Genomic DNA, 130,629 nt, shown 5'->3' with positions numbered 1-130,629 from the left:
TCTAATTAAGGTATCGGCTTGGCCCTCAGAGAGCCATGCTCCAAGGGTAAGCATATAGCATCTTGCACATCTGCACTGGGAGCCTACTGCAGACCGTTGAGGCAACACCAAGACAGACCTCTCTAGCAACTCCAGGGGAAAGACCACTACAGTTATTTTCCTCAGAGGATTTGGCAGGTTACTGACCTCTGTCTGCCATCACCCTAGCAACCACAAGCACACATTACACAGGGAGACCATGTACTTTGTCAGTTGAGCTGCAGGCACCTGTTGCTGGTGTTGCTGGGCGTTCTGAATCCTTCACAAATCTAAATGCCAGCTTGCATTTGAATTAACCAGACACAACCACTGGTACTACACACAGTTCTTCAAACGCCAAAAATACTGAAGCATCTTTTCAAAACTGATTGTATGGCTACTAAAGAGGGTGGTGGAGCACAGGAACAGGCTCCCCAGGGAAGCAGTCATGGCCTCAAGCCTGACAGTGTTCAAGAAGAGACTGGACAATGCCCTCAGACACATGGTGTGAACTGTGGCATTGTCCTGTGCAGGGACAGGAGTTGGACTGATGATCCTTGTGGGACCCTCCCAAATCAGGACATTCTATGATTCCACTGTTAACTGTACAGGGTCCCAAGATGCCAGTGGCCTTTTTGATGCAATTTATTACCTGTCAGGTCAAGTTCATCCCACAGCTCACCTTCACTGGTACACATCTTCCTTAAAAAGGACTAATAACTTTCAGTGTCTTACCCGTGACCTTGTAAACGGTGAGCAAACCAAATTCATACTGTGCTACATCAGCAGCTGCTTTTGTCAGATGAAGAGCATTCAGTTTACTTTGACACCATTTCTAACTCATACAGCCTGCACAGAGCACAAGCTAGCTTACCAGAAAAGAACAGGATGCAAGACAGGAAAGCTAAAACCTCAGACTAAAAAGTTTGCTACTACCAAAGTAAATCAAACAAGCATAAAAAACATCTGTATGTAATATTAAGTACTACTTAATACCTTGTCATGGAAGCACCCCAAAGTTAGTTTAGACAGACAACAGGGTCCAAAACAAACTTTATTCAGTAGTGAAAGTGCAGATTTACCGGTGGAAGACGGGATTTTAGCTCTCCAATAGTGACATAAATACAGGTTCAAGTATCAGTCGAGGTAATTATTAAAGGTGTGGCAAATAATAACAATGGAGATCCACAGTGTGCATACATGTGGCTCACCAAAAACAATGCCAGAGCCGTCCCTTACTCCAGGAAAAGTATACACTTACCTGAATCTGGCAAGGAATTATTAAAGATAATACATGTGCTTATATTTAAGCATGGAATAAGCACCCGCGATCCTGCGAGGAATTATTAAAGAAAATTTTATCCCTCATCCACGTGGCTTGGTCAGGGAATCTCAGTCCCAGGAGATTACCTTAGGCAGCCATCCTGCCTAAGGGAGAGGGCTCTCGGCTGCAGACTTTGGCCCACTCTCCAAGGGGTCCGCACAACCGGCCAGTCTTGTCAGGGGCTGCGTTTAAATAGCCTTGTCAGATCTGACTGTAGGCATTCCAGAAGCTTCTCTGCACTCCCACTCTGGCTGTGGGCCTTCAGCGGCTCCTTGGCGCCTCTACGCCCCCACCCCTTCTCTCTCTTAACGACCCCAATCAGTGGGTTCCGGGGTTAGAACAAAAGAAGCTGTTGCAGAAGCTAGGGGGTGGGGGTAGGGGGGGCGCGGGTAGAAGTGTGTCTGCACCTTCCATATCGAAGGAAGGGAGAGGGAGAGGAGGGTGTGCACCTGCCACATACCTTAAGACAAATGTATACCAAATCATAGAATATCCTGAGTTGGAAGTGAGCCACAAGGATTAAGTCCAACTCCTGAACACTGGCAGGCTCAGGGCCATGACCACTTCTCCCGGGAGCTTGTTCCAGTGCTTGAACCCCCTCTCAGTAAAGAATTTTTTTTTCTAATATCCAATCTGAACTTACCCTGATGTGTTGTTAAGCCATTCTCTTAGGTCCTATCACTAGACAACTCATGAAGTAGGATGATTAGTAATTAGAGTAAGTAATCCTATTATAACTGACATTAACTACAGAGTCCTATAATTTGAGCATGTCAGAAACTAGTCTACCTACCACTGCCAGCTTTCTTTTCAGATTGTTTGCAGCTCTCAATTGAAGTCAGGGTTAGACCTTAAGCCTGTAGGGCAAAATCATTCTTTCAGAACAACAGAGGTTCACTAAGTTATTTTTTTCTGACCTAAGTATTCTTAGCATGTTCAACAATTATTATTTTGTTTGGCAAATTAGAACCATAGACACTTTCCATTAAAACCCGTGTATTTTATTTCTTTACGCCTATTACTAAACAGGCGAACATGCTACACTTCAACAGAAAAGCTGAGTGTGCAAGTTACTGAGCACAGGTAAAAAGTGATCATCTAGTCAGAACATATATGTAACTTTAATAAAAACAAACTTAACTGAACAGTCAGATAAGCACTTATGTTAACAGTAAAGAACATAAAATTTAACACTCTTTGAACATCATAGCAGCCTACATGGAATTGCATTTGACTGAGCTTTGTTGCTGTGAATAATACAGCTCATGCACAAGTATGGATGCATGTTTTGTACATTTTTAAAGTATTCACTGAATACTACCAACATATATACAGTCATATACATAGTTCCAGAAGATCTACAAGAAAATTTATAGGCAACGGTTCATTTCTGCTCATCCTTTGCAAGAGGTCTTCTGAAGAGAAGAATATGCGGTTCTGTGGAAATAAAATTAAACAATGTGTCAGTCTGTCCCAAGTCTTGATTACAGGTATTTATTCAATTTAAGAAGGCTTGAACAATAGTTGAAGCTTGCTGTCAAATAATAAACAGCTTAAGAAGTCTACAAATATGGCCCCATGTGTAGTTATTTACAGACCAACCTTCCATTAACCTTACAACAGTCAAGTAGGTGCTTTTGAAAGTTTTACACCATATGTTGGCTGTATCGTTAACTTAGGATACTTACTGGGAAAAAATAAAGAGTATTTCTAGTTATTATTAGTACCGACTCTGTCTTTCTACATTACACTATTTGATGAACTTAGTTACTGTAACTTAGACTACCAAACCACCAATGCTGTCATTGTTAGGTACATAGTGCCAAGCATCAGCAAAAGCCACTTCAGTTAGTGCAGCCAACTGACATGATTATTGATCTGATTTAACTGTAAATTCTTCCCTAAAGCCCAAAGTATCTAACATGTCCAGGTAATGGAAACACTGAAAGGTTATGCTAATTTCTTCACCCATTTTTTTCAGGAACTTGGAGCTCCATGCTGCTGCCATTCATTTACCACCAGTTAACTTCTTACAGAATCACAGAATGGTTGGGGTTGGAAGGAACTTCTGGAGATCATCTAGTCCAACCCACCTGCTAAAGCAGGTTCACCTAGAGTAGCTTGCATAGGAATGTGTCAGGCTTGTCAATGGTAAGTTACCTCGGATGGCTGTTTTCAGTACATCCTAGTTGGTAGAGTTTTAGGGCTTCATACCCCATTAACTGAGCAAATGGTTTTAAATGCTGCTTTTAATAGGCTGTATAACTAGAGTTCAAAATATACTGCCGACTTTTCAGAGCATTAACACAGGACCTTGTCTATGTGAGCATCCGTTAAGTTTCTGTACAAAAAGTAGATGTGTCAGCTTTGTGGCTGACGGATATGTTACTACATAAAGTTTGGTTCAGTCACTGAGATATCAACATTACTCAAGAGCTCACAAGAAGTCTATTTTTGCCTATCAGATGTGAAAGTTTAAGACAGAGGCTGTTAAAGTTGCCTTTGCTGCCAAACAGCTAAAACAGCAGGGAGATAAAGAGAAATCAGATAAAGAGAAATTCAGTAGTGAATTCCATCAATAGTGATTCCACAACAGGAGGAACTATGCACTACACAATTTTGGTAAGCAGCAGGCAGTTGATATTTTAGACCTTTTAGTTAATTTAATTCTGTTCAGATATGCTTACCTGGCTCATGGATCATATAGTGAACCCAGCCAAGGCTTTGCTGAACACCAAGTCGTCTCCACTCCTCTTCAGACATTAGATGGGATTTTGGCACTTGCTTCGAGAGTTCTCTTGGCAGCATCACATGCCTGTAGAGGTTTAATTATTAAACACATGTTCCATACACCAATGCCTATGTCTACACTGAAAGACAGTAAGCACGTTCAGTTATAATTACCAGTATTCCCTCTAAAGAAGCCTGGGGTGCTGACCGGTACCACTGATTTGATGCTAAAGCCCCTGTTCCCAGAATCCAGTTTTAAAATAACTTCGTCTACTAAACATTGCATTTGTAATGCAAATCTATATTGAAACAGTCAGTCTGCTTCCTGTTAGAGATTAATTCCCCTGCATGCTCCAATCACGCTACTTGCATAGAAGTATGTGTTCCTGGCAATTTACCATCATATCAGCTATTTGAAAAGTAAGTTCGGGCTTTCAGAATGATTGATAAAGTCACTCTTCTTCATATTTTGCGTGTTGTGACCAACAGTATCTTTTCCACAGAGACTAGAGTGCTGGTTTAAAAAGACAAAACACTAACACCATTAAAGAGCCTGATCAATCAGCTGAGGAGAAACATACAACCCGCTTTTCACATTTGCAAATTTCTTTATCACATAATGGAAAGCAAGAATAACATAGCGTCTCAGTTCGAGCTTTGAATATAGATAAAGCATGCGTTTTGATATACGCATCAGCTTTGAAGGCAGTTACAACGCCAGGTCAAAACACAGAACTACCAAGTGCACAAGTGTAGTTCATAAAGCCTTCGAGACAGTGCTCTACCCGAGCTCCGTGCCCCAGATCTTTAAGGCATCCAGGCGAGTAGGGCAGCAAATCCCCCGGTGCCCACAAGGCCCTGGGGCCACCGCCGCCTCGCGCAGCTGCTGCTAGCGCCGCGAGCGGGGGAGCGCCGCGAGCGGGGGAGCGCCGCGAGCGGGGGAGCGCCGCGAGCGGGGGAGCGCCGCGAGCGGGGTCCGCCGCCGCCTCGCGCAGCTGCTGCTAGCGCCGCGAGCGGGGGAGCGCGGCGGAGCACACGCAGCCCGGCCTGGCCAGCAGCGGCTGACTCCACCACAGCCGCTTCGCCGGGGAGGGGCAGCGGCCTTCACCCCTCCGCCCCCTTCCCCCCCACCCCCCGGCTTCGCTCAGCGCTTTCTGGCTGCGGCTTATGTTGCATGAGCGCTGCACAGTCGCCCTTCCCCCAGCCGGCCCAGAGCGACGCAGAAAACCGCCATGAAGAGACGAGACAAGGCACAGCCCCTCCCCGCGTGCTTTAAGCCCCGATGACCCCACAGAAGCCTGAGCCGCCAACGGAGCCGACTCCTTGAGGGCACCGCGCGAGCCCGGGTAGAGGCGCCTGCCCACGCGGCCCTTCTCCTAAAGCGCCGGCCGGAGCCCCTTGCTACTCCCTTCAGCCGACTCCCCCCCCAGACTCGTACCGGTACTCGTACTGCTCGTCAAAGTACTTGTCAGAATAGTAGATCTGCTTGTTGGCCATGGCGAGAGGTGGCGACAAGCGCTGCAAACACGTCTCCGCTCAGGAACAACCGCCAGACTGACCGCCGCTGCCGCGCCCCTCTCCGTTTGAATCCAACAGCCCCGCTCCTATTGGCCTTGCCCAGCCAGCCAATAGCGAACCGCTCCGCCACGCCCTCCGAGCCGCCGCGTGACCCGGCCGTCTGGCGTCACACCAATCCCCTGAAGCTGCAGGGGGCGTTACGTAAGAGGGTGACGGTTGAGAGAGTGGCGGGGCGGGCGCGGTGATTGGCCAGCCGCGGGCGGGGGAGGGGCAGTTCCAGCAGTTTCTGGACCGTGCGGGGCGGGGCGGGGCAGGGCAGGGGGGTTCGGGTTTGTTGATTGGTCGCGTTTCGAGGTGCGTGTTTAGGGCCTTGGAGGTGCAGCTGACAGCAGTACCCGGTGTCTGGGGGACTGCTGATGGCAGGCACCGGAAAGGAGCCCTGTCCGGTCTCCTAATAAAGCGTCAGTTTAACAATAAATGTGTGCTGTGCCTCCGTGGGGATGGGTAGGCTTTGCCAACTCATGTGCTGGCCTCTGTTACACAAGCACGGCTGCTTCCCTGACTTGAAAGTGTGGAGCGTCTGTAGTACTTGGGTGGTATTTGTGCAGAGTGCAAACAAAGTAAACCTGAGGTGCAGGTGTGCTGAAGGCTCTGTGTGGTCTGTGGACAGAATGTAAGCTTGCAAACATCTTTACTCAGCAAAATGGCTTGGTAAATACATTCATGGTAAAGTGTAAGTAGCAACTTGGCCAGGATTTGATGAGCACTGTGGTTCCTACGATATAGATGTTATTTTTCACATCAGGCTTTTTCAGTAGGTAAATACTGAATTCTCTGCCATTTCAGCTTCATCTTTCATAATTTCTTTTCCCTGAGAACACTTAAAAACATTGGTGAATGATAATGCAGCAGTACCAGAAATTTGTTAAGTTCTACTACTAATTTGATATTTTTGTAACAAGCAGTTCTGAGGAATGTTTGTTCATTAAAGCTCCTGGAGATGTTTGTTTGAGTTCTGAGAAGTGTTTGTATGCTTACTTGCTTTGTCCTGCTTGATGTATTTACCTAATAAGGAGATGTTTGTTTGGGGTCTGAGAAGTGTTTACTTGCTTTGTCCTGCTTGATGTATTTACCTAATAAGGAACTAAAGTAAGGCGATGGAAACTGGCTACACAGCAGTCAACATCCACATGCTGACCGTGACATCCACATACACACCGTGAGTTGCACCACAATACGAGCCTTCCACATGAGTGGAAAGTTACACCTGGAGGCTGTGGACCAGAGACGGACTGTATAACCCAGAAAACTGAATCAGCTGGGTGCGCGTGCCGTGAGAGAGACTGAGGTCTCTAGGCCGCACCCAGCGCTGTCTTTGCTTATTGCTTGATCTAAAATAAAAATCTTCTTATCTACAAGATCGAGTCAAAATTTATTACAATTTGGTGCTGTGGCTCGGATGAAGGACATTTGGTGGCGATCCCTCTGAGGGGGGCGCCCCGCTTCCTTTTTTTTAGCGGCCCTTGGAGGATTTTGCCGTCGTCCTTCACCGATGAACCTTCTAAATTGCAATAAGCAAAGTAAACGCCGGCAGCCCCTTAAACTTTGTGCACGAAGATCCGAGTGAAGACGCAGGATGCGTGAGTATAGGCCGGATTTCCACTCAGTTGGGGCTGGGTTTCCTGGGGTACGACGACTGAGACGTCCAGTTGCGGATGAAGCGAGTGCGGACCCTCCAGTAGTGCAGTTCTGGTAGTCCACGAGGGAGCGAGTCACGAACGAGGGGAGCGTATGTGAGTGTGCGTGAGTGTACCCTGGAAGATGGGACAGAAGAAAAGTAGACCTTCTGGTCCCATGGGTGGGGATTCGCAGGTGAAACTCCCGCCAATCCCTCAGGAGAGTCCACTAGGATTAATGATTAAATATTGGAATAATTACCCCTCTAGGCGGGGCAAGAGTAAAACAAAAATGATACACTATTGTATAGAAGTTTAGACTAGTAAGGAAATCCGTAAGGACCACTTGTTTTGGCCAGTGTTCGGATCCTTCGAGGACTGGATCTGCCAAGCCCTGAATCTTTATGTTAACTCAAAGGAACCATTTAGTCAAGAGGAGAGCGATTATGCGTGCTTATGGATAGGGTGAGAAACTAGGATCAGTCTGTATCCGTTAAGAGGAAAGGGGGATGAGAAGCACGATAAACAGAGAAATGGCATGAGGAAGAAATTCCCGTAACACCTCCACCTTATGTGCCGCCACCACCACCCCCGGTGCCAGCCCCTAGTCCAAATGCTCCACCACTGGCACCGAACCTGGAGGAAATAGATCTTAGTTAACTCACAGGACCCGTCACATGTAGTAAAACTAGACAACAGCAGTACCAGGTGACGGGACAATTATATCCGTTGCAAGAAATTGTGATAGGAGGTCGACAGGCGGGAATGGGGTATGTGGCAGTGCCCCTCAATTCCGGAGGCGTTAGAGATTTTAAAAAGGAAATGGGGAGTCTATTAGAGGACCCGCTAGGAGTAGCAGAGCGGGTTGATCAATTCTTAGGACCTAATACATATACGTGAGATGAACTGCAAGCGATCTTGACTGTGTGAATGTGGTAATGGAGTTTTGTGTGTGATAGCCAGTGCTTTTCTTTCTGGCATGCTGGCTTTGTTCTGGACCCAGCAATGCCTCCACCTGGCTGAGCAGTGAGCGGTTCAAAGGTGCAATGCTAAAATTGAGATATTGTCTTGAAGAAGTGTAATTGTGATCTGTTCGCATATTTGAACTTAGTATTTCGTTTGTGTGTCTGAGCTCAGTATTTTAGTTAGTATATTTGGTACCAAAATAATTTGTTTGAGGAGATAATTACAAAATGAGAACCGGTTCCATTATTAAAGTACCACCTTGCTCCCTGTTAAGATGCATCTGTACACATGAGAATAAATTAGTGGGGGAAGTGATTTGAATGTGAAATTCTGAGTTAGCTGTATTGAAGTTAGTGTGTTGTTCTGTGGACAGACTGATTTGGATCTAAAATTAATGTAAGGAATTGATGTTTAATATGTTGTTTTTCTGACGTCTGCAAAGGTAAATGAGACTGAGGAACGTAACTATCGCTGAGCTAATTGGAACTGCATATGAAGTATATTATGACTGGAATTAAATCGAAAAACAAGAAAGCGAAATATCCCAGGCCTGTGTTGTAACATAAATCACAAGCCTGTGCTAAGTTGTAAGATAAACTGAACCTCCCCCGTCCATGTGGCCTTGCTGGTGTCTAAACTGCAGCAAGGAGAGAAAGAAGAATATAAAGAAAAAAAAAACGCTGCTAGAAGCGGCGGAGGGGGAAGGAGGCGGGGGGAGGACAAGCTGTATGCCTCTCAGGGTAGCCTGACACCTGAAATGGTGCGAGCTCCCCTAGAGAAGTAATAGAAACTGAGGGCAACAGAAAGTAGAAATTTAGAAATGTTGTTAGATGAAGCTTGGAGATTATTCAGGAACAAGGTTAAGAATTAGAGGGAATAACTTTGCTGACCAAGAAGCCAGGAAGGCAGCAGTGTTACCTTTAAAACCAGTTGTTTTACAGCCTCTGAAAGAAGGATCAGAAAGTACGGGAGAGAAGTTGTTTACTCCAAAAGAAATGCAAGAATTAGAAAAGATAGGAGCACAACTTAAAAATAATAAGTGGATATTACCAGATAATAGAGAAATAGTTTCAAAAAGTTATGCTAGAGTAATTTTACACCAATTGAGCTGTAGAACAGAAGTTGGATTTCTTTTTTCCTCCAATGCTCTAGAATGACCTTTTAATTTTAATTGTCATGTATTTTCATATTCAAATAAGTTAGTTTCTGGAATTAGGATTATTAGCTGGTGGATACAGCTCCTGACTCTGAAGTGTCTGAACTAGGTCGGAAGTGAATGAAACCACAAGCACATTTATTAAAGAAAAAGCTGCTGACTATCTGTTACCCTACACTCGTGCCTCAGCATGTTGAAGGCATGTATTGGAGCATGTATCAAAGAAGTTTGCCACAGTACAGACTGAAAAGGGTTCTGCATAGCCTCGGGGCGCAGGTTGGTTAGGGGGAACACAAGCTGCTCCGATGGAAAACATGCTCCTGCTCAAAGCTCTCGGATTAGTTCTTGCTGCTGAAACACAAGATAAAACTTTTAAATGGCAAAAGCATGCAGAAAATATCCTTGAGCTTCTCTCTGTCTTCTGTAGCTGTTACAGAGGCGCATATAATTTTGAGCAGCAGTAATCTGCATTCTATATGAGAACAGCATGACTAGTCTGGATAGAATCTCTTCAGGTCTAAAGATGGGCTATGAAGATTTTTTTTTTTTTTTATGTTTTCATATATTTAGACAGGAGCAGTTTTAAATCCTCTGTACAACTTGTTGCGTGTGACTAAGGACATCCACAGAATTGTGTGGGTTATGATAAATCAAAATGTATCATAATGAAGGGCTCTTGTGCACCTGACTATTGCATATAAAGAATCCAAGATGTAAATTATGGTGGATAAAAACATTTTCCATGTTTTTGACAGAAGGGGAAGATGCAAAGTTTCCCATCTGTGGTGTGCATAGCAGTTTCTGATGATAATTCTCTGCATCTTTTTTCTGTTCAGTTTTTTGGGGTATTTGAAAAAATTTAGTTACTTGTACTTCTGCAGTACTGTTTTCAAACACATTCTATGGAGTACTAATGTAGGATACTTGAATGCATTTTCCTGAACAGAACAGCAAGATCATGGTCAAGGATCCTTTTCTGTTGTCTTCATGAGTCATAATCATATACACAGTTAATTGTGAATCATTTGAGTGTGAATCACATAGCATACATTGATGAACTGTTATCTGTGCTTTTATATTTGTAATGTTTCATATGGAAACAAGGCTTAAACAATTTTACTTTCTGTTGGTTTTGATTCTCAATTACCTTTTGAACTTACTGTCTGGTTTGTTCAAACTTAACAGAAATGTTTATAAATAAATTATCACAGGTTTTATGATAGCAGGTGGTCATATAGAGCAGAAACACTCTAATGGGGGATGACTTTATAATCAAACTCATGCTTTACTAGGCACCAAAGAATCTACATGGAAAAAGAGACTTTATATAAATACCTCAGTGGTAAATATCCTTCAGTCTTTGGTGTGCATGTCTTTTGAGACAGTAAAGTCAATAATTCAAAAACCGTGAGTCAGTAGAAAATCAGTTCTCACTTAGTTCTGATATTCAGTAAACTAACTTTTTGTTTGACTGTGATTTCTGGCTTTACGAGGTATTTGCCTATTATTTCACAGCCCAAATAATCCTCAAAGCACTGAATCCCCAGACTTAATCACATTACTGGTATATGTAAAATTAACAATATTTGTCTTTGCAGACTTCAAAATTAGTTTGCTTCAATTTACATACTTAATTTTGGATGTATTGCCGTACCCAGTCTGAAAAACATTTTCATAAGTGTGGATTTATTTGTGTGCTAATTAGCCTCCCCTCAGTTAATCAAGAAAATGGATTATTTTTGTTTTGTTTTTCATTTCACACAAAAATGTGAACCAGGTCTCGAAGAGAGTGATGAATGATGCTCTGTTTTGATGGTTTAGCTGTCTCTAAATAAGCTATTATAAGTATTGGAAATGACCTAGCTGAATTACTGAGGATTTCCGTGTGAGGATAAACTGACTTAAGAAATAGAGCCAATTACAGTGTATGCTTCTTCCAGCACCTGTGCTCGTTTAAGAACTGCATTTTGAAGGCGTTTTTGAATAAATTACTCCCAAGTCATACAGGAGCCTAGCCTGCAGGGGAGGGGTAGAGATGCAGAATGTCTGTGATCCATTCAGATCCTTGCAGAGCTTGAAGGCTAGTGTTGATCTGTGTCATTTCATTGAGATCTAATTATCTCTAACTCTCTTTCTATGGGTTTTCCTGTGAAAGGAGTGATCAGAACCTTGTCTAAAGACTACAGCTCAGCTCTGAAAAGCAGCCACATTGAAGTATTCCTATGTTAAACAAAATCAATAATGCTGAATTTAGCAGATGATGATTTCCATAGCAACCAATGCTCATATAACAAATTCAGGATGATACCATGTAATGACTGGAGAATCAAGCACAAGAAGATGCTGACAAATGAGGCACAATCCTGCTTAGATATTTTTCTGTAGGCTGTGCAACGTGGCAGTATCTCAAAAGTGGATGAATGGCAAAAATCTGCAGTGCAATCCCAGCATCCTCCTGTTACTGGTTATTTTTGACACAGTGGTTAAATAATTTGAGCAAAGGTTTTATTTAAACATAAACGTGTCAGTGCTAGACCTGAGAAAAGATCCTTTTAGCCAAACATATCTCTCTAACTTTTATAATGGATGCCTTCTATAAGCAAAGAGTGTAAGAGTTAGAGAAGCATGTGATAGTACGTTCCCAGATTACTCTCAGACTTTAGGGGTTACTGATGAGGGACTTCTTTGCAAATAACAGGCCCAGGTGGATTTTTGTTTAATGAATTTTCCAGTTGTCTTTGGGCCAGACATCCTGTCTTCACAATGTCTTATCGCAAGGAGTTCCATGGCTGAACAAGCTCCTTTATGAGAACAAGCATCTTTTGCTTATGTTAAATCTGTCGCATCCTGGGATTTGTAATGAAAGAGCCTAGGAGTGATTCATTCATTGTCCCAGGTGTTTGTAGTTTCCAGAGGTAGGATTTGTATATTAGAAGATTATAGGCTGAGATTTTGAATTTCTCCCCTTTTTTTTTCTCCACTCCTCTTAGGTAAAAGTTCCTCACTGATTTCTGTGAGGTTACTTAAATGTTTAAAATTAATCACTTACAAATTCTGTACATACACAGGAACGAAAGCAAATGTATGTGAACTGAAAATACATCAGTTTGCAGGTATTATAAAACCTTTTGATAGGTTGCTACAACGTGTTGTTTAATTAAAGTAGTAGAAGATTAAGGCAAACTAAATTGAATGGAAAGTGAGTTAACCATATATATACAGTTTTTATTATGCTTATTGTAGCAATGTAAGAAGGTCGCCACAGGAGGGCTCACTGATTTCATTTTAAATGACAGATGGTTTTTGAAAGCCAGTACTTGCAGTTTTTGGCTGAGACGGTATTATTTGGTGAGTTTACCATTTGAAGAAGACTGGATGATAGCAGAATTTTTGCAGATAAAAGGCAGAGAGCACTTATATTTTTCTCTTTTATGATTTATACCTGTGTCACGGTGTGGGAATATTTACAAAGGTTTGGAATGTAGGAGGATCTCAATGTCATAGAATACACATAGACGACTGGATTTCTCATGCCCTTACCATAAAAATCTAAAAGGTTGTCCTGCTGGGCAGCAGGGTCCCCACTTTGAGGAGCCACGGACACATCTGATGGATTTCCCCTTCCCTTCACTGTTCTGCGGGTGACATGGAAGCCTCAGCAATGGGTCAGGCCCAGGACTGCAGCCTTTTTGAAACAGTTGGTAGAACTGGGATCAAATGCAGCACATTTAATTGGTATCAGTTTCTCCTGGCATTTTGAATCAAGTCTTTCATTGGAGTTAAACAGAACTTAATTTTCAGAAAGTTTGGGAAAAATGAATTCTGTTTACATATTCTAATATTTTTGTGTTTTCCTCCGCCCGATTTTTTCCTTTGTCATTGTGTAGTTTTTTGTTTGTTTTTCTTGTTTTTTTTTTTGTTTGGTGCTGTTGTTGATTTTGTTTGTTTTTTCTTTTAAAATAATCTTTCTTGAATGTGTAGATTATTTTCATAATCCTAATACAATAAATGCAGATAAACAGTTTACATTAAATGTTGCCATCTTGCTTGAGCTCACATCACTATTTACCACTCTTTTGTGCGATAAACACATGCTGGTCAAAACACACTTCCTGGAGCGATTTTGCCAGTCAGTTGTGGGGTTATATTATTCTTTGCTCCTATGAGTATGTATTATCCCAGAACTTCACAAAGTCTGTTGCCTTTTTTCAAGGAAACTCATGTGATTTTCAGTTCTACTTATTTCCAGATATTTCCATTGCACTGAATAGCTATTTGAATAATTTACCATGATTTTGAATCCTGCATTTGGCAAACTAATTCTGTCTTTTTTTTTTTTTTTTTTAATTTTATTTCTTTATTTTTGCTTATATGTCTCAACTTCCAGTGTTCCTGGTGACTCCTTTCTTTCTTTTAGGTACTAGAAGAGTCATCCGTTGCAGGGGATACACAGAACTTTGAATTTGTCTTGGCATGTGAAACTATTTTTTCATTCACAATTAACTATACATATTTTTAGTTTCTTAGTGCTTAAACCACATCTGCCTAACTATCAGCTTTTTAGTCACTCATCTAAAGAAAAACAGGCACCCTTTGAACTCTCCCAGTATACATTACCCTGCAGTACCTATACAGAAAATAATTTAACACTTATAGCATAGATTGGAAGAAGATTCTACCTGGAAATAAATTTTGTCAGAGTCCATCCTTCCTACTACTCAGACTAAAAACATTCATCGAACTCATCTCTGCATTGCATTTGCCTCACTCTTGCTGTTCATGTGGCCACGTTGCAAATATGGTTCAAAAAAGATCTTATTCAGATGACCTCACTTCTAAAACGGAGGTATGTTGGAAATATGCTCAGTATGAAACATTGTTCTTTTTTTCAGCTGTATCCCTTTATGTAGAGAAAGGGATTGCCTCAGCTATAAACTTGCATTTACAAGAACACAGGTGAACATGCCCTTTTTTCAGTCATTCTCAGAATATCCTTAACTAAAGTGTTGCTTGTCCATACTTGAATCTTACATCATTACGTACATCTATAAACAGACTTATCTTAAAAAAAAAAAAAAAAAAAAAAAAAAAAAAAGAAGAAGAAAGAAAAAAATCAGACAGGAAAACTGATCCGGCTGGCTTTACAGGTGTTAAAACTTTATTCCTTTTCTTGTTTTTAGCAGCACATCAGCGATGTTGTCATGGATACTGAGCCAGGTGTTGTTTTACCAGCTTGCAGATGTGCTAAAAATGGGATTTTCCCTTCCCACCTGTTAACCATTGTTGTGGACTTGATTGAGGGTCCACTGAAATCAGTGGTCATCTCAGCAGATTTTGGACTAGGATATAAGTGAACAGTTGAATACTGGCAAATGTTCTGTTTGATAATAATTGTCAGATATTTTTTACGTCTTACTACATGGTTGAAAATTAGGTACATGTTCTCATGCTGAAACACAGCAAACTTCAAGCCTCTGCTGGCTTAGTCTGGTAATGCAGCTCCTGCTTGTTGCTATTCCTCCCACGGTGACCCATAATCACTGTAAGAGGGGCGCGCAGCCTCAAACTCTCCGGTCTTGGGGTTGCCTTTTTTTTTTTTTAAATGTGTTTTGGGACATGATCTTTCTATCAGAGGTCCAAAGTGTGGACTGGCAGCAGACTTGGAAATAATTCTGCAATAACTGTTGTATCTTCTGATGCTGTGGGCTCAGTCCAAATGCCACAGAGTGTGGCCCCTCACTGGGTGAAGGTGGCCATGGAGCCCAGGGGCACCACAGGACCAGCATAGGGCCAGTGCAGCCCACGGCAGCACCTTCCCACTGATTATGATGGGAAGAAACTCCCAGGCAGCACTGCAAGGACAGACATTATCAGATCTGTAATACTTTTTTTTTTTTTTCATTTTTGTAATTCCTTTTTGTCTTTTACTGTAAATTTGAACCCCAGCAATACTGTGTGCCAGTTTGCAGAGGGAACTGTTGGGATTTCAGTTTCCCCTCTCCCCCAGCTCCCCACCTCTCAGTGATGCTGCTGTTGCCTGCCTTTGCTGCACAGGACTGCTGCTCCAGACTCACTGCTCCTGCTCATCCTACCTGCTGTATGGCACAAAGCTGGAGTCTGTGGGATTCTCTCTGTCCTTAGCCTCAGGCCAAATGTTGTGTGATGCTCTATATCTCAAAATACTGCTAGGAGCTGAGACTTTATGAATAATCTTTTTTTTTCTTTTTTTTTCCTTGTTTGTTTGGTTTGTTGGTTGGTTGGTTTGTTGTTTTCTTTTGTTTGTTTTGTTTTGTTTGTGAAATACCCTGAACTTACTGCTGGCCATGCTGATTTTAATCTTCAATGAAAGAGTAAAGGCTATGGAAAACACCAGCTTGATTCTTTGTGAAGACAGAAAAATATTGTTAGTTCATCTGTTGATGTGCGTTGTGGAATGTGTTTGGTACTATAACCACTGCAGTACCAGTATTTATCAGGGGGATGAGTGGGAATGTGGAAGCTTGATTCACATTTTTGACTGAATCTGCACTGTGACATCTATGGCTGTGGGATGTGCCTGCTGGAATGCATCCTGGGCTCTGTCTCCCTATACTGCACAAACTGAGGATTGGCCAAAATGTGGCACAAATTGTTCTTTGTGGAAACTACAGTGTGCGGTGGAAATGGTTTGCAGCCACATCTTTACTGAACTGTAATCTGCAAGACACAGTTGCCATATTCATTCAAGCCTGGTCAGAGCTACTGCTTTCAGCCTCCTTGGCTTAGGTAACTCACCTTACAAATTTGGATATAAAGACCATTGCTAGGCCTTTGGTATGTGTAGTTTTCCAATAGCATATAAGTTTAATATCAAATCTTACAACTGTCTTTAGAAAGGACAGGGATAAATATTGTCACTGCTTTCGGTTAGCAACTGCAGTATGGTAAGGATATAAGCTGGAACAGTAGTGTTTAAAAAAGCCATAAAATGTGTAAAACTTTGGAAACGTACTTGGGTTTTAGACTTAAAATCTGTTTTGAGAAGATACCGGAAACAAAACTGGGAGTAAGTGGGGTGTGTTTCAGGATACCAGGTAAACTGTTACCTGATATTGAGTACCTGATATTGGTTCAGCATTACAAAAGCTGCTTACAAAAATTATTATGCTTTCAGTAGACAGTGTTGTACTTGGAGTTTGGGTCTTGACAGAAAACATTTCATATCAGAAAAATTGATTTCAAAGACCTTGTGTTGTCAGGTCTAGCATCTTGTGCATATGCAGAATGGGAAAGCAAGTCCAAAATGAGTCCCATTCCTTTGGAAAAATTCAGATTACACCTGTCTATTATTACTATTATATACTAGTATCATCACACATGGGGTGCGTTTTCAACAGAGAGAAGATTAAATAGTAAAGGGTGAACTTGGACTTGTTATTCAGCCTGAAAGCAAGAGATGGAGTTCTTTCTCCTTGTTGACAGAAATATGCAAGCACAGTATGAATCTACATGTGTGCTTTTTCTTGTGAGATAGAAGGCTGCGTATGGTATGAATGCTCTGGATTGATCATGCTCTGTTTTCTCCTGCTTGATATCAGCTACTAATCTCTGCTGCTGCAAGTGAGCCCTCTGTGAAGATAGGGCTAGTTTGGTTTCTAAGGGCACAAGAGCAGTCTAAACTTAGTATAGCTGGTCATTTTTGATGCTGCTCTATTTGATGACACAGATGGACTTTTTATAAAGACAAATTAGTCTGTGCTCTCAATTTTCCTATAAAGGAATCTTCTACTGACTGGAGAGGAAGCCTAAGCAGTTAACCCATTGTCCCTCAAAGTTAGTCCTTAAGCGTATCGCTTGTCTTCTAATAACATTGATCATTGACATCAGTAGTTGGATGCTGAGCAGTCAAGTTTTTACTTAAAAATTGCCAGTTTACACTTTGAGAGCACTTGAAGAGTATTTTAGACACCAAAATGTGTTTCATCTGTGAAATACCAAATTGCCTTTTATCAGATACAGACACTTTTTCTACTGGCCATGTTATTAAATTTTTTAATGTAAAATATATATAAATAATCGATCTATGAAATTTCCTAAAACAATATCTCCAGAGCGCTTCTCTGACATTGTGCAATTTTGTCTGTCTTAGTTATGCCTGAGGAGTCTGAAAACTTTCTTCAATATGTCTTATAGCACAGCAAGTGTTACCATGGTACCGTGTAACATTTTTCCAATCAGCAGATGGAGCTACAAGGGGAAAAAAAGATTCAAGAGAATAATTTTGGAATGGTATAATGCTAAAATAAACTTGTTATAAAAATACTCCATATGATTGATCATAAATTAAAGCAAACAGTCCTGTAATGTATCATCTGTTAGTTAAACATGTGTTCTCGTTTATCTGATCTGTACATAACCGAAGTCAATTACTATGAATTAGTGACAACTAATGACAGCCTTAACTTAAAGCTGTATCCCCTTTTTTAAGCCCTCACCCTAATATTTGAAAGAGGGGAAAAAAATTAACCTTCAAGATGTTTAATATTGTACACTCTCAAAAGGTAAAATTAGAATAGAACCACTGAATTGAATGTAGCAATCGGGAATGTGGCAATTTGAGATTTTCCCAGAGTCAGTTTGTCGATGCAGTCAGCATCTTTCTGGGGATGGAGCTGGAGTGTGAGAGGGAAAAGATCTTCCCTAAGGATATTAAGTGATACTCAGGTTCCTCACCAATCCATTGAAAACTGATAGAGATGTTTAACCAAATTTCCCAAAGCACATATTCTTCATGACTGCCAGAAGACATCAGTTTTCCCTATTGCAGAGCACTATACTGAGAGTCCCTTTCGCGATGTTTTCAGGAGATGAGCTAGGCTAGGTAGTGAGGCCTTAAATAATTTAAAATATGTTACTTTTTGAATATAGTCAATCATATGTTTGTGCTTTTAGATCTATGACATACTCATTGAAGACATACTGCTGTAGCAGTATGGAATGCTATCTATGCTCCAGTTTCAACTTGTCACAGAATAAGGATGTTTTTCTTCCAGCTGTGGTTCAAGATGTATTTTTTTTTAGATGAAGATATATAAACTGCAATATGGATTGCACAATTCTGTAACCAAGTGCTGAACTTATTCTACTCTGGCATTTCAAAGAACAAGAGGACAAGTTAGACAGTAAGAGGATCAAATTATTTTTGTCCTTTTGTTTGCCTCACCTTTACAATCAAAATAAAAGCATGAGGGAAGAGTCTGAAGCTAAGTCTAAAATCAGCAGTTCTTCAACATATATTTTGGCTCCATCAGAATTCTTCCTGCTGCATGAAGCAGATTAAAATGTTGAAGCTGGGTATTTTGCAACACTCCAAATATAACTGCTTAAGTGTACCTCAGATTTTAACTTGGAAAAACAGTAGTTTGAACCTCATTTTCCTTGGTGATTTGTCTTACATTAAGGTGCTGCTGCATTAGCCATTATTACTGTATCACTTCTGTGAATGAACAGAGAATTTCAGTATTCAGGGTGACACCTTTGGAAGCATTAAATGCATATACAGGCATTTTAAAATGGCAGAATGTAATTAGAGCCATGAGTTTGACAGTAATTCCAACAAAATAACAGTATTTTTCACTGTGCAGAAGGCAGAACTAAATGAAATGGATGTTGTTAGCATCTGGTAAGCATGATCATAGTTTTTTTTGAGATAGTTTGATGACAATTTATGGCACTCTGAGTGAGATCTATAACTGTGACTGATTATGCCTTGGCATTATATTGTTACATCTCAATCTGCCCCATTTATAATTGGGCATTATGGAGGATGAGTCCTTCTGCAGCTCCAACATATGAGGCAGGGAAGAGGTCAAGTTCCCTTTAGTCATTCAGCCAGGAGTGCTACAGTGCAATCATACATGGCAACCACATGCTCAAGATCTTGTATCAGAAAGAGTGTGGCCAGCAGGACTAGGGAAGTGATCATCCCTCTGTACTCAGCACTGGTGAGGCTGCACCTCAAATCCTGGGTTCAGCTTTGGGTCCTTCACTACAGGAAAGACATTGAGGTGCTGGAGTGAGTGCAGAGACCGGTGATGAAGCTGCTGAGGGGTCTGGAGCACAAGTCTGATGAGGAGTGGCCCAGACAACTGGGGCTGTTTAGCCTGGAGAAAAGGAGGCTGAGGGGAGACTTCATAGCTCTCTACAGCTATCTGAAGGGAGGTTGTAGCATGGAGGATGTTGGTCTCTTCTTCTGAGTAGCAAGCGATAGGAAGAGAGAAAATGGCCTCAAGTTGCACCAGGGAAGGTTTGGATTCACAGAATCACAGAGATTAGGAAAAATTTCTTCTTGGAAATGGTTGTGAAGCGTTGGAACAGGCTGCCCTGGGAAGTGGTTGAGTCACCGTCCCTGGAGGCGTTTTAAAGACTGTAGATGAGGTCCTTAGGGACATAGTTTAGTGCCAGTGTTAGGTTAATGGTCGAACTCCAGGATCTTGAGGGTCTCTTCCAAACAAAATGATTCTATGATTCTATCTTCTCACAATGCAAGTAAGAAAATATAGTACCTCTTCAGAAATGTTTACAATGTATACCTCTGCAATAAATTCCAATAAATGTTGTGGGGCCTTGTGCAGGTAAAAAGGTCTCTTACAAGACTTACTGCAGAGTTGCCTCTCAGATTCTCATAGGATGTAATAAAGAAGTTGAATGCTCTTTTTTTTTTTCAAATAAAAGACAGTTTATAGCAGGTATGACAGGTTCTTTAATGGACAAAGTAGCTGCTTGGTATCTCATAGGTATGATGTTCCTAGAATGCAGAAACTGATAGTGAGGATAGTGAGGAACGCTCTGTACGTAGACCCAAAGCTGCAGGTATATCGTTTTTCTTCCAGGAGATAAGCTTTTTTTTTTTTTTTCCATTTTCTGAAACAATTTTAAAAAATAAGTATGCATTGTAACTTAGCAATCAGAAGATTATTATATCTAAAGATGTTTAAAATTAAACTATATTTGGGGGGTTGTTTTTGTTTTGTTTTTTTTTTCATGTTTGCTTGATTCTGCTTTTGTGGTTGCACTCCACGTTTTTGTCTTTATTTAGTCAACTACAATTGGCTCAGAAAATTTATCATTACTTTATATATACTCACTAGATAACTTCCTGTATTCATATTTTTAAATTGCAGATGGTTGCAATGGAAAAGGCAATAAATGCCATTACTTTTCCTGTTACCATTTTCTAAGACTTGCTGTGTCATTCTGTAAAATTGTTAAATTGTAACCATCAACAAATTATTTGTCAGAGATTTTGCTTTTTTGGAGTTAAATTCATAAATGATGATACCTTCCCAGGCTTCCTTCTTACTAAATAGCATGTGGGATGGAGCAAAGTTTTTAACTGTGAGAACAGAAAATCCTTGAACACCATTCAAAATATTTGGGAGTTACGGGTATTTTTAAAGTATGCTAAGTCGTTAGGTGGACAAGCTTCTCACCCACCTGTAGTTATCAAAAAACACAACTCTGTCATGCTAGTCTCCTAGAGAAGAGATTATTACTCATTTGCCACCTGAGGAAACAGGAGGAGAAAAGAGGAAGTATTCTGTCTTTAAAAAGCTACTAAATACGGAAAGAATTATGATTAAAAGGCCAGTGAGTTGCTTTTCACAGAAACAGCTAAGAAGAAGATTAAATTAGGGGAGAGAAGTATACAGCTCATTTAATGATTAGATGGAATTTGTTTGTTCCAAATGTTATTCAAACATTTGAACTGCTAATATGCAGATAGCTTCAGTCTGAATTACTGAGCAGGCATTCACTAAATGTAACTCAGCTGTGGTAAAATGTAATCAGCCCTCTACCCCTGACTGTCTCTTCCGATAGCCTGTAGAGAGAGTTTAGGATGACTAGGTTTCTAACTTGAGCCCCTCCACTGGGTGCCTAAAATTAGGTATGTTGAAAATGGATTTAAGGGACATGCCACTCAATGACAAAACTAGCTTTGAACCTGGAAACTCCCACCTGCAATCTGTATAATAACGTGTCAGAAACATGTGCTATATATGGGTGGGATAAAAACAGTTGTGCTGTTTATGGTCACGTTGCATTTCTGCTGAGATACAATAATTATGCTTGAGATGGCTTTCTGTGGCTATTTTAAACACATCGAATTCTCATTAACATATCTGAGCTTTCCAAGCAAACATTCATAGAGCTCATTCATCACCTTTGTTTGTTGTGCTGAAAAGACTTGTTTGTGTTGATCAGTCTCTTACTATCTAGGAATTAATATTTCACAAATACCGCAAATGGCAATCGTTAATTATAAAAGCTACCTGATCTTAGCCAGCTTTTTAGAACTGAAAATCTTTACCTTCCTTTCTTTCATCTTTACCTCCATCTTTTTTTTTCAACATTGAAAGAATATCCTCTTTTCCATAAAATATGCAGTCAAAAAATCTGGCTTCCAGCACTGTCGGCAGTGCCCTTTTCCTAAGTCAGTAGCCTCTTTGGGCCTAAGCCCTGAAATGAACCTATTGTGGATATGACTAACATTTTATGACCTGACCATGCAAAATGGAGAATTAGTTTTGTGTTACTCTTCCGTTCAGTTAATCATTTTGCAATTTTGAAAAAGTAGAGGGAGGTTAATATTATATTCTTTACTGACATTAGGAAAACTATTTTCTCCTGAGTAATGTCACAGAGTTGTTAACATCACACAAATGTGACCTTACCTAGGAGCTTGGTGATCTTGGATTCCAACATTAATAAAGTTTAATTATATAATATGATTTATCATTAGTTGATTAATTTCTTTCAAAATGTAAGGCAAATGGTTTACAACACTGGTAACCATTAGTACTACATCATTGGGACAAAGGACAATTTTATATTCTTTTGATTAATTGTTTCTCATTTTGTCCTATTATAGCAATATATTTTTGTACTAGAGATTCAGTGAGGAGGATGACCAGTGAAGAGCACAAAGCACAGAGCAAAACGACTTTGCCGTTTTCAGTTTGCCATTTCAAATTATCTTCAGCTCTCTCTTTAGCTTTAATGCAGGCGAAGGAGTCACTTATCCAAACTTCCATGCTGATGCCTAATTCCATATCTGATATCAGTGCTTCTGAAAAGACCATACTCATCTAACACAGCCTTTTCGTGCTCTCCAAGTATAGCAATAGGATATTTACTCTGTTGTGTTTTATGAATTTTTCCAATAAATTGTTTAGTGCCTTTTTTTTTTTTTTGACTAACACTCTTTGAGAATATTTTCAAGTCTACATTAAGAAACCTACTTGCTCTGTCTGGGGTAAGAAAACTGCTTTTCTTTGAGGACTTTGGTATCTTAAAGATTACCAATTATTTCTAAATTAAACTTGTCCTATTACAACCATTAAGGTATTTCCAAATTTTTGCAGAGTCTCCTACTAAATTATTATTCAGCTATGTTGTGGTTTGATTTTTTTTTTCTTCCTTCTGCTTTTGTCTTCTTGACTGCCTGTAAAGGATTTTTCTCTTTTCCTACTCTTAGTCTGTAAGTGGGGACCTTCATTCTTTTTCTCCTGTGCATCCATTCTTTCTGCAGATACAGCATTTCATTGGCCTTCCAAGGAAGGCTATTTAAATAATAAGGTTTTTAGTTTTTAAATCTCCTTCGGTTCTTTTTCAGATTTATTTATTTATTTATTTTTTCTGTGTGATAAGAAATGAGTAAATTTCCCTCATTCCTGTAAGCTTTAAATTTGTGGACAGTGTATTTGGATGATTTCTGTCTTTCACGTAAAATAAAATAAGTTTTTATTCTGATAACATTTCAAACACCTACATTTGTCATTAGGGGATTCTTCAGATTTCAAGCCTTTCTAAGGGATCATTACTTTTCATGATAAATAAGAGTTAAAGTCTTCATCAGTTGTGCCTATGCTTGTATATAAGATACGAAGCTCTAACATCTGCTACTAAGAATGATGTAACTGATTTGGTATTTAAAAATGCCAGAGTGAGTAGGTAGTTGTGGGAGATTATATGAACACTTTTAGCAGGTGCCTTGCTTTCCAGTAACCATAGATCTTAATATGAGATTATAGATACCTGACTTTTTAGCGTTTATTGGTTGTTTTTTTTCACTAGAGTCTTGTCTGAGTTTCACCTTTTGTATGTGGTATCCAAATATTCAAGCAAGTAAACAATTACACTTAACGGAGTATTTAACAAACATGTGAGGTATTAAGTCAAAGATAGAATTCACAGTGAGTAAACATGGGACAGAAATAGGAATGTGAAGGCGAAGGAATCTATTTTGGAGCAGAGACTTGTTCTTGTGCTTTAAAAACCCTCAGGAACACACAGGGTTTTTTGAGCTTCACAGCTAAGATCACTTTGCTCTGGATTCTACATCTTTCAGTGTTCACTTTGTTGAAATATTTTGTTTTGAAAGTTTTGTACCACAGGTACTACCATGTATTGCATTTATTTTGCTCTGCCAATTAGTGAATACTTTTGTTTGTTGTTTGTTATGGTTGGTTTTTTTTTTTTTTTTTTTCCCCAGCTGGAAGTGATCATAAACAATACATGGGAGAAATGAGGAGAAAGTGAAAAAGTCGTTTCACTTTAAGGCTAATATTTGCTATTGCACCCAAAGAAAAGAATTCTATGAGAAACATGATTTCTGTGTCATTCCAGCATTAGCCATAAGAGCTATAGTGTTAACCAAAGGCTGCATATACACCTACAGTGTGGCGTTTTGCTCTTGTGTGCTGATACCATTTGAGTCCCCTCCTGGTTGCCTTGAATGCAGCTCGATTCAGTGCTGGATGCTGCAGTCTTCTATTATGGTGCAGGTCACGTAGCAGTGAATGAACAAGATTGCATGAATAATGTGCTTTTTATTCAGCGATTGGATAAAAATGAATGCCCTCAACACCTACGTACATCCAATCTCCACCACTTCCTGTGTACTTATTCTTCCTGAAGCTTTAATTATTTATCCTTGGAGAGAATTTGACAGTTAGAAGTAGTCACGACTCAGCAGGTTAACCCTACAGACACCAGAACCAGTCTTCATTTCAAGTACATTCAAGTGTCTCATGGAATGAAATGTTGATTTTTAAGTGATATGACTTCCAATTAACAGGAAAAAAAAATTGCATCCCTAAATAGTACGTGTTTAAAAAACTGTCAGTGCCTTTAATGAAATTAAAATTGGTCCAATATTCTTGCTAATTTCAAGAGGTAGTCTTTAAAGACCTGAGAGTGTGATATGCTCTAAATACTGACATTGTCATTCTGCAGCAAAAATGCATTTTCAGGAAAGAATGGTCGAGTAATGGGGAAAGCAACATTCATTAACAAGCCAAAATATGTGCATAGTTGCCCATCATACACAAGAAAAAAAAAATTACATAAGATGTCTGCTGATTTAGCTACTTGGTCTTTATAAAATGTGTTCAAATCACAGCAGAATTGTATTTATAATAGGAGTCAGTATATCAATACACACTAAGAGAAAAAAAGCCTTAGAAATAGACTGCCTCAGGGGTCAGTACTGGGGCCAATATTATTCAATATATTCATTAACGACTTAGACGAGGGAATTGAGTGTATTATCAGCAAGTTTGCTGATGACACCAAGCTGGGAGGAGTGGCTGACACGCCAGAAGGCTGTGCTGCCTTCCAGTGGGACCTGGACAGGCTGGAGAGTTGGGTGGGGAATAACCTGATGAAATTTAACAAGGGAAGGTGTAGAGTCCTGCATCTGGGCAGGAACAACCCCAGGTTCCAGTATAGGTTGGGGAATGACCTATTAGAAAGCAGTGTAGAGGAAAGGGACCTGGGCGTCCTGGTGGACAACAGAATGACCATGAGCCAGCACTGTGCCCTTGTGGCCAGGAAGGCCAATGGCATCCTGGGGTGTATTAGAAGGGAGGTGGTTAGTAGATCGAGAGAGGTTCTCCTTCCCCTCTACTCTGCCCTGGTGAGACCCCATCTGGAATATTGTGTCCAATTCTGGGCCCCTCAGTTCAAGAAGGACAGGGAACCGCTGGAGAGAATCCAGTGTAGGGCAACAAAGTTGATTAAGGGAGTGGAGCATCTCCCTTACGAGGAAAGGCTGAGGGAGCTGGGTCTCTTTAGTTTGGAGAAGAGGAGACTAAGGGGGGACCTTATTAATGTCTATAAGTATATAAAAGGTGAGTGCCATGAGGATGGAGCCAGGCTCTTCTCGTTGGCAAACAATGATAGGACAAGGGGTAATGGGATCAAGCTGGAACACAAGAGGTTCCACTTAAATTTGAGAAGAAACTTCTTGCCAGTGAGGGTGACAGAGCACTGTAACAGGCTGCCCAGGGGGGTTGTGGAGTCTCCTTCCCAGGAGACATTCAAAACCCATCTGGAGATGTTCCTGTGTGACCTCACGTAGGCGATCCTGCTCCAGCAGGGGGATTGGACTAGATGATCTTTTGAGGTCCCTTCCAATCCCAAACATACTGTGATACTGTGTGATTAGTTATAGAAAAAAGGAGGGTGTGTGTGTATACATCTATGCAAATATATATACTTTTGTCTACTTGATCTAAGTGCAAGAAGATCATTAAAGAAACGGTAAAACCATTTTTCATGTGAACATTTTGTTTACTAAAAATATTTGTTACGTGGCTGCATTTTAGAAGCCAATGATAGACTAATATGAGAGTAACTTGCCAGAGAGCATTGTCTCCCCTGCCCTCCACTCTCCCTGGCAGTAGTGCCATGCACACACTCAGAAATTTTTTTCATTCTTCTTTTAAGGAGGGATTCCACACTTGTATATTAAAATTAGAAGTAAGAGCAGACTATCATTACTCCTGGGGTCCAGAATCAGGATCCAGAATAGCACAGAGAAATGTGTAGATTGTACCCTTGCTCTGTTGAAAAATGTTACTGTATTATCTGACTGGACTGTGTGAATCAAGGCAGGTGAGGGACGAATCTGTCTGTATTGTTGGGCTGCATGGTGTAGGAATATGCCTAGCACTGGTAGATACTAATAGATTGATTAAAGCCTTTGAGTTACCTAGAAAATCTACACCTGATACAGGCCCTGTTTATTTCTCCGTGCTAAGAACAGACTCGAAAGTGTAACGTGAGGTGGTTTTGTTTGGTCGTTTTGCTTATGAACAGTAAACAACTGGGTGACTGATTACAGTAGTAATTTACCTAGAGTTGTGACAGGTTTTCTAAAGTTTTAATAAACACTAGGTATTTTTCTTCAGAGTAACATGGTGGTCCAGTGAAGAATTAATTTACAGAAAACATGAAAGCTCCTTTTTACCTTGTGTTCTAGGAATTCTTAAGTGTAAATATTAGGGTTAAGCTTATTTCAAGGCTGTTGGCAAACCGCAAATTGCATAGTGTCATATTTAGTGCTATTGGAATGAATGTGCAACCAAACAGCTGGACCAAAGGTTGAGATTTGGCAAAATACTGGTGAATCCTGAGTTTTGTATTCTAATTTGTGATAGTAATCATGATCACGATGAGATGGATCTCTGAGGAATGAACTGAACAGATTCTGATTGCTTTAGTATATGAGACTTGGAAAACTCAGATTTAAAATTTTTGAGTGTTAGTGTGAGAGATATTAACGGAGATAACCATAACAAAACCAAGTGTCTGAAAGTACAGTGATGTGCTGAGGTACTGTCAAGTGATCCTTTCAAGAATTTATGACAGGTTTATCCCGGTCTGCATGAAGATAAGAATGAAAGATAGGGTGGCATATTTTAGATAGATTAAGGGCATATGGACAGCTTCAGGATTTTGGAGAAAGGAGGGTGTAGTCTGAAACTCTAAATTAGAAAATAATGATTAGAAAATCGTTTGTACTCCTAAACACTGCTCTGTGACATAATACAAAGTCTTTTCACTCCATTACAATGACAAAAAACCGACTCCTGCTTACCATTTTGATTATATTGCTGATGTCTTGACATGATCTGTGAAATTTTGCAATACTGGTAATATCTCTGGTAATATGTAGAGCATGCTTAAAAGCATTCGATTTTAAGAAATATGGGCTAACACTATGGTGCCTTCCTTTCTGGAAGCATAGGTAGATTTTAACCTTTTCCCCTGCCTGCTAACTCCATGAATGTGTTGTTATTTAACATCTTTGAAACCTCCCCTTCTTTGTAGGTTTTGGCTGAATTTGGTCAGTGGTTTCGTTGATTAACTGATGATACACAGATAGAGCTACAATTACGGAGGAGTTGCAGAGGTAACCAAAGAATGGAAATCAGGCTAAAGGGTCATGAATTTGATAGTCACTGCATATAGATAAAGGATACTTTTATGGTAGTTTCCTAGCAATGAATTTTAATTTTCTTTGGCCAAAGTTCTATTAAAACAAACTAATGATAGTTTAGAAAATAAATAGTTTCCTCAAAAAGGCATTTAACAGCCCTTAAGGAATATTGTCATATTGGTAAAGTTCAGTAAAATCTCTGGTGATGCCAAGTGAATATTTTGCTGGTTCAACCAACTGTTTATTTATTAATGAGATTCTGGGCATCTGCTATACTGGGAAGTTTCAAATTTTATTATCTTGAAGTAAAAGTTAATTGATAAAGGAAAAAAAATTGTTATGGTGAATAGAAAAATGCCTCTTTATTTTTGGCTGTTACTATCTCTGTTATGTGGAATTTAACTCATTTTTAGACATCCTTTTGATCTGTTTGCTTGTTCATAACTGCAAGATAATTTTGTGGATGTAATTAAAGATTATAGAAAAGTGAACCATATAATCCTCCTTACACTGCTCACGTGTCATCCTTCTGTTCACTGTGCATCACCTCTCCTGGCGGTACATGTTTTTCCTTTTCCTTAAGTGTTGGAAACATCATTTCTACTGGAAAACACCCCCTCAGGGCTGAGCGAGATGGTTTATCTATTGGTGCCATTTTATAGACCATTTCCTTTGAAAAGCACAAAAAGCTGAAGCAGCAATTGGAATAGGGTTGCTAGTCAGTGCAGTACTCTTCTGAACAGATGAAGCAGATATGCAGGACATTGCTGCCCTATTAAACAGGATTAAACTGTGGTCTGTCTTTCTAATGGCCCACACTCACTTCTTGCTGGCACGATTTAGCTGCCTGTAGATGCTAATGCCATGGAGTTAACGTGCTCTGTAGAAAGGAAAGCTCCTTCCAGCTTCTCTTGCATCTTGGACATCGGAGGGCAGGTGTTAGTTTTGTGTGACTGAAAGTTTATTGTATGGAATGGCTGTGTGTGATGATAGCATCTGTGTGCTAGAAAAAGTTACAAAGATGTAGAAGATTGAAATATAATTTGTGCTTTTTGTGCACATAGGAAGTTTTTCCTTGCAGAATATTGTTTTGCTTTTTCTTAAAAAACATTTGTTTTTGCCAAAAATGTTAAAACGGAATTTAAATAGTATTGACAAGGTAAGAGTGACAAACCAGGACCATTACCATCCACCCACACATCACTATACTGAAATCTTAAAAAAATCATCCTTTTCTGTCATCTGACCATCATAATGGTGGTCTGTGAACACTTATGTTGGTATTTGAGTCACTTAACAGGAGACAGACGTGTGTGTTTTTTCTGATATAAAATTTTTGTGGAGTAGAGCTTTTTTGGCATTAACTGTTGAGTTTTAGTTTCATTGTACTTAAGGATTTTGTAGCTGCTTGGAAATCCTAATGTTTGTATCTAAAAACAGATTTCTGCCAGTTTAGATATGCTGGTGAGGCATATCTTGATCAGGTGCTGGCGCAAAAGCAGGCTCTCTGTATTTACAGAGTGTTACGTGCAAAATAATGTGCTTATTAGTATATTTTCTTGCACTTGGGTAGACTAGCAGCTTTAGTAGGACAAAGCACTGCTGTGGCATTGTTTTGATACTCCTAGAGAGATGGAGTGGTGCCAGTCATATTAAGTATTAGTTTAAAGGTAATTGCAGGTCATAGTGGTCAGTAATAGCACCTAGAGAAGAGGCTTAACATCTTGCTTCATAGGCACATAATAATTTCATAACAGTATAGATCCTTACTCTTTCCTATGCCAATTGAAGTACATAATAAGAGCAGACAATCAACACTGATACAGTGCTAACATGTTAACTCTAACAGTAGTGTTCAGTTAGTCTGGCAGATGTGCTGCCACTTAAACTTGTTGAACTACCTGGAAATAACATCACTACTATTGCCAACAGGTGGTACAGCTGATTGTTTTCAGTGCCACTTAGTAGAATTTTTCCTTCTGCTTTACTTATTGCTGTAACAGAACTTCTCAGGCCGCATGGTGATTTCAGTGTCCCTTTTCCCTGTCTCCCTTCTGGAACTGTGGCCTGGGGTCAGTGTCTCTGCCAGTGACATTTCTCTACCTCTTTATCATGGCACCAGTGCTTCATTGAAGCCCAGTTCTTGCTGAGCACCATACAACTCTGGAGTCACCCTGCTGATGCATGCATTTCTTAACACACCATCATAGCTGACCATTTTCTCCCATTCTTGGATGGCTCCTCTGACCTGAATACCCATCAAATTGCTGTGCTTGGCCAGTGAACTTCAGTTTCTGCTTGTCTATTTTAACTCTGTCCTAGATTTTGGCTCCAGTCTGTCTGCTGTACATCGTTCTTAGATGTCTTCATTGTTACTGAAATCTGGTCCTATCTCATGTGCCCAAAGTCCTTTGGAGAACTGCTGACCCTCAGAATACCAGGATCTTCCATTCTTTCTCAACCTTGCTTGTACTGAAGCTTCTCAAGGGCTTGTCCTCCTTAAGCAAACGAAACAGATTTTCTGAGGGTACGTAGAGAAAGTCACTATATGCTTTTGTTATAGCAAAGAAACACACAGGTTGCTGTGGATGACAGTAGAGCAGTACACACATACTTGTCTCCATTCCTCTGCCACTCAAAACATTTTTTAATCTTGCAATTCTTTTTAAGGTGAAGGATGCTTGGCTTCCTTCTGGTCTGCGTCAGTGTGTGGAGCTTAAGACAGAGTTTAATTTGCAGCTGTTTTACTTTTTGCCTGTCCTCACAATTACTAGCAATCGAATTTGTAAACTTCATTTAAACAGCTACTTAAATCCTGCCACCCACACCTGCTTCATTACTGAGCCATTTGCAGGGTGGCCACCCTGTTTTGCCATGCCTGTTGTTCTATCTGAGTAGTCCCACTCAAATGTAAGGAAGGCAAGCAACCTAGTTGAGGAAAGAATACATCCTTAATATAGACACACATATCTGCGATGCCTCTGCCCTGTGACTGTACCCATAAAGAAGTTAACCACCACTTCAGGTCAGATAACAAGCAGCATTAACGTAAACAGGTACAGTGACTCACACCAGGGATTTGTACAAATAATGCAGAAGTACCCCACATTCTGAATTCACCAGGATGAGTGCTGCTGCGAATAACCCTCCACTAGTACTGTTATCCACTGCTGCAGAATTGCCAGAATTCTTTCAGCACAAGCACTGATGGGTAATAGCTTTGCTATAAATATAGCACGACGTGTAACTCTTTCTTTGCCAAGAAAATCTACAGTTTGTTGACACAAGTTAATGGGTTGTGTTTCAGGGTGAAGCTGATGCAAGTGGGTATTACGCATTTGTTCTGGTCTATGCAATTAATACATTTCCTCTCCTTCTCAGTCTTCTCTGCTTATTGCTACCCTTGCTCTGCCATCTGTTCTTATTTCTTTTGTGAATCAGAGTCTAGAACTGAGAGTCTAGAACTGATGTGGTTGAAAAAAACTCCCTTTTTTTTTTTTTTTTCTGTGTTACTCTTCAGTCAGATGCCACAGCATGTGTTTTATGGCAACATAGTGAAGATGATGCAGTCAGTGACAGGAGGGTGAGAGCAGGTGGAACAGCTCTGCTACTGCCACAAAATCTCTTTACATACTGCTAGAAATTTGGTCTGATGTGCAACGTAAGATGAACATGGCCCTTTATATTCTCTGTTGGTTTTCGATTCTTATCATTTTGATCATATACTTTTAATTAGGGGAGGGGGAACATATGGATTTGGGAAAGTTTGATCTTTTTATTGGACTGCTGTCTCCTCAGACAAGGTACAATTAGCCCTTCCTGATGCCAAAAGCTGCAAGAAAGAGCAGTGTGCATTTCTCCACACCATCCCTTGCATTGATGCTCTTCTTGTTAGTAGTTAGCTGTCCTACTAAAAAGTACATGCTGGATTATAAACCTTCTTGTGCAAGTGAAACATATATTTGTATGTATGCTGACTATGTAATAATTTTTTGTGTGTATTTGAACACAGAAAATATCAATAAAACAATCTACATTTTCATAAAGATTTTTTGAGGTTTTTTGAACAGCAAGCAAAGAAATAGAATTTATTTCAATAATTTATACACCGTAGATATTTCTCTACATTTTAATCCATTTACCTAAGAATTCCTATATAAAAATTCAGAAACAATTAGTGTTCCCAGACTTTTAATTCCAGAATTGGGAAATGTGGAGGAAAATTCCACTCCTATTGAAACCAGTAGGAAACTCAAAAAATAGAACTTCATATACAGTGTTTTTAAAGCGATTTTGCAAACTGTTCCTCTGAAAATAAGATATAAACGCAATAAAAAGAAGTACACAAAAAGCCCCCAAACCCAGCCCCACCAACCAACCAAAACCAACAACAAAAAATCACACACAGCAAGGACCACCAGACTGCTTTATTACAAAGTAGAAAAGAGAACAAATGAATTATTATATGCATCTCATGAATAAGAACCAAAAAGATGTGGGTTGATAAATAAGTAATTCACTGTCTCTCCATCAAAATAAGACAGCAAAAAGAGTTCTCGAATGATTTGTTGGTGAACTAGATTGCTGTTTACTTTCTCACTGAAATCTCATTTTTTTCTAATTGTTTAAAATAACAACACTTGGAGGCATTTGAACGTTAATGCATATACGTGCAGAAGAATTCCCATTTCCATCATAGAACCAGAGAGAAGGTTTTGGGCCTCTTATTACATTATTCACAATACAGTACAGTTTGTCAGCCATGTGATAGTTTGTGGACACAGAAGAAAGCGCGACTGGGAGGTGTTCCTTTGGGAAGCAGAATCCCAGCCTAGGGCGACGCTCCAGCTGGAGTGTGGCTCCTGGTGCAGGGCTGGCGGTAGCTGGGGACAGGGAGCAGGAGCCTACAAAAGGGTGCAGGTGCAGGGAGCCACGCACATCACAGTGTCACAGTGTCACAGTATGTTTGGGATTGGAAGGGACCTCAAAAGATCATCTAGTCCAATCCCCCTGCTGGAGCAGGAACGCCTAGGTGAGGTCGCACAGGAACATGTCCAGGCGGGTTTTGAATGTCTCCAGAGAAGGAGACTCCACAACCTCCCTGGGCAGCCCGTTCCAGATGTGGCTGAGCTTTAGATTGTACTTGGAAAATAGGGCTCTGTTACACTGCTGCTGCTTCTCATTCTCACCTCAGGGCCTGGCTTAGAGAAAGGAAGAATTTACTGTCCAAATTTGAGTTTTTGTAAGAGCAGGTCCCATGTTACAAAGTTGATTTAGTGCTGATTTGCATATTTTAATGCACTCTCCTGTCTAATCCTGCCTTGCAAAATCTTAGTGTCGTGTTCTGATTCAAATATTATCTCCAATCCATCTTTACACTGATCTTTTATAGTATGTTGACTTTTAACAATAGGCCCCCAGGAACCACTAATAGAGTGGAAGGAGTTACAAGCTTCATTTTCTTCCAAATATTTTATGTCATATTTCACAGGGTTAAAGTGTCTTCAGACAAAATTATTTCAGTATTTTCAAATAATAGAAAAAACATCCTCTTGGTTTAGGGTTGGCTTCTGGCTCAAGACCTAAGCATCTGCACTGAAATTTGCAGACATATTTCAGATCTTAATTTTAAATTCCACTGATGTAAATTAAGTCAGAAGTGGATCATTAATGATTAATGATAACTGATTTAGAACAGCAATACTGGCAACAATGTGTTTTTCCAGAGAAATAACTTGCAAAGCTGCAGATAGTGCTCCCATTTATTGGTGCAGCCCACCCTTAGCAATAAGGTTGCCACGGAAACAGCAAAACTCTGATCTGGTGAGAGAGAAGGGGTGAGAATGAAACGGAGATGGGGGCAATTCACAGCAGTTGTTTATTGAAATAAATCAACTAGAATTTGTAAAAATTTTACCATAGCCTTTGCCTACAGGCCCTGGGGTCTTGTTTTGGTTTGGTTTTTTGTTTGTGGTGGTTTTGTGGGTTTGGTTTTTTTGGTTGATTTGTTTGCTTTTGGTTGTTGTTTGTTTTTGTTTGGCTTTGTGTTTATTTGTGGCTTTTTTATCCATAGGACAGTAAGCTGAGGTCTGACTCAAACACCCAGTATTGAAAAAAAAAAAAGCCTAACTGATGTGAGCCCAGTCTATGTTATTTTTCCTGCAAAATGTTTTGAAGTATGGCTATATAGTTATGGCTCTTTTTAATGACACTGATGGAAACTTCAGTGCCTTTCAGTATTTCTGTCAGCTATGTGACGAGTCTCCCTTGAAATCACAGGAATGTGTAACTGAGTTCTGTGTGCAGGTATATCAGAGACACAGAAGAAGACAGAATATGATGTATTAAGTATGTACAAACAGAACAGGTGAATCAAAATAATTTAGAATTTTTTCTTTTTATTAAAATAGCTAGATACCTTCTCAAGAAGGTTATGCTTTCTAGCTTGTCTAGATCTTGCTTGTCTGTAAGTACATCATTGGAGATTGTCTCACATAATTAAAGCTTGGTTAGGCTGATTTATACATTGATAAGAGATTTCTGGTATATATCTAGCTCATGCAAAGAAAGCTGGTATTTTTCCCTTCTCAATTAACTTAGCAAGAGAATAAATGGCCCCAAAAGATATTAGAAACTGTTGAAATGCTATCTCTTTATATGAGGAATTGACCATTTGTGATACTGAAGATTTGGGAAGAGGATTTACTAAAGCAGAGCATTAACCCTTGTGTCCATCATATTACAATGTAAGAAATAGCATACTATTTGCTGATGGCTTCATGCTGCATCATAGTAAAATAAATTGTTCAGGGCTTATTGTAAAGAGGAAAGTCAACTCCAGTGGTCTGTGGCTACTTTTTGTATGCTGCAATTAAAACTCTTAGCAACACCTGCATTTAAGTTTGTCTGACATGTTTACTGTTTCTTACAACCTAACCCAAATTCAGTTTGGATTTTTTTTTCCAAAGTCAATGTCTTTCTCATGCTCATTTTTTAAATATTCAGCTTATTCCATAAGCAATTTTAATGCCGTTGGGCAGAAGCTGTTGAAATGCATATGGTCTTTTAGCAGAATTTTAACACTTTCTAGCACTCGTTTGTATAGGGCGCATGTTTAACCACAATGTGTTACTAGAACTAGATATTTTTGCTGATTCTGATTATACAATTAATATTTCTCTAAATATGGGTAACTGAAAGTCACTTTTTTTGCATCTGGAAGAGTTTGTTACTTCAGACCATGGAATATAGCAGTTTTATTGCCTGAGCTTCCTCTTTGTGGTTACATCATCATACCTGGTTTAACTTGTGCATTGACAGTGCCTCCTACTGCAGCAATTCACATCCTTTTAAACCTCATGCTAACAATGGAAACTAAAATGTACTTTCTGCCTTCTCTCTATTCCCCCCCACCCCCCTGCCTTTGCTGCTAATAAAATTTACTTCCTTCTGAAATGCGGGCTGCAGAGGTAATCAAGATACAGAAGGAAAAAGTGTGACAGCTAAGGATAAGCCCCTGAGAGTCACTTGGAGGAGAAAAGGAGGAATGGGCTCATGAAACATGGGCTATGCCAGGGTGAGAGGAGGATCCATGAAAAAACAGAACTGAAAAAACAATGGAGAAAAAAAAATCTAAAAAAGAAGGAATGGTCAGAGATGCCAAAATTACCAGTAGATTGTGTAATACACACTGTGTGTGTATTGCTAGGATTATGTGTTATTTTGGGGTTTATCAACATTGAATTTCAACCTACCATTTTACTACTGAGTCAACAATGAGCTCCTTGTTTCACGGCCATTTGTAACTCAGGTGGCCATGTCTCGCTCATACGCCTGCAAAAAGAAAATAAACTTGGATCCACTTTACTAGCAGATGTAGTATAGGAGCAGATGCAGATATTAGAGAGATACGGTGGCTTGAATGTCTTGCTGCCAGTAGTGCTATGATAATAGTAGTATTATAACAAACTTGTTTAAGGCTAGCATGGTGTAGACAGTGTGCAAGCTACAGGTGTGTTGTTGGAGGTGCCAAAGACATAAAGCTCTGGCAATAGCTAGATTTAACTAGGTCTTAATTTTAATTGCAGTTTATGGCTATTACAAGGTCTCCTAATTGCATTCATCATCTTCTGGAGTTGGATGTGAACCTTCTGCCTGTATGGCAAATTTATCTGCCTTTTCTAGTCCCAAGAATTATGAAAGGCAAGGTTTTAAAATGTCCAGTTCTCCCAGTTTAGGGCCAGATTTATAAAGGAGATCGGTTCCCAACCAGGCACTGAAATGAGCACCAGATTTCAAGCGCTGGGTAAATCAGTGGCTGCTACTCCTCTGCAACATATGATGTCAGATTTCCGGGATAGCTAAACATCCATCGGATGTCTTGGTAGCATTTATGTGTCCAGTGAAGCTATTATCCTCCGGCTTTCCCCCTGCCCCTCTTTCAGTGAACTGATGGTTGTGCAGTTTTTAAATATTTACATGGCTAACACAGGGTATATGCATTTTTTTGTCAAGCAGGTGGTGTTTTGTTTGTTTGTAGGTTGGTTTTTTCGGTGGTTGTTTTTTGGGTGTTTTTTTGTTTTGTTTTGTTTTTTGTTTTTTGGTTTTTGTTTTTCTTTGCATCAGGGGTCTCTGAAAGAAAACATGTAAAATCTGTGAATCTGCTGGTGCACACAGAGAGCAAGTGAACATCAAACAAAATGTGCACATTCATGTTCCTATCCTGGATGTAAATGAACTGGCTGAATGAACATATCGGGGAGAAACCCAGACCTGACTCCCCGGTTTTCCTCCCCTGCCACCCCTGTGGATGCCCCCTGCATTTATCCATCAGCACCCTCTTTTCCACGGGGGCTTTGCAACCCACCCCTGTCCACTCAGATGCTGGCTGCATTTTTTTGGCGTTTCCGCAAAAAAAGGTGCCGCCTGTGCTGGAAAATGGGATCTTCCACTATTTATCAAGGCTTTGCTGAATGAGTCATCGGAGGCGGCTGGTATTGGCTGGGCTGGTGAGCACCCGAGGGATTGCCTGGCAGAGGCTGCGAGGCCTCGCTTCATTCACAGAAATGTGGGGATGCTAGCCAGCCTTTTCATTCACACGCACAGAATCTCATTCACATTTTTGCAGTTTCGCTAGCCGCTTCTAATGAAGAGAGGCATTTGGGAGCAATAGGGTTTTCTGGGCAGTAGAGACACGTAAAAATAGGCTATGGTGTGTTTATTTGCTGTTGCTATGCTAGGAGAATGAAGAGAGGAATGAATGCTGTGTGGATGCTGTAGCAGGTTCGCAGTGTGGTGATGAAAGGCTATTCTGCAGATCACTAGAAAAAGCCTGCTTTTACACTGACTAGGACATTGCCATTACTCATCACTGCTGGGATAAAAGGTGCTGACTTAATTTAATGTCATGAATATACTAATTAAATACCTGTATTTGAGCTGGCTGTTTCACTGTATTTGCACTTAGTATACTGCAGCCTTTAGTCATGAAAGGGGGAAGGAATTCCATAGGATTTTTCCTTTAAATTGTGCTGCACTTAGTCATTTGCTTAAAAAAATAACTTTGCACTATGCAACATGTCTGGTCTGAATTTGTTTATAATGCAGTGTGTTGTCCTACACAGAAAAGATCTTTTGCAAAGATCAGTTTTATAAAAGAACCATATGTCTTGTGATGGGCATTGTGTATTACAATGCTATACACATTTTGTATTTTTAAAAAGAAGTAGGATAAATGAAATATATGTTTCCTGCATGTTTTTCTGCTTCTCAGATCAATTGTTTGCTGCTAAAATTTATGCTTAATGAGACCTGGTGCTTTTTTTTTTTTTTTCATTTTTCACTGTAGGATGTCAGTTTGTTGCTACCTGGACTTTTTCACTATTCTTTTAGGTTTTTCAGAATTAAACCAAACATGCCACTGAAGTGAAGATCCTCTTTATGTTTTCCTTCAGAGTGAATATCTGTGGTGAAGGAAAACCATCTGTTAAGCCTGTTGTTGGACATCAGAAAAATACTTTTCTTCACACATAGGTACTTTATTTAATTCCTGAATTAAAATAGGAGGTTGTTGTGGACTAACAAGGGAGAAGGATTTCTTTCTCTATCCAAAATTAGATGGAACAGTTTCTGTGAGAGACAGCATTGACACAAAGGCACTTGTAAGATCTGTTAGGCTGCTTTTGTGGAAGAAAATGTCTATATTCTTTCATTCTGTTATCTGTTTTTAAAATACTTGTGTGCTTAAAGGTGTTCTGAAACCCTTTAAGGTGTCTGTGTTTTGCTGGGGGGGAGGGGGGGAGAGAGGAGAGAGGGGATATATATGTGTAAATATTATCCAGATATTTGCTATCTAATTGTGACTTCTTTATAGATTCGCAAATATGTGACGTAGAAGAGCATTCAAACAGAAGAACAAACCGTGGTGTTTCATAAAGGCTGTTAATTCAGTTTTAAAGGTAATTGCCTTTGGTACCAAAAGGGTGGTGGTGGGGGGGGAGGAATTAAAGGTTGGAAGGAAATATCTGTTTGAGAAGACAGGAAAAGGAAATTTGAGAATTGATTGGTGCTAGTGTGCTGTAAGTGGGTGGATGGTTTTTTTTCTTCTTCTTCTTTTTTTTTTTTTTTTTTTTCTACAGGAAGTGATTTGCAGTGTTCACTGAGCCTTTTGTTGAAAAGGGTCCTTCTCATTTGTGTGAGTCATGCTTTTGCTGTGAGCGAGTTGGCAGCTCTAAGCAGGACTGGGATCTCTCTCACAGAAAACTGTTACTTCACCCAACCTTAACGGGGAACCATAAGAAATTTCTTAAACATATATATATTTTTTTGTTTTTCCTTACAGTCTTTTATTTTTTAACCCAAAATCTTGTTATCCTTCCGTGTTGTTATGAATCGCCTGCTATGTTAGCACAGGCATCTCCTGCGTTGGCATCAGATTTGCCAGAACATATGCAGGAAACCAGATAGAAGGGCATGCTTCAACGTACCAAGTATAACCGCTTCAGGAATGATTCGGTGACATCAGTTGATGATCTTATTCACAATTTGTCCATGAACAGCAAAGTCTCAGCAGTTGCTACGACTTCGACAGCACCTTCGTACCTGGTCTCGCCAGAAGTTCTCCGCAAGGACCATGAAGATGGACCCACCACCCTGTGTACCCTCATGCATAAAATGTCCCACTTGAAACTCTCTCACACAGGCAGCCTTTTGGGTATCAAAAACCTCTCCTCTGCAGTAAAGGAGCTTGCTGTCTCCAAGTTGCAGGGAAGCTCGAGTGCTTCTAGCTCAGCAGCAGGGGCTTCAGACAACACATGTAACCTTGTCTCTGCCACTTCGTGTTCTCAGCAGGACGTGAGCAAGATGAGTATGGGGAAAAAACCACGGTCAGAGGAAGTGCACCCAGGAGGTGAAGACTGGAATCAAAGTAGCAGCTTTGTCAATAAACCCTCTCGAGGATGGCTGCACTCGAGTGAGAAGATCCTGGGACCTGGTGTGACGTACATTGTGAAGGTTGGTCTGATTTCTTCCATTCTGTGTTTTTGTCAATGAAAAATTCTCTGCTGGTTTTGATGACAGGCTAGACAGGCTGAAAAGATCTCTATTTGTATATTCCTTTTTTTTTGTGCATAATGCATGGTATGTAAATGTAGGAAGGCAGGATTGGGAAGCTGTGTTAATTTGTGAAATTGGAGCAAACCTGCAAATAGGTTCTTTGTCAGATAATGTTCTACAGCTGTGTAAAAATACAGTTCCTAAGCTAAAAGCTGTTTTTATTACTTCTTGGTTTGGATTTTTTTCCTTCTTCTGAATGTAGGTTTCCACTGTTAGCTAGCATACTGTATATATCTCAGATACATAGGCTTTCAATATGTCTGGTGCAATATACAGAAGGAAAGAAAGACCCCTTTGTGTTTGAAGTACTGTTAATTTTGCATGATCTTTCAGTTTGAAAATACCTTGAAGGACGTGTGTGTTTTCAAAGTGAAATTAGATTTTAAATCTTAGAGCAATAAGATACAGAGCGCAAGTCATATCGTGTTCCACAAATAGAAATACTGTCTTGAATAGAGCAGGAAAATGGAGCTTGTTTTACATAATGAGAATTCAGCCACCTTAAATGTTATTGCTGTTTTCAGTTCATTGATACAGCATGTCAAGAGCAGAAAATCCTAAGTTTACAGGGCAATATTTCCATCTGCTTTGAATGTATTTTGAAATGACCTGTTAAATTAGAGCCTTTGAGAGAAGAGTATGTATAATATTTTTGTAGTCAGGTAAGATTCTGGTTACACCTTCCAGCACAGTGTGCAGAAAGTGCAAAAATAACGTCCAGCATTCTTTTTTCAGTCTATGCTTATTTGCCAAGTGCCTTCTGCATCTTAAGTGTTAAACTGTTTTGTGGCAGACTATAAGTAAGATTACAGATCTATTTTTAGTCTCATCTTATTTTGGGTATAAAAGTCACAGTGTGAATTTATATCAGGATACTTTAAAACTGAAAGGCAGCCCTGTTGATTAACTCTCCCTGGTTTTTCTTGGGTCTCATCATCAAAAGCAGAGTGTATGTTAACAGTTGGAGCACTAGGAAGCAGTTTTTGATTTTTTCTGTTAGTGGTGATGGTGGATTTTGCAAGTGATAGTAGACTGAGTAAGTTGGTAAATTCAAAGCACTGTTGAAATTATACTGTCTTTTTTACTACTCTGAAATTTACGGGAACCACAAAAGAGTCAGTGCTGCCTTTCAGAACACAAACTGCTGCTGTGCTTCTCTTTGAGCAGTGTCTCGATAAAAATAACCCACTGATGCTAGATATAGTGGTATTGAGACCCCATCATTCTTTTTCACAGAAATATTCTGGTTAACAGAAGGTCATTTACTGTTTTCCCATTAGCTCGTGGAACTCAGCTATTTTATTTTTTATTTTGCTTAGGACATTGTAACTAGGCAGATAATGACTATGAGAATTCACTGCTACTGTTCATTTTACCTGAAGTGATCATTATGAAGCAGAACAAACACAGTATTCATTTTCTTAATTTTTTCAGTGGTTGACCTTCTGTATGCTAGAGGAAGCTGGTGTTCTTGAATTGAAAAGAGAATTAAAATTACATATGAGTGGACTTACATTTAAAGTTAATAATTAACCCATATCTAAAAGTGACAGTAGAACAAATATTTTAATTAAGTGCAGGTGGTGTCAGCTACATGAAAGTGTATTTATATGCATTATGTATATTAGAATTTTCAAAATAAATCATTAGCACCATACAACTTATGATTTAGGTGTTTGTTAATGTCAGTAAAATGTATGGAATCTAGATTATTCTTTCTGTTAAAAAATAGGTTGATATCTTTAACCTGATACTCTCACAGAACAGTGCTCTAAATGTAAAAGCGATGGTTAAAAATAAATATCAAAATCAGTGGTTAATGAATGAATGAAAATATACTGGTCCTGGTTAGTTCATAATTTGCCTGTTCATTAAGTATCTCAGAATTTTCCTCAGCAACTGCTGCATTATATAGATAAGAATAGAAGTGCAGTTCCCACATCATTAAACATTGTTAGTTCCAAGCACTTTTATGCATTCAAACCATCAAATCCATACATAGATAATGTACACTGAAAGGAAACATTTCTTGGATACCTCATGGCTATATTGACTATCTGGGGGACTTGTACCATGTTTAATTAGTACCATATGCCTTGCAGAAAATTCCATATGCCATTAGTTAAATGAGACAAAAATTAGATTTGTTGTTAATTGGCAAAGCTTTTATAATTTTGTGTGTAAATGTGCACTGCATTACTATTTTCTCATTAATCCACATTCAAAACGTTAAAATTATCTATGGGATATTGTCAGTTGTAACTACTGGGCAGTCTGTAACTCACATTCAAATCTTCTGAAGTAAAAGACAAAAAGTTTCTATGTGCAGTGCATGATAAATCTGTAACTTTACTGCTGTCACCACATTTTCACATATTACCCATTTTTTTAAATGAGTAGTGTAACTCTGATGCTTAAAAATGGGTGTAGGATTATGGTAAACGGAACTGTGTTCTGATCTTCATGGTCTGCTGCAATGGAATTATTTTCATCCATAAAAATACTGGCACTTACTGTATTTTTTTTTTCATCCCTCTGGTTTTCACATTGCATCACTTTAATGGGAAAATTTTCACAAAAACAAACAAAAAAAATTTGATAGCAAATTAGCAAATGACCATACCCATATTAGGGGACATTGAGTCTGAGATACTGATATTTTGCTTAACACTACTGCTGAACAGTTTAACAAATTATGGATTAATAATTAAAAAAAAAAGGAAAAAAAAAAGAGAAATAGTTTGCTGTGATGGAAGTCGTTGAAGAGCTCAGTGTTTTCCCCATAGAGGAAATGATTACTATAGGGAGTGATTATAAATGTTCATGTTGTCAGAAGAAACAAATACATATAATAAAAAAAGTGTAGAACCGTTTAATCTAACAGTAGTTAAATGTTTCAATGAAATCAGGTTTTTTACAATGACAAATGTCTACTGATGAGTTTAATTGGGTAATGGCATAGACATTTTGGGGTTTGTTACGTTTAATTAAGAGCGCAATCAACAGTCAAGGCAGATGTATGTCTGTCTTTAGGTAATTTGTGGTTGGCTTTTGTAACAAGTGTTGATGACCTTAAAATGCTGGTTTTCAGCACTTCAAAACTGAATAAACCCAAAATACTATAGAATAATTTTATAACCCTATATACAGTATATCCAAAAAACCTAACGAACTGTAAAACTAAGGTGGTGGCATAGAACAGACCTATGTAAATCTAGTGTTAAAAAAACAGGTACAAAGGTAGTATCTGAGAGGTAGAAAGGAAAAAGGGACTTCATCTGAAAGAAGCACTGCAAGCCAGGCAAATAATATTTAAGTGAAAAGCATATTAAATTATTAATATTATAGCAAAATAGCTAAATACTATAATCCTAAGTACAATTATTTCTTTAACATTTTAACACTTTGGTGTCTTGAGAGGGGATAACAACAATTTCCATTTGATGAGGAAAATAGACATCTTTTGTGAAGCTGTTCAAACACATCACCAAGTGAAGGCTTCAGTTCGGCAAACATTTCTGCATGACACTGTTTATGGGAATATTCTCATTCAAATAATCAAGGCTATTCCTATATGCTCAAAATTAAGTATGTGCTTAGGGAAAAAACTGAATTGCTTTGTTGCATGCTCTTATTGCATCCTTTTATTCTGTACTATAGTATCCACTTCAGCATATATGCAGGGCTGCTGTGATTTTTATCAGATCTCTGCAAGTAGACACAGAATTTACAGAATTACCTTTCTCTTTAGTGACTGACTCAGACTGCAAAGTACAGCCTTAAATGGAGCTAACGTGGTGGAAACTGCAACATATGTGGACTTCCCCTACAAGATTTCAGGGCTCTTTGGAATAATGTTTTTGATTTTTTTTCTCTCTGTTCTAGCCAGAATTGATTTCTTGCTGGTTTAAAGTAGGAGCAAGGTACCAGTGCTTCATGGCTTTGTGGTGCTATCCTTTGCCCACTTGTTTGAAATGTATCCAGTATAGCCTGTAAGAAAAAAGAAGAGCGTTTCTTGCTTCCATCTTATTCCTTTAAATAAACATGAAGTCAAATTTACAATCTCCTATTTAAAAAAAATTAACATTACAGCAAGACTTTTTAGTTTCTCTTTCTGATTGATGCTAAATTTATCTTTGTTCATTATAGAAAAATTAGTGCAATGTATTTATTTTGTTGTTGGGGGGGTGTTTGGTTTTGTTTGTTTGTTTTTTTAAATCAGATTTAAATTCTGCTTCTATCAGTCAAGTTGCAGTACTACTAATGGTTAATCACTGATAGTTTGACATGGCCTGAGTAAAAACATACTCAGCAGGATTTCGTGCATGTGATTCTAATAATAAGGAACACAGTCCCAAAGCATCCTGTTTGTAATGAGGTTTCTGTATTTAAAAAGTAGGTTGTGTGTTTCAGCCATATGATAATAATAGGACTGAATACTGATCCTTTAGTTCAGAGTCAGCTATCCTCAACCCAGGTACCCAAACACTGTTACCCAGAGCTTAAAGACTTTGAGATTGGCTTATCACCGTGGATTTTAAAGCTGCATGCAGTCAAGATAGTGGAGAAAGAAGTAAGTGACAAAGATGGCATTGGTTTTAGCAATTAATCCCTCCTAGTACACCATATTACTTTGCAATCAGTTAGTATTCTTTGCATTTTCGTTCACTGTTATTAGGGCCACGAAAGAATCATACTGATGACTGTTGCTTTGTTGAAAACCTCTGTTTTGAGCTCCATGGATCCGAAGCACTGTGGGACTTTTGTACAGCCCATTGATATGAAAAGAGTGTTTCTCACAGAAATTAAATCAGATCCTATGAACAAAAATCATACAGTAGAGTCTTTAATTACAATATTATTCTAATTGCATGAATCAAGTACTATTACTGTACATTTACACACCTTTCACTGAAGGCAAAGCACGTAATGATTTCAGTACTGGAGGACTCAACTCTCAACATGAATATCTGGTGTGCAGTTTATTTGGAGTGTTTGCAAAATACCTTGGAAGCTTTGGCATAATTTCCACACCTAGGGTTATTTAGTGAGTGACACAATTTGGGCACTTTTAATGTTGATTTGAATAGTTCAAGTGAGAACTGTGTTTGTTTAAAGCAAAAATTATGCAGTCCTGCTAGTTATGTACAGTTTCAAAATCTACAAATGAATTTAGCTCGTTGGTTTAGAAGGTAAAACTTCATTCAGCCGTAATTCCTTTTCTGCTTTTCCTTGGAAATTGGATTGTTGTTTTTTTTCACTTGTCTTCACATAATGGTTACAGTAATAATACCATGAGCCCAATGTAAATATCTGTCTCTATAAACATAAAGAAAACACACAGATGAACTGAGTTCTTTAGGGAAAACTCATACCTTTTCTGCTGGAGACAAGGTGTTCTTTTGTCCCAGTGCCAAGGCACTCCTTTGTCCCCTGGCCACATAACCCATTGAAGAACCTGGTCTCAATTAACACACTAGCAATAATTGTGCTGCAGCCTAGCTTGTTTTACAGTAGAATTGAAGTGATGCACAAACTATTGATATTAAATTTTCTTACATTTTCGTAGTGGGAAAAATGCAGATCTGCCCTAGGATAGTGCCAGAGACAGCCAGCCTTCCCAGCTGCTGCTGCTCTTCCAGGGTGATTTAGTCCTCTAAGCCATGAAACAAATTCCATAGTTGTAGAGGAAGAGGTGGTTCAATGTTGCTTCTCTGCAGTTCTACATAGTCATACAATATTCATATTTCACTTGATTCTATATATTTATGATACAATGCAGCACTACCTTTGGCCGCTCCAGGCAGGTCTGAGGCAGAGCCTGTGTATTTAAGTTGTGATGGGAATAATGAAGGGACTCAGTGCAACCACATTTCCAGTCATCACTTGTTTTCAGTTGGCACAATTTAGTAAGGGTAATCTAGAATGTTTGTTTAATAAGTGATAGATATTCCCCTAGATTTTTTTTCAAATAAAAGGAAATATTTCAGTCTCAAAAGGTTGACTCAGACAATCCAAGTCACAGCTTAAAGTTTAAAGACTAAAAAAAGCCCTTTGAAATGAGACAGTAAGTGCAAGCAAAAAGGTAAAAATAAACACTCTATAGAGAAACACTAAAAAAATAATGTGAGATAGACAGAAAAATCTGTCTAGGCCTTTTTTTCCACAGCACCATCACATTATATTTTTTAACACAGGGATTTTTGATTTTGTTTGTTTGTTTGTTTGAACAAATCCTGAAATTAGAGATGTAAGTTGACCAGATACCTTAAATAGTAAGGACAAGACTGAAAGAGAGATATTTTATCTTAAGGTTTTATCTTAACTTTCTCAGCAGCATTTTCATCCTTCTGGATATGTCGTTGTATTAACATACCTCTATTCAAATTTTTGGCTCTTATTAGCATAGGAATTATACAAGGGAGTTCACGTCTCATTAGACACCAGCATCCTGACATTTGGCACTGCATACCTCTGATGAAGTAATTTTCAGAAGCAGAATTATTTATTTTCTTATAGACATGTTGCTTTAATTAACCACAGGACACTGTAAAAGTACCCTTCCCAAGAAATTAGAATGTTTCAGAAACACTGCCTTTTACCACCAGATATAGGGGCCATGTTATGTCAACACATGTTGAGTGCAGATGCTACAGTGTAATTAATTTTTACTTACTTTTTTTTTTGAAGTCTGAGCAGGGATGAAAAGGCCAGGCAGATAAACTGTGCAGTCTTCTTCTGAAAGGAAATAATTAAGTGTGAAGCTACACGGCACACAACACAGTCATCTGTTAAAAACATATCAGGCAAGTGTTTTGAATCTACCCAAAGTGTTTTCTTGGGTCAGAGACAGAAACTATGAAGACAGTCCCCACTATGGTCCTGTTCCTGGATGACTGTTATCCTTAGCAACACTCAGGCGTGATAAAAATCTTCAGAATTAATGAGCTTTACAAGGCCCTGGTATGAAATCAAGCTATGCTGGCAGATGCCCTGAACCTGTTTCTCTTACAGCACTTCAGCAGTTGTTAAGAAGACAATGAAGTATGTATCACTTTACTTTAGGATTAATAATAACAATAATACCAGCTTCTGTGGAACCCTTGTTAAGAGATCCTCATGCTCTACAAAGTGTTGCTTGTTTAAAAGCCTTAATACAAAGTATTATTTAATGCAAAATATCAAGCTTTTGATTTTTCTGAGGAGGAAATAAAGATGTAGAGAGTTTTAGTCATTTGCTTAAGGGTGTCCAGGAAGTTATTGACAGGGATGAGACTTACACAACACCTACATGCAGTGGTCTTCCACCAAACCCAACTGCTCTGTAAAGTTGCTAGAGTGAAGACCTGTTGCTGTAAAAGGTCTCAAGCTGGGTAAGCAGAGTAGGCAAATCAGAAAATACCTTTTCAGTTTGCAAACTCAGCACATTTACGACAGAAATTAGAGTAGAAATTTTGGAGACAGAAAGATAGCTTTTCTTGGGTCAGCAGACACTACCTTTGAATCGTGGTCTTCTGTGGTGCACTCGTAATGGCTGTCAAAGAAGGTCACCAAGCACACATGCGTGCCACACCGAACAGGGAGAACAGAAGATTGCTGATGAAATACATACCTTAAACTGTTTGGTAAAAAACAATGAATTATTTATAAATTCAAAGTTCTTACGGTGTGTGGATGTTTTGCAGGAGCAGAGTTGTGGAGAACGCAAGTGAGATACGAGATAGGTTTTGTTCATGTTAGAGCCTTAGTCTAGTATATGTTGTTAGTTTGAAGTGAGCAATATTTATGAATATATTTTTTAGATCAGTGTTACACATTGCAATTCAGGTTGCTCAACGACAGGCAGAATGAGTAGTAAGATATTTGAGAGACATCTGAAAAAGTAGAATTGATGCACAGCTTATAGAGTTAGGTGCAGCAAATGTTTCAAGTTGAAACAAGATTGGTACTACTTAAAATACTGCTATTTATGTAGTGTAGATTACCCTGAGATTCGAGACTGTTGTGTAACCATTCATTTGTTACAGCAATAATTACACTGGATAAACAGCCTGCACATGAAGCAGGCCTAATTTGGAAAACTTAAAATAATGATTGTTGAAGATGTATTTTTCAGTGTTTTTGAACCTTTTGTAAATTAATTTTATAGTCCTAAAATAAGCAGAGAGCAATAAGTAAATAGAAACCATCTCTTTCAATTTATTTATTTCTACCAAGGACCTGGAAGAGCAGGGCTGCTTGGTGCAGGTGCCCATCCTGACCTGACACTGACCTGGGGGATTTTGTGCAGGGGTGGTGGCCCCAGAGCTGCTCTGCCGGGATTCTTTGTGGCCTTTATGCTGCAACAAGACCTTTTAGAGATTTTTTTTTTGGTGTTTTAAATCCAACCCAGGACATCTCTCGCCTTATTCCTCTGCTCTGCACATTGGAGGTCATCTTTTGGGCATTCTTACTGCGAACACAAGTAAGTATAGCTTAAGCATTAGAAAGTTAAATATTGATAAATATTCAGGAAAAAGATGTGTTTCAATTGCAGGACTCCCATGATGAAGACCAGAGGTACATGCAGCCCTTTCCCTCCCTCTGTGTTTCATATTTTTAGTTTTAGGAGTGACAGGTCCTTCTTAAATTACACCTCCAAGTGCACAATTTTGAAAGCATAGCTGTATAGCATTTCAGATACTTAGCATTGGTTTATATTTGGCATAGTGGAAAAGCATGTTACATCTTCCATCTTGTGGTTCTGTGCTTTAATATTACTCTTCATCAAGCAGTTCTACTTAATGACAGAGGTAGTAGAAATTCTTTGATAACTGAATGTATTTGCAGTGTCCACTTTTACGGTTTCAGATGCCTAATGATGTTTTTCAACTTTTGAAGCGTATTGTTTTGGCTGCAGAAGCTTTTGCATGTTTGTACTAAAGGAATTCTGATGCAGAACTTAAGTTTCTAGAACTAATCTGCATGATGCTTTAAAGGGGAATATAGCTTAGTCAATATGCAAGGTAGCAAGCAAAACAGTCTGGAAAGTGTTCACTGAATTAAAATGTGAAACTGTGAAAATGAAGCAATTAGTCTGTGATACTGCTGTGCATACTCTAAGTGGTTCACACGGATTAATATCCCGCTGCATTAATTGCAATCACCCTGTATTTTTAAAATTAAACCTGAAAAGTATGGAACTGAAGTTTTTTTCCAAATGTAGCCTCTTTTAGAGAAAACTTTTGGCACATATGAAAAAATTGAGACACAATGCAGAATGTGTTTACATTTAAAATAGTAGAATAAATGTTTTTCCAGTGTGTGCACTTCTGGTTCTCACTTCTCTGAGTTTTTGCATGCAAAAACATACATCTGTAAAAATAAGAACATAAGAAATGTTGTACATGCAAAACTGCTGATATGGGAATTTTGTGGAAACTTGTGAAAGCCCAGTCCATTTAGCATCTGCACTCCAGCAATATTTTTGAGAGTGATGTTGGCAATCTTATTTTATCCACATCCAAGTAAGAAATAAGAAAAAGGTATTTTCTTTGAAGATGTCTTGTTTTCAACCCCATTTGAGATGGAGATTAGAAAATTCCAATGGTATCTTTCCCCTTACGAGCAAGTAATGAGACCTTAGAGTTGACTTAAGAAATTGCTTTTCAAGAGAAGATAAAATATATTAATCTTCCCCTAGCTGAATCCTCGGCCTTTTTCTTTTTTTTTTAAGGAGTTCTGAATCATTACCATATGATTTGATTGTGAGATGCTGCCAGAATGCTCTCACAGGGGACAGATGTAAAACCACTGTTCATACCTAGTGAGAACAGTACACATATTCCAAGTAGAATGGATTTTTCTTACGGAGGCTTATGGAATAGACATTTTAATCATTTTCTTACTGGTAAGATGCCCCATATTTTCATGTTGTCTGGAGATTTCTACAGCTACTCCTGTCTGCATCTCTGATACAGGAAAAGTATATAAAAAAATCAGTGTATTCTAGTATAATTAAGTGAAAATATGTTCTATCAACAGAGGAAAGCTATACTTTGCAATACAGTGAAAACGTTGCATGTTGCTGCATGCTTTTCTTCATGTATCTCCTTGCCCAGCAACTGATAGTATTTAGTCATGTAAAATCTTCATCATACTTCACAGATGTTTTAACAGACATAGAAAACATTGCTTCCTTCTGTCCTGATACTGGTGACACATAATTATATTTTCTTTTGAAAATGCTGTGTTCTCTCCGTGCCTCATCTACAAGATTTTGAGGCGTTCACAAGTGTTCATATCTTCTCCAAGGCCTCTTTGTTTATATGAATCCCTGTCTCCTGAAGAAGGACTTCACAGATTTTCTGATCTCTGTGGGAGAAAAAAGAATAACATATTTGCAGCTTTTTTAGTGTTGGAAAATCTTGAGATCTTTTTATGTATAATCATACTTGTCAGTTTATTAATAGATACATACAGCTGCCCACTGAAACTTAAAAATAGTTACAAATATTTATATACTGCATTTCAGAAAATAGTAAAAATTAACATTTTTTTTCAGACTTAAAGATTCTAGATAAGCATTTTTTGTAACAGTGGGACTGTATATTTATGCACACTTGAAGTCAATAGATAGGATTTCAAGGTCTTTATATATACAGATACATATGTGCATATATATGATATATAAATAAAAGTGGGTATACAGTTTTGTGTGTGTGTTTTGTTTCGTTTTGGGTTTTTTTGTCATGTTAAGGCAGATTGTTTCTTTTTTATCGTTTAAGCAACTCAGTGCAAGAAAGATGTGTGAAATAGAACAATATAGTTGCCTTCCTTTGTTTAGAAGCTGATTTTTCTACCAGCACTAGGTTAGAGTTAGGATTAATTTATTTAGCTGAAAAAGTTTGACAGCCTTTTGAGTATTAATTAGTAAATTCTAGGCACTTTGTTTCATAGTTGATCTCAGAATCCCTCTGGAAGTCCGTCTTGCTTTACTTATGACTGAAAGCCTTTATGAAAATCTTCAGGAAATTCACTGTAAAAGGATTTACATGATTAAAGCTAGATGTCTAGCAAATATGCAGTGACTCACAGTCATGCAGTGAAGATTTTAAAACGTGGCCTTTCTTTTTATTATTTTGTTCTCCGGATGCTAAACAAACACTATTTCTGTTCAGTGCATTGAATCAAAATATATCAAGACATAGATATACAGAGACAGTCATTTCACTGGAGTTTCTTCTGAAAATGTTTCATAAATCTACCATGGTAATTAAATCAAGAGCTTATGAATGTTACCTCTTCTACCAAAATAGTTTGATAGTGTAATTTTTGCAGCATTCCTGTTATTGAAAATCCAAGGATTCAGTTCAAAGAACAAAATAGAGAAGCAATAGGTTGTAAACATCATATGTTGCCAAAGTAGCCTTGAATTATACTAAAAATAATGTGTTAATTAACAAATTGAAGAGTATATATCGAAGAATGATTTCAGAAGGGTACTGATCTCATGCACAAAATACACGTTTGCCTCCTGAATCCCTTTGTTATTACAGTTTGCACATACCTGAGCCTTGTGTTCAAATAGGATAGCCCAGTTCATTGAAAGAGCCGACTAACATTCACCAGTTAAGAATTGTTAAAGTCTGCTTTATGCAGGGGCATTTGAAATATTTTTATGCTACAGAAACCAGTTGTTGTACAAGAGGGAACAGGGAAGAGCTATGTGTTGACCAAAATTTGAGGTATTTTTGTGAAAACTGTATTCTCCTCTCACCCATCACTGAGGAAGCGAATGACCAGTTTCCAAGAGAATTGCAAACCTATTGACAGTCATATCCATCATAATTTGTACTAGTTCAGAAGCCCTGTTGGTTTACTTGTTTCATAAAGCAAAATTTACAGCCGAAGGGTCAAGGCTTATTTGTAGCTGAACCCCAAAGAAGACTTGTTTTTAGATTTTTCCATTCCATTTCCATTCAATCAATCCTTACTTAGGGTTTTCTGTCTGGATTAGGACATGCATCCTTTAATGAGAAAAAACCCTTTGGGGGAAATATTGATTTACTTTAAAGGTCTATAGATGCTTACTGGTATGAAAATTACCAACTGCAGAAATATGAAAGCACAGAAGAGTGCCTTTCTGTTTTTCATGGAAGCATATGTTTATGACACATTTTTGGTGTTAGATTCTGACAATCTCTAAATATAGGACCTTCTCCTCATTCAGAACAAGGCTGCCAGTGTTTCTTTCATGCAGGATTGCTTCTCCCCCTAGCAGGCTTGTCATTGTGCAGATGACAGGGAAGCACGGAGCAGAGATACAGAGCAGGTCCCTCAGCATACCCTGTTAGAGCACAGTCCTCAGGTACCCTCAGAGATCTGTGTCTTCAAGTAGTCCCAAAGGTGTATCTTGCCCCAATGGAAAGGAAGGGCAAGGAATTATGGCATGGCTGGGAGAATAACACTTGTGTTACGTAAGATCTCACCATCATGTTACTTGATAGCTAAGGAGAACATTTAAAAGCAAATATTCGTATCCCAAACTACCAGAGAAACTGAAATTTCTAGCAGCTGACTTAGATCTCTGTGACTAGTGCTCATACATTTCTCTCTGAATATGCAGTCTTGCTTCTGCCCATGGCTTTTTCTAGTACTGTAATACACCCTGTATTAGAACTGTCACACAGAATTAATCTTCCATTCTATCCTTCTGCTTAAAATATCTATGTACACTGACATAAATCCAAATGGTTGTGTGCACATCAGACCTTCTTTCCACTGTGGTGCTATCTGCTCAGTCAGTGGTAACCAGTACTTACCAAAGGCTGCCTCTTCGGCTCGATGAGTGCTCTGTGTGACCAGCAACACCTGCAGTGAAAGGATGTCCTGCAGACTTCTGTGGTGCCAGAGGCTGGGTGGGATGTTTGCCACAGTGATGGCAAGACAACATGCAGCTGTTTTCCACCTACCAGGAAAGTTTGCCAGACGTTTGGCGAACACCCTCTTAACACTGTTAAGGTTAAAAAACAAACAAAACAATCAAACTAATAACTACAAGCAAAGAAAAAAAGTTTATTATTGAGTGCAGGTCTTCAGAAAATTCTGACTTTTTAGTAATACAAAGAAGTATCTCCCTACATGGCTACCTTTTGTTTAGTTCAGAAGTAGCTCCTGTGCTCCAGTGTCATGGCTGACTGTTGAGTTCAGAAGGATTTATCAAGCCTCCACCAAGATCTTTGTCCCATTCAGGTAGCTCAGCCGCAACACTAGGTCAATGACTAGCATTGTAGGTATGAAGTCCCTTTATATATACACTCTTTTTCAGGATGAGTGCAGTAACTCTATATTTAACAGATTTCAAGTGTAAATTCAACCTTAGGAGCTTCCCCCAGTCTTCAGTCCTCATAACTCCTCATGAAATCAGCTCATATCCTACCTCTCATCTGCTGTATTGATGGTATATGCAAGACAGCTTCAGTCTTTGCTATGTAGAGATGTCTCCAAAGTGCCCTTTATTTTACAGCAATCTTTTTATTCAATGTGAATTCAAAACATAGTCTTCCTCTGTATTTAGCCTGACTAAGTAAACCATTTGCCTGCTTTGAAAAAGTTTGAAAGACTTTCTGGTAGCTGGTGAGAGGATTTATGCTTTTCAAGGTGCTGTACAAGCACATAATATTTTAAGTCATTACTATTGGAAACAAAATTTTATACAAACTTATGTGAGTCCTATAAATACTGATCAGTATTAGCTGTTGTTAAAGACTAAGCATTATTAGCACATGATTGCAGTTAAAGCTAACTGAGCTTAAGAGGATAGCCTCTGAATAAGCTGCTTTGGTTTGTGGGTAACATGCAATGCGTCCCCACTGGTACTTAGCACACTCTCCTTCTCTTCTTTCCTTCTTTCCTCTTCGTTTTGCATTGCCAGTGGGAGAATATAGATGAAGAACAACTCAGGAAGCTCAGTCTTCTGTGTCTGGGCCATTTGTTGTGATCAGGATGAGGAGCTGCTATTTCATATTAAAAAGATGATTCCCATATCTACCTGGATGCAGAGCCGTGCCTCCAGACCTTCCCTGGCTCCCACAGAAATCCCTTCAGGTAGCCTGGTACAAGGATGTGCACACTATGTCAAATTCAACGAGTGCAAACATATTGATGTGGAGGCTTAATGTCCTCCTTGTGTAGGCTGTGTGAGTAAGGATAGGTGATTTGTCTGCAAAAATGCCAAGCAGTTACCTTTTCTCCTGAAGGTGTAGAAGGAAAGGTCCTCCTGCCACATGCCAGTATCTTTACAGCCTTCTGTGGAAGTGCTTTACCATAGGGTAAGGCATTTTCCTAGGGGTAACTGACAGGATAGTTACATATTTCAAATTGTAGGTATGTCTGTACCCAGTTTATCTTAAAAAAATATCAAGGACTGTATAGTTACTGTATTCAGATTTTTGTCAATGCCTTCTTACTGCCTCTGTTACTGGATAGATACTACAAAGTACCTGGCAGACTGGCAACTGCCAATCAGAGGATCATTTTATGGATTGGCAAGTATTTTGTATTGCCAGATGTCCTTGAAGTATTTCAGAAATATGTATATAACTATGTAGTTTAATCAAATATGTATATCTATGCTATTATGTCCTTATGAAGTAAAAAAGCAAATATATGTTGTGCTTTTGTGATTTTTTTTCCCTGCTGATTGGCTGAGCTAAGTAATTTATAGTGCATATCTCAGTCAAATTAGTACAGCATCCAAGCTAATAAATGTTCAGTTAAAGCACAGTTTAAAAAATTGGGAAGTATTGTGGCATTTGTTATTTTTCTTTCGCCTAGTTTGTTTTAGTAAAAGGAACATCTTCTGATTACAGTTCCTTCTTTTTTTTTTGTTTTGTTTTGTTTTGTTTTGTTTTGTTTTTGTGTTTTGTTTTGGTTTTTTTTTTTCGCTTCAGTGGTTTACAGAGTAGCTATTGTAAATTTAGTTAAGATGGGAAATTCGTCTAATATGATAACTAAAGGATTCAGCTTTACTGTTTCATATTGATTTCCTATAGATAAAAACCTCATTTTGTAAGATATTTGCAATTATCAATCCTGCAGTGTCTGGCTATGACTTGGGTTACTTTTTTTCTTTTTCTGCTTTTCATGCATCAATATGGATATTAAAAATCCTGACTAGGTCCCCAGTTACATGAGGACAAGCTTACTATTTTGAAATCAATTTGAAATACTATTTTTGTATTATGCCATGTATGTTAGGGTGTATTTAGGCTTGAATCTTAATGTGATTTAGGACAGATAGCAAACTTGAAAGTAAGCTGTAAGTATTGCAGAACATTGTGGAACTCTGTGCTCATTTCACAAGCCCCTTTGGCTATTGATAATATCTGAAATTAGAAGGAACTGCCATTTTGATACATACATAAATGTAATTTTCAACAGAAGCAACATAATTGAAATTTGAAATAAAAGTTCTTATTTTTAAATAAGGGAGTCATCAACTGGAATTAATTAGCACTAGTCAATTCATACTAACTACTTGTTTACTTTCATGGCATACTTTAATTCTGGACTATCGCTTTGGCTAACAAGAATAAGATGGAAAACAAACCAACCAACCAACCACAAAAGCAAATAACACCCGCAATAGAGGAATCCTGAAAATGTAGGAATACGACTTGAGATACACATGAGGAACAGATGTGGCAAGTAAAACGATGTTCACTTTTACATACTTGCCCAGTAAAAGCGCAGCCTAAGCGTGTGGGTTAGAAACTTGCAGTGAATCAACCACTTTGTTACAGGGTGTCTTATGTTTCAGAGATTTCTCTTTTCAAAAATTAGACCTACATACACCACCCAGAACCATGGGAATCTGAATCTATTTTTGAGCCCCCAGGCCATTATCAGCAGCTGTGCAACATTAGGGTGGATTTCAGATACATCAATGTTTGAAAGCACTGGCTAATTTTTGGCTAACAATGGAAGTGCATGTTTGTTTGCTGATGTACCCTTACATAACTCACGTGAGGCTCTGTGTGTTGCAGGTACAATCTGCAATGTTATGAACCACTCAGATTTGATGATGGGCATCTGGTTACACAGATTAATGCCAGTCTATCTTAGTTTGATATGAATACCCATGGAATTTTGCTGAGCTAATGATACTCCATTAGTTCAGATTTAGAGATTAAGAGTCATTTTATTTGGGAATGGGCGATGGGCAGATCTTCCTGCTACCCGTGTTCTGGGCAGACACTCATTGGCTATCAGAGGTCCATATGTTGTTCACGTGTTCAAGTATTCAAGCATTTGTCACTCCTAGTTTGGACTGCTGCAGTATGCATGGGGCTACAATTTGCTCAGTTTTTGTAAAGATACTTGTTGCTGTTTTTACTACAAGCTTCTGAGTCAAAAAATGGAATATATCTTCCAGTAACTTGGTGTTTTGAACAAGCTTGTTAGGAAACGCTGAACAAGATTGTTCATGTTCGTGGGGCAAAAGGCATCTCTAAGAGTGACGACCTTCATTTGCCTTTTCACTTCAACTATATGAATGCACCCAGTGCTCCTGTGTTGAACTGTCTGTTTCTGACAAAAGTTGGGTGAATTCAATACCTTTTCTTACACAGGGTACAGTAAAAAATGTTAGTTGTTAAGCAACATTTTTTGATTGTGTCATAGAGAAGGCAGAGATACTTTAAGGAATATGGAGAAAACCTTCACATATGGGACAAACTAGAAACCTAGGATATATGTCCTTCTCTGGAAAAAATATAAGTAGTAAAGGTGTTGGAACATCATGCAGTGAGAGAGGTATAGTCCCAGGAGTATGTGGTGCTCTGCTTTTAGATTTGCATCATATTCCTGCAAGGTGCTGTTTAGCATACAAAGTACTGGTTATGAATTGAAAACCTCTGAATAGGAAGGTATTCATTCATATGAGAGACTTCTTCCTCAGGTCATAGCACCATTCAATGAAGGTATACAATCTGCAAACCCATTCAAATATCAGAAAGTAGACAGAAGGCAGAATGTTATCTGAGAGAGTTATGAATTGGTAGTCTCAAATTTTCATTCTTCAAGGTGGGCTGTATCTCAGTATATTATTTTCCTGAGCAATGAGAGGGAGAATGCTAGTGGGAGCTCATAAATATCACAGTGCACAGTAGCTGATTGGTTAAAATATACAATAAGTGCTGGGTGGAGAGGAGCTTTTTTAGAAGTAGACTGTTTTATAACTGTATTTTAAATGTTTCATGGAATGCCTAAAGCAAAAGATAGCATTTATTTTTAATTAGGATATTTATTTATTGAAATAAATGAATAATTTATTTACTTGCTATCTTGGTTGTATGTCTTCTTTCTGTGGATCCTTGTCAGGATGTACTTCAAATGGATATTTTTAGAGAGCAATGTTGGTCTTGGGGAATAATTGAAGCATAGCAGTAGGTGAGTTATATGTCCCTGTAGCTGGCCTTTGGACCTTTTGAATGTCAGTTTTTATAGTAATTTTGTTACTTGAAAACATGCCGTGGTGATTAAGTGTTCACATCTTTTATCCCAGAAAATCAGTTGCCATCTTTGCCTTGATCAGTCAGGAATACTGCAAGCCTTACTATGTTGTGTTCAATTGTCTCCATGCTATACATAAAAAAAGTACAGGATAACTTTTCCATCTGACCTTCCTTCAGTCTGGTTTTGTCTCTACTTTTGTTAATGCAGATCAGGTAGTATGACTCAAAGGAGTCTAAATGCACGCCTTCTAAGTATGTTTATGGGTATTTGTCTAATTATTTGTGTGTTTATTCCAACAGTGACTTGTGTGCACATGTGTTTGTGTATTTACTTGCACGCTTGCATGTACTTGTCAAACTACCTTCCAGAGTTCGCTTCTAAAATGTTGGACCTGGTTCTCAAAAGTGTACAATTACTTTGCTTTAAAAGACTTGTGGCAAATATAGATAAGTGAAGGAACAGACGAAATCCAAGAGGGTTTTAGTATTGAGTGGTCTAAATGAACAAGTTGATGAAATAATGAAAACCAAGCATTTCTGTAGCAAAAAATCACTTGGATACCTTTGAATAGTTATACCATTGACAGCATATTTAATTGCACAAATGTCTCACATGAAATAAATATTTGGAAAAAAAATGTGTATAAAAGCATCCTAGAACTAAAACAAAATGACGCAAAAAGAGTATAGGAAAACATATTTAGTTGCTATATGTTCGCATGACTTAACTGACTTCAGCTGATTATCTCAATTGATGTTTAACGAACTTAATCTCCAAGTAAATCAATTCACCCTCTGAGATACTTAAAAATAGAGTTAATAGCTTAACTTCCTGCATCAGAGCATGGAAATGTTCTGGATGCTTTAAGTACTCAGACAGAAGTATATGTAAAAAAGGAACCTACCTGTAACAAGTCACAAAGGTTAAATAATTTTGCACTGATAGAAGAGTGATGATAACCTAAATGGCTTGAGAGTATGACCTTAGCTTGAAAGCTCCATGTGCCAGGAGACATTTTCCATGTGGATTTTACAAGCTTCCAAAAAAACATAAGATAGATTGCAGGACATGTCTAAAAAAATCTAGGAAGTGGATCTTGAAACAACTCTTTTCAGAAACTGTGGGCTATTATAATCCAAGGTAGAGCAATTTAATGAATAGGAGTCACTTGATATTCTAGTTCAGTTTATACAGTGGTCTAATGACTTTGTAACATTTGATGGCAATAAATTAAATAATAATGGACATGTGAAACTAAACTAGATACTCCCTCAGCTTGTACACAGTTTGTGACATGGATGTTTCTATAGAAAAAGCACTGCTGAAATTCTAGATTCTGGTGTAGTAATTTCTAATCAAAAGATAATTTAAAAAGATAAATAAAATTCCCAAATAGACAAAAAGTGGTGGCCTCACTTGATTTTTTTGCACCAGTTTCATACCCAAATAGTTTGCATTACACTGCAAATAGCTATTAAAACTGATATAAAAGCTGATATAAAACCACAATGCTAGGACAGCATTAACAAGCTTATTACGTAAAGACTCATCCCTGTTTCTTCTGACTTTCAGGAGTCAGGAGTGTGGCTGAGTACTTAATCTACATGCAAAGCAACTGCCATGGGATGTGCCAGGCATGAGTTGACTTGTACAAACCCACTATCCAAATATCTGATGAGAGCTATAGCTGTATGTAGACTTTAGCATATGCAAATTATGCCCACTTTTGGAAGTGAGGCCAGAAGATTCACCTGAGCTTTTCTCACTCATGTGATAGATACTGTCATATTTTAACATATTTTCTAAAAATACTCCCTCTCTTTCATGGAGATGCAGGGCAGAAATCTGGGTCAATAAATCTGGTCTGACCCAGTTGAAGCCATCTCCTAGCATGGGTTATTAATATATTTTGTTAACACTTTCCTATATCTTTATACTAGTATTATTAATGAAAATATTAAAACACATCTATCCCTGAGCTGGTTTTTAAGGAATTATTTTTTAATTGCTGGTGCACTTTTCAGCTTTCCTTGCAATAACTTACCTTTTGTTTTTTGTACTAATGAAGCTTAGTTCTCTCCCTCTTAAATAAGATTTTCCTACTAACCAGTGCTAGATTAATTTGCTATACCACACTTCCTTTTTCATTAATATTTCTGTAAAAATTTGATCAGCTTTATATCTAAAATGGAACAACTAGGATAGAGGAAAATTAAAATGCACAGCAACAGGTTATGAACTAGATGTATTACATTGATCAGATTAAACATAGAGAGACAGATTGAACCAAATTTGACACTTAAATGAAATGTTTATGGAATAAATCTGAGATAAACATAAAAACCTACTTGACACATAGGATAAATCAAATGTAAAAATAAGAATTGTGCAATACCTTTTAATGGTTAGCTGCACTTTCTCCTAAAACTCAATAATTATAATGTGTTTTCCAACTATTTCTTTTTCCTTACAGTACTTGGGGTGTATAGAAGTCTTACGCTCAATGAGATCTCTTGACTTCAATACTAGAACACAGATTGCAAGGTAAGACTTTGTACAAGTATGTTTTTTTTAAAGTAACTTCTGGATTGTTTCCCCAAAGTGGGAAGGCCAGGAAGCTGGCAAAACGTGCAGTAAGTAACGCTTGGATACTGTAAGTCTACTTTTTAATTTTGCTTTTACAGGTACATCTCTCATCTGGTATGAGCTCCAATGGGGCTTACAGGCTTTGTGGTCTTTTGATGTGCCAGGAACTGCATTAGAAAACGTTTGCCATTTGTTGTGCCAAATAAGGCACTTATTTGGGTACCAATTTCATGACATTTAAGGCAGCAAGAATTAGAATATGTTTAAAATCTGCAATGCATTTGTCAAAATGAATCTAGGAAGCTGTTTCAGAGCTGCATATTTAAAGGTTTTTGTAGTAATTTCTCATGAAAATATGTCAAATTATAAACTGGCCATGAAAAGGATATAAATAGAAAGATATCATCATAATGATGTCAGAGACAAATGTTGTCTTTTCTGGACTGTATGTAGGAAACATTAAGCTTGTATTATGTTCTTACTACAATTCTTTTAAGCCTGTCAAGGCTTTTTTTAAGAGCGGTACAGAAGTACAGCACTGTCTTAAGAAGTATGCATGAATCATATTATTTCTAGGAGACTATTTTCTGAGAACTGCAGGACATAGTGTTTTCCAGGGTTTTCACTTGAAAAGCTGAGCTCATTGGTTTCAGAGGACTGTGGCACTGATATCTTCCAGCAACTGGATACTGCATTTTCAAATTCTGGCATCAAAATAATGAAGTAATCCTTTCTAAAGGAACACATACAAGGTGATATGACTGGATACAGTGCTTGGATTTCAGCTCTTTGTGGTGTCTTACAGTTGCTAATGGTCTATTATGAGCCATTTGTCATAGCTAGACAACTAAGTATTTATTTTATTAAATGAGAAAAATTACTTATTTTTGGTCTTGGATGCTGATTGTATGGTCTGTATCCATTGATTTTGAGTTACACTTGCATACAGCAACTTTGAATTTGACCCTGTGATTCCTCACAAAATGTTAATAATTAATTTGTCAAGATACTGTGTTGATGAGGGGTGTAAAAGCACAAGGACAGGTAAATGACAGAATTCTGGTATTCAGGCATTGCAGACTATAGAGGCATTTGAGAATTTTCCTACTGTACTTTTTTAAACTCATCATGTGCATTTCTGTGATACTTGCAGAAGTGACCTTTTAAAATTATTTCATGTCTAAGCAGACTTCTAGTTCCAGTGCAGTTGGCATATTTATGTTTACCACATGGAAGCTGAATGACACTGGCTTATAAAACAGTTGTGATAGTTATTGGTATTGTATTTTATACCTGAAGGTGAACCAAATTTGGCCTTATTTTCCTGCAGTCTCTTTCACTATATGTCTTCGTTGGAATAGTGTTATACTTTGCTTATTGTCTAGCTTAGAGACACAACTCTGCCATTAATACTTAAGCGTGTTTGCTGATCTAAAGCAATACGGTCTGCACAAAAAGGTGTCTTTGCCTTATAGTGCTTTAAATACAAAAATGATTCTTGGCTTTTATTGTGGAACAGACTTGGAATTATATTTTTTGCTGTTGAAATTATAGCATATTTGGCTATATGGTGAGCATTTTCTGGCTCATCTTCCTCTGACCACATGTAGAACATAGGATATTTTTTCAAGCAGGAAGCTATATCTTCCTGTTTTGCTTGTTATTTTGCATTTGCAATTTTCTGTTTATCATAAACCAATGAAGACTTCTTAAGTCATCATTCTGATTGGGTAGTTCCTCATATAAAGCTTTTTTGAAAGTAGGAGTTTTTAGGTGACTTTTGAATCATGATTTAGCATCTTAATCTGCATCTCATTAATTCATCTGGCTCTAAAAATTCCCATGCCATGTCTTAAGTTTTAAGCATGCACAGGAAACAGTCTTTGCCATCCTTTGTCCTGTAGCATTTTGTAGACAAGCCTATTCTTTATTAAGAAAATATTATTAAGGAATTATTAAAATTCACATTTGCTGTTTAGTTTGCTCATGTGCCTTAAGAAACATAGCACAGGCCTCAAGGTATATGCTGAATTAATAAAGCTGTTCCGATATTACAGGTACCAATTCCCTCTTAAGAAGATGCCTATCACCACATGATCGGTGCAGCCATTTGATTACAACTAAAATCAAGTTACATTTATATCTACTTTGTCATAAATTTGTGTTTAGCCATTTCCTTTGCTGTTTTCTCTGCAGTCTGCCACCAGTAAGAAAACAGTTCTCATAACCTAGTGGCTTGTGATGGAGTTCAACTGACGCTTGGGTCTGTAGATCTAGTAATGTGAGCTGTGACTGCTCCAGCTGAGGAACCCAGATCCATAGCTGCAGTCAAAGCTTTTCTGTGTGTGGGGCTGTGTAAACTTCTCTGTACTGTTTCCTATAACTGGAGAAACAGATGTCAAAGCAGCTTTGATCTCTTTCGGACTCATCACTACAAATTGATCCTACTGCATGTTTTACACCTCTTTAGTCTATTATTTTTTCTGAGACCGTGCAAAAACAGTAATAGAAGAAAATTATCTGTCTTGGGCCAATATGACTTCTGTCAGTATTTACTAAGCACGACTAAAAGACAGTTAGAAAAGGTGAACCAAGTTACCTGATTCAGTGTGGAAGTGTGAATGCATCTCTTCCTAAAAAGAGTGCATTGTGCTTGACATAAACAAGCAGTTACTCCTTTTCTCACTCGGCATCACTTCCCTGTCCATGCTGCTTCCTTACTCTTGCTTTTCCTCCACGTTGCAGAGTTCAAACATAGGAGTCCTATGTTTGCCCTTTTTCTGTCTTCTGGTTGTTGCATATATCACTTTATCTCTCTGCTGACCCCGAAGAAGAACAAAATCCAACGTAAGATGAACAGCACGAATTGATAGAAGAAAAAAATCTTTTGTGTCTCAGTCATGGGAGGGTGAGGTGTGTAGTCTCTGGCTCTGTTGCAAACAGTGGGTATTATTTTGGAGAAACCATTGGCCCCAGTCACAGATAACAGTGTGATTAAATGAATTAGTGCTTGTAAAGCGCACTTAAATCACTGAGTGAACATTTAGAAATTACTTAAAAATTTGCCTAACATTTCCAATCATCTAGTGAATTAGATACCTATTTTAAATAAGAATTTAATGGGAAAACCTTGTCTGGATATTTTGAATGGCTTTGAAAATCTCAGCTGTTAATATAATACAGTGGGAAAGTGTAAACATCGGTGTGTATGCATGGACCAGTCTCACCAGTGAAGAACTGTGACTTCAAATCCAGGAAATATATTGAGGCTCCAGCGTAAAGAGTTTGATCAGCAGTAATTTCTCCTTGTCACGGTCATGGGAAACATCAACCTGTGCCGTCTAACACTGTTGTACCTGGCCTGTGACTTGTTTTGGTTTTGCTTTTTCACTTTTTGTAAATTAAAATGTTAGAACTTGCAGCAGTACATTTATCTTCATGTGAAATCAGTGAGCAAGGACTTGTCATACTCTTCATCAGATCTTAACAACCATTGTGGTGCCTGACAAAAGGTATTGTTATCCTGAATTTGGATTTGATTTGAGGAAAAATGAACAGCTATGTACAATTTGTAACAGATTTTCTCCTTTATCATTATGAATGTGAGTCTCAAGATTCTTTCACTGCAGGAGAAACAGGAGAACTAGAGTAGTGTTAATCAGTTGTGTTGTGTTTATTCTTTTGTGTAATGAATGTAATGTCATGTGAATTATTGAGCAAACAAATGGATGTGCAAGCCAAAGGTCAGCAGTTATGCATAATGATAAATAAAAGCCAGCTGAATCCACCTATTGCATTATTAATTACTCAATAATAATTCTTGTAACACATGTGAAGTCAAGATAACTTTCTTGAGCAGCAAGACAAACAGAAGCATTTAATTTTCAAGATAGCAGAGGAGCAGGAGGGCTAGCAGGCGAAACTACTGAGCAGGTGGCAAGTGATCCTAAGTTCCTCTGAAACCTACCATCATCGTCACAGAATGGAGCCACTCTTAAGCTTGTGTGGCCAAGCCCTTTCTGCCCTCAGGCTGTTTATTAAAAAAAACTAATCAGGTAACATTCTTTTGCATCATGTGCCATGTTTGCAGTTCATATAATATGTTTGCATGCTTGTTGTTAAATCTGTTGTAGTGTAATGAGTCTTCGCTACTGTGCTGTATGCATGAGTGTAGTTATGCACTGGATTGAATTAGAATAATGTTACATGCACTGTTCATTGTATAGCAGTATTTGGCTTTATTTTTTTGAATGCCATCAGTTTGCTGCATGCAGCTTCAGAAACCCACACCTTCCTGTGCTCGGTAAAACATTATCTTGCATGTTGTGTTAAGAGCAAGTAGATCAGAGGACCAAAATACTTTGTATTGGCAGTGGACCCCAATCCACACTCTGATCCCAGTTGTCTCCATGAATCCTGGTGGGCTGAACAATTTGAAAGAGATTCCTCTCCAGATTTGGGGCCTGGACTATTAATTGTGAAAACTAAACCCATTTATGCTAGTATTCCAAGCTTCTGGAGGGGAGATGATGGAAATCCAAATTTTAGAGCTGGGTTCAAGTCCCATGCTAAACAATATGGATGAAGGTCAGTTGACGTAGTGTTTCTTTCAACTGAATCTGTATTTTTTGCAGACATTCCCTGTCAGCAAGCATCACTGAAAAAAGGATGGAAGACAATGAAAAGGAAGAATCTCTCCTCTGTTATTTTTGAAGATGGATAGGTAACGTGTTATCTGCAGTGAGTTCTGTATTCAGTCTCCTCCTTAACATGCTGTCTTACTTAGAAGGTGAGTGTGGTTCACCACTGCTTTCTGCTATGTGGACCCTGGATGTGGAGTAGTGCCTAGGGGATGGTGCCTAGGGGGTGGCACAGCCGCACCGTAGCCTGGATACATAGCTCTGTGCAGGAAACGGTGTGAATGAGAATCTCCTTTCCTTATGCACAGTTACTTCAGGGCCAAAGCTCTAGGACACACAGGGTGCTGACTAATGCTTAGTTCACCAGGAAGCAGGATTCCCAAAAGTGGATGGGGGCATCCTTATAATTCATACAGCACACCTCTGTGTGAGGCAGTGACAGCTATAGTGCCTGATACTGTCAGAGAATAATTTACATGGGCTAGTTTAGCACAGAAATGGGTTAGAATAAATAGAGCTTTCTACGTTTAACTTGAAATCTTTCATTTTCAATGTAGAATTAGTGGAGAACATGTTAGCTAGTATTTGGATTAATTCAACTCATATATGGTAATGCAAAACCTGAGTTAGAATAATTCATTGAGCTTCCCCAGTTCCACTTGCCTTTTTGAGAAAGCAAAGAGCCTCTCAGAGGATGGGAAAGGTGGAGACTTGAAAGCCAAATAAATGATCAGGAAAACAGTTTTGGTACACCTGTAGGCTGAGTTTTCAGAAATCTGATGACTGCAGTTGATTCTGCAGAAGCAGAAGGACTGAGATAGAGTGGTCTTAAATTGTTTTAAATTCAAATCACAGGGCAAAGTTAACAACTGCCTGGAACCTTGGAAACAGAGACAATCTCAATTTCTTCTGCTAATAGCACCTAGCAGTTTGATTACACAGATGAAAGAAGGCGTAAGGAATTTGAGTGTGTTTCATATGACATGTCCAATCACATCACACAGTTCATCACCACTGGACAGTCCTTTTTGGCAAATATAGTTTGTATATTTATAAAATGTCATATATCTTATGGCAGTGTTAGAACTTTAATTCTCTAATGAAAAAGAGGTTTTGGAAGATATCTCTCTCTGAAGTCCTGCTTTGGACATGAAGCCCATTAGGGATTAGAGAAGAATACTCATTAGACTGAATTTTTTCATTTTACTTCTGTAAGGTTTCCTAGGCCTTCCTTTGAAATACCTGCTATGGGCTACCTTTTGAGTAAATGACCTGAGGCTGGACCTAGTTTGGAGGTTACTATGATCCTGATTTAGCAACAGAAGAGTCTTTTTTCTCTCCATCTCCCTGGCCACTACTAGAGTCAACAGCGAAGACCAGCCTGAGTCAGGTCTGAATGTCACAAAAGACTTTAAAGGATTGGAGCTACCCAACATATCTAAACCTCTAAGTACATTTTTCTTCAGTTTTTTGTATACCCTCACTTTATGTCCATAAATCCTGCAACAAATATTTTAAGAGGTTTCCTCTTTGAAAGGTACCCCAGGTTTTGGACCAAGATTGTCAGAGTCTAAATAAAGGTGAATTGCAGGTATACGACTGCGTTCTCACGAACTGTGAGAACACAACTGTGTTCTCAGCAGTGGAGGAGCAGCTGTATGCCTCTGTGGCATTGCCTGTTTGTGGCATGTATTTGTTATATCTGTAAAGAAAAACTTGATCTGTTTGCTCCAGTTTTGCTAAGCAGAAATCTGCCTGTGTGTGCATGCAGAGTGGACAGATATATCTAAATAAGGTGTGTTACTGGATAAACAGTGTCACTCTACATTTCTGAAAATATTAATTGTTCAGAACTGCTGTATTAGAAGAAGTCATCAAGATCAGGTAGACTTCTCTGTGACTCATGAATGAAACAAAGTTTCTGAAACTTACTTTAATGTTACAAAAGAAAGTGAAGATTGTACAGAAATTGCCTCAAATATTTCATCAAGTTAGATCATCTATAAATACTGAGAACAGAGCTGCCATTGTGCATACCAATGGATAAAAAGTTTCTTGGGCAGAAGAAGCAAGAGTTCTCTCAAGTGCTTTGATTTCTATTAGTACATTGATGTGAAGATACAGGAGTGTATGGATAACAACCATCACACAGATTGCATACTACATACTTAATAACATGTGGAACTCTATGTCTAACGGTTGCCAAAGCCTAACCTTTTACTGTATAAAATTTATTCAATAAACCAAAAATGAAGTCAGCCATCCTCCTTTTATTTTCTACTTGTAGATTTTCTACGTGTGAAAAAACTCCATTTCAAGAAACAAAATGAGGAGCTAAGGGGGAGAAAAGGAGGAGTCATCGTCTCCTTGCTCTACGAGTGACAACAGCTTGTGTGCCATATCTGCCAATGTTTCCTTATTCCACACACCTTTTGTTCCAGGTTTTCTTTCACTTGTGCGGTCAGGACAGGTTCCACTGCCGTCAGGCTGGTGTAACAAATGGCATTGCTTGGTCTCTGCGCCACTTTCTGGAGGGGTCCCTTCCAGGGGTGCTCCTGGCATGGTACTCTGAATTTGGGCAGTGGGTGCATCCATGCCACACAGCCTCCCCATCCATTCTCTGTTCTGTGTTCCTTGGCTGCTTCTCAGCCTTACATCTTCCAGACACGGTCAATTTGCCAGTTGGCATTTGAAGTTCTGTAAACAGTAATATCATGAAATCTTGAGAGCTTGTGAATTGTTGCCTGTGATACTTCAGACAGCACACGATCATTTTGCCTATTTGGCAAATGAACAAGTAGTATTTAAATTATTAAACGGTTTTCTGAAAATGTATTTTTGGTCTCCATTTTTTTCTTTTTCAGGACCAAGTTATTTTTATATTTGGTATAACTTTCTTTCTCTTTAGTAAATAGTAGTGCCACACTTGGTAATGATTTATAAATTATTCAGCAAAATTGGTGGGGATATAATGCTGTTAAGAAATAACTCAAAACCTTCTGTACAAATTTTTGAGACATGTAATGCTTTCATTTATAAAGTTCACCTTTTAATGTCTATTTTTTAACCCGTGAAGCCCTGTGTTTTGGAGGTGGCAAAGAAGGCTGTGCTGCCATCCAGCGAGACCTGGACAGGCTGGAGAGTTGGGCAGGGAATAACCTAATGAAATTTAACAAGGAAAAGTGTAGAGTCCTGCATCTGGGCAGGAACAACCCCAGGTTCCAGTATAGGTTGGGAAATTACATATTAGAGAGCAGTGTAGGGGAAGGGGACCTGGGGGTCCTGGTGGACAACAGAATGACCATGGGCCAGCACTGTGCCCTTGTGGCCAGGAAGGCCAATGGCATCCTGGGGTGTATTACAAGGGGGAGTGGTTAGTAGATCAAGAGAGGTCCTCCTTCCCCTCTACTCTGCCCTGGTGAGACCACATCTGGAATATTGTGTCCAGTTCTGGGCCCCTCAGTTCAAGAAGGACAGGGAACTGCTGGAGAGAGTCCAGCGCAGAGCAACAGAGATGATTAAGGGAGTGGAGCACCTCCCTTATGAGGAAAGGTTGAGGGAGCTGGGTCTCTTTAGTTTGGAGAAGAGGAGACTGAGGGGTGACCTTATTAATGTTTATAAATATATAAAGGGTGAGTGCCATGAGGATGGAGCCAGGCTCTTCTCGTTGGCCAACAATGATAGGACAAGGGGTAATGGGATCAAGCTGAAACACAAGAGGTTCCACTTAAATTTGAGAAAAAACTTCTTCTCAGTAAGGGTGACAGAGCACTGGAACAGGCTGCCCAGGGGGGTTGTGGAGTCTCCTTCTCTGGAGTCATTCAAGACCCACCTGGACATGTTCCTGTGCAACCTCACCTAGGCGTTCCTGCTCCAGCAGGGGGATTGGACTAGATGATCTTTTGAGGTCCCTTCCAATCCCAAACATACTGTGATACTGTGATACTGTAACTGTAAGATACTAGAAGATGTTAACAACAGAATATCCATAGTTTAAAGTTTTATCATACAAAACACTTCAGACTGAAAGCTAGTCACAGTTTCTCGTATAGATATTTGAGATGGCTATACTTTTTCCAAACGTATTGAGAAAATCTGTGTAATTTGTATGTGCTTGTAATTTCCTTGAAATATGAGTTCCAGAATTCTGGTTTTTAATCAATTAAATCATATTAATTTAAAACAGCAACAACAAAACCTAGCATCACAGCCAAAATAATCATTGAAAGCACAAGAAGGGAGGGTATTTTCATGTGATGGTGGTTCATAGAGGAACAGATTTGAGCTTCGTGAGTGGGCTGCTTTATATAACAGAGTAAAATATGACTAAAGCTATGAAAAATATCAGGGCATTAGCCTTTTTAATGGAATGAAATGGCAATGTAAAATGTCTTTTTTTTCTGTCTCAGAGAGGTATCAAGTCACTTTAAAGCAGAATAGGTCAGCCTCTGAAAACACGTATCCCTAGTTTTTCACTGGATACATTTGTGTGCTGAAGTTATACTCAAAATACACAACATCCTGGGTGCCAAGAAAGTGACTCCACGGTATGACCATCTGCAAGGCAGAAAATACTCAGACAGATTTGGAACTCAGCATGTGGTCCCTACTGCAGACAGCACAGTAGCTAATTTTACCAGAGATCAAGATAACTCTACACTGGTGTTTATCTGAGCATAGCTCATGAAACAGCATGTGGCTTAGGAAGGTGTAATGTGTGCTTATGTTGGATAACTTTCTTACTGGAAAGGAAGAAATTGTAGTTGCATCCAACTTTTCCAAACTCTGTGCAACTGTTTAGCCATGCAGATATGTCCAGAACTTCTGCTTTTGTCTTCCTTACACAAGTGTTTGCATGCACAAGCTGGGTAACAGCACTCTCAACCTAGCAGCAATATCTATTTCCGGGCTTAATTTGAGGCTCAGGTGTTAGTTCTGAAGAGGCATTTGCAAATTCAATTTTCTGAAAAAAAAAAGCTTATGTCTGCCCTGTGCTGTCTGGCAATGCAAACTGGAAATAAGTCTTTAGGATGTCTTTTCCACATGACCATCCCTGACCGTCCTCCACCCCCCGCCCCCACCCCCGATGATCTAGAATATTCTGAGCAGAGAGATCCAGGAACCTTCCCTTGGAAAAAGTACCTATAAGTGTGGTGGCAGATACTCAGCCATCCTTTTTCTTCTAGTTTTCATCAGATACTTCTTTAAGACTCTTTAACTCCCAGGTGGGAAAGTAGTGTGCCTTTTGTTGCAGGTACACAAAGTCGCTGCCAGGCTGCTCTGACCTTGCTGAGCCAGAACTGCTTTATGAATATGTTTTCTGAGGCTCCCAGCATTTTCACCAAAAGCATTGCTAACTTAAAACCTGCAGTTTCTTGAGCACATCTAGGATTCACAGAGTTTCAAAAACCAAACTCAAAAGAATTGTCAGTTTTTCACTCAGACATCCTGCCTCATCTGACCTGTATCTCAAGAAGCTGTCAACCTTTCTCAGGTCCTTCCCTCCACTTCCAGTCTTCCTGCAGACTTTGGGAACGTCAGGTTTGGTGAAACCAAGATATTTTACTAAAAGGAAGGCAGGTGGTTGGAAAACCTATAGCACTTTGTTACTGAGCAAGAGGATGTATTAATATATTCTAGATTTTCAGATACTTCTTGCTTTGCCGGCTCTGCCGAGGCAGGGCACGCACACAATAACTGAGGCTGCCTTGCCAACCCTCAGGCCTGGGCTCCAGCCTCTTCAGCTGGTGCATTTCCTCTCCTACACTCAAGTGGCAGTTTGATCAACAAGGTCCTTGAGTGAGATGGGTCTATTGAGTAACACACTTTACGTCTGATTATCAGAAGCTGGCAGGCAGAAGAGGCAAAACCCACTACAAATCCCAGCCCTGCACCAGAAAAATAACAAGCTTGTAAAATTTTTGTTTGTTTGTTTGTTTGTTTGCTTGTTTTTGTCAGGTGTAGTGGCCTGCAAATTGCCTTCCTACCTACTCCATGTTGCTGCTAGAGAGAGAGAAGATGGTGGATGCAAATAGTAAGAGAGAGGAAGTTACAGGCAATTCACCCCTCAAGCACAGTTCGTATATCTGAAATACAAATCCTTTTTGTGAGAGGCAAAACCTATGAGGGATCTCAGTGCGCTAATCAGGCCACGGGAGGAGACAAAGAGGATGAAGTGCTGGTGATGCCTCTGTGTCAGCAGCTTGCAGCCAACATGCCTGGGAAGCTCAGGCACACCTGGAGCAGCGAGCAGCATGGGCCTGAAGGACAGCAGTGGGCTGGGCACTGCCACAGACCTGGACTTCCCACCCCATTGCCTGCAAAGGATTTGGTTTGGTGCAAGAAAGTGATGGGAAACCAGAAGCTTAAGCTCAGTGGCAAGGCTGAGGGGATAGCTCTGTATGACACAATGCCTGTTTGCTTTTCCTGAATCAAATAAAAGCATTTTTAGTGGAGAAGAATAGTATTTCTTTTTCCTGATTATATTTTCATGAGAAACCTATGTCTCAGTATCATGATGATCACAAAGTGTGATGCTTGCCATACGGTGTTTCAGAGGTGCCTCAGGGCTGCTCCTTAAAACCATGCAATTTTTACTTGCTCTGTAAGAAAAGTTAGTAGCTATTTTAACTAAAACACTTGTTTGGAGTCAAAGAAGCATTGTGGTAAGTGCAGGAGCTAAACACAAGTGCTGAGCTGTGACATGTGCGGTTCTAGCTGTGATGGTCTGAGGGCACGTGCAAGGCAGGGTTTGTAGTGAGAAGCAACTTTAATAGATGACCAGATGTTGAAAAATACAAGCTGTGGAACAAACAAGCTCTCCTCTGGACCTCATGAAAGGATTGTGTGACTGAAAGCTTTTTTTACTATCTCTTGCTATAAACTTCATTATTCTTCAGAATGACAGGACCTTAAACCTGCTGTAGGGGCTGTTCCACCTCCACAACAACACACCACCCAAATATAATAAATTAATATGATTCTTTCAGGTGAGTTGAACTTTGGATTGGGCCCTAGGTAAAAGCAACCAAGGCATAACTATATAGCGATTACTGATTGCAACCAGTTAAATCTGTGACGTTTGCTGAGCCATTATATGTTGAATGCTGATATGTATATGACATTTGTGTTCTGACTCAGTTGTTGATCCTGTGCTTTCACTTAACACATAGTTGAAATATCATCCTGCACATGGCATACAATTAAAATAATTTATCTTTTTATCACGGTGATGTTTCAAAGTTTTGATGATTTTGACTATTATTTAGCTTGTAGCTCATTGTCTCCCATTCTGTGTGTGTTTTTTTATTTCTTTCATAAAATGCATCTAATTTGCATGTCTTTAGGTCTAACTAAAGTATGCTGTTAGTCTCAATCTATATTTAAAACAGTTAAAGTGTGGAGTCACCTTACTCATCCCTGTGCAACTGTTCAGTCTTACAGTTTTAACGGGACTGGTCTATTACAGCTTTGTAGCTAATGATTGCAGGAAGGTCTCTGCATGCACAGAAGTGAATTTGAAATACTGAGCAGATTGGTTATTCAGTTAATAAGTTGTTAAATACTGAAAGGATCTATAAGATTTGTTTGTAGCAATATGATTTCAAGAGTTGTTGTAGTACACAGTTACTCTCCTATGAGAGATTATGAATCCAAATTCATTTTCAACATGCAATTCTTTCATTCAACCTGAGTAGGATGATAAGAAGAATGAAGCCGCATTAGAAAACTGAAGCAAAATGTTAATGGCATTAATTTTGCTTACAATGTAAAAATAGAGCCACAAATAAATTATCCAGATTCTATTAAAAATCAGTTAAAATTTTGTAGATTATATCATATAAAACATGCATATTACCAGGAATATTTTAGGGTTCTGATATTATTCAAAGCCAGGTGGTTTTGCTCCAACTGGAAAAGTGCACAGTATAGTAGTGAGAAAAATGATAGTTACTGTCCCTTACATTACAAGAAACATGTAAAGCAATGTTGATTAAAGACGTCTTATGATCTGATTCCTCGTGGCTTAATAAGGTACAAAAATGAGGCATGGAAGAAGGTATTAAGACAAATATTCTGATGTCTGATAAGAAAAGGTCTTTTTAATAGTGCAAGAAAACATTTCTGTCTTTTGTAGTTCTCAAGATACTCTTTGTTACACTAACATTGACTATTTACTGTATTTCACTTCACACTGAAGTAGTCTAAATTTGAATGCCACCTGTTTTTGCCTTGAGAAGAGAGCTAATTGACTTGCTGACTATCCTCACTTGTGAACAGAAATATGGTCCAAAGCTGTCCTCTGCCAGTGCATTTCAAGTATAATGAAGAAACCCACACGTCCGACATAAAGCTTTTTTCTGTCTCTTCAGGGAAGCAATCAGTCGCGTTTGTGAAGCTGTACCTGGTACCAAAGGAGCCTTCAAGAAACGAAAGGTATTTTTCTTTTCTTGTGGTACAGTTGACTGTTTTTTTCTAAGTTCAACACAGAGGAGATGAGACACAGCAGGCAGGTGACTTTATAGCAGCTTTGAGAATTGCAGATCATTGATCATTTAAAGTATTGGCTGTTTTCACCTACTGTATGTTGCCTCTTGCCCTTTGATCACGATTTGCTTTTATAGGCTTCTAGAAGTTCGAGTACATCTAGGGAAAAGACTGTGGCCTGCCTCTATGTTCCTACTGTAGAAACTCCTCCTTTTCTTTCTTTTGTAGATTGCAGGTGGACAGCTTAAAACAAACAAAAATAAATGCCTTTTCATAGAATGCGTAAGCAAATTGTGGAAGTAGGTGCTGGAAGCTATTGCAGAGGCCAGAAACATACACAGTTTTGAAAGTGATTAGATCTGTTCTTGGAGCATACCTCTACCAGTGACAACGAGTTTGGAAATCAACAATTTCTGGAAATGGAGAGAACATATCAGGTGGTCTTCTCTTCCCTATGCTCTTTCCATAAACACCTGTTTCCGATGCTCAGTGGCCAGCACTGATGGCAGGTCCAGCGAGCATTGGCCTGACACAGTTATCACCATGCTTGTATTCTTATTTGTGTGGTAGGCATTAGGATCTGCAGGCAAGGAGTGGGTGGAACCTTGTCTCGGCTCCTACACTGATGGCTGTCAACAGGATTGCACTGCCTGCTCTTCCAGGGGCCTGCTAGCAAAGCTGGGATTTAATGCTGACTCTAAGGGAACAAGCATAGAAAGCAATGAATTATAGCCCTTGTGTGTGTTGTTGGGCACAGGAGAACAAGCAGGTGAAGGAAAAGATCTGTCTGGTTCTCCAGCTGCTCCACTGTCTAGGTAGAATCCCAGCAGAAAGGAACGGGATGAAATGCCATTTGTTTGCAATGGAGACTCTTCCCATGGCAAAATAAGGCATATATGACAACATATGTCACAGCATGATTGGCGAGTGTCTCAGAAATTAAGGTTGTGGTTTCCCATCCTGCCAACAAATTTATCACATTGGCATTCCTGGGTTCTCTGGCTTTTGCCTTTAAACCTGAAAAGGAAGAGGAAATTATCTTTTTCCTTGAAAAGCAAAGTGATGCAAAATATCATTGGAAAAGTAGGTTAAATGGTCCCAAGTGCCTAGTGAGACACCTTGCTGTATAACTGGTTTTGGAAGCAACATTGCTTATCAGTTATTAACAAGAAATAGTGTTTTTAAAGTAAGTCTACTGGCTGAGAAGAAAACTTGCCAATTAACAACATTTCAGATAAGTGTTACAGATATCTTTTGCCAATCTCTACCTTCATCATGGTTTTGCCACTAGTGGCTTATTAATTTGATTAGGGTGACATGTACTTCTTGAGGCCAAGTTTTCACACTTTTCTGACACTGTGGGCAGGTGATCCTTAGGCATGAGCTTGCAATGAAGAGGATTTAAGGAAAGAAAAGAAATGACAATATTCAAAAGGGCTTGTTTGAAAGAGAAGTTAGTGAAATAAGATGCCAGAGTTAAAATAGTGCACCACAAATGTTACATACGAACAGTATGTAAGTAGTGTATTTTTAATCAATTAAACAGAAGGAAAAGAAGCTAAAACTGAGTATATGTAAGGTTTAAGGAGTAAAGAATCACAAGTGTATCCATCCTCCTAGGGACAAGCTTAGTTCAAATGCAAATACAGTGGCAGAAGAACACTGCCTCCAGTCACAGCTTTTTGTATCCTAATGACCAGCATAAATATTCATCAGTGCAAGTACAGCAAGTGGAAGGACTTGGTCTGTTATTGGTGGGCAGCCTGGTTTTGCACGGGCTTTGGTTCCCTGAATGAGGCTGCTCTCATGAATCTGTGTGGTTCCTTGTAGCTGTCAGAGGTGAGAAGTTTGTAAACTTTGCTTTGGCCACATAACTTGCATTGCTACAAAACCTCCTAAGATCTATTGAAAGGCCTACAAAAGTTATCAATGTTATAGCATCGCTTTTGATACATTCCCACACTTTATACTTATTCTCTGAATTAGGTGTAATCTTTAATACCCCAGCGTACAGACGTTTTAGCCTAAGTCTGGGCTTTTACCTACTGCTGAGAAGTCAACAAGCATAAAAACACTGTGTATCCCCTTTTGTGAGTATTCCGTTGGTATCACTGGAGTCCCACTTTCCATTTGGGAAGGGAGCAAAGCAGTCAGTAGATGCAGAGTAAACAACAGATTTATTTTCAGGAGTTGAGGCTGTTTTTACAGAATAAGAAAATGCCATTTTAAGATGCTGACTTAAGGTATTAATCTTAGTCTGCTCATGTGGTCCCTTGGTGAATATTAGACTTTAGTATCTCACAGAAACCCTGTTTTGTTGAGTCAAGAGTGGATGAATACCTGCCTAGCTATCATCATTATTATTATTGTTATTAGTATTTGCATTATCAGTCTTACTAGTATTAGTATAAATGAGAAATTATCTCCAGAGGAAAACAGCTGTTGCAATGAAATGATCTTTGAAAAGTCAGTAACTTTTAGAAACCTTTAAGATTGCAGCTAACTCTGCATACAATGAAGGTCATCCCAGTTAAAGAGAGAACAAAAATGTGCTTTTTTCCCCCCACCTCACAGCCACCAAGCAAAGTTCTTTCTAGCATCTTGGGAAAGAGCAATCTTCAGTTTGCAGGAATGAGCATAATGCTGAATATCTCCACCACCAGCTTAAACCTAATGACTCCGGATACAAAACAGGTGAGTGTAACTGCCATATTAATTGGTGGGGCTTTTGATAAACAGCCAACTGCAAAATTATTTGCTGTCTGCAAAAATACTCAGTTTCTCAAAGTTGTTATTCTACAATAGTGGCTATAAAATGAATGAAAGCAGAATATAAAGCATAGTAGGAGTCATAGTTTATTCCAGTATTCAACACAGCTCTGATGAATTATTTTCTTCTTTCCATGTTTCAGGTAGCTTTGCTCTTAAAAGACTTATGACACGAAATGGCATTTTCTTGTCGTGGGAGTTCTTGTTGGGTACAATTACTAACTTTCAGAGTGTTAAAAGCAATACATTTGGAGTAAGTGACTAAAGGACTCAATGCACATCCCCAATTTTGTTGTCATTCTTCTCATTTAGAGCCTTAAGGGCAATCTGTTCCTGAGGTGCTGCTAAAAATACAGCCTCGGGGATTTTGCAGTGCAGTGAAATGCCAGTCTTTTAGAGAGACAAGGCAGCCTTTGTCAAGTAGTCCATTTCTTCTTCTTCATTGTGCTGAAGGTACAGACAGACTTTGGGGAATCACTGCAGTGGGTTGTGAACGATGTATGAGATGAGAAAAATCCTTGCTCAGGGTATACGTATACAAGAGAAAGCAGACAGACATGCGTAGTCACTGCTGTGTATTTGCTGTGAGCCACGTACTGCGTTAGGGCACGCAACTTCTGCCCAGATACAGCTAGAGAGAAAAAAAACCAAACCAACCTGCTGTCCTTAGGAGCATCAGGAATAAAGAACAAGAAGGAATACATACACTGTCTATTAAAAAGCATACTGTTTATTATTATGTTTTCGTTGATTTATCTTCATTCTGATCCTTACTGAGAAAACATCATAATCTTCTGCAGTAAGCACAGATTGTGGGAGCAGCATTATGGCTGGCTATAGTAGTTTGAAGCCTTTTAATGGTGTATACACAGCAGTGCTTTTCATAAGGACAGTTGCTCCCAGTCAGAAGCACAGGAACTTGATGTAAATTACATATACCAAAAAAGAGCCAAACCCTGAAAATCACCTTGTGTTTAGCTAATGTCAGGGTAGAAATGGAGTTAAACTGATTCATCCCAGGGAAGAATCCTCCCTGAGATGTTTTGCCTTTTTTTTTTTCTGAGTTAAAAAGCCTGTTTATCTTTCTCTCACATCGTTCTTTTTAATATAGGTTTGGACTGAGTACTGCAGGCCTGGGAAACATCTGTTTTCTCAGATTTCCCCAGTCTGGCTGTGGTCTCCCTTGTTTCTTCTTTGTGCCAAGCATTTGATTCGAAAATAAGCCTGGCCCAGCAGCTTTGCCCTTTGGGCCCCCACCCAGGAAGATGGCTGTGAACTTCTATAATAGCATCTTTTTCCCAGAGGGGCTGGAAGGAAAGAAAAGACAAGACATGGGGTTTGGACCTTGGGGTAGCAGGAAGGCAATTGCACGTATCCCTGCGCAACAGTTTTGTAGACATTTTAAGCAGGGATGACTGGAAGTTGATTTTGTTTTGTTTATTTGTTTAAAATGCAGATTTGGGTAGACTAGAATATTCCTAAACTATGTGCTAACATTAATGGATAGTTTTTTTAAGCAATGCAAGGTGTTGGTAATTTGCTTATTGTACTTATTTAAGTATTTTGATATGGGGTGCAGTAGGGAGTGGGAAATAACCCTGATTAAAACTAAACTAAACTAAACTGTTTACCTGTGGAATTAAAACAAAACAAAACAAAACAAAGGTCCAACTTGAACTGACGGTTTTAAGCACTTTTAAGTTTTCTCAAAATTTGGAAAAATAAGTTTAGGGGCAATCTGGAATAATTTTCCTGTGGTTTTTTTTGATGGTGAACTAAAAGATCAAGTTATTTGCACAGTTCAAGATAGTGACAATATTAAATGTGTAACAAATCTGCAGTAGTTAATCTCTATCACTGTGTTCACTTCTTTATGGGAAAAAGAGAAGGAAATGCTTGCTGACAAGTAATAGAACGAGAATTAACTGCTGAAAACTTAAAAATTAACTGTATTTTCAGAGGCTACTGTGGGACAGGCAGGAATTTTGAAAATTAAGAACTCTTTAGGTGAAAAAAGCACTACAAATATTTGTGAACTCTCTGAGTTGGTGAAACAGCAAGATGCAGAGAAACTCAAGTCAGGCTTTTTTCTTTCCAAGGAAGATAGTTGCTAGTTCAGGTCCTTAAGATGCAGGATGGGAAAATATCCCAGAGAATATATTTTTAGTCCCATTTTTTCCAAAACAGTTTTCTAAACTATGAGGTGCCCTCTCCAAATTGGGCAATTAAGATCCAGATAACTATTATCACATGCTGTGGGGCACTAAATAAGGGACCTGTCCTATACCAGACAAATTCCTTGGCGTGGTGTCTGCGACTTAAATTATCAAGTGAAATGTTCTTTCAAATGACCTTTTCTTTCTTGGTTGTTACATGATTTCATTATTGAAAGATTTCGTAAGTTAAATCTCAGTATAGCAATGGAGCAGAGCTGTTCTCCTTGTATTAGAGGTTCACGACAATTTGTCTCTTGCCAGGGATATATCATATTAGTTCAAGTTGTACATAAGCAAATTGAATTTCAAATGCCCTGAAGAATGCCTGAGATTTTGTCCACAATGCTATGTTGCAGCTAGATTCAAAATTCTGTTTGCATATTGCAAACACGTTGGTGTTTGAAACATCAAATGATGCAGTAGGTATGGGAAGCAATGTTAGAAACCTTAGCTGGTGTGCAGATTGGCATGATTTCATTGATTTCACCAGAGCAGCATCAGCAGAAAAGTACTTTGATGAATAGGACCCTTTGCTCCATTCATCACTATCTGTAATAAAGAAAGTGAGTTTTAGCAGATGAAAATTTCTCTGAATATACTATGTGACATATCTATATGATTTACTGGAGTTCTGAGCACATTTAGCAATTTTGCTGTGTCCTTCTAGGTTTTAAAGAATATAGAATAGATTCATCAATCCTTAAGTTTGTTTATATTATCATGCTACTCTTTGCACTCCTTGTAGGTGAAATGCAGAGGTCATTTTGATCTTGGTTTTGGATTTTCACCCCCATACAAACCAAAAGAGAAATCAAAAGGGTGAACTGTAAGAAAATCTACTGACTCACACATATTCTTTCTAATCCATACAGATCATTGCGAATCACCATATGCAATCCATTTCCTTTGCGTCTGGAGGTGACCCGGTAAGCATTTCTTTAAAGCTTTCCACCACATAGATATTGCTTTATGAGGGCTGTGTGGCAAAATTTATTGCATAGCTTACTGAAAGAAAAATATAACCACAATAGCTCCTATTTCTTATTTCATAAATTCTCCTTGATTGTTGCCATCAAACTCTTTTTGGGGGAAAAAACTGACAAGCAGTCATAAATCCTCCTTTTTGAATGACTGAAATGAAAAGAATCGGATGGCTGTGAGCATTCGTATAATAACTGATAAGCAGGGCTCTGTTTTTCAGAGTAATGTAGTATGTTCCTATGGGTATCGTGTGAATTTTTGTCCTGACTATTTTTTTTTAATGGCAATAGATTATGTTGCAGTTATATTTATAGCAATGTGTGCATTTCTTTCTTTTCTTCTTGTCTCTAAGTGTACATTAAGAAGACTGTGCTAAATAAAGCCTTCAGGTATATTCACTACACTTATGCAGTTTGAAGACAGGCTTTCAGGAAAAGCCGAGATCTTTCTAGTTTTGCGAAGCTTTCAGATACAGCTACGTATGTGGTTCATTTAGATCGAAGGGCAGACTTCTTTGCTTTTCCCTGTTTTTATAAGCAGCCCATCCAAAGACATATTAAATTTGCTTAAAGAGTATTTGTCACCCAGCAATGGGAGAATTATAAAATAGAGACTTTGCTCACCTCTTACCTTAGAAGTTTGAAAGCTTTAAAACCTAAATTATTTGAATGGATCTGCCTATTCCTCCATCATATGATTAACTGTCATTTATCAGCCATGTACTACAGGTAAGGCAATTTCTAGCCTGCTTTGTGAATTAAATTCTCTTAGTTCAACTCTGTTAATTTGAAGATCCTTGGCACTTTTTCTGTTCATTTTTCTATCCTCAGAAAACGTAAGGGCAAACTTCAGTATTAGTATAGCTCCCCTGAGCTCATTTCAGTTCCAGAAAGGAAAAGGACACCGTATCATAATAATTTGGGTAACAAAAAATGCATCAACAGCAGCTTTGAAATCAAACAGATTGCAGTGGATGCTGTAAATGAACAATTCCTGAAGTGGGCAGAGGAGTGATTAGCACAGTTCCCTGCCTCCATAAGAAGATTCTTCGCTCCCCATCTGCCATCCCAAATGCTGAGTCCTGGAAACACCATTGCACACTGCCCACTGATAGAGTGATTTACCAGGAAAGAGGAGAGAAGCAGCAGTAGGGATTGGATTTGGAGTAAACAAGCTCTTCCAAATGTTTTAGAGAGATAAAAATCATGCTACTGAGTCAGTGAGCTACCAGAGAAATCAAATTGCATGGTGTAAAGGAGCCTACAAGAGACAGTGAAATTGTAAAGATGCATTCCCAATAAGACCACAGCATGGTGATCTCATTCTGGAGGTGGAGAGGGTAGGTATGAGTATCTAATGACGCTCTGCAGGCTTGTCTCAGTGGGCTAGTATCTGGCACAACTTTAAATCAAAAGCTTGTTCATAAAGCAGATGATTCCTTTGTCCTGTGTGCACAAGGAAGAAGATAAGATGCAAGGATAAGATTTAAGTCACAGCTTTATTAACCTATCTGAGGGTCATCCAGACATAACTGTTATCAGCCCTTAATGATCTCCACTTGTTGGAAGATTGCCACCACCAAACCGTGTCCCCCCAAACCAGCTGGGCTCCAGCCAGAAGCTCATCTCCTCATAAGAGATTTAAAACGGATGGAGCAAGGCCATACTGAAACAGGAAGCCATGTCTGTGCCCTTGTTTCTTCAGGAAATACTTCCCTTATTTTGAATTTTGAAGTTTGTTTTATAGAAGTGACGCTGCCCCACTTCTCAACCCATCCACTTTTCTGCTCTGGGTATCTGCCACACATTCACACCAGAAATTAAGTTTGCATCTTTCGTCCCACTGCCTAAGCATTAATTACTTCCATCATTCAAAATATATCCACTGGAGAAGTGTTCCAAAGTCTTGGAGAACAGCTTGAGTACCATATATATTTTTGCAATATTCTCCATTGAATGAGTCAGACAGTTTCTGGCTGTGTCAGTACATGGGAGCTTGAAAGTCGCTCCACCAAATCCTTTTACATACCATTTCAGAATCACTTTTAGTTCACTTCCAAGACTCTGTTCTGAATCTGCTTTACCTCTCTTCAGCCCCTCCTTATGATACACTAAATATTTTTCATCCATAGGCATTTCGAGTAGCTGTTTCCAGGCTGCTAGACAAGACATCTGTTTTTGGAGATGCCTGTTGAAATTTCAGAGAGGCAGATCTCATAAGGTCTAATAAGGCAGGTCTCTCAGAGGTCCCTGAAGGCAGTACTTTTTCAGTTTCAGCCCTGCCTCGAAATTTTAACACTGCAATGCAATTTCTTCGAGGTGAAAATTATAGCTCATTCATACTTGTCTTCAGTCCTTGAATGTCAGGGGCCACTTTGCTGCATCAGGCCATCCTTGTATTGCCTTTTGATAGGAGTCTTCTAATTTAGCCATTGTGAAATGTGCCTGTCCTTAATGGTTTGTCATAGTCAGCTTGAATCTGAGAGCTTTAGATGAAATAAAGAGTAGGTGGTTCCAGTCTCTTACACCCACACTGGCTATGAGATAGATCTATGATTTACTCAGGCATAAATGTATCCATTATCTATGTCTGTACTAGTAAATAAAATTATCTGCAGCCTGTTTCCTGGCCCCAAATCTAAACAGCACAGCGCAATTTGCATCTGTACATTCACTCTCTTCCCTCCCAGTGGTCTCTTGGGATCAATGCCCAGCATGTGCTAGTCCCTCAGAGAATTTGAGAGCATGGAGTGAGAAACCAGCACAGCTAGGCAAGGAAGAGTAGCAACAATTAAATGATATTGATACCTGTGGAACAACTCACAGGCCTTTACCTTGGCTCTATTTGCGACGTCTATAGACTCTCTGTCTATAGGTATAACCTCTTTTCTCATCTGCTTACTGGTTGATATGCATTGTTACTTCCACTCAAGTCATTGCCCAGACACTATGTCATTGAGTGCTTAAGAAATTACTGGACAAAATGCTAGGACTGTTCTTCTATGCTCTGCTTTTTTTACAGACAAACTTCATTACTGTTGTGTCCGATTACCTTCCAATAATTCATTACATGATATGGCTACATATCTGTCACCAGAACCATGAATAGGCTTCGTCATTTCCCTTGCCCTCTCTTTAGGAAGGAAGTTGTATATATATGCAGCACAGTGATTTGTTTTGGGTGTGTGGTGGTGGTGTGTGCTTGCAGTAAAGAAAGCCAAGCTCAATAAGTCTATCATCTTTTAACTGTAGATTGCTGTTTTTTATGACACGAGGTCTTGATGTAATTGTCAATGGTCTTGGATTGGTCCCCTGAAAATGCTTTGGGTAGATTTATGCAGCCAGCTGTAGTGTATCTTACATATATCTCAGTTAGGTTTAGCCATACCTGACAAGCCAGGCATGTCAGGAAATACTGGATCTAACCAGGACTTCCTGATCACATCAAGGATATATGGCATTTCCCAGATGTCCCAGCAGGGTCATGTTTCCCAGAAGCACTGGTCTTTCTGTTTCATCTGCATGAAGATAAAATCTGTGCCACTTGTGCAGAGGAGTGTGAGAGGAGCAGGAGAGCAAGCAAAAAGTCCCCGAAGAAGATGGCCTGTGGCAATGGGGATGGCTGGGGCCAGCCTATGGGCTGGGAGAGAGCGTCCTGGGAAACTGCTTGTCACAGATGAGCAGCAGCTGAGCATCTCTGTGCTGTATGGCGTTGTCATCAGTAACGTTAGCGTGCCTGCTTGTCACACATGAATAAACAATGCTGCTCAGTATTTCTGAGGAGCAGGGCTGTGACTCCCACTCTTTCTGCCACAAAACCACTTGATTATTCATGTTCTGAACAAAAACCTCTGGGTATTTTGAGGACAAAGACTTCTAATTCTCCTTCCTTCTAAATGAGACCTGATACAAATCCTACTGAATTTGTTTAATTGATTTTCAAAGGTCTTGGAAGAAATTTTTAAGTTCTGCTGAAACAGATCACACTCTAGAGAAAACAAAGTGGTGGTATCAGTACCAAAACCCATAAATATTTGTACGGGGTTTAAATAGTGTGTAACTGTAAGGCAAAATATGTCATCTGAGGCTCTGCCCACAGGAATAAGCAGACTCGGGACTGTGATCTTTTGCTATGATTAGTGCAAAGATTTTTTGCATTCATTGTACATACCTTATTTTTTTGACAGGATACAACTGACTATGTTGCGTATGTAGCTAAGGATCCTGTTAATCGAAGAGGTAAGTTAGAAATACCTACTTGGTAACTTTTTTCCTTTGAGAAAAATGCATTATTCATGGTATAATTGAGAAGATTTATTTCCCCACAGAAAAAAATAAATGCAGCCCAATAAAAAGACTGCCTTTTGACAGGGCCATGAAAAGATTGTGTAGTAATAAAGAACAGCCATAGGCCAAGTTCATTCTCAAACTTGGAACAGGTCTTGCCTGTAGTTCATCTCCAAATATCACTTGGATTCTCTTCATCTCTTAAATCAAATGCTTGTCATATTTGGCTGTGTGAGCTTCTAGGCAACATCTAACTTCTGCCTACACCCCAAAACTATGCAAGAACCTGAGCAGTCCTCTGACTGAGTCCTCCAAGGAGGCAGCTGAATCTGTTAGGTCTTCTCAGTACATATCTAATTCTTTCTGGCAGCATCAGATTCTTTACCAAATAGTGAGTTTTTGAGACAGCTTGCTGGAGGCTGTAATCCTCTTTCTCAGTGAAGTATTATTCAAGGTTGTATTGATTTATGAGCAATCAGTCAGAAACAAGGAACCTCTTGTTGATTGTCTTCAAAGGCTAAGATCCAGTTCAGATTCTCAAAAACAAATTACAAGAAGTGTAAATTACAGTCTGAAATAATAGGTATGGAAAACACACTTTCTTGTAATGCAAAAAGCATCACAAGGTTTTAATGCTAGATACAAAGTATTGTATAATGTACCTGAGAGTCCATTTATTATTCATAGATTCACAGAGAAAAAAGCCTAGCTCCAAAAAAAGACCCAAGCATTTCCAACAGGATATTTTTGCAATTCAGACACTTTAGCTACAAAATGCCAATACAAACTCTGAGCTGCCACATTACCATGGACACAACTAGTGCAAGAGCTTCTCTATTTTGTCATCTTTAATGATTTCATAACAGATACATCAACAATCTGTTGTGTCCATGTGCAGATACGTCCAGACTTGAGAGTGTTAGCTCATAACTAATACCTGCATTAAGCATACTAATATACTGAATATTAGTGAAACACCTAGAAAACTTATGGGGGGTGGGAGGTAGGGAGATAGTCTAGTTCTTTGCTATGCTTGTTATGTTCCAGCATCATGCATCCCCCATTAGAAGGCTCTGGCATCAGACTGTAGGCTGTATGATGTAGAGCTGCTCTCCACCTGCTTCAGCAGTACCCTTCTGCTAAACTGGAGAATGATTTGGTTGTGCTGAGAGATCTCAGCGGCAATGTAGTGGACCAGCATTGCAGAGCAGACATTTGCACTGTAGAGTCTGGAGGAGCCCTGTCTCTGTTTTGTGTTTCTGTGTGAGTGGATTTTTTATAAAAGCTGTTTCGTGAACCATGTTCCTTATATCTAAGTTGATTGAGTTTAGCATTAGCTTCCGCTAGTCTATCCTAGATTGAGGAGTCATCTAAGTACCTGGTGTTTTCTTCCTACAGTGTAACGGGTTCAAGTAATTTCTCAGTTTTCTTTTAAATGTTTGTCAGAGTCAACTCTGTAGATCTCCAGCTGCAGACCACATCATCCATCCTTCAGATAATTTCTATTGCTCCTTCTTTAATTTTTCTGCATTGTTTTAAGAAAGTAAATGATTCCTGTTATTGTTCAGAGTAACCAAAGGTCAGCAATCTATAACAAAAGCTGCACCTTCCTATTCTTACTTGGTTTTGTCCCCATCATTAGCTGTTTCCCCATAAGAACTTTGCTGTAGCGAAGCACTGTTATTTTACATTAAATTCATTCATGCTGTGAACTTTAAGCCTTCTGTTTTACAGCTTTCCATGGGAGCTTTCTCTAACTGTATGTGTACATCAGTCATTTGCAGATCAGTGACTTTGTATGTAACCAGTATTAAAACACATTTTTTAAAAGGTCTAGTTTACCAAGGGATCCAGATTGCCCTCTTTCGTCATCACTGGCTGTTCTGTCAGTCTTTGTGTTATCTGCAAATTACTTTAGAAGTGAGCTCGAATTTACTTCTGTATCTAGTGAAAATGTTATTGCTGCTGTTACTGACACTACCACTGATGCTGTCATATATCTTTCACTTGCATATTAAACTAATTTCTTTCCAAGTATGAAAAAGCTCTCTTCCTGCTTTATATTCTGGATGTGGCAAACTAAAGACTGTCTGTCTTCCACTGTAACATTCACAAGAAATCATCTCTCTGCGACCCAAACCTTATCCTTTTGCAAGAAGCACATCTCCTACCTGCTGAAAGTCCATTCACGTATCCAAGGAAACTGGTTACTCATTATGTCACCTACTGAAACTACTTAATAACTCATGCTTCATTTCAGCTCCAGATAGGTTTAGTGGTTAGCAATGTAGCCTCTTTAAATCCCGGCTCGAGTTATAAAGCGCAAAAATGATAGCTTTGTTTGGCCTAACTACTTTTGGTTCATGTTCATGGAGATAAGTCTGCACCTTATTTGGGGGCTGATTGTTCACTGCCACCAGCAGGGATGCAGAGAGTTTAAACAGCAGATATCCTGCTGCTGGCCAGGGATGTCTGTCTCTGCCTTTGAACACATGAAGGTCCTGGTATTGTCTGCTTTCAACATACAGCTAAGGACATTTCCCTTGAATCAACCATTGCCTCAGCGTGCTGGTCGGCATAGCAGGTGCCATAAGGTGAGAAGACAGCATCACTGCATCTGTTTATCTGGGCAGCACTGTGACTGGTGCCATCTTGTGCTGCATGAGGTGCTGCTGCTGAGGGAGAGACAGTTTGGTCATTCCATACCTGCAGGTTTCTTGGCCCTTTATTGTGGCCTCTTCAGAGATCTGTCCAGCAGATAGCCTTTGAGAAGTCATTGCTAAACCCCCTTAGTCTCCTTATATTGCTTTAACTAAAATTGTCTCACACAAGTGTTATGACCAATCCTTATTTATAGGTCATTGACATCCAAAATACTTGATTCCACTGAGCTGGATGCTGGGCATATGCTATACTTTCAGCTGAAGAATTTGTGTTCAGGTTATTAAAGAAGTCAGGGGTGATAGAAATTAATAACTTTGAACAAGGTCTCTCTGTACTGCAGAAGAGCTTGGAAAAGAACCTCAAATTCAGCCCAGGCTCTAGCCAGTAGACTGTGTGCTTGTCCAGCACTGAATAGGGAAAATGAACTTTCCTGGGCTTTCTTGAATAGCAGTGAGGTGTTGTTCATTCATATCTTTAGCTTCCAGCTCTTAACACCTACCCATGTTCCTGCAGTATTAGGTGAAATGTTCACAAGTTCACCTGTTTATGTTGTGACATAAGATAGTAGCTCCGAGCCACTCTCAGATTTAAAACCGGCAGGGATTTCGTTGCTCAGGCAGCTGATAAAGATTTCTTGGTCTCCCATCGGAAGAGAGCTTGTGTTGCCAGCCTCCCTTCTTACTGCCTCTGTCACAGTGGGTTCAGAGCGGTGGTGCATGAGGGAATGCTGGAGACCACTGAGATCCTGGGTCAGTACTCCCCAGGGAGCCTGCAGTTTGGTAGGAGTGTCTGCATACAGACAAGCAGGAAAATGCACCAGCCTCTGTATTACTGGAATCAGACCAGGATCTGGGATCTAGGAAGTGTCCAGGAAGTATCCTGGTTACTGTTCATCCTTCAGGCTGTCATTTGGAAAGTTCTGGAAACTCAAATGAAGGGAACGGCTTGCAACTGGCTTGGGGTGTTTAGACATAAAACTGGAGTGGGGATAAAACTGAGGAAAGCAAGGAAAGCTTTTTTGTTGTTATTGTTACCATCTACTAATATTTTTATATTTTCAACTTAAAGCTCAGAATTCTCATATAATCTATTACAAGTGGAATTTTAATGAGATTTCCTGTCTTTACAGACTTGCTAAGGTTGTGGAACTGATTTGTGGTCTTGCCTGTTGCAGTTACACACCAGAGCAATTTTCTTTAACCTTTAAATAGACCACATTGCCTGAAATTCACTGTGCCAGATCTGTGTTTTTATTGAAATGCAGATCTGGGTTTTATTGAAATGTGCACACCATGACAGGGCAACTATGAGTGATATGTAGATGTTTAGTCATAGGTCAGTGCATCCTAGCATAATATAATCAGTTATTTGCATGTGCATGTGTCGAATCTTTTTCATTTAGCTTGTCATATACTGGAATGCTGTGATGGCCTGGCCCAGGATGTCATCAGCACCATAGGGCAAGCATTTGAGCTTCGATTTAAGCAGTACTTGCGATGCCCCTCTAAGATATCTACTTTCCATGATAGGTGAGTATGATTGCAGAAGACTCCTAAAGGATCTTTTTTAGCTTTGTATTTACTTAATAAAATGTGCTGTGGACAATGTTGATGGGCAGGATTTAAACACTTTAAAAAGAGAACTCAGCTGAAATAGCAAAGCAGGGTTTCTTAATGAATATGAAAGGAGCACAGTCATTTTAAAAGAATGGGCTAAATATGAATTTCACAGCGAACTTATTGAAATGATCATGTGCTTTCTGTTGTAGTTAGCAGGCAGAGTTGTATGGTCAAGAATGAATGTTATTAGTGGCATTTCCTTGTTGTTGTTACTGTCATAGCAGGTCTATCAGTTTAGATGAAATAAGCTAGAGCTGCTGGTCTTCCAAAATTGCTAGTGATGTTTCACTATTTCTGATATTAGCCAGGGTGAAGTTTTCAGGGATGTCATGTATTCTACAGAGGCTTTGACTGCATTGTTCTCTGGAGGATACAAAATGTGTCTGCTTCTGTATGTTTAAAAGGCTGGAATATAGCATTCTGATTTCTTTGGTAAGCTGTGTTTTTGATGTGAATTGCTATATGCTTGCTAACATTAGTATAAATCACAGTGAGCTTGTATCCTGTATAATCTCTTATATCAGAGTAAAATGAGTGTACAGTGAATTTAAAATGCTAGTATCCTAATCTGGAAGCATTCTGTACTCACTTTAGTGGTGTGTAAATGACTGTTAGATGTAGACTGAAACCACAGATCTGATCTCTTGACTTTTTGAAGTTCTTCCAGGTTTATATTGGTGATGGAGCAGCCATAATTAAAGACAAAGTTTTAGGGCTTAGTGAATCAATCAAGTAATATTACAAATGCTACTCTGAGGTTAAATAAAATTATTTGTTAATGCAGTTTATAGTAGTCTTTAAAGCTAAATAAAACATCCGTCATGCAGCATAAACCATTTCATCCATTGCAAAGGAGGTTTAGATCAAATTTATCTAACAGAAAGAGTCTGCTGCATGATCCATCATTGCTTTCTGCCTTATGATGGTAGCTGAATTGTCAAAACAGTATGCCATAGTGATCCCCCAACAAGCAGTCTTAGCATGCTGCAAGTATCTGTATGTGCTTTGCAAGCGAGGGGCAACATAAAGCACTCACTGTCTTACAGGATGCAGAGTTTTGATGAGCCATGGATGGAGGAAGATAATGAAGCAACAGAACATCCATATTACAACAACATCCCAAATAAAATGCCCCCCTCTGGTGGCTTCATTGATGCCAGACTCAAAACAAGACTTCCCACTGCTGCAGATACAGCTCAGGTCAGTGCAGTTGCATCTCTGCTCTCCTGCTGATGAATCCAAAATTTAATAAAAATGTGTATGGGTACATTGTGACTGTTTATAGCTCACAGCCCTTCCTGTGTGGTCAGTCCTTTTGAATGGGCATTGAAGGTCCAGGGGGCAGCAAATTAGTCATGTTCATAAAAAACAAAGAAGGATAGCTCCTCATGGTGTTAAAAGATTACACATGTTCAAGGAAAAGAAATTCACTGAGTGTTACTATATTTGTAGAAACCATGTCTGCTGCAGAGAGTATCAAACAGTGCACACTAACTCAGAAAGATTTGATGCAGAACCCTTTAAACAATCTGGTGCCATTGTTACTAAGAATTCATTATGCTAATAACTCAGCAGCAATCAGCATTTGGCTGTGTTTCTAAGTAGGTTTGCACCTTGCTTAGAACTGAGGTCAGCTTGGATATTTCTACCAGCATTACTGTCAGAAGTTTGACTGCAGTATCAGTGTCGCCACCTAAGCTAAATTTTCAGATTCAGCACAACCCTCCTTAAATCCAGAGGGGCCTTGTCTGTAGACAACATCCTCCCTTCCGTACCCAGGTGGATCCCCTGGTGTCAATGTGAGTCTTTCAACTCAGGCTTTGGAGGGTGCTGGGGCTGTCTTCTGGTCCCAGGTGTGTTTCACAGAATCAAAGAACGTTCTGCAGGACACTTTTCCCAGGCACAGTTTGTCAGGGCTTGCTATGTACTGGAGGAGACGATGCATCATTTGGGATTGCGGGGGTTAATAAAAGCAGGAAGCAGGGAAGTTTACATGAAGGTCACCGGTAATATCTTACTCCTACACAAATGCATTTGTGAGATCTATATTCTGACACTATGATGAATCAGAAATGAAGAGTGGGAGTACACAGAATACAGCCAAGGAAATTGTCAGAGCCACTCATAATATATCTGAGCATTTTAAAGGTAATTGAACATTTCTTTGCACATGTGTCCATTCTAGTCTGCAGCAGGAGTGGGAGGAGACCAGACCTATTACCAGAGTCGTCACTTAGGAGACAAATTCAGTGAAGACTGGCCTCATGGCCTGGTTAAGCAAGGTGAGTTTTGCAAGTTTTCGCTGTAATACTGAAGGAGGTCTTGGGTGGGCAAAGCATGTTAAAGTCTGGTGCCTAAAAGTCTTAAGGCAATGGACTGCACTTTGTTGATAGGTTCCTTTTGTCTGAATTTTAGCATTGGTATCAGTAAAAAGCATTTGGTAATTATCCCTGGATGAATTATTAAATGCACACCTTCATAAAATCTTATCTTTTGCGGAGCAGTTCACAAATAGAACTGCCCCAAACTCTCTAGCTTGCCATGTCTTAAATCCCGTTGGTCTGTTCTGAAAATCTGATCCACTAGGCTATGCAAGATGGAGTTTCCAAAGAAAGAGGCAAAAGTCAGAAGCTTTTTTAAAGTGTGGAACAATGCATGTGTTTGCACATGATCTCTGCTCTTCAAATAATAAATAATGCAAAATGTTATTTTTGTTGTTGTGTATGAATTTTAACCAAATCTCATAAAAACATGTGTGAAATTTCACCCCTTCTACCTTTATATGACGGCTTTACTGTGTTTCTGGGGACACTTTACTTTCAAATGCCAGAGTATGTTATTTGTTGTTAATCTCCACAGATTTGAGGATTTTATTTTATTTCCTTCTCTCATGGCTCCCCAGCTGAATATCAGTTTTGAAACTGACCATCTTTATTAACAAAATCTTTCCTCCTGAATAACAACCTCCCCAAACCCTCATTGAAACACGGTTCTGAATCCATTCATCAACATTTTTTTTTTCCTACTAGATCCTGCAGTTATTGATTTTACATCTGCCATTCCAGGGAATTTTAAACCGAAGGTGGTGGGGTGTGATGATATTTGGTCTTTATAACACTGTTCTGTCAAATACAAAAAAGAAGAAAAAAAGTATTGAATTTTCTAGGATCTCTGGATATCTGTAGTATGCCGGAAGGGAAATCACAAGTAACCCCAACAGTGGAGATGCCAGCATATGTAAACACCCAGCATATAAATATAGAAGCTCTATTGGCACTTCAGGCAGATGCTGAAATTACCTTCAGTGGAACAGCAGATGACACCAAAGAGAGCAGCCCAGGAAAGGATCTATTTGACATGAGTGAGTTCCCTTCCTATTTACTCCCTTTCTAACAAGCAACCAAATATGTTTATGCATTAGTTCTGTACAAAAAAAAAAAAGTTAAATTCTCCAAATTTTAGTGTTGCTGGTGGAGTTATGGTGAATTTTACAATTCATTGCAGCTTAGTTTCTGACTGAGTTAAAAAAAGGGTGGCCAAAGATTAGAAGCTAGTTTGTATTATATCTGAATTAAGCTGAGTTGCAGTCTGCGCTGTTCTTAGCATCACAGGCAACAATGTCAGAAAGAAAATAAATCATATAGGAAAGTGAAGGCTGCAGAATTAGCTCCTGTCTGTCCTGTGAATATGTTACTAGAAGTCAATGCATATTACAAAATCTTTGTGCAACAAGGAAGCTGGAAGGGAAATTAAAAGGCTGTGTTATCCCTTGCTCTCCACAGGCCTCCTATCCTCTGCAACTATCTTTTCCAACTTTGAAGTCAGCTTCTCCATAGTCAGAATCATAGCCATAAAACAATGGTTTAAGCATCAGTCATTATTTGATGTTGCTGCTACTGATTGTTTTCAGCCTTGAAGATATACTGAACATGAAGTATGGGGAAAATAGTTTGATGTGCAGAAAATTTTCTTCATTTTTCTACTCTTCCTATCTCAAATCAGTTGCTGACACATTCTTTATTTAATTCAGTTCACATAATTAAAAGGCAGTGAGACAAAGCAGTTGGTGCCTGTGTGTTCTTTGTAATGTAACATATCTACATTTCAATTATCTCAGTATACATAAAACTGTCTTCCTGGCGCGTTTTTGCTGAGATGTGGCTCTTTTTCCATGAATTAGGGAGATTTTGGGTTGAAGGAAAGGGAAGAAAGTCGAGGGAATATATATCTGTGAGTATAGGTCTGAAATTAGAAAATTCTATCTGAAATCAGGGATGCTAACCTTCATTTCTAAGCTTGCATCTATTTTATACACATTCTCTTCCTAAAAACAGTGGAAATGGATTTTTCACCTTCCAGCCTTCAGAAATCTTTATTAACCATTGTATCATCAGAGAAAAGTAATATCAGAAATTGTGTCAACATTCCCTAAGTTAATGGTTTGCCAAGCTAGACGTGTGTTGAACTTTGTGCAGACTGCAATGTAGTGAAGACATATATAGCTGATTTTGAGAAGTAGCCGAGGCATCAACATGCTGTGACAGCACAGTATTTAAACTATTTCTCCGAGCTAAGTTAACCCCTCTGTGGCCCCAGGCAGACATGGCTATGTACCTCTCACACCTGAGCAGTCTGTTTAGAGCTGCTGTATTGCATCATGGTAGTGCTCTGCGGATGTCTTTTAGTAAGTCTAGTGGGCACGGAACAATATCTCTTTGTAATGTGCACTAGTTGGTCAGATGAAGGAAAAATAGCTTCCAATAGTTCAGCACAGCATATAATGAAGTACACACTGACCTATTTACTATTTCTGTAAGACCGTTTGGATCTGTAATGATACATCTTTTCATCACTCTGTAGAAAGTAACACTAAGTTCAGGATTTAGCTGAAGTTTAAAAGATGGTTCCCTGAGGCTTATTTCAGCTAGGTAAATCACAATAAAGGTGTTGGCCTGTGTCTGTGTTGCAAAGTCCTCTTCCTAGGTGGAGGCTAGGGGTGGGCTGAGTGGTAAGGGTGACTGATGCCTTCTAGACATACCCTTGAGCAGCTGGAGACTCAGTAACAGATAATTTTTAAATGAATGTGTTGCTTGAAGAGAGACTAGATACGAGTATAATGACATTGGGCACCCAATTTATCTAAAATGAAACCATCTGACATACCTGGCAAGACAAAAGGACACCTCAGCCCGATATCAGGCAAGTAAATACAACTGCTGACAAAGCCATTACTGAAATAAAATCACACTACCTTTCAAAAGCTCCTGCCAAGGTTTGCTCTGATTTGCATCAGCATATTTCTGTGCATAACGTACATTTTTAACATATTACATTCCTTGGTCTTAATATAATCCATAAATCAGTGGGGCTAGCAGTACATCTTCCCTCATTTTTTTCATAAAGGGAAGTGGCTGTAACACAAAATAAATCCTGTTAAAACTGACTGGAATAGCACCATTTTGTAATATGATTTACCTCTGAATGATCTTGCCTTTGTTTCTATTTCCACAACCAGAACCATTTGAAGATGCCCTCAAGAACCAAGCATCTGAGGCTGCATTAAGTAAATCCACCTCCACTGGATGCACCAGTCCTCTTTTATCCAGAGCAGCTGACTGTACTGTAGCCAAAGAGCTGAGTACAGAGCCATGGTATCAAGGAGAGATGAGTAGGAAAGACGCAGAACAGCTGTTAAAGAAATGTGGAGACTTCCTTGTGAGGAAAAGTACCACAAATCCTGGCTCCTATGTGCTGACAGGCATGCAAAATGGACAAGCCAAACATCTTCTTTTGGTAGACCCAGAAGGAACTGTAAGTGCTGGCTCCTTACTAACACAAGAGCTTTCTGACACTAGACATTTTCTCTACACACGTTTAATCTTGTTTACAGCTTATACACAACTGATCATAAGTACAGCCTCATGTCTCTAATATGCCATCACATCTCTAATTCTCTCCCTGATGTGTGGCAGAAGACCCACTGGATGATTTCTGCACATTGCAGGGAGCCTTAGGGACCTGATTCCCCACCAAGGTCCAGCTTTGGCCACTGCAGTACAGTCTTTGTCAAACGTATAGCTAAGCCACTTTTTCAGCCTTCTTGCTGAGCAGCTGCTGCTGGCTGTGGAAGTTCAACCAGCCTGTGTGCTGGCAATTTCCACATGACATTTCCGTCAGCCAGAATATGGACCAGGCCCTCTGTGTGTTCCTGCATGTAAGCCTGAGAGATAACCGACATAAACCTGCTCCATATTTTGCTGCAGAGGGACTCCCTTAGCCAACAAAGGAACCCTCCCAGCATCTGGATGGAGGAGTTCCAGTTTTCTGCAGCTGTCCTCTCCCACTTCTGGGGAGACTTAGTCTCATCTGACAGAATGAAATCATTGCCATGTATTTTATTCTTGGCCTCTGGTAGCTGAGAGTGGACAACTCCTCTTTTCTGTAAAGGACAACTCTAGATGACAAGCTTCAAAGTAAACGAGAAACTCCTGCAAAGGAGTTGGCCTGTTGGCATCTGTTTTCATTTGGGAAACGTGCAGCAGAGCAGCTGAATTGTGCTGGTCCTACAGAGTCTGTAGCACTGCCATGGAGGAATACCCATGGTAGTTGCTGTAATTACGTTTGCCACAGGAGGGCAGTCAAAGAATGGTTTTGCACTGTTTAGATGCCAAGTGCCTGGTCCTGTGCTTGACCAGGACTCCAGCCCGGGGAGCTGGCCCTATGTCTCCTGCGGGGGTGGCCTCCTTTGCTGAACTTTTGCCAGCTGTTTTGTGACTCCTGCAGCTGGGCCCCCTAATTCTCTCTTCAACATAAACCCACACATAGCTGACACAGGCTACTGCAAGGATAAGGCTGCTGTCTGACATGGCAAGTGCAGGGATGCTGTGTCCTCCCCTGGAGTTCTGCTGGCTGGCATGGAGTATTCAGGCCCTGTGATGATTCCTGGGACATTTTCCTTCTACAGAAGGAAAAGGACAGAGTCTCCTCATCTTTTCTGCATTGCCTTTAAAAGCAGCACTAATTTGCTGACCACGTTGCATAGGGACATCCTTATTTTCTGCACCTATCCCCTCCCTCAGCTTACTTCTGATGTGCCATCATAGCCCAAATGACTCTGGAGCTCCTTGTTCAAGAGGCACCGCTTCATATCAACAGCTTTTCTGTGGCTGTATTTAGGTTAACTGTGCTATCTATATGATTTGTGGCATCCTGAGCAGCCTTATTTGGGACATATCAGAGCAGAGAGTTGTCAATAAAATGCCAGTATGGCCAGCTGCAGCAGTGTGCTGGCAGCTTGCATTTCTTCTGTGTGGCCCCAGCATGGTTATTTGTAGAAACCAATCCATGCAAAGGCTGCCTGAAAATTCATTTTACTCACAAATTACTCAGTGGCACACTGCAGCTTTTAAGGGTGTGTTTTCAGAGCAGAGTTAGCTGTCCAGTTACTTCTGTTCTCATCCAGCTGACCAAAAAAAAACCCAACACACCTCCTCTAATCTCTAGTTCAGGTAAGAGATGCTTAAAGTGGAGGATTACAGGATTTTTGCTGCATTTAGAATTAGGGTTTGCATTCTGGTGATGGCAGAGCTTACTCCTTATGGTAAGAAAAGTCTCAGTTGAGTCGAACTGACTGTAAACGTGTTAATCTGAATACAGACAAGGAAAATTACTGCTGTTTTAAAGATATCTTTTCAATTTGAAAATATAGCTTTGAATAACTACAGAAAATGATGTTTCAAAGCAGTATGTTTCAGAAATCAGAGGATCTGCGGATTTTCTTCAGTGGCACAGCTACATGCAGACTGAGCAGATAGTGTCATTTGCCATCAAAGTTGTTTGTTTCTTTTCTTTTTTTTTTTTTTTTTACTGAGGGAGACCCTGTGCTATGTTTCAAGCAGTTCTACCAGAACTTAATGATGAAGATGGAAATACTTGAAGCGAAGTGCCCACCACAGCATAAGCTGTCTTTGGGAGGCTTAAAAAAAGTTGTTCTCTCCTTCTGAGAAGAGTTCAAAGGAAACAGATGACATGCCTCACTTCAGAGCAGTGCTCACAGGCTGTTGCTTGAAGCAGTGTAAAGCCATCCCAATACAAAGCTTTACTGCAGCATGACATTCTCTTGAGAGAACCTCTGCTCTGCCTATGAAGGCTGTATGCCTGACTTGTTTCAAATATAGGAAGGAAATGCTTAGTGAAGATGTGGTTAAATAATTAAAGATTGTTTTGTAACATAGATTAGTTTTGGGCCTGTCCTGATTTTTGACTGCTTTACCTTGAAATATCAGTTTCCTTTTATGATGGGTGTAATAATTTACCTAGTGGGATTCTGGTGCAGAGGACTGGCAAATGGGCTAGAAAAATGACTTTTGTTGCCCTGAAGTGTTTCTGTTTCAGAGGCAGAGGGGTGTACAATGCAGCATGGGGCAAACCCACGCCAAGCACCGTGGTGGCTGGATTGCTTTTGGGGGAGGGAAAGAAGAAGAAGGTCTTTGTTAAGGAAAGCATGAAGATGCTGAAGTGCATGGAGAAGAGCTGGATTCTGGCCTCTCTGGAGGGTCAGCTCTTTCTAATGGAAAAGCTGAAGACGTCTAAAAGAAACAGGTGGTTTCTTGAAGAAGAAAATTTGAAGTAAAAATCCAGCTTACTGTGAAACAAAGTGTTGTACAGAAAGTTTTCAAGCAAACCTATTCAGAACGAGTAATAGCAGTAGACTGGCCCATAGGTAGCATGCAAAATATCTGCTTGGAGAGAAAAGAAGGCGTAAAAGTGAAAAACAGAAGCAAAACTTCAGAAATGCCAAAGTTCCACTCATTTTGATGGACAGGGCATCAGTGTCTAAAACATGATTTTGTCATCTTATTTTTAGAGAATTTTAGTGTGAAGTTAAGGGAAAAAGTATTTTGATCTTTAATCTGTCTTCTTTATCCTTTTTTTGAAGGTGCGTACAAAAGATCGTGTCTTTGACAGCATAAGTCATCTCATCAATCATCACCTTGAGAATAATTTGCCAATAGTTTCTTCTGGGAGTGAACTCTGCCTGCAGCAGCCTGCTGAGAGGAAACACTGACTTCAGATAACTATTTTAGATTTTGTAATTTGAAAGCTATAACTGGTGGAGTTCAGATCTCAAAAAACATGTACATTAAAAAAAAAAAAAAAAGGCAAAAAAAAAGCATATTTATATATATTTCACCAGTGTGTTTTCTTTAGGTTTAAAAAGCCCCATTTCACATAGTACAAGTGAAAATTCTCAATGCTTTATGTAGACATGAAGTCACAGCAGAAGGCTTTCTTAAAAAGTAATTTCAATAAAATTGTTCAGATTCTCTAATGTGAATATTGATAGTGTATATATACACATTATATATATAAATACAGTATATATTTATATTTTTCAAGTCAGTCTGTTGATGATATAGAACTATCTTATGTGCCATGTGTTTTTACCAGAGGAAAAATGCCAATTGTGATTGTTCAGATAAAAAAAGAATTCAGCAGTCTCAATTTCTTGAGAAAAAGAATATTGAGAATCTTATTTCCGATTCTACCTAAGAAGCACAACTATGGGGATAACAGGTAGATTATGCTGGTTAAACATGAAAAGAGTCTGAATTCAGCAGCTAGTATTCCAACTCGGAAATTTAGCATAAAATTATTTTTAAAAGTGTTATTTAGTGTCATTGATATAAAAAGCATTTTATCTTTCTGATGTCAAGTTTGAATTCTTATATTATGCTACCCAAAATATTTGTATTTTGCTTTAGCAATGATTTGGTGTGATATTTCTGTGTATGAGGTGTGTGTATTTGAGTTTTCTAATGATAATATAACAATATTCTGTAATTTTAATTTATTTATTGGAGTGTTAAGGTTATTTATAAATATTTCTCTGTTTATGGTGAAGGTCTAGGTGACCTCCACTACCAGCCTCCAATGAGATGTTACATGCTGATTAGGCAAGTTCAAGTAACTTGCGTTTAATTGGTTAAATGTGAGAGGTACACGGTTGTTCAAAGACATATCTGAAAAACCTCTTCTGCTTATAAGCAGCGAAAACTGTCATGACTCAGTGGTCAGTTTTGCAAATGATGTCATTTGCATTTACCTACCAAAGCATAACTTGACTTTCTCCTTCAGAAATATACTGAAAATATACTGCTTTTCTCTAAATATCTAGTTGAAAAATACACATACATTAAGGACGCATTTCTGGCAGAAATGTCCTTGGCTTTCGGTACTGGGAAATGTTTTAAGGAAGGTTTATTCTATTCAAATGCAAGCCTTATATGAAGTTATTTTGCCATTTTATGAAGCTTATCAGGAGCCAAATTCAATATATACAGTTCCTGTAAAGGCGAAGTTTGTGCCAGAGTCAGGATTTAGCCTTCAGTGTTCCAAAGTCTTCTCTAGCACCAGCATCTTGAATCAAATCTTCAGACTTGATTCATAAAAGCCAAGACTTAGCAGGATGAATCTAGGTTAGGCATCTGCTGACCCTGAAGTAGTCAATAGTTAGATCTACTTAAAATTAGGCTTGGTTTTAAGAATTTGCTAAGTTTAAAAAATTTGTAAATTATAACTAAACTGACTGAATGATTAACTTTTAATCTATTCAGGTAGGGTCATTATATTAAAATTCTGAACTTTCTTGTGCCTCCCGCTTTGAGATATGATGAAATTGCGATTTGTGAAGTTTGGTTTTGGTTGATCTCAGCAACAAAAATTATTGAGTTCCTAAGACTAATCATGTGATCTGAGCATTAAAAATACACTTGGTTCTGTAATGAAGGCATTCAGAAGCCAAACTAAGACATTAGTGAACCAAATGCTTGTGATTAATTTTGTTGCAGGTTGTTATTAGCCGATATTTCTAGGTCTGGGTGGGAGCTGAGAGCAAAGGAAATAAGTGAAATGCTGCATTGCAATCTAAATTGTTATGGCACGGCAGTTATTGGAATTCTTAAAATTTGGATTGTCCTTTTACCAGGTTGGAAGTTGCAAGGGAACTTCAGGAGATCTTATACCCCAAAGCAGTATCCATCAAAATAACTTTCTTTAAGAGCATCTACATCTCACCATAATCTCAGTCTAAAGTATCTCACTTGCCACCCTTTTTTGTCATATATAACACTTGTCATTCCGTACTCCCCACTCCCTACAGCCATGTTCTGGAAAGTTTTTAGTGAGGTATCACCAGCTGTAAGAGAAGTCCTCTTTTGTACTTCGACTGTTGTGTATCCCTTCAGTAAGAGCTAGGCGCCTAACTCTCTTAGCTGCCTTCAAAAATCCCACCTGCTGCCTATATCTGTTTTAGATTCCTAAATCTGTCAGTGTCTGTCTGGAAAAATGTGACAAGATATAAGGGTATGAATGAAGGCACTAAACATACACCGAAATAAGCATCTAAAATGTTTTACTGCTGTCCAAGCTGTAGCTGTAATAACCTAGCAGCTGCTTAGCTGCATGTTTTGGTAATAAAAGCAGGTGGCAAGGAGAAACAAATTTAAACAGCTTAACAGAAATATTAAATTCCCCAGAGTATATTTCACAAACTCTGCCCCCAGGAAAACGTGGCCATTTTAAGCTGCTCTGCCAGCACAGCCAATTTGCCCAGTTCAGCTTGCCCATGTCTGATGCAAAGGTTACATATGGCTGGATCAGACGCAGCTTGGTCCCAGGTAGTGGTAGTGCCTTTGGGCTGTGCGAGTGCCCTGCTGCCGCAGTGGGCCAGCAGATCCTGTCTGGCCATGTGTGGTGATCCAGGGGCTCTTCCAAGTCACTGGGAACCAAATGATCTCAAAGCTGTCCAGAAGGAAGATCATGTGGGCCAATCAATGCTCCTTTTGTGGATCCTGCTATTGCTTTTTATCACTATCACTCTGGGAGATTTAGCTTTCCCCTATATGAAAATGGTATAAAAACTGTATAGCCATTTGGGTAGCAGTTTGAAACCTGTTGTCGTTAAAGTCAAAGACCATTTTACACTGAGCTCCACAAGAGTGAATTGAACCTGCTAGAGAGGGAGGGATCATTGTTGTGAGGAGCCAACACTGCCAGAGAGATGCAGAAGTCACAAGACGGGCTCAAATGCTGTGTAATTGGCTGAAAATCAGACAGCTGAGACCATAATAATTCCAGCCTTTTAATGCTTGCCTTTGGTTTTGAATCTCCTCACCTTTGTTTTTTATTCTCTTTTATGCAACCCCAAAGGCTAAACTCTTGCTGGTCGTAATTCAGTGCCATGGCTTCAAGAGCCAGGATTTTACTGAAAGGACAAATTTACTAAACTCAATAGAAATCATGCAGATTAGGCAACATTATGGTATCCTTTAATATTTTCCCAGAGGACAGCTGAGAAGTTAGAGCTGAGATTCTAAATATCATGCAAGACTGTCAAGATTTATCTTGAGTACTATTTGATTATCAGTTTTGATTCCAGTTGTGTGGCACCTATGTGAACTGCGTGCAATGAAAATGCATTTGATTCCTTTAAAGAAAGAACTTTCAGAAGTGAAACAAATGCCTCTAATTTATTTTATTGCTTCTCTAGAGTAATTAGTAGGTTAACAAAATTTTCCATTGATGCTGGCTGTGATAGACTGGACATTGGGATACAGTCATGTTCTCAAACTTTCAGTTATTTCACTTGCCTCACAAGCAATGAAACCTCAAAAGCAGAAAATGTGATTCGAAAACTGAATTACCTTCTAACTTCAGTGGGAATTTACTCAGTATGAGGACTCCCAGGTTCCCTTCCCTAATGCAAGAAGAGGATGTTCAAATTGGCCATGCCTGGGTGGACACCATAGGAGGAGATGCAATTTCCATGGCTTACTGCCTGCCTTTCTGCCCAGGGCTTTGTGCACACGGTGAGGATAGAATGTTATGCAGTAGCTTCCCTCCACATCCTACAGGGTTCACAAAGGGAGATAATACCAGTTCTGCCAGAAACCTCCCTGCTGCACATGTTCAATACTGTCTTGAACAAAGCACATCATCCTGGGACCAGGATTTGATTGCAAAATGGGCACTGTCACAGGAAGAAAATGTTTACTAATAGTCTGGTACATGTCACCTGCCAGCACTAAATTTTCTATATCCTGGGTTCATTCTTTTTCTCCTTTGTAGAATAATATGCTCACATTTATTGTCATCATGGTCCCCAGGCATTATGCTGTGCAGTAAGATAAGAATTTATAAAATTTATACCACAGTGCAATTGCTGCTGGCACATCAAGTGCCAGATGCCGGCTACAATGTATTAATAATAGAATTGATGCATATTTAGATATTTGAAAGTCGGAAATGCTTCTTTTGAAAATCAGCAGAGTTTTGCAGTCTCCAGGAAATCTGCAGCTCTAAAGGGCAAATTTGGTACTTGTGAAAGTTCTGAAAACAGGTTACAAATCCTGCTTTCAAAATTTTGTTCTTAGCATCCAATATCTATCTGAAGTAAGTGGCAGAACAAATAATGTACATTAAGTAAACCATATTTACATAAACAAAGTCTAAGCTGAAATAACAGACACACTTCCCTTTTTATCTTTCAGACACTTTCAAAATACATCCCTATAAAATCCAAATTCAGATTTACCTTAGTGCACTATCAAAAATGTGTTTATTTGTACAGTGTTTTTGTCTGAACCTAGAGTGGCACTCTCCACAAATCTATGCTTGCTCAAAGCTGCCAGGATATGGGCAAATGCCCACTAAGAGCTCTGTGCTCAGCAGTACTTACTCTGCTCACTTGCAAATAGTGTCTGTGGACCTTGGTTACATCTGCATTGGATGCAGCTGGGATGAGGGCACACCTGTGGAAAAGAAAACATCGCCATACAGTTTGCCTGCAGTTAACCAAAGGCTTGGATAGGGAGTGGAAAGCTGTGTTGAGTGAGAAAACCTCAGGGATAAGAAATGAAATGTGAAGCCTGGAAACACAAGACAATAGGCAAATAACATACTAATGAGAATAGAGAGCTGTCACTAAGTTATAATCTTGGTAACTGGTTGATAGGGTGAAAGCAGAACCTCTGGGGAGGGGAACAGCAAAATACTTAGGCAATGCCTATGGCTTTTCTCTTTTTGAGACATTTATGTTTGTAAGCCCTGATTCATTCCTCTGCATCCTTCAGCATACAAATCTTGTATGTCTCCCACTACGAAAAAGCAGGGCTTTTTTTTTTTTTTTTTTTTTTTTAATTTCACTAAAGGAAATAAGATTTCAGAAGTACACATTTCTAGCAAAAGCACCATACAGGGAAAAAACTAAATAAAGAGTGTTTAAACCTTGTTTGACAACAGAACAGGCTGTGGAAATAAAGAAGGCGGGTGACTCTTTCTGCTACCTCACTTTGTGGGAGACAGCACGGGTGACTCAGAAAAGGAAGGTAGCCTCAGATTTTGAGGTTAAGATGCAGATTTACGTTTTTGTAGCTATCATGATGGTCAAATAATATACAGGTCAAATGACAGCTTTTCCCAGCAGTCCGTCCTCCTTTTAGTTCCATGAGTCAAAACCCACCAAACACACCCAAAAGAAGTGAAATTTTTTATCAAGTGAAGAACGGAAAGATTTTAATTGGTATATATTTGTGTCCTTTTGTGGCTACATTGGTGTGATAACTGCTTCTCAGTGAAGTCCTGCAGAGTTAAACCTTGAAAGAAGCCACATTTCTTCTTTTGAGGTAAATGTTTTCCTTTGCATTGTGTGGGCAGCAACAACAAAACAAAAAAGTGACTATTTTGCTGTAAAAGAGCGTTTGTCTGTACATTTGTTATTTATTAATATTTATTACTTTTAGAAATATTTTTAACTGAGAATTGCAGGAAAAATAATGTATGTGGAAATATTGTGATCATTTATATTCCCAATGACTTTTGTGAAACTCAAGTTTTTGCCTGTTTGTTGATTGTGGTATTCTGGTTATAGAGGCAAATTTTGTCTCTGAGGAAGTCCTTGAGCAACAGAATTTGGAATATAAGTGTCATGCAACTGTTTTCTGATTATTCACTTTGTATATGATTAACCAAAGTAATAAAATAATGAGCACTATTATCAGACTGAAATGCATGTAAAGTGGGCTTGAGTCTGTTCTCCTATGCTCAGGTTCCCTGATGGCCCAATGGGTTTTTGTTTTTAATTTGCCTGAAGGGATGCCTGTTTTATAGCAGAATAAACGAAATTCTAAAGGCTTTACCTGGATATCGAATATTAACAAGTCAATGAACTACTCATTTTAGTAGAAACAGGGATGAAAAATGTCAAAGGACCAAATGGCACATGAGGAGTTTGACCTCAGTTACACGGACTTTACACCAGAGAAGCTTCCACTTAATTTGACAGTGGCAACATTGATTTCGACAAGTCCATTTTTGACAAATACCATTTTCAAAATGCAAGTAATTGCTCGTACAGGCCCTCTTTCTGGGCCAGATGATGCCCTCTCCTGAAAAGGTATCTTTCCTGCTTGGCACACAGAATAGGTGAGAGTAGCCAAGGGTAGCTCACTCCATGGTCTTTCCGTGAAGAGTGACTGCAAGGACAAGGTCCATGCAAAAACAGCTATTTAGTGTACTGATCAAAGCAGGAAGGCTTCACGTCAGAAGAAAGCTTAGCTGGGCTGATGTTCCCCCAATCCTCTTCCTTCACCATCCAAGTGTCTCTTTGCAAAGGCCATTCTCTCTTACTCACTTGGAGAAAAGCTGGGCTCAGGGATGCCCTGGGAAGTTACTTTGTTCTCGGGGAGAAGAATTGCAGCTCTAAAGGCAGCATGGGCACCAGCCTGCCTCTGCATGCTCTGCACGGTGCCTCCAGACCACTTTAGGTGCCAGGAGACCTCAGGGATGCAAAAAGCCTCACAGCGCAATGCCGGCCAAGCAGAAACCCCTGATCACTGCTGCCATGCCTGGCCTCTATGAGTTTCAGCATGAGATGTGAGTGTTCCGAGGCCTGGGACGGCCATGGCGATCAACATTTCCCACCAAAGTCAAGGGGCTGAGCTGTGCCCTGGGGTGGACATCAGCACAGCTCCACTCAGTGGGACAGATCAGCTGCTCTCAGAGCCCCAAGCATTTTGGCACTGTATACACAGGTGTGTTTCCCATTTTCTTACCAGAGCAGCTGGAAATGACAAACCTTGTAGGCAGCATGACACCCTAATTACAGTCACTCCTTGTAAAAATGTGCCTCTCCAAGGGAGCAGCTTTGCATGATGCTGCCACCAAGGGAGTGCATGTGTGCCTTTCCAAGAGAGCAGACATCCCTCCGAGCAGGGGAGCCCAGGGACACAGCCTGCTCCTGGGAAATGGGGGGCAAAGCCACCCTCCGGCTCCAGGGCAGTGGATGGAGAGTCCGCTGCCTTCGGTTGCGCAGTGCGCCCACAGGCACCGCTTTCGGCCGTGACACCCAGAGTTCAAATGCATGTTTTCCAAAGAAAGACAAAACCTTTTCTACGATTCTATGAAAAAAAAGACTGGTATGCAACAACTTCGGTTCAAATGCTTGAGATTTAATTAAAAGTTTTCAAAATGTTTATGGTACCTAATGAGTTGAAAATACTCTGTAAGACTTGGCAATAAAAGACTCTAGGAAAGCATCTTGTGAAAGCTCTTTTTTTTTTTTCCTTAGGTGATTCACTTTGGATTTCTTCCGCAATCCAGAACCAAAATAAATATTCCAATTAATGAAATAATATAAATGTTAATCTCCTTTGTAGCTTTTGCTCCATGTAAAACCAATTGGGAAAAGGAGACATAATTCAGTTTCTTATATGCTCAAATCAGCCTAGATGTTAAAAAGCTTGGATTCTCAATTGTATTTTAAGGAATTTTCTAATATTTTGAGGCGAATAAAGCTATTCTTCATCTTTTTCCAGCTTCAATGACAGGACATCTTCCTGGTTATGGTCTACTGCTGCTAAGCCTTTGGCTTGTCCTACTTTAAAATTTTGCTCTGAAATCTTCTAGAATTCATGCTTTGCCTAAGATGTCTCAGTGGGATGTAGCCACAGAAGACTATATCCACCACAGGTTTTTTCTCTTCAGTCATATGTACTTTGTAAATTTTATTATCAGCGTTACATGTGAACACATGAATCTTGGGAGCCCGCTTCAAGTACAGCAGGGTGACTGTGTGGGAATAGCGCAAGCATGGTGAGGAGAATTGTAAATACACTCAAGTGACTGCAGCTGTGGTATAGAAAAACACATAAATCACAAGCGGAACCCTCTGTGTTTAGATAACAGGCCTGTGAAAAAAGTCATAAAGGCACCTTATCGTACATCCTTGAGATTTCTGCAGGCAAAGATCAGAGCAGTGTGGTGAACTGCTCCTGCATGAATCCCTACATACAGGCCAAAATACGCAGGCTCACTGGTCAGCACCAAGGGCTGAATTCTGCAGTACCTGCATCTCTGCTTGTGTCACCCCTGACCAGGAGTTTAAGTGATGTTTCTGAGATTCATGAAAATAAATTTGCTCTGTGCATTTCATCTGTGGTCTCTGGTTGTTCCTCTGACCTGCCTGCATCGGCCCACACAGTAGTGAACTAACAAAATATCCCCACAGCTCCAAAGTAAGAGAAGGAAATCAAAGTAGAGTGAAAGGTTTTGTACTGACACACAGTCACATGGCCTCCAACAGGGGAGTTGCTTGCATTACTTGTACCCTGATCATACCTAAGGCTAGAATACAGATGTTAAAACTCAGTTTTTTGTGCATGTTCTTGGACTTTGCCTATTAAAAATATTATTTTTCTTTCACCTAAATAGTGAGAATCATGTAACATCCTTAACATGAGAGTTGGTGTGGGGTTGGCCACAATGTTTTCTCATACCATTGTGTTGCGAAGGCCTTTCTGCTCTACAATAGCAAGGAGTGCTGCCACATCCCACCACCTCATGAACTAACATTTAGAAGTATACAAATATTTTCACTGGCAGTTTTCAAAGACACAGCTTCAGGGAGGAACTTCCACACTGAAAATACAGTCAAATAGAACTGTATTATCTAAAAACCTGAGCAAGCCATGGCAATGCAATGTCACCAGTTCTATTTCTCAAAAAGCTACAGGGCTGCTGACCCAGCCTGTATCTGCAGTTCATATAGTTATATCATGCTTAGCTTAGTTTTGCTTTCTCTTCTTCTCTAAGTGCACTGCTTTTCAACATTTTTGGTAGAAATTACTTTGTATTTACTACTCTCATTCACAGTTATTTCATTAAAATACAGTTTTTCTTTGTTCTTACACTTTTCTAACAGCATAAAACATTTACAGGCAGACTGATAACTTGTAAAAGATAATCACAATGCAAACCTCTACTTTTTAAAGGCTTTTGCTACACACATTGCACAACTTATACACTGTAGCTACTTGGCAGAAGTCTAATGTTGCCGCTTTAAATGATTAAGACCGGAGTAAAGCTAAGGATGAGCTCCTTTCAGGCTGTGTATTAAAAAAAGCCTGAACTACTTCTGATTGTACATAAGGCAGCATGTGGTTTGTGACACTGAACATAAAACTCTGAAAGAGCTCAATAAAGTTAAATGCTTACATTCTTACTGAAAGACAAAGGGAATTAATCTCAGAATTTCCCGTCAACCTCCACTGAAGCCTCCAGCCATAAAGTACTACTGATGGAAGTACCACGGGCCACTCCCACGGGGATTTGAAACCAAGTGTTTATGAAGTCTTAACTGCTCTAGGTCTCAAGGAATCCCTCTGATGCTGAACACCATCCTGTACTGAGGCTGGTAAGGCAGTGGTAGACCACAAAGTTGTTTTCATACAGGTTTTTTCTCTGGAACAGCCTCTTGAAACAGTAAGTCTGGGGCTCCAGGAAAGCTGGAAGGTCTTCCAAACTAAAAAGACTTTTATTCCACATCCAAGGCAATGTCAGGTATAAACGGAGATACACCCTTCAGCGTGATCCTGTTGTACTGCATCTTCCCTCTTGTATCTGTGAAAGTGCCCAGAGGCAGCAGGAGTGTAGGGTCCCCACTGCCACAAAATAGGATCTTGTCCCACTGGCTGGACTTCTTCCCTGGGAGAATTTCTAACAAATTCCATGCTGTGTTAGTGCCTGGAGAGAAAAGGAAGAACTCCACCTGGACCCGTCTGTGGTTCATTGCTTTCTGAAATGGTACATCTCTGTTTCAGAACTGACAAATCTCAGCTTAGGTAGTGCATTCACAATGTACACAGGTTTACATAAGTTTGACATACAGTTTTAAATATATTGGAAATAGTAAGTAAAAATATATGCATTGAAACAGTACATACACTTGATACATGTGTATTGTTGGGTCACATTTTAACTACTTTAAATAGCAAACATATATAGCCTCTCTCAATGGTTATTTACTACTGCTTGTTCAAAATAAGTTGTGCAATGTCACAGTGACAACTGTCATGTTGTCTCTCACTAAACATGAAAAGTTTGAATAACAGTGGAAGATATAAAAATACTGCATTGATATGACATTTTAAAGTTCTTGTCAGTTATTATAAAAGCTACTACTTCATATATTTCCAAATATCCCCATTGAAACATATCTATTTGTATAGTTTCTCACCTTACACTGTATACTGCAATACAATGTTTAGCATATTGTAAACTTTTACCAAACTATGACTTTTTAATAAGGAATTGTACACATATACAGCTATTTATACCACATACATATAAGGCCATTAACATAACAGCAAGATACATATAGAGAACTATAATCACCAACATATGTAATGAGCTTTTCTCCCAGTCGGCAATAAGCAGGCTCATTTTCTAACCATCAGCAGTGTATAGTGAATGCTGAAGTTTGTTAACAGATTTTATTGATGTCTTGCAAGATCAGGCAGTGCCAAGTGCAGCCTCATCATACAATGCCATTGTGGTGCACAATGTTATTAGATGTGCATGGACTCCATACTAGCTGCTGGGTAGCATGAAGGGTGTTTTCTGAATAAGGTGTGTTACTGAATTAACACCCAAAGCAAATGATTGGTGACAAGTAAGTCCTCAAAGTTAAATAAGTGGTTAGCGTTTTCCTCTGTGGCTTAAGTGCATGAACACTTAACTACACTTGTAGTTTAAATCTAAAAGTCACTGAAAGGTACTTGTCTCGAGGAGTCCTTTACTTACAGAAGTTTCCATTGTGAAATGAAGATTCATTTTTCTCAGCGATACAAGAAGGAACATTAATCTGTGGGAAGTCTTCCTTTGGCTTCTGGGTATTGCTGCTGCTGGATTTACTTCGACTATGATCTGGTGTGGGCTGAATAGGCAAAGATCTGGCCACTTTAGATTTCACCAGGCAGCCACAAACAAGGCGAAAGAAAGCCCGGCGCATTTCCTTACTAGCCAGAGTGTAGATGATGGGGTTCATTGCAGAATTTATGACCGCCAGAGCAATAAACCAGTTGGCTTTGTACAAGATAGAGCACTCCTTGACTTTGCAGGCCACGTCGATGAGGAACAGGATGAACAGCGGAGACCAACAGGCAATGAAGACACTAACGACGATCACAACAGTCCTAAGGAGTGCCATGGACCGCTCTGAGTTATTGTGGTTAGTGACATTACGACTGCTGGACTTTACCAGGATGTAGATACGGGCATAAAGGATGACAATGGCAACCAAAATGGCTATGAAGATACTAATGCAGAACACAACATACTTCTTGGAGTACAGAGGCAAAATTGTTGAGCAATCTGGTAAGTTGTTTATACAGTTCCAGCCGAGGATGGGTAAGGCACCCAAGGAAATTGAAATAAGCCAGCATGTACCAATGAGAAGGAACACTCTGTATTTTTTATTTGCGTCGTAAGGTCTCATTTTAATCATGGTCAAATGCCGCTCAATAGCTATTGCTAGTAAGCTGAAAGTAGAGGCTCCCAGGGCAACAAACATGCTGCCTTCTCTAATGAACCAGATTGTGGAGGACAAGCTCAGCGTTTTCTTCCCAGACATAAGAATGTTTACTTTGTAAACAATCCCAGCTAAAAGATCACAGAGAGCTAGATTGCCAATAAAAAAGTACATGCGGTTGTGAAATTTATTGTTTTTCCATATGGCAATCAACACCATCAAGTTTTCCAGGACTATGAAACTACATAGGATCAGAAATGCAATAGTGGACAGGTCTATGCTATCAGTTGCCTTTTCCCTTAAAATAAGCTTTCCTGTGTAATTATAATGCAGTACGATCAGGGAGTCCATCTCTTCATTTCCTTGAGGGCTGACAAGAGCATCAGGTGCCACGGTAACTGCTGCCATCATTTGGTTGCCAGTGCCAGACTTGCCTTCTTTAGGATTACAAGAATTTAGTTCCGATAATATTCCACAAGAGGGAGATCACGCCACGTTCCTCCAAGCACTCCTCTGGGCGGGCGGTGGGTATTCCCAGTTGCAGCAAGCCTCGCATATTAATTCGGGAGAATGGCTCGCAAACCAGGCTCTGAAAATAAAAATAATAAACGCAACGTAAATCTCACTGTCTTCCCATGTCACCCATGGCCCCTGCGGGTGCTCAAGCCACAATGTACGCTCAGGAGCCAAGAGGGACACTGGCTATGATAAGGCATCAAGGTCTAGCATTGCTGCGTCCTTATCAAGGCAGTTGTGGGTAAGCCCTTGGTCATGCTCTGCACAGATGCAGCTCTGCCAGGGAAATAGGAGGGCAATGTGCTTATAGGTGTTTCCCCCTACAAAACTTCCATGCTAAAAAAACCCCAAAAATGCATAGGAGCAGTGAGAAGGATCAGCAAATGGACTCAGACAGCCTCAGTGTTCACAGCAACCAGCTCACTCCTCAAAAAAGACCTAAGTTTACACGGTGCTACCAAAACATTACACAACCATTCCTGCTTGAGCTGCAGGGCAAAACTCACTGCTTTCGAAGCTTGTTTCCTATGCAGACCTAAGGCAGGCAAAGAGCCTGAGAAAGTTGGTGTCAGATATTGATGCCAGTTTGTATGTTGCCAATGCCTAAAATAACTTCCCACCCTTAATGGTATAAAATGACACCATTTATTACAATTAATACAATTTACACAATTAATACAATTTATTAATATAATTAAGGAGGTGCTCTGAAAGCCAGACATCATAAAACCAATACTAATTCCCATTCAAATTAGTTGGATTTCTGCTACCTTTTAAAAAAATAAACATAGCAAGTCATATCTTTGTAAGTACTACTTCTTTTTATGGCTCACTTCACTTATTTTTTTTCCTTTGCATGTGTATACAAGACATATACTTAATGTGTTCTGGTTTTTTTTTTAAGAAAAAATAGTTATACCCACTTTAATTGTCCTTCTCAATTTACTTCTGTTTTGTCTTTAAGTTATGACTTAGATTACTCCAGTGTTTTCCCATGGACTTTGATAGGTAGCATTTTCACAGAGATCCTCCTAGCTGTCTTTTTTCATTGGCATACATAAGTATTGGAACAGATCTCCACAGCTTCGTAAAAATATCAGAAGATGTCACAAGCACTTACTGTTTTACCAGAAATGTTACAATTTAGCTGCTGCATACTCCAATGAGAATCAGTGCTCATGCCCCAAACATATATATTGAGGATGAACAGATAGATAATTTTTCAGCTTGGTAACCAAAACAGGAGAGAACTGGTTGAATCTGAACCAAATTTGTTAAGATTTTTTTTTTTTTTTCTGGGAAGGGTAAGAAACACATGAAAGACACATTTATAAGATGGGTATCAAGGGAAGAAATTGAGATCTCAACCTCTGCTAGAGATCAACACACCATAGTTTTCAACCTGCAGCCTGTACATCCCAAGAAATACCTGACTTACTCTGGGTAACAGAGTGGGCTTAGGTTTAACATAGAAGCGTCTGTACTTTCACTGGAAAACAGCAGCCTTTCAGTACATAAAGGGGGCCTATAGAAAAGATGGGGAGGGATTCTTTATCAGGGGCTGCAGTGGTAGGACAAGGCATAATGTCTTTGAATTGAAAAAGGGTAGATTTAGATTAGATATAGGGAAGAAATTATTTACTGTGAGAGTGGTGAGACACTGGAACATGTTATGCAGGAAAGTTGTGATGTCCCGTCCCTGTTAATGTTAAAGCCCAGGCTGGATGGGGCTCTGAGCAACCTGGACTAGTGGAAGGTATCCCTTCCCATAGTAGGGCAGGTGGAACTAAATCTTTAAGGTGCCTTCCAACCCAAACCATTCTATGATTCTATATACAGGTTTCTTAAAATCAGGAAAACATGTGAGCCACTGCTGTTCCAGCATTCTGGAAGACAGAAAGAGCAAACCACATCCCAGATGAATTTAAAGGACAGTGGATTGTCTTGAATTCTTAAGTACATTCAAGATGTTTTAAAATTATTTTTCTGATAAAATAATTTGCTATTTACCTATTATTATTATTTCCCCATTGTAGTTTTTAGGTCCAAACTATTTTGGTGAAGAGACCCACTGGGAGGGACATATTATCCAAGAAACACAGTTGTTGCTTGATGACTTCAGTCTTTTCTACTCTGAAGATGACAGCAAGCATCTCATTCATCTCCCAGGAGCAGAATTGGGCCGTCGAGTTGTTGACCTCTTTTCTGAAGCATTTTAACAGTGAAGCCCTTCAACAGAACAACTTCACCTCAGCTAAGGTTCAATTTAATTGTAATTCGGTTACAATCTGCACACTGTTATCGCAGACACTATCACAGTCTTTCATTGTATTGGCTTATAACAAATGCCACTGTGTCCGTATGAATTGCAAGTGCTTTCCACTGTAAAATAAACAATTACATTTGACTAGAAAAGTACTTGTTAACAATAGCTCAACTAGAAATGCTCACTAGACTGGCTGGTGGCTGCCTGAGAGAATCATATTAATATCATTTAAGAGGACCACATGCAACAAAATGCATGTTTCTGTAAGTCTTTTCCAAACAGAGTTATCATACTAGTCTATGAAAGGACAAATACATTTATTCCTCTGAAGAAAATTGTATGCCAGACTTTGGACTTCATTAGCCACCACTTAGCAGCTGTAAACTGTGATGACTCTACTAAAGGCAATGGTGCTACACCAGTTCCCCTGGCTGAAGGCATAGACAATGCACTCAATCAGCAGAAATCATACAGGGTCTCTTCCACTGTTTGTGATTACTTCTTCTCTTGAGATTATTACAGCAAACTTAGTATCATAAAAGTAAATCTTTGCCTGTGACAAACTAGTGGCAAGGCAATGGGAGCTGTAACATTATTATTTGCTAAGACTGTCAGGCAATGAGTATCACTCACAAACCACTTGAAAGTTATAAGTATAATATAAGTAATACTTCTGGCAGCAACATTTCCAGGTAATATCTTTCAGCCATACTACTTCTTTTGTTTTCCTCCTGTTTTGTAGTCAATAACTCAAAAAGCACATTCATTTTTTAACAGTTAAAAAAATCAAAGTTGGTTGTATATTATAATATCAAGAAAGCAGCAGCCAGGTCCAGGGTATCTGTCTCACTGCTTCCTGCCTGATCTACAACTCACTCCTCAAAATATCTTTGTTCCAGTCACATACAGAGGATTACCCACTAGGTGCAAATTACAGACCTCGAGCTCAAAATAGTAAAAAAAAGGACCCAAATCGCCTGTCTGTGGTATGTTATGTGTTGAGCATTGCCTTTGTTAGGAACCTCCGTACCCCAAGATCTTGATACCACTGGAAATTACTTTTATTTCCTCTAAAGCAAACGGGAGGATCCCTATCGCTGCATCACCAGGTACCACTAGAAAGATAAACCTATCAGCAGTACAGGAGCAATCCAGTGACAGTCAAAATAGCATTTCCTAAATTACTCAGATAAAAGCAGTGGTACAATGTCAAGAACCACAGTCACGTGGAAGCCAATTCAGTCACCTCCTTCAGCTATCCAGCTGAACTTTGCCCTCCCTGCTCCAAGGACGGAGGGAGCAGTTGGGGTCAGCAGCAAACACCATTATTTGCTGCTCCTGGGTGATCTCCCTGCCCACTGCTATGCTTTGGGGTTTACACAGCAGTCAGTGTGGTCTGCTGCAGATGTCATGGATTCTAGTAGGGTAGAGCACCCTTCCAAGTTGGAGCAGGGGCCCTCCAGCATAGCTCACATCCCCAGGGTCTACCAGGGTCTAAATGGTCCCTGTGTCACATGTGCCATGAAAAGGGTGGTAGGCCAGGACCCCTGGATCTGCCATGTGGCAAGGCACACCCTCACTGCGATCTCCAGCCCCACCACTCAGGGCTGTACCTTTTACCAGCTCCCCACAGATAACGTGCTGGGTAAGGCAGTTCGAGCCAACCTGCAATTTTCCTGCAAAATTCCTCTGGGAATGTGTAATTCCCAGTGCCAGGAAACAACAGGGAACTGGTCACAATGAAGATGCCAAAACCATCCAGCAACCATCCCCAGTACATCTCCACTCTCTGCTCCCAGCAGGCGCTCTGGTAAGAGTCCCATGGGGAGCTGAAAGCTTTTACCATCTCAAAAGTCACTGGGTACTTTACAGCTGGAAGAATAAGAAATTTCTGTTTTCAAAACAGAACTCAAAACAAACTGTACTCAATTTTCATGATATCCTGAAGTCAAAGTAACAACTGAGAATAAAGCACAAGTGAGAACAGGACTTTCCACTACCTACTTTTGCCTACACAAGAACATATGATGCCACGCGTTCAGTACAGTCACTGTAATTCAGCTGGAATTGTATTTTCCTGCCTTTCAAATATTCACAAACAGGCATAACCAAAAAGACTGGACCCCCCTTTACCACCACTCCCACTCCACACATTGCAGTTCTCCCTTCTCTTCCACACACAGTCATATTCTTTGGCCACCAATGACGATTTTAAGACAGGCAAAGATAAAGCCAAGAATGTACATCTGAAGCCAAACTTTTGTGTATATTATTTATTTTGAAATCCTTTCCAAATGAAAAGTAAACATGTGTCATTTATCAGACACACCCTGGTAGTGTTAAATTTAAGAACAGAAAAGGCTTTTGAGAACATTTTGAGCACATTTGAATACACATTTCCACTCTGAAATTAAGCTGTGCTTATTGCAAATGAAGTTTAGACAACAAACATCTGCTGCAGAACAATGTCTTGGACAACTCAAATAAACCTTAAAATATTTTTTTTAGAGGTGAATGTGCTGGCAGCTTACAGCCTCGGAAAAGCCTTCAATAAATGCTTATTTTTCTTGGCTTCTGGATTTTAGACATCAGTTTGCATTTCGTAATTCTGAGCAGCACACACGCGCAACTCATACAGGAGCCTGCGGCTGGTTTAATTCTTGCACGTTAAAGGAAGGAACATTTACTTCTTCCCCCTCACCGGTTCCCAGCGCTCCCGATCTATTCCTGCCACTCAAAACTCCTGTACTCCGTTCACAAATTTGCACTACTGCAGCGACATGAACTTTTTGGGGTGACTAAACTACTCAAGAATATCCCCGACGTGTCCGCGGTGTCTAAGTCCTGCTCGGAAAGATTATTCGAGTCTCGGGCTCCACTCAACCTGCGTCCGCTCCCTGCCTGCCACTACGCGTTTACCTAACACTGCGAAGGACCGGCCAGCACGGTGGCTCTCCCACTTCCACGACAACCGCCAAGGCAGGCGGAGCGGTGCCGCTCGCCCAGACCAGCCGCCCGGGGACACCTGGCACACCGCTCGCCGAACGGGAACAGCGTGGCCGCGCCGACGGGCGGGCGGGCGGGGGGGGCGCAGCCCGCCGCCCGGCAGCGGTGAAAGGAGCAAGGGGTGCAGGCAGAGTGCGGGCAGGGCTGTCCCGGACAAGAGGAGAAGTACCTGCTGCGTCTCCGCCGCGTCCCCCCGGCGCTCTGCGGTCGCCGCATCCGATCTTGCCGGCTTCACGGCGCCGCTCGGCCCCCGCGGCTGCGCTGGGGCGGGCCGGGCCGGGCCGGGCCAGGCCGGGCGGGGCTGGGATGGACCCGGCCCTGCCCCGCCGCCGCTCCCCGCGGCTCCGCGCCGCTGCCCGAGCCGCCCCGCCCGGGTGCCCCCGCCCCCCGTCCCTCCAGGGTTTTCTCTACCCCCCTCTCGCCCCGCGACCGCCGCCCCGGCTCCTGCCTCTTGCACGTTGCTCCCACGCCGCCGTCGTCCCCGCTCAGACTTCGCTCCCCACTCTGGCGGCCGTTGTCTGCCCCCGTCCCGTCCCGCCCCGCTTCACCCCGCCCCCGCGCCCCTCGACACCCACTCGTGCCCTAGGAGGTTCTCCGTCGGGGCTGCCTGCTGCCGTCAGGGCACGGCTGCGGGGGAAGCACCAAGCGTTATGGGCAGCCAGGGGTGAAATGTGAGACGGCAGAGCCCGCCGCCGGGTATTTGTAACGTCCATAAAAATGCGAGGGGGAGGGAGGACATTCTGGGTAGTCCTTACTCAGCTCGAGCTATGAGCATGCTTGAGTGAGGTTTACCTCTCCTGCATCTGCCCCTCTGCTTTACTGTGTCTAATATTTTGGTCTTCAGAGAGCTCGAGAGGAGTGACGCAAGCCAAAGCATTCAGAAACTCTAAGCAAAAATACACTGGTTTGACTCTGATCTGCCAATTAAAGCATGTTCTTAGTAAGGTACCTTTGATGGAGTTATTGACTGAATAATAGCAACTCGGGGATAGTGGTAGGCATGCAGATTGCCTCAATGATGGGAGCAGCACGCTGGAAAAGAAGTCGAAGCCTGGATCCTACAACCATCTAATTTAAAAGTACTTGTAAGATGCCTGTGGATACATGAAAGCTTTCTGACAGAAATGGATACAGTGAGCTGGCAAACAGGAACACTACAACAGCCTTGCTAAGCACAGGCAGGCATGTAGGGTTGCCTAGTTGTCTTGCTGCAATCAGTGTTTTCAGTGTTTTTCTTGGGAGCCTCCTGTCTGGAGCTGGGCATCGTCACACTGGGACTCATGCCACAGGCTTGCCTGCACTGCTACTTAGTAGGGAAGAAAAGTGCTGAAAGAAAGCAGAACTAGGCTTTTTATAGCCATAAATTCAAGCCGATCTAGCAGAACAAGTGATTTGTTTCTGTGATTGCTTTTTATCTACTGAAGATGAGTAATGAAAATCTTCTGGTTTAGGACCTCGGTAGGAAATTACTACACAGGGCAAAATGCTGGTAAAATAATTTTGAAGCTGATAGACCCCATGGATATGGCCCCAGCTAGCTATGGATGGAGCTACAGTGCAATGCGTGGTGGTCCTGGCCTTATCTTCTTATCCTCCCATCAGGTGTGCTGTGTGAAAGCTGCTCTCTTCTGTGGAAGGGAAGAACAGGAGAAAAATTCCACACCACATAAAAGCACACACTGCCTTTTGGCAAAGGAAAGCCCAGATCAGTGAATCTGTGCTCTCCCATTGCACAGGAAAGCCTTGTACAACAGTTTCCCTACAAAACACCCCTGGAAGCTCTGTAGTCCTCCTGTCAGCCGGTTGACACTTGTTGTCAAGGCCCAGTTCTTGCAGAGCAGATGTTTAGTAAGCAGCCTCTGGCCTTGTTCTGTGCTCTGTTATTATGCCTTGTTCTTTTGCCTATATCCTTGTCTTTTCTTTACTATGTTTCAGCTACTTGAATAGGGGAACTACAAGAAATAGTCATTCTGATCAGACTATAGTAAATGAAGGGACAAGATACCACCACCAGAAAGATTTTTTGGCAATAGTGCCAGGAGGTGGCAAACTGTGCCTTACTGCCTGTGATGGATTTGATTTGCCTTCCTCAGCTAGGCTTGCCACCACACTGTAGGAGCAGTCCACAGCAAGGCCCCACTATCTTACAAAGACATTACTCTCCTCTACAGGGGGTATGCATAGGAAATGGTGTACTAATGGTGCAGATCAGATGTTATCTCTGATTGAGACCTTTGATGGTGGTGTCTGTTGTGGTGGTGTATGAAAACCCTTCCTCTGCTGCAAAGCATCTTGAGCAATGCAGTCCCCCCAGTGAGCATGGGGATTTCATGCCCCAGGTCTCCTCTCCAACATGGGAAAGAGACTTCAGCTGTGGCTGTGCCGGAGGGGTGTCCATCTCATCAATGGTCAGTGCTTTCTTGTGGTTGCCTCTTGGCCCCTGTGGTGGAAGTGGTTGCTGAGGCAAATGGCAGGACACTGCAGTGCGTGCTGGAGAAGCCACCCAGGAGCAAAGTGCAGTAGAGCATTCACAGAATCACAGAATTATTTGGGTTGGAAGGGACCTCTGGAAATCATCTAGTCCAACCCAGCTGCTAAAGCAGGTTCACCTACAGCAGGTAGCACAGGAATGCATGCAGGTGAGTTTTGAATTTCTCCAGAGGAGGAGACTCCACAGCCTCTCTGGGCAGCCTGTTCCGGTGCCCTGGTACCCTCCAAGTAAAGAAGTTTTTCCTCATATTCAGATAGAACCTCCTATGCTTCAGTCTGTGCCCATTGCTCCTCATCCTATTGTTGGGCACCACTGAAAGGAGTCAGGTCCCATCCTCTTGACACCCTTGGGACATTTTTAAGCATAAATAAGATCCCCTCTAATCCTTCTCTTCTCCAGACTGAACAGACCTAGGTCCCTCAGTCTTTCCTCATAAGAAAGGTTCTTCAGACCCCTAATCATCTTTGTAGCCTGCTGCTGGACTCTCTCCAGTAATTCCTTGTCCTTCTTAAACTGGAGAGCTCAGAACTGGATACAGTTCTCCAGGTGCAGCCTCACCAGGGCAGAGTAGAGTGGGAGGATAACCTCCCTCGACCTGCTGGTCACACTTTTCTTAATGCACCCCAGGCTACCATTGGCTCTTTTGGCCACATTGTTGACTCATGGTCAGCCTCTTGTCAACCAGAAGTCCCAGGTCCTTCTCTGCAATGCTGCTTGCCCCAGGTGCAGGACTCTTCATTTACCCTTGTGGAATTTCATCAGGTTCTTCCCTGCCCAGCCCTCCAGCCTGTCCAGGTCTCACTGAATGGCAGCACACCCTTCTGGTGTGTCAACCCTTCCTCCCAGTTTGGTATCATCAGCAAACTTGCTGAGGGTGTACTCAGTCTTTTCATCCAGGTCATTGATGAACAGGTTGAACAAGACAGGACCTAATACTGACCCCTGGGGAACCCTACTAGCTACAGACCTCCAAACAGACTTTGTACTATTGATCACAACCCTGCACGGAGGCTGTCGGGGATTTGCCTGAGGTGGCATCTCAGGCCAAAGCAGCTGTTGACAATAACCTTTGGGGAGCTCAACCTGTTCATCAATAGCTGTTACAACCCACTGCTTCATTTCTGAATATCACACAGTAGCCTGTGAGTTTTGTGTATGGTGCTCAGCTTGCCACGAAGCTCTTGAACTTATTGTAGTACTCTTAAAAGAAATTGCATTTTTGTAGGGTAAAAAGATTAATAACCAAGTAAGAGATGGAAGGTAAATGCTAGAAGCAATGATCAATTTTCATAGCAACAGGAGGTTAATAGCTGAATTTTGTGGGGATGAGGAGTCCATTCTGCCCTGGAAGTTCATGAGTGAGTGGGGAAACAGGATGAAAAATGGGAAAGCAGCATTTGCTGATGTTACTGGGGTTACTTGACAGTTAAACTAAAACTGAGGATAAGAAGATGCTGAGACCTGAATGTCCTGAGTAACCTACCGATAATACAGTGTGCTCATTTCCATGCTCCTAAGTGAAACGTAGGAAAAGCAACTCTAGTGCTACATGCACGAATGTACATGGAGCATTATCACTGGAAAGAGATGTCTTTGTGGATAGTTCTTCAGAAACACCTTACATTCACTAACTGTCAGAGGGAAACTAAATGCTAAGAATAATGAAGAAAGCAATGAAGAACAAAATGGACAACAAGGTTAAGCTCTTCTGTGTGCTTGAGTGTCATGGGTGCCTCTGGTTGTTTCATATCCTCATAAACACAATAAAACACAAAAAGGTGCAAAAGTCAATGGAATGGTTATAAAAGTCATCTCTGCTGGGAAAATGTAAATTGTCTAGGTCTAATCAATGATCTGAGGAAAGGAAAAAAATACGATGAACCAAGACATTTTAAAACAAAAGGAAACAAGTTGCTGTCAGTGTACCATTGAATTGTGGAACACATTGCTGCTAGAGAGAAAAAGTGGTTGAACAAACCTCATGGACTGAAGGCCCGTCAATGACTGTCAAATACCATGAGAAGGCAGGGTGGGTGCAAAGGCTGGGGGACGCAAGAAGGGGAAGTAGGTGTCCTGTGCACTTTCAGCTCCAGGGATAGCATGGGCCGAATCCTGTCCAAGGTGTTTTCTCCAGTGTTACAAGGAGGCATGATCTTGGCTAAGAGAACGAGCTGTGGCACAGGTGACAGTATGACCATTGGCCACTTCTGCAGGTACTGAAAAAAAGAGAAGTTTAGGGGATTTACTCTGGATATAGTAGAGTCAGCAGAGTGACTCAGGGAGAAGTGGCTCAGCTAAAGCAATGGGCTCGAAAATGACTTAGTGAAGTTGTCTGAATGGCCCTGGGCCCCACAGCACACTGTAACAGCCCCTGACTTTGATTTTATGTCACATATAAGATATGAAGAATAACTGATTAAAAAAGGTTTTTTTACTTCCATGTGTAGCATTTGACCCAATGAATGCAGTGGAAGATGGATACCATTGATATAAATGTTTTTTCAACACATACTTCAAAGTTAAAAAAGTGGTTAAAAGTTGTTTCTGTTTGCAGATGTTAGATATAATATATAAATATGCAATAAAAGCTGAAGTTACCCTCAGATGAAAGATATTGTGGTTTCTGTACAGACAAAACAAATGATGTTTTAAGATTAATATTACCCTTCTCATGTATTATAGTGGTTACAAGTAAGTCCTTGAAGAAACTCCTTTTTCTGTTAACTGTTTAGGGCATGATAAAAGTTTGGTAATTTCTGTCTATTGAGCTTAACAAATCATTAATGCAATGTTTTATTAATGCCTTAGTTATAATTTCTTCCTCCTGACATTCATCCAATGCTTTACAGGTCTGTCATTTATTCACTTTCCTGGAGTTTCTGAAGAAATGCTCCATCATTTGGAAAATCATTCCTTTATTTTTTACTGTCTTGATATGTAAACAAAACATCAGCAAAGCAATTTTCAAATTACAATTCAAAAGAGCATGATATTTATCTGAATATGTTATAACATTTTTAGCTCTCTGCTTTTCTGCTGCTGCTGAGCTATCTTTTTTACATTAACAAGATGTATTATGCATTATTATGTCTAGATGATGAAGTGCTGCAATGTATTTTTGCTTGTAACACATTTTTGTGCCTCTAACTCAGTTTTAATATATATTGAATATATTGAATGCAATATTGTTTAACTTAGAAATGATTTAAAGTTTAAAAAGTAATTAATACTTTGATTTAATATAAAAGCAAATAAAAACAAAATGAAGAGAACATTTATTTTGAATGCTGTTGAAGCATAATCTGCAGAGATCAAAATACATTTGATTGATACATTGAAGGATGCATGTCTCAATTACTGTTAAGTATAATCAGAGAAGATTTAGGAAACTTGAAAAATTATTACTTTTTTCACATCTTCATGCACTTACCATGACTATGTATTTGCTGAATTCTTATGACTTCATTTGTTTATTTGTAAAGCTGACACACTAACTCTATAAATCCACCACAGGAATGACCAAGATCTTGCAAATCCTGTTACTTCAACATTTCTACCATTTTGTCAATGTTGTTTGAATCATGGCACCTCACGATGTATTTGAATTAATGCATTTAAATTTGGTATCTCTGGAAAATAATGTTCTGATTCAAAGCACCTTAAAATACTGACATTGCTTTAGTACACTATTTTGGATTTTGTCTTAAGAGATGATCAATAAACACAGTAATAAAACACATACACCTCTCATGTTCATGTCTACTTTCTGCTCCCTCAGGTCATTATTTGGGATGATGAAAATGGAAGGAATTTGACATTTACAAGCTGAATACAAGCTTATATGAAGGCTATGGCTTTGGACATCCTTTTTTCTTCATTTCCTTTTCTACAACCGTAATGGCATTTTTGAGATATGTAGTCTTATACATATCATGTGTAAATACAATATATGCCCATAGGACATATTTCAGCTGCAGCTGGATATTAACTACTGGCATCACATGCTTAGGTAAGCTGAACTCTGTGTCTGACAGTGAGACCTTCCTCTAGGGATAACAGGGCAAATGCTCGGAGCATAGAATCATTTTAGCTGCAAAAGACCCTCAAGATCATAGAGTCCAACCATTAACCTAACACTAAGTCCACCATGTCCCTAAGAACCTCATCTATGCATATTTTAAACACCTGCAGGGATGGTGACTCAACCACTCCAAGCCTGTTCCAGTGCTTCACAACCCTTTTTGTGAAGAAATTTTACCTAATATCCAATCTGAACCTCCCCTGGTGCAACTTGAGGCCATTTCCTCTCGTCCTATCACCTGTTACTTGGGACAGGAGGCCAACACCCTCTGTGCTACAACCTCCTGTCAGGTAGCTGTAGACAGCAAATAAGGTCTCCCCTCTACCTCCTTTTCTCCAGGCTAAACAGTCCTGGTTCCCTCAGCCATTCCTTGTAAGACTTGTGCTCCAGACCCTTCACCAGTTTCATGGCCAGATACTTATCGTTAGTGCCATGTTAAGAATGACTCAGCTCAATGTACAGCAATGTGCAGATTTCACATGTTAAAAGGTAGTTATCACAGCACTTCAAGACAGACATGATGTGAAAAGTGAAATGCAGAGAAAGGAGAAGGGGAAATGAGTTTGGTGAAACAGGTCCTTGGGTTTCCCCAGCTGCATCCTGTGGCTCAGCACTCCAGACACAAAGACCATATGCCTACAGCACTCTCTGAAAGGCTTGTCCCTCCTTTTTTTTTCTGCACATTGCTCCCACCCTTCCCCAGTAGTTGTGGTCCCCCCATAAGCACTGAGCCTCAGGGTGCTGGTGGGAGACTCCTGGGGTGACCTGGGCAGCTACCACTGCAGCATCACCTGTCACCCACAGCTCCTGCAGAGCTCCTGCTCCCAGGGCTGCCTCCACAGGACCTCAGCCTGGCCATAGACATCTCTGCCCTGTCCCAAAAGATGGGCAGAACACAGCTGAGGCATCGTGCCCACGGCCAAATCTGTGGGCATAGCAACATGAACACCATCCCTGGAGGGGTGCTACACCTCCCTTAAATGCAGCGTTATGTGATGGAAATGTAAACATGCAGACTGCAGACTTCAGAGCAGACTGCCTCGCTTTGTCTGTCTCTTAGTATGTGTGTATGGTTACACAGGGTCATATTTTTTTTTCCTGTGGAAACCAATAGAAATAGCTGAAAGAATGGAAAACCTGAACTTTCAGCAAATGTAGTAAAAAGTAAGGATTCTTTTGTCTGAAGAAGAAAAACAACTGAAAATGTAGGTGATCTGGTTTGACTCCATTGAAACTAGGCAAGAACTGGTGTGTGATTAAAAATTAAAATAAAATTGAAGTTTTTTAATGGATTGTACAGTAAAAAAACCCCCATATTTTAATTATTAGGCAATGTGATAAGGCAAAGGCTAAGCAGATATTATCCAATGAAGATGGAGACACATACATGGATAGTTTCATCACCAGGCAAGGCTCTTGGGTCAAGTAGGAATTACGTTTGCAAATGAAAATGGCACATCCACAGAATACAGAATTAGCACATTCAAACTTTTTTAATAACTTCAGTAATCAGAACAGCAGAGTAACAAAGTGTCATTTTGAAGTAGCAGGAGTTGGGTTTTGCCTATTGTTTTTGCAAGAATTTTAGACAGTGGAAAAGAAGTTTTTTCCATCTGAGATCTGGCCAAGAACTTAGCCAAAGCAGCAGCCTTGAGCCTCTGGATTTCAACTTGAAAGTTTTCAAAAAATGCTGAAAAAATGTTTGCTAAGACACTGGTACTTATGGTAAAAAGTCTTCAGGGTAAATGGGGCAGTTTTCATTTCAGAGACAATTGGATCTCCCATAATTAAGTGCATTTTAAGTGCAGTTCAAGAAAGTTTTCTTCCACTAAAGCAAAACGCATAGCTGGTTCCCTGACTGCCGTTCACCATCATGTACCAAGTCAGGCTTTATGCACTAAAGCATTTCTGCTTTGCATCAGGAAAGGATGCAGCTGTTTAGATTGGGAGTCTTGAAGGCCTGAGACAAGCACAAAACAAAACAAAAAAAATCAACAAACAACAACAACAGAAAAAAAAGTATTCGGCAATGGTTGGGTGCCAGGGATGGCTTGCTGAAAACAGACCCTTTTTGGGACAGCAAAGAAGCATAAATCAAGAAGCTCAGTTTGTACTGATACAATGTTAATAATATTTTTGCAATGCTGGAAGAATGGTTTGTTTCACTGTGATGCCTGATAGTATTTAACTGTCATAATACTAGGGGCACTGACTTTCTATAGCCCTGCTGAATTAAGCTGAAGTTATTGCTGCCCAGAGTTGTCTTACCAATGATATTCCTGGGAGTGCTTACCTCTTCCATAAAGACAGTCTGAAGCTTGATTTGTTGCTTTAAACCCTCAGTGGCCATATTGTACCCTGGGCTGCAGAGCACCGTGGCTGAGGGTCAGTTTAGCATCAGCCCCACTGTCTGCTTTGCAAAGGGTGGCAAGAGCTGTTCCGGCAGGTGTGGTCAAGCTGTGCTAGTAACATCTTTAACACCCTGGAGCCTGGAGAGGGGCTGTCCTCCCTGGGGCCACCCAAGTGGCTGGGCCCTCACCCACAGGTCTGAGCAGGGGGCAGAGCAGAGGCTGGTCACGGGAGTCACCCTGGGCATGGCCAGGGGAGAGCAGGAGATGGGGCTGAAGATGAGCCTCTGCAATGATTAGTGCCTCCAGGTCCCTGACAGTGATTCACCTTTGCTGAGCCCACGGGGAGCTGTGAGTCAGAACTCTGCGATATGCCGTACTTTAAAACAAAGTGTTTCTGTCCCACATCAAGTTTATTCAATTAACAAGTGACCTTCACACTAATTCAGTTCCCTCTAATTGTCTCCATATTCTTTCAAAGCCGATTCTGGAAAATGCAATCCAGCTTGTGTTCTGAGGCTCACCAGCAGTGTGCAGGGACTGCACGGCCAGTTACATCTTGGTTACCACCAGCTGGGACAAGTCACTGCTGACGAGATGTGTCAGGAGCTGAGAAAGAAATTCATAGCAGGACATCTGGAACTCAGTTGTGGAAACCTAACACCTACTCCCTTAACAGCACCTTGGCTAGGCCTAAGCTGTCCAGGTAACAGTGAGTTGGCAAGAAAGACACTGTTAAGGTTTTCCATGTCTGCAAAGCATTGAAGCAAACCTGCAAGTGCAGGCAGCCTGGATTAAGGTTACCTACACTCCTGCTAAGACCTGCTTGGGAAGACCAGGATATTCTAGAAAACACACATTTCCTCATGAGCCATTTTGCCTATTTCACAGTGGCCGTGGGACATGGCCACAGGAAAAAGCACTTCAAACAGGGACCACTACTTGTATTAGTAACATTCTAGGCTAAAATCTGTACATAGGCTTACATTTAAAGAGGCTGGGCATAAGGTCAGTCTATGCACTGAATGCTAGCTATCTCTGCCATGAGTAATTTATATGCTGAGAATGGGTATAAGTAAGGAAAAGAGAAGTGGAAAAGAGGAGGGGAAGAAATAACATATTTTAAAAGAGATAATGTACCTCCTTTTCAAAGCCATTGAAAAATTCTGACTATTACCAGGACTAATAGGGGTTGAGAGTGCTCAGAAATGCGAAAAATCACGCATATGTATAGACTTTATAAAAATTACCCAACATTATGATTTAGAAAATCATAAAAAAATCACTGTTCAGAAAAGAACCCTTGACCCCTCACAGCAGCCCCTTAATGACCTCATGTCCTGCTCCCTTCGACATCTGTTTCCCTTTATACAGGAGATAAATTCCTCCCATACCACATACCATTCCTAAGCACTGTTCTTACTCGTTGAAACAAGAAGTTCCCCAGAAGCACTCTGTGCCCCTTCTGTGAATCAGATTTTAAGAGCTTCTTAGGAGCTAATGGATGGAGTGTTTGTTGGTGTTTCAATGAACATGACGGTTGAAGTGTCACAGTAAGAGTCTGTGTAAATAGTGCCCAGCTTACAATATGGCCTGCAGGCCAGACTGGATGTCACTTGTCCCAGATAGTGTCACTGGATGGAGTGGGATTTCTGGTGGAAGAAGACCTGAAGGTGAGTGAGGCTGCCCAGTGCCTTCATACATATCCACACGATGACATACCTACACATAAACTAGTGGTAAGTTGTTTTGAAGTTTTGAATGTGTTTTTCACTGTTCCTCTTGGGTCTGTCTGTGCAGTGTGAGGCAGTGCTGTATGGTAATACCCACACTGGCTCGCTCAGATATAGGCAGCCTTATTGCTGCTCCGGCATATGACACTCCCAGGTAACTAGCTCTGTTAAGCAACGCATAGTCTTTGTGACATCCTACCACCTTTTCTGTCATACTTCAGGGTCATGTTCTTTCTGAATGCTACACACTTAAGGGTATTTTATTATTGTGGTGGTGGTTTGTTGTTGGTTTGTTTGTTCTTTGTTCTTTGTTTGTTTTAATATTAAGCCATTTTCTGGAGCTGTTCTATCAGCTGACCCACAGTAGCAATTGCCATGTACCAAAAGAGTTTTCCACCCTTTTTGCCAGGAGGACCTTAATAAATTCACTGGCTGGGTTCTGCTAGCAGAGATCTTTGTCACTAACCTGTGATTAGCTCCGTTGGCTGCCTCATTTTCTTTTGTATATAGCATATTGATTAATGCAAATAGTGGGAAATACTGGCCCCTTTTTTAGCCAGCAGAATGATCCCCATTGATATTAATGGTCCTTGTGTAATTCCTATTTCTTAAGTCTCCTCTTTATCTGTAGCTTCTCCTTTCAGTTCTCTCTTACACTTCAGCTTTTCATATCCCTTAGCTTTCTCAGAAAATCAGGTTCTCCACCTGCTGAACCTTCTCCTATTCAATTTCCTGTATCAATTATTCCTTTATTCCTACATATTCCTATAACTCTGCTTTCTTCTCTTAGGCTTGAAACCTTAGACATGGATCTTCTTTTGCCAATATTCAAACCATCCACACCTTCTGCCCACTCTTTTCCTTTCCTGTAGCTATTAATTGCTACTCTTTTAAAAGTTTTTGAAGAATCACTGGGACAGCAATATTTAAAGCATCAGTGCTACCAAAAATTAACATCTTGTCAGTTTTAGTGCTACAGCTCATGAGCTCCCAGGCGTCTGCTGGAGGAGGAACAGCTTGCCTAATTGTGGCTGTGTCTATCAAATTTTGTTTCCAAGGTCTCTGGCAGCACTGAAGATAAATGGATGTCAAAGCAGATGTAGCTCATGGGTCAGCTGATATGTGAGGTGGTGGGTATGTATCACCTGAGGAGAACCATTACTTATAATAATTTCTCCCACCTCCAAAGGGAAATAGGAATGTATGCCTCCAGGGCATTTTATTTTCTGGAATGCTTTTGGAATAGTGTTATTTATGCCCCACCCATTGGCAAGCCTGGGTATAAAAGGCATAATCAAAGCCCTATTTAGCTTAAATACAGAGCTCTGTGGTTCTGGAACATCAAATCCTTCATTTACATCTCTGCTGATGGCCATGCAGAGCATGTGGGCACAGAATTGTTACCAGTGGCATAGCTCCAGTCTTTACTGGGTAACTGTGTGCACTAGGGAGGGTTGTGAAAAGGGGAGGTAAACACCCTCACTGGCACCAGGGATATCATCGCTATTACACTGGAAGCTGCTGGAAGACATTAGTGTAAAAGACACAAATATATGTCTCAGCATCCATTAATTTCTGCTCCATGAAATTTCAGATCTCTGCTGAGTTTAGACACCCTATCTACCTAACTCATTGGAAATAGGAAAGGGGATGAGCTCAAGGCTGAGACCTTGCTGAGAGTGTCCCTTAGATTTATACCTCAGCCCCAAGCAGCTGAAAACCCCAGGAGCTCAGGTTACCCGTCAGAGAAGTCCAGAAAGCAGAATCTGTAGCTCAGCATGAGATTCAGTTTTAAATCCACAATATTTCTCTTTATTTTCTTGATGCTCTTTCAGCTTTCCCTGAAGTTGTGTAAGGTCTGGGGAATCTTGCTGATGGCTGGCATTTCCTCCAAGGGAAAGTCTCCAAAGAAAATGACCTAACTTACATGTAGGAGAACATTTTACATGATGTGATAAAGATGTAATAAGCTGTCTGCATGTTGTTCTGAGAGGATTTGATGCTTGTGTTATTTATTTTTTGGGAAGTCCAGATATACTTTCACAAGTGTTTGTCATTGTTTTATTTCATTGACAAAAGTCAGTTACTGAATTATTTTTTTTTACTACTACATCCCTTTTCTGGGTATCTTCATGTTTTAGTATATATTTTCAATGGCCAATGGATAAGCTGCCACCACAAAAATATGGAGTGATTTGATGTTATAGTACTGCCAAGAGCTGTAGGACCTGGACTACCACAAGGTAATAGAAAAAGACCGGTGTGTCTAGGTGTGGATGTCGACACATTGCGGTTTTGCACATATCAAAAATGTTGTGCTGGTAATAGCATATCAGGAGATCTGTGTTGTGATACTTTGTCAAACAGCAACATAGTCTTTTGGGCTACAAAGGCACAGACTACCCATATCAGGCATTAAAAGAAAGAGCAGTGAAGTCAGTAATTGTATTCTGTTCTCAGTTAAAACACCTCACTGCTATTAATTCTCATGGAAACTGTATGTGCGTATGTACTCTCACACTAGGTATAGGGGACAGTGGCCATGCACCTAACACTTGTATACAGGTATAGCTACGTCTATAGCAGTCACCCATTCTCTGTAAGTGTTGGTTTATATCCATTCCTTTTCTTATAGGTCATTGTCTCATGCTGCCTGCAGACACAGTTGTCCTTGCTCTGCAAGACAAAGGAACAACACACGATAGCGGCTGTGGTAGAATATAATTTACAGCATTCCTTTTTATTTGCAGACTTTCGAGATTTGTTTAAGAAATTAGTCCTGTCAGTTTTGTGCATTTAAAATCAATGTACAATTTTGACTTAATTTCCTTACTCACTTCCTAGAAACAGAAAATGAAGTGTTCTTATTCTTAACTATTAATTTGATTATGGTTTAGAAATTATGGGCCATGCATTCCTACGCTGAAGTGATTTTCAGCTGGTCAAAACTTCAGCCTGAAGACACCGAAACTGACAGATGTTTTCCACACTCTCTGGCATCTAACTCTTCAAAGCCTACTTATGAAAACAAAAAAAGAAATCTTATTGGTGGCATGGTGGCATGATCCTACATATCCTGTGAATCATGAGTTTTGAAGGGCTGGACAAGATACAGGGAAGACTGAAATAAAGGTCTGATGCTCTTTTTGACACCTTCCTTCAACACATATCATATCTCCAAGGACTCTGGCCAAGGAGAAATACTGTTGAAAGAGTATTTCCACCTAGGAAATCTCATCTACAATGTATGCATGCAACAGTTTATAGGTGAGCTTTGGAAACAAAATCTGTGTTATTTTGGCTGTTGTTTGGTGACTTCAAAATCTGATTTGTGGACATATTTTTGCAAGTGTTGATTTTGTAGTCTCAGTGAAAATAGCCACATTATTGAATTTCTGTGTGTTCATCTCATACCCTTTCCATTCTTCTCTTAACTTCCATTCCCTGGGGTTAGTCAGTGGGTTGTCTTCAGAAGAGTCTGAAAGCACCAACTGTTGTGTTGCTAAAAAGCAGTTTGTGTGTCACCTAAGAGCAGTTGCTTATGATCTCTGAGAAAAGTTTTTATGTGAACAAATTTTTTTTTTTTTTTTAAGTTCCAGTCAGAGCTTCAGCTGGATCTCTGCACAAGTTTGTTCATTTTGAAGGATTTACACCATTTTTACCAGTCATTTGAAGAGAAGAAAGGAAAAAGTATTCTGCTTGCTTTGGAATTTAACCTGATGGACGTTCTGCCTCTTGCTCTCAGAAGTTCAGCATATTCCTGCAGTCCTCAAGAAACGTGCATAGGATAAGAAGGTGGACTGTAATGACTGATACCAGAAGTGTGTGAGGTGAGGCAGCTACCTACCACTGCTAGCTCTGAAGAGCCTCACGGTTTTATTTTGGAGGATTTCTGTGATTCACATTTGCTGTCTTGCGCTAACTAATGGTCGTGCTGACAGTGGCTGAAGTTTTGACAGATGTTTTGACAGATGTTTTGTGAGTTTTCTGTTGAACTTTGGGTTTTGTCCTATCAGTTAATGTCCTCTAATGTATGGCCAGCTTAAAATAGTGTGGCTTAAAATAGTTTGTTTGATATGAATTCTTCCTGTTAGAAGAGTGGAGAATCAGGCACGATTCCCTAGCACAGAAAGAGAAGAAATTACACAGTGTTTTAGAAGTTGCTGTTGAATGTGGCATGATTCCAGGTATAACTATGTGGCCACTGGTTAGAGATAATGGAGTCAAGAGGCTTTCCCGATAGATGCTGTGCTGTGGGTCATGTGGGGCTGCAAAGATAAAGCATCTTCCTATACTTGTACAAGCTTCTGTTCCTTCTCTCCCTGTTCCCCAGGAGAGCTGGTGAAATGCACCTCACTAATTTTATTTCATCAGGTACTGTAGTCTCAGCATTATCCTCTGCAAGTGCCTTCTCACTGCAGTGAAGAGGTCCCTACTCGGAGAACAAGGATCAGAGTATCTGGATAGATTAGATCTGTTTCAGAGAGGGGGATGTGCTGACCCACTCAGTTGTGTATTTATAGCTCTCATGAATAATCACAGGATGTAGGGGGAAGCATATCTCAAGAGATCACCCACAAAAAGAGTGAAATAATAACAGAAGTGCTATAAATATACAGGGAGTGGATGACTCGGGTGAGAGTAACTGATTTAATGGATGAACTGTGGCAGAATTGCATGAGGGAGATGTGTGTGTGTGTGTGTGGGAAAGCAACAACAGTTTTCATGAGTATATTGTCCCTCTCTTAGAGACAAAGCCAGAAGGATTTGTTGGTAGGAAAGATGTCTTGAAGGGTGTTGGGGTTTTTTCCCCTTTTCTACAGCATGCACTGTTGACTCTTGTGTTCTACTCTTCTTGAGTTTTGTGTTGGTTATAATTTCTGCTGTCTATGGAGGATCTTCTTCATCACAGTAATTTATTAGCCCTTCATGTCTTTTATTAAGAAAGCAGTGCAAAGACAGGTGAATCCTTTCAGGATCCTTCAGGCCCAGTGTGATATGAGTAACATGGAAGAGGAGCTTGAAACCAAAGGGAAAATTCTCCTTGGTCTTTCCTGGAGTGGCTGCACTTTCTGAAGAGATGCTTCTCTGCTTGGCTGAAAAGAAATGGCATCTGAGGCAGGATGAAACTGAAGACCTGGCACAGAGAGCAAGAGCAGGTTGATTTCTGTATGTCAAAGGTCACTTTATTAGTGATGTGCAGAGCTGCTCCCAGCACTGTCCCAATGGAGACTTTCAGAGGAGCCCTGCTTCAGGTGAAGGAAAGTGCAATAATCATCTGGAAATTTACCATTTCTGGTTATAATTAATCTGTTGCTGACTGTGGTCAATACTGTGGTTCTGTGAAGCTAAGTGTATATACTGCTCTTCTCCTGTATAGTAGGACAAGCCTTTCACCCCAGGGCCTTAACAGATTTTCACAGTGGGTGTTACTGAATAAAATTGGGACTATTGATAAAAGAAAATAAAATATGACTATTGTTTGCTGAGAAACATCTGTTCGTGTCCAGAAAAGGTTGTCACCCCTCCCTATTTTAAAGGCTATTTGATTGCCATGGAAGGTATCCTAATGCTTATGTAGGACACCCCAAAAGGTCTGTGATATGAGGAGCTTTAATAGGTGTGAACTACTTTTTGTGTTTGCAAGTGGAAGATCTGTACTCAGAAACACCTATGGCATTGAGATTCCTCCATTCATTCTGGGGCAGCAGACTTGTATTTTATTTTTGCAGCTTACGAATCATTTGCTGGGCCCTTGGGTGGAAGAAAGGACCTGGTAATTCCCATCTGAGTAGGTGCAGAAAGAAATACACTTTTGGAAGATGGACAGATGTTCCTGCTAGGGTTCTGTGCTGTTCTGAAGTATCTGCCTAGTGTAAATGCTGTTTGCTGTAGTTTTCAAAGCTTTTTCAGAAGCAGGGGAAACTCTGTGGCAGGAAGAGGTGGGCAGGCTGCTAAGACGTTCCATCAATCACATTGATTTGCTTCTGCAGACCAAGTCCTTGATGCTCTGTGCCATTCTTCCTATAAAGAGAACACCTGGGAACAAGATATGTGCTTCTCTGGCAGGCTTTGGTGATGATTACTGCACATATCATGTCCTGTGTAAGAACACAACCTTATTATTATTATTATTATTATTATTATTATTATTATTATTATCATCATCATCATTATTTGTGTGTGTGTGTGTGTGCCTGTATGAATTTCAGTATATTACATGTGAGATTTCTATGTAAAGCATGTTCACCATTTATGTTGTTCAAATTGAGGGACAGTTAATTCCTCAAAATGCAAAACTGCAGATGT

The 130,629-nt window shown here is 39.8% G+C and overlaps 3 protein-coding genes across 3 annotated transcripts; 1 reads left to right on the top strand and 2 right to left on the bottom strand.

Moving 5' to 3' along the window:
• Nucleotides 1-2,386: 2,386 nt before the first annotated feature.
• On the bottom strand, nucleotides 2,387-5,642 carry CKS2 (CDC28 protein kinase regulatory subunit 2). Its single transcript, XM_080361949.1, has 3 exons — nucleotides 5,511-5,642; nucleotides 4,030-4,157; nucleotides 2,387-2,779 (listed from the first exon to the last, which is right to left on the bottom strand). Exons 1-3 carry the CDS (start codon nucleotides 5,567-5,569, stop codon nucleotides 2,727-2,729), a joined length of 240 nt encoding a protein of 79 aa, XP_080218075.1. The 5' UTR covers nucleotides 5,570-5,642; the 3' UTR covers nucleotides 2,387-2,726.
• Nucleotides 5,643-38,624: 32,982 nt separating this feature from the next.
• On the top strand, nucleotides 38,625-96,080 carry SHC3 (SHC adaptor protein 3; the record flags this gene model as incomplete). The annotated part of the gene is made up of 12 exons (XM_080362810.1): nucleotides 38,625-39,164; nucleotides 59,239-59,309; nucleotides 72,364-72,427; nucleotides 75,053-75,172; nucleotides 78,336-78,389; nucleotides 82,631-82,682; nucleotides 86,797-86,923; nucleotides 88,060-88,213; nucleotides 89,199-89,295; nucleotides 90,180-90,374; nucleotides 92,529-92,824; nucleotides 95,952-96,080. 12 exons carry the CDS (start codon nucleotides 38,625-38,627, stop codon nucleotides 96,078-96,080), a joined length of 1,899 nt encoding a protein of 632 aa, XP_080218936.1.
• An 11,064-nt stretch (nucleotides 96,081-107,144) lies between these two features.
• On the bottom strand, nucleotides 107,145-108,290 carry S1PR3 (sphingosine-1-phosphate receptor 3; the record flags this gene model as incomplete). The annotated part of the gene is made up of 1 exon (XM_080362935.1): nucleotides 107,145-108,290. The coding sequence occupies one exon, from the start codon at nucleotides 108,288-108,290 to the stop codon at nucleotides 107,145-107,147; it is 1,146 nt and encodes a 381-aa protein (XP_080219061.1).
• Between the last annotated feature and the right edge of the window lie 22,339 nt (nucleotides 108,291-130,629).

The sequence above is a fragment of the Nesoenas mayeri genome (assembly GCF_963082525.1).
Source record: "Nesoenas mayeri genome assembly, chromosome: Z".
Lineage (NCBI taxonomy): Eukaryota > Metazoa > Chordata > Aves > Columbiformes > Columbidae > Nesoenas > Nesoenas mayeri.
The sequence above is the reverse complement of the archived record's forward strand: the minus strand, read 5'-3'. Positions and strand labels throughout refer to the sequence as shown.

What these genes read in the sequence shown, in the direction of transcription:
- CKS2 (XM_080361949.1), bottom strand. Translation starts at nt 5,569, where the DNA reads ATGGCCAACAAGCAGATCTACTATTCTGACAAGTACTTTGACGAGCAG. An exon ending in GACGAGCAGTACGAGTACCG is followed by an intron (nt 4,158 to 5,510) that starts GTACGAGTCTGG and finishes AAACCTCTACAG; the next exon opens with GCATGTGATGCTGCCAAGAG. An exon ending in CTATATGATCCATGAGCCAG is followed by an intron (nt 2,780 to 4,029) that starts GTAAGCATATCT and finishes TTATTTCCACAG; the next exon opens with AACCGCATATTCTTCTCTTC.